Source organism: Anarhichas minor, unplaced genomic scaffold (genome assembly GCF_050575085.1).
Source record: "Anarhichas minor isolate MPS153535 unplaced genomic scaffold, ASM5057508v1 ptg000001l, whole genome shotgun sequence".
Classification (NCBI taxonomy): Eukaryota; Metazoa; Chordata; class Actinopteri; order Perciformes; family Anarhichadidae; genus Anarhichas; species Anarhichas minor.
Genome location: NW_027466447.1, coordinates 2,063,426 through 2,207,604, shown reverse-complemented (window position 1 = coordinate 2,207,604; position 144,179 = coordinate 2,063,426). Strand labels below are relative to the sequence as shown.

General features: G+C 42.4%; 1 protein-coding gene across 2 annotated transcripts; it reads right to left on the bottom strand.

Moving 5' to 3' along the window:
• Nucleotides 1–78,000: 78,000 nt before the first annotated feature.
• On the bottom strand, nucleotides 78,001–140,305 carry mmp16a (matrix metallopeptidase 16a (membrane-inserted)). 2 transcript variants are annotated; one of them, XM_076087231.1, is made up of 10 exons: nucleotides 139,809–140,305; nucleotides 128,042–128,190; nucleotides 126,425–126,547; nucleotides 121,969–122,273; nucleotides 105,523–105,684; nucleotides 100,000–100,217; nucleotides 91,178–91,316; nucleotides 85,111–85,261; nucleotides 84,262–84,377; nucleotides 78,001–79,630 (listed from the first exon to the last, which is right to left on the bottom strand). In XM_076087231.1, the coding sequence occupies exons 1-10, from the start codon at nucleotides 139,926–139,928 to the stop codon at nucleotides 79,296–79,298; spliced, it is 1,818 nt and encodes a 605-aa protein (XP_075943346.1). In that variant the 5' UTR covers nucleotides 139,929–140,305; the 3' UTR covers nucleotides 78,001–79,295. The 2 variants fall into 2 exon arrangements, with proteins under 2 accessions (XP_075943346.1, XP_075943383.1); XM_076087268.1 differs by lacking the exon at nucleotides 139,809–140,305 and having other exon boundaries at nucleotides 100,000–100,142; nucleotides 105,496–105,684; nucleotides 128,042–128,160.
• Nucleotides 140,306–144,179: the final 3,874 nt, after the last annotated feature.

Here is a 144,179-nt window from a genome sequence, read left to right as displayed (position 1 = left end):
CTCCGCTACTCAGCCGAAGGGCTCCTTCTTCATCCAGTGTCGGCCAAATTAAGGATATTTGGAAACCCCCCCTTCCATGTGGTGAAGAAGGAAGTGGACAGAAAACAGGATGAAAAATACAGAGGAGGAAAGAAAGATAGAGGAAGGGAAGAGGAAAGGGGGAGAGGAGAAGGGAGTAAAGTAACGGAAGAGGACCGGAGGGAGGAAAGTGGAAGAGGAATGACAGGAGATGAGAAGCACCACAGGGGATTCCACCACTTGCAAAAAGCTGTCAGCCATTTAGCCTCTGAAACAACTTGTCTCTACTGAAGCAATGACCAACAAATGAAAGCAGGAAAAGCAATCGTTCCCCTTTCTTGCAGTCCTCTCTCTTTTCAATCAGCTCCTTTAGTCACTCTGCAACTTAATGTTAGATTGCATTCGGGCTGGAACTAACGATTAGTTTCATGATTAATCTAGCAGTTGATTATTATTTTTTAACTTATTTGTTTTGTCTACAAAATGTCTGATATCATCAAAAAACTTGATCTTGTCAAGGCTTAAAGCTCCTGGTTGGGTCTTCTCAAGGATGATTGGTCCAATGGGTGAAGGGCCAGACCACGAGTTGTTCAAAATAAAGATGCACACAAGTTGCAATTTTCTTGGCTGATCTTCCAATTAAGATTTTCTTTTTAGAATTGACACAACAATCATTGAAATTCAATTTGTATGTTCATCATAAACCATTGACTATTAAATAAGATTAAACCAGAATCAAGTGAGGCATGACATGAGGCAGGGATGTGACTTGGGCTTTATATGACTATACTGTTCTAATGGGCAGAGGGATCTGAAACTTTTCTAAAGTGTTTTCAGTTCAGTTTCAGTAAAGATTGAGCTAGGAAGGTCATTTCTCCATTGGGGAGTCATTGTTCTGTAAGCTATGATTACATTTGTTGATTAAATTATGGGCTATGGGTCTTTGGAAACCACAGAGGTAAATCAGTAACACATTTAGCCTATAATTAATGAGAGCCACATGATCCATTGGAAAAGAAATCCTATTGGTGACTTACTTTCTCCGTCTCCCGCAACACTTACGTCATTGCATCTTATTGTATTGCTCTGGTGCCAAATAGGCCTCTATATGTGTTTATTGCTCTTTTATGGTGTTATCATCTGCCAATATGACATAAGTGTGCCACTTGAAATAGGATTTTGATTAAACAAAAATGTTTAAGAACCACTGTGTAGGGTACAAAAGGTTAAATAAGTTCATTTCATTGCAGTTTCAGTTCATTTCATTGCACTTTAAACTGGTTTTACAACTGTTGCCTGTTGAGTGAAGCCTCCCCGACTGCTGCTGAATTTAGTGCCGAGTCAAAAGAGAGTTTTATGGGCACCATACTGAACGCTTTTTCATGTGGCTGAAAAAAAGCTTTGACAGACTAAATGGAATTATAGATAGAAGGCTGATTTGTGTCAGAGAAAGTCTCAAACTACTTTTTATACAGTTTTCATGCCCTAAAATGTGTGATGGATATATATTAAGTGTAGTGTTAAAATATGAAGCCGCAGATCGAAATTCTAATAGGTTTTTAAACAATGTGTCCTTGATTTCAGACCAAAGGAGGCCTCTATACAGTGACTGTTGATTTTGCTCGCTGAAATGACAACCATCAGTGCCGAGCTAATTTGTCCTTCGATAAGAAAAATGTAAGTTCGGACTCATTCTTTAATTCTAACATAACCTGTTTTGATGCTTAGCTTACATACCTACCAAGCAAGAAAAAAAAGCCCCATGTGCACCACCAACATACGGAGAAATTTAAAACTTGGCAGGCCTGCTGTACCTAGTTTACGTTGCTAAGTTATGATTGGACAATCGCTGTCACTTTGGGGCAAAATCTGAACTTAAAGCCTTGAACTGTGATCATTGTGCAGTGCCATCTCTAGTTATCCATTTATCTTCACATCATGTTTAAATGTACATGGTCAGAATTATTAATGCATGACATGATGACGCACAAAAAAAGAATCATTACCGTACTTCCTTTTTGATGAATAGTATCCACCTTTGGTGAAAATAACATGACCAGCTGAGACATGCTGGAGCTCTACAAATGATAATACTTGTATTAGATTGACCGCTGAAGACATTGTTGAAAACCAGGTTCGATTCATGAATCAATTTGTCATTATCAAAAGACTGTCAAAGCAGAGCCGACAACGCTTAGTGGATTTTCATTTGTCATCTCAGGATCGACTCCGCTTTGATGCGAGCCATTCTCTCTTGCTCACATTCAGAAAATTGCCTTTCCTTTGTCAGACCTGATAATCACTTGTACATTGTCGCAAATTAATGCTTGGGGAAAGAAGTCTGACGCAAGAAATAAAGAGGGAAAAAAAGTCCCCCTGACTGGTATTAAAGTGCCAGCGGTTTGCAGACGGAGAATAATGACTGAATATGTCGGGAGTTTTCATGTCAATAAATTATGCGGTTTGGACAATGAAATCCATGACAGTAAAAGTGAAATGTGCAATATTAGAAATGTGATTTTTTTTTTTGCTTTTGTGTATTTGTCCTTTGAGACAAAGACTCATAATTGTTTTCTCTGAGAGATAAGCCTCTGCCATGGTTTGATGTCTGGCTTTTATCTTGGTGAAGGCTGGTTTATTAATTGTCTGGAGAAAAATAACAAAAGCTGAATGGGAATGCGCTGAAATCAAACTTGAAATGACTGATGTGTTTGATGACGGTCATGTCATAAAACCCGATTGTCGACATTCAGCCAAAAAGTAGCTGCATTGTGACTCACTCTCTGCTTGTCTCTCCTCCTCCCTGTCCTTTGACAGTATTTGCCAAATTTTGGATGTTATGTGTTTTTAAATAGTTAGGTGCAGCTCAACAATCTGGACTCAGCAGACCACTCTGACCCAAAGGACCTGGTAATGAGATGTTAAAACACACATATGTATTAATCATCCATTGAACGATGGGCCAATCAAAACATCCTCTTCAATTGAATGATGTCTTTTGGGATTGACACACCGTGTGTGGAAAGGTTTGGGCTCTCCTGGTCATCCAGTGCGTTCTGACCACAGGACGATCAGAAATGCTCAAAATGTCCCACCTTGGATATAAAACAGTCTTCCAAATCTCTTGCTGGTTCACAACATTTTATTGGTTGCCTGGCAACTTAAAATTTGTTTTAAATACTTTTGCAGCTGTATTTGGGTGCAACTGTTAGTGAATGATCCGGGGGGGATCTGATACTAACTAGGGCTGAGCAATAAAACGTTTATTGAAAATGTTCTGCTAAAACAATAAACTTACGAGATTTAAATTCAATAGTTCGATTTAAATCTGTTTTCCTTTACCTACAAAAACACTAGATGAATAGCCAATGAGTCGTAGGGCCCGCCATAGCCAGCTCAGTCCTTACTGTTGGGGCTGTAAAATGGTGGATACATTGTTTTGAGCGTCACAAGCCCCGCAAATGAAGATTCACTATCGTAATTTGATCAATTTGGTTCGATAACATTTGGAAAGTCTCGAAGAGCCGCGAGATTGAATTATTTTATTCCCCTTCAAGTTAGCATAGGGCTAACCAGAAGTTAGTCGACTCATCCGACGGATATCTTCAGGGGCGCATCCTATAAAAAAAAAGCGCACACTAGTGACATGGCCAACAAGAAGTGTCGTAGTATACATAGGTAATCCACCCTCAAGGACCCGACCCCTCAAGGACCCGACTGATAATAAATAGCATTATATTATAAACCATAACTAACCTTCTGGTTTATTTTTAGCGTTCTGTCCTAAGAAGAATACTTGACATATCGTGGAATAATTTTTGGTCACATAGTCCAGCCCTAATAATAACTCTTCTTGTGTGCTCTGTAGTCTCAATGGGATTTAAGCGTCTGGTTTTAGTTGAGCGACAGTAACACTTATCAAAAGATGTAATAGGATACAAATGTTTGACTGGTCATCAGTGTCACAATCAGGCTTTTGCCTTATGTGTTCTGCGTGTGTTTTTCGGTAGCTCCTCACTCTTCAACTCAGTCACTCCCTCAGCACCAGTCCAAACTCCCTTCACCTGTCCCTTATCTGTAATCAAGCACTCCCTCATCAGCACAACTCTCCTCACCTGTTCTAGTCACTATTTAAACCCCTGTCTTTCACTCACTCACTGCCAGGTCATTGTTTTTTCCCTATCTACCCGCCCGTGTTGCTCGTCCTGTTCCCGGTTTCCCAGTCTGCCTGTTCCGTCTTGTCCTTGGACTCCCTGTTTGTTTTTTGTTTTGTGCATTAAACCTTTTTTCCACTTCACCTGACTGTCTGCTCCTGAGTCCTCATTATGTCCCGTGGCAATCGGTGGTACTTTTTGACCAGCTCATTTCTGAACGACTTGCTTGAAGCTGCTTCAAGCCTTTTTTTCTCGAACCATGCCTTGTAACTTCAATGTAGTCACTGAAAGCCAAGAGCATGTTTGCCACCAAACCCCATGCAACAGACATGTAAGGCTGTTTCTCAAACTCAAACATGCTGTGTAGTGTCAGTCAGAGGTTTTGTCAGTTTTCATATTCATATTCCTTCTTCGTTGATATTCACACCTGCCAGCTCTCTTGATTAAGCTCTACTGCTTCCGTTTGGTGAAGAAGAGATGGGAGTGGTGGGGAAAAATAAATGGCAAAAGAGGACTAACGGCTAACGGAGAGAGGAATGAAGAAAGAAGGGATGAAAGAGAGGCAGATGCAGAGCGATGGATGTATAGAGTGGAGAGTGAGATAAAAGCTAACCAGGCAGACAGAGGGAAGGTGGATTGATTGTGTCTTATCAGTGCCTACGCCCGACAGGTGACTGACAGCAAGAGGCACATGGTTTCAGCCCAGACACACACCTCAGTCACTCACACACACCAAATGAAGCCATCGCTGTCTTTATCATTATCTCTCATTTGTATGCAACAATCCAGGCAGGAAGGAGGAGAGAAACATTTGTGTATTTTTGTGTAGTGTGTGTGTGGGTGGGTGGGTGTAAGAGGGAAGAAAGACGTTGCAACACATATACATCGTACAGTTAAAATGGTGGGCTGCTGGGGATCACATGAGGCTTGCAGAATTAGTCACTTTTTTATAGTCATTACTCATGATCAGTTTTAGGGGTCATGGTGCGTCTTACAGTAGTTTTGAACCATAGTATGGATACATAATACTAAAAATACAAGTTTCTAGGCATGTCGGTTATATTTTGTTTAAAAATACGGATCAACAATTCAATTAGGAGAGACGTCATTTGGATTGAACATGTTGCACAATAAGATGAATGATGACCAGTCTTTGACGATTACACCCCATTGTGAAGTACTATTTTAAAAGGGGTAGTGATGCCGTGGTGTGTTCAGGAATATTTCCCCCGGAGTCTAAACACTGGTGGTGGGGGTGAAGGAAGAACTGAGCACCAGACATGATGACTGGAGGGGAATGGGATGGAGGAGGGTTGCATCGGTTTGTACTGACCTGACAGCAGCTAGGGGAGAACAGTTTTGAATTTGAAAGCACATTTTAGGCAAAAACTAGTTGGTTTAACATAGAGTGAGCGCCAATAGTCCGCTAATCTCTATAGACAGACTCTGCATTCACAAGTAGAATCTGTAGACAACATTTTGGCATCAGAAGCGTTCTGGTTTGTGTTTAAAGTCAGAGTAGTATTGACAAATCACGTTAATGCAGGCGTTGGTTGAATGCAGGTAAACAGTCCACGTGGAGAGCAAAAGAAGGGAAACACATTGGCCGAAATGCAATCTCCACCCACCAGTTATTGTCTGACGATGATTCAGCTTTTTATTGGTTTATAAATTAGCTTGTAAACTGGCTACTTGTGAAACAATCCAATCGTACCTGCCGTCTCCCAGCTCCAATTCCACTCTCTCTTATATATATATATATATATATATATATATATATATATATATATATATATATATATATATATTTATATATATATATATATATATTTATATATTTATATATATATATATATATATATATATATATATTTATATATATATATATATATATTTATATATTTATATATATATATTTATATATATATATATATATATTTATATATATATATTTATATATATATATTTATATATATATATATATATATTTATATATTTATATATTTATATATATATATATATATATATATATATATATATATATATATATAGTGGGTACGGAAAGTATTCAGACCCCTTTAAATTTTTCACTCTTTGTTTCATTGCAGCCATTTGCTAAAATCAAAAAAGTTCATTTTATTTCTCATTAATGTACACTCAGCACCCCATCTTGACAGAAAAAACAGAAATGTAGAATTTTTTGCAAATTTATTAAAAAATTAAAACTGAAATATCACATGGTCATAAGTATTCAGACCCTTTGCTGTGACACTGATATTTAACTCGCATGCTATCCATTTCTTCTGATCCTCCTTGAGATGGTTCTACTCCTTCATTGGAGTCCAGCTGTGTTTAATTAAACTGATTGGACTTGATTAGGAAAGGCACACACCTGTCTATATAAGACCTTACAGCTCACAGTGCATGTCAGAGCAAATGAGAATCATGAGGTCGAAGGAACTGCCCAAGGAGCTCAGAGACAGAATTGTGGCAAGGCACAGATCTGGCCAAGGTTACAAAAGAAGTTCTGCAGCACTCAAGGTTCCTAAGAGCACAGTGGCCTCCATAATCCTTAAATGGAAGAAGTTTGGGACGACCAGAACTCTTCCTAGACCTGGCCGTCCAGCCAAACTGAGCAATCGTGGAAGAAGAGCCTTGGTGAGAGAGGTAAAGAAGAACCCAAAGATCACTGTGGCTGAGCTCCAGAGATGCAGTAGGGAGATGGGAAAAAGTTCCACAAAGTCAACTATCACTGCAGCCCTCCACCAGTCGGGGCTTTATGGCAGAGTGGCCCAACGGAAGCCTCTCCTGAGTGCAAGACATATGAAAGCCCGCATAGAGTTTGCCAAAAAACACATGAAGGACTCCCAGACTATGAGAAATAAGATTCTCTGGTCTGATGAGACCAAGATTGAACTTTTTGGCGTTAATTCTAAGCGGTATGTGTGGAGAAAACCAGGCACTGCTCATCACCTGCCCAATACAATCCCAACAGTGAAACATGGTGGTGGCAGCATCATGCTATGGGGGTGTTTTTCAGCTGCAGGGACAGGACGACTGGTTGCAATTGAAGGAAAGATGAATGCGGCCAAGTACAGAGATATCCTGGAAGAAAACCTCTTCCAGAGTGCTCTGGACCTTAGACTGGGTCGAAGGTTCACCTTCCAACAAGACAATGACCCTAAGCACACAGCTAAAATAACAAAGGAGTGGCTTCGGAACAACTCTGTGACCATTCTTGACTGGCCCAGCCAGAGCCCTGACCTAAACCCAATTGAGCATCTCTGGAGAGACCTGAAAATGGCTGTCCACCAACGTTCACCATCCAACCTGACGGAACTGGAGAGGATCTGCAAGGAAGAATGGCAGAGGATCCCCAAATCCAGGTGTGAAAAACTTGTTGCATCATTCCCAAGAAGACTCATGGCTGTACTAGCTCAAAAGGGTGCTTCTACTCAATACTGAGCAAAGGGTCTGAATACTTATGACCATGTGATATTTCAGTTTTTCTTTTTTAATAAATTTGCAGAAATTTCTACATTTCTGTTTTTTTCTGTCAAGATGGGGTGCCGAGTGTACATTAATGAGAAATAAAATGAACTTTTTTGATTTTAGTAAATGGCTGCAATGAAACAAAGAGTGAACATTTTAAAGGGGTCTGAATACTTTCTGTACCCACTGTATATATTAGTGCTGGGCAAGTTAACGCGTTAATTTCGCGTTAACGCATTCATTCATTAATGCCGACAATTATTTTATCGCGCATTAACGCATTTCTTTAATTTATTATAATTTTATTTTATTTTTATTTTTTTTATTGAAAGACAAGAGACAATACATATACATAACAACAAGAGGATGACAAGAACAATGGGATAAAAGCCAGCAAACATCCTATAGTCGTGTGTGTGTCCTTGAGCCTTTTGAGATGGGAAAAAAAATAATAATAATTAAAAAACAACAAAAAAAAACAGGTAAGTATTATTAATTAATTATTATTGTAACAGACTGTCTCATGTTTATCGTTTTGTATTGGAGATATGATGTCCCTTCAGGGTTGCCGTAGAGAAAAGGCGACTTCCGCTTCTGGTCGAGGGGGGGGGGCAGAAATAAAGAGAGAAGCTGCACCAGCTGTTGCTCTCCCTGGAGACTACTGGACATCGCTGCGGTAAAGTCAGCAGACACTCAGATCTCCGTGGTCAACTCAGCAGACACTTACATTTTAGTGCACCTATATGCTGAAATTCACGGTAAACGCATTTAAACTGCACAGATCGGGAGCGAGCGAAGGACTTTGAAAGTTAGCGGAAAGATTAATGTGAGACAACATCCGGTTTCTTCAGACGAACATCCGGTTTTCAGAATAAGATGCCAACAAAGTATGAATTATATTCACATGAAGTATAAAACATGCTACCTGCATCTCGTGAACCAAATGTTATTGCCCTTTTGTTCATATAGCAGTACTTTTAAAATAAAAGTGCGCAATACACTACTGTTGAATTCATTATTGAACTTTGCCATAACAATGCGATTAATCGCAAAAAATCCATGCGATTAATCGCGATTAAATATTTCCATCGTTGCCCAGCACTAACATATATATATATATATATATTTTTTTTTTTATAGTTCATACTCTTGCCAGAGGGTATTTTTACAAAATCCCATTACATACTGTGTCAACATGTCTGTCCAAACCTGAATCAGCTGGGACACATTTCTTGACTTAACCAGCCTTTAGTAATCAAGCAGGTGTCGTGCTTTTTATTTTCCCACAGCTCAGGAGTGTGTGAGTGGCTTTTAATGAAGTATTGATGCTTTATCAGAGCTTTTGTACGGGAATCAAATAGCTTTTCATACTGCGAGGCTAAAGTCATTTAAAGGTCTAACAATGAGCTCATCTACAGAGCTCTCTGTAATGAGCCCAGCCATAGACACAGTAGCCCGATACTCACAGCTTTTGTGTTTATGTCTTTGGATGACATCACTAGATAAGTTGGACTGACTGACTGTGATGCTGCAGCTGCAACACACACACACACACACACACACACACACACACACACACACACACACACACACACACACACACACACACACACACACAACAAACCTCCCAGGCCCTTTGGCCGGCCTGGCCTGATCCAGACAGCAGTTTTGCTTTCCCACACTTTCAAAGTAGAGCAGACCGTCCTGGAATAAGACACCGTGGAATATTCACTGGACACACTATCGGAATATTGTGTCTCATGTCCAGACAGTCATATTAGTCCACTGGGCTACACACACACACACACACACAAGGCCAGTTTTGTTGGATGTCTACACAAAGAATCCAATTTACTGAACATGCAGCCGTTTTAATCCACCCTGCCTGATGGATGACGTGTAAAACGCTTCGAGCCATTCATAGTGAACGACCTGATCGATTTGCCATGCCTTCTGCCTTAATCCTGTGAAGACTCAGTCCCGGCTCAAGCTTGCTGTCGTGTCGCAATGTCTTCTAATCGCGTGGGACGACTCAGCGTTATGGCATCACTCTGACGCCTTCGCGGAACACAGGTGGTCAAGCTTACAATCCGTTACATATTGTGTGGCTTAGCAGTGTTGGGTATCGTTTCCCATTGAGCTATCAGTGGCTGAGCAGCAGTGTGTGTACACTGATGTTACGTGATACATCTTCTGGGAATGAATTAATTTCCTCCGAAAGCTTGCGTTGTTGGCATCAGGCCTCGGTTGAGGTTTCTCAGCTGTCTTTTTCTTCTCTTCTGCCTCAGTCTTTTTCCACTGTTGCTCCATGTGCCAGAGCTCCGTACTGCATTATGAACCGATTATAGCTCCACTGGCCTCATTACTGCCAATGGAGGGCTCAAACAGGGTAATAGCTGCCTATACTGGGCTATTAGAGAAGATGATTTGCCCCTTATTAGCCCTCTCTTCTTGGTAAGCAGACAATCAATGAGCCCAATGGGTTTGTTTTTGGGCAGTGAGATATGAAATCTACTTAAAAAACAACATGCCAACACACAGGGACAGACACATGTTTAGACTTGTGCACGTGTTCACGGTCATCACTTCAGCTGTCTCCAGAAACCAGTAAAAGCATTGATGTAAGCGTCACCCCATTAACCCAGTGTCAATCACAGATGCCAGTTTCTGGGTCCCAAAGCATACATCACACTTAAGCCTTCAACTTGCAGCTGATTAATAAACAGCCCTGCTGCTACCACACCATGCTGTCTGTACTGTTGTCCCACAGAAACTGTATGGATATTTCAATCCAATTTAATGAAGAAAGTGAGTGTTAGCTGAGTCACTTTGAAACTACTCAATGGTGTGTTGCTGCTTTTTCCCCAATCACCTTAATGGTGAGTTTTCTGAGGAGCTCTTTTTGCGTCTCATCATCTCCTCCCTACAGAGATGTGAGACGTAGAAGAATACAGGGATTCTTCTACTAAGACAGAATAATGTGAAAATGTCCCAACAACACATGTAGAAATGTAGTAGTTTTAATTCAGCCCTCATTTAGTGTCATTTCAGAATGTTGTTTGCATAAACATGCGCCAATCTGTTGGATATGTGTCGCAGCAGATGCTGACTTTATTAAGTTGATTATGAATCATCAAGATGTTCCAATCGACATTAAATCCAAAAACATCTTTGGCACAACAGAAATCCCAGGCTCCACGTTACCGTAAGCCCAACAAGACCAATGGAAGCGAGCTATACAGATTTTAAATTTGAAGAATTAGAACTGAAAGAACAGAGCAGACATACGAACACGAGGACAGCTATAAATGCTCTAAAAATCTATACGAAAGGTTTGTGAAAGACAGGACCATTAAAGCCTCGCTCTTACATGTGGATTTAAATTGGCAAGGCTGCCTCTTGCCTTTAAGCCTCAGCTTGCAGGTGTGCTCGCGTTGAGCATGTAATTTAAACACTCCACGATACTGGCACGCAACAAAGTAGTTCACTTCCTGAGTGATGTGTTTCCATGCTTCATGCTTTTCTTTTAGCCCGTTGAAAGCACAACAGAGAGAAGTGGAATGCTGCCGACCATGACAATCAACTTTTCCTCCATCTCACTTTTGAATCTTGAGTGGCAGCGGGTGTCGCCAGGGCGATATTTCAAAGTTCAATTTGCAATAAAAACGTACAAAGAGTCCGTGCTGTACGTGCGATGAGCAATGATGCGCTTGAATGTACGAGAAGAAAAGTAAAAGAAAGAGCGTCTCCTTGCTCCAAACTCCTTGAGGCCACTGTTCTCCTCGTACCTTATCCTCTCTTGAGACGCACTTTAGAGAGGAGACCGTCCTCAACGATGGAGGACCTCCCTCCATTTTCCGGTCATCAGATGTAGGACAAAGGAATGAGGAAGGGATGATGGGCAATGCATACCAAGAACCACTAAAGAAATAAGACTTGGAGGGACAGTAGAATATTCCTGAGCAAATATTTTAGTTGTCTGACAGAGAAACCTGCTACTGCACTGTGTGTGGGGGGGGGGGGGGTGGGGACAGGAACATCTGGCTTATTCAGCCCTGCAAGAACACACAGACCCACACATGAACACAGGTGTTGGGTGGGCTGAGGTCTCATCTCAATCTGCTGTGTCTAACACAAGCTGCCCTTGTGAAACGTCCCTCAGTTCATCACACTCTCCAGCGATTCCGCACAAACATTCCCCACACAGATGCACATTCAACCTGCAGGCCAGACTGATACTTCCTGTTTGTGACACCCCAGGCCATGCAGAGGTAAGGTTTTCAAAAACAGCCATCACCACTGATATACCATCTCCTCAAACTAGCGCGGGTAAATCACTGCAACTCTTAATATATATACTGTATATATATATATATACCCCCACCACAGCACACAGCACTCCTCCAAAGGACAAACAATCTAACATTCTTAAGCTTCTTCACTCCATCTTTTTCTGCTTTTATGTCGTTGTCAGCTGAGAGCCGTTTGTATTTGCACTGAGATGGATTTAGTGTCTTGATAGTACTCAATGGAGAAATGGTCAATGGAAACAGATGTACAAACTAATATAAACTCCTGGCAGCTCTTTTGTTATGTTACTATCTCTAGAAAACACAAAAAGACACAACACAATCAATACAGACACTATTTCGGTTCAATTTCAGTTTGGTTTGGTAATCAAGCACTTTTGCTCTTTTCATCTGCCCCCGACCATTTTTTTTGATGGAAGTCTGGGTCTCACACCACTGCTCCCCAGCATTGTCTGATATATCTGCTAACATATCAACTGTTCCACAAACACCAAAGACAGGTCTGGCCCTACCAAATGTCTTCTCATTGATCCATAAGCACACTTGACACATTGATCATCCCCAGGAAGTTGTGTTGTTCCTCTTGGGTCAACAGCGGCATTGATTTTTTTATTTTTTTTTTCTCTTCTAGCACACAGCTGAAGCAGATTGGAACAGATGATGGGAGTCTGCGTATCAGGCTCATTAGCTTGTACAGGATGTGGACTGGCAAAGCAGAAGCAGGACAGAGCAGATGGGTAGCAGCGATGGAAAAATGATTTACTGAAGAGACACCAGTTCCAAAAGCCATCAGAGAGACAGGTGCAAAAATGTGTCATGCAAAGCCCAGAAAATGTTGTGGCAATGTTACAACTAAATTCAGTTAAATTGTAATGTAAGGACGTGTTTGTGCGAGCTTAAATCCCAAGTTAAAGCTGCATGTGTCCCAACCCAAGTTAGATATATGAACATAGGTGAGAGGTACGTCTTAGTGAATAGGAGGTTACCTGAAAGTTAAGCATGAAATACAAACTTTCTGTTAAGAGCATTGAGCGTCCTTTAGCACACAGTTTTCCATGAAGGTTAGTCTGTGGCCGTTTTTATACAAGCATTTGCATTTTTTACACACATGCTAATTAATGTAGGTCATTGGAAGCACACATGACCAAATCAAGTTGTCTCAGAAGACTGTCACACGGCTCAGACAGCCTCCTCTCTTTTCTCACAGAGGCGTCGAGGAACGTCACATGGAAATATATTATAAGTCTGAGTGATTTCAAATGGATGAAAATGTAGGAGCGAGAGAACAAACAGAGGATTAAGAGGAGTAGGCAGCGCTGAACAAGTGATCTGTTTAGCCTGGATTGAAATGAGACCGTGTCAGTGACGCTCTGTATAATTGAGCCTTCCTGCCTTTGGACTTCTTCACATTTACATTTGGTGGATGCTTTGCAGATATTTTCATGCAGAGTGGAAATGTAACGAGTGGTAATGTAATGCAACAGTGGAAGGTGCAGGTGCACTGATGACGTAAGAGGGTGGTTTATATTTAAAGCTAATATTTCAACTTTAACACGAACCTGAAAGTAGAGAAAGGATATTTGATGGACAGAAAAACAGGTTCCTGTCACCTGAGGTCTTATTCAGGCTAAGAAATAAAGAAATTAAGTTATTTCTTTAATATGACATGTGCCTCGTTCTAACAAGAATGGAGTGAGACAGGCAGGGGGGAAACGATTAGAAAACAATTCTCTGGATCCGTGTGCTGGATCAACAATTCTCACATCACAACACAATCAAACAGTAGTTCAGGGGCGAGATTATTAGGATAAATTAATTGTTGAAAGAGATTGCAGCACGATAGTAGAATTTTAATCTTATCCCGGTGCTGCCTAATATTATCCTCTCTGTCCTTGCAAAGTGTTTGTGATTATGTATCAATAATGCCAAGACAATGCTGAGGGAGCAGCATTCTTTGTGTTTCTGGAGACCATTATAACATCATTATTGCCCACGCTATCCTGTTATCTTTGCCATAACACCAAAATCTGAATAAAACTAAAGTGTTTCATGTCAGTTGCTCCTGCAGATTTCAGGGGGCTGTTGATTTGTTCAGCTCTGAGTCATGATAACCACCCTGCCCCTGCTACACTTGACAAATCTTGAAATTTAGCCATGATGGACAAATTGGCCCTAAAAATTACAGCGTGACCCTGGTGTTTAGATTCGATAAAAGCCTTGAAGGATTTTCCCCAACAGGATAAACAATACAGAGCTCTGCAGTTTCCTGTGTTTTATATAGTCTAAAAATATTTTTTTTCAGCCTTTTTTTAATCATTGGAATTTTTATTGTCAATATATAAAATACAATACATTACAATTAAAAATTGTAATGTATACATGGCCTCACCAGGAGGCATCATGTATGATGTATGATGTTTGTCAGAAGGATTAAACACAATAAAGCCCAAGAGCTTATTTCCATTGTGGTCCTTTGTGTGTTGGTGCGTGTTTGACTGTTAGTGTTTCAGTGAGTATATGAGCACAAATGATTGACAGTTGTGAATCCAGAGTGACATGTAGGTGTTTAGCAACATCATAAAGGACACCACTGCTGACTGGATTAAATGAGGAGTCAAAGGAAACGTTTTTGTACGTTTGGGGCTCAGTGAGAGTGGGAAGTCTGCTTTGATACAGTTTTGTGTGCAGGCGTTCTGTGCAGCAGGGATTTGTATCTATATGAAAAACAGTGCCAGAGCAAAAAGAGCATATAAAGTTGATGGATGTTGTATGCATTTGATTGCTGGGTGTACCAAGTGGTTGTACAGTAAATAGCAACTTAAATGATAAGCCACTTGAAATGTTAAACAAATAACAATTCATTAATTTATTCCTAATTATCTACAACACTGCAGTGATTACAAAGAACATGTGATCTGGCTCCTGCCCATATTTTTGTTGGGGCTCGGTTTTCCTCATGACAAAAAAGAGAAGCTACAATTTACCACATTATCACATATCACATTGGTTTCTCTCAGGTCACCGAGCATGACTGCACCTCTCTGGCAACAAATTATGTTGCAATGTATTTGCTGGCCAGATTAATTAGAGCTGAATATGGTTTTGTGAACAACTGGTAATCAGTGGATGTCAGTGCCAATTAGGCTGAATCGTTCTGAAAATATGTAGTAGTGTTCGCTGAAACTGTTAGTGGGAGCTGTCCCAAGCATAGTTCCTGCAGAGCCTTTGCAGAATTGATCGAGAAAAAGTGAATGCAGATGCCAGTTGAAATCCCTATTGGGCATGTATGTTTCAGTTACATGGTGCGTCTGCTATCCGTTTCTCATCTTTCCCATTTAAGAACAGGAAAGATGAGAAACATTACAACATCACAAGCTATATTTACCATCCCATGCTAAGACCAACACCAGCAGTGAATTGATCCCACAGTATTGTCTGTGTAGCCAAAGCCTGATATATAAAAACTAGCTTATTCCTCTGTGCCATGGAGCGCCTATGAGCCACAATGTTGTATTGGGTGACATGTTCCTTCATTATCATTAACATGGGCACTGTAGTTTTTAACTCAATCTCACGTCATCACCATCCTGCTGCTGAAAATACTCACTAGAGCAGCTAATGTGTATTAATCCACGGCTGAAAGTAGTAACCCACAAATACACCATTTCTTCCTGTCTGAGTTATGTTCGCTTAAAACTATAGTGCCTATTTAACTGTTTCAGCATACAATATTTACAAATTCATTACAGAGTCTACAGACATGCTAGCAACTCTGTAAAGTTGAACCCAGTCACAGCAGAGCTTTCGGCTGAATTATAATATTAGCATGCTAACATGCTCACAATGGCTATGCTAACATGCAACCATCTTAGTTTAGTGTGTTAGCATGCTCACATTTGGTAATTAGCACTGTGTCAAAATTGTGTTGGAAGACACGGAAGGACTGCTTGCCTCTGAGAATATGTATGGTTACACCAAGTCCACAGTTCAACATCAGTACAAACAAACAGTATACATTTGGGATGTTTGTTTCAGGTTGGGTGATTGTACGAGGACAGAAGAACAGTTTGTGGTGGTTGGGAAGAACAAAGCGATTAACTTACTTGGACAGGTCAGTGTCCCTCAACACAGGCCCTCCATCAGTGCCATATCATGAGACTGCTTTGCACAGAACTGGTTCCGTTTAAATAATATAGCGATTCACTTTCTAATTCATGGGTGTCTACATGTTTTCGGTCCTGCGGGTCATTTTCCTTTATCTCTCGATCAATATGAGTCACGTAAAGAAAGTGGGATAAAGCTCTTTTTCGAGAGTGAGGCAGAAAAAAGCCAGAGTAAATGGCCAGAGAGTGACACACAACACAGCCTTTAACATCTTCGACTGATCATTAGCACGATGGCGCTCAAGTGTCTGTGCTCAAGCTCAAGGGGTCAACAGGAAAGGTCCACTTGGGTTGGCTTCTGTAGAAATTGAAATGGCCGTTGTAGATAATGACAGAGCTGAAGTCTTTGGAGAGGGATTTTTACAGAAAGGTGTAATGTGGGCATGAAGTTGAAAGGCTCTTCTTCTCTTGTATTTTTTGTACTGCGCTTGATCTTGTCTTTTACATAACAAAATTTGCAATGAGGTAATTCATGGGAAAGCAAGAAAAAGAGTCTACAGCCACGGTAGCGGCTCTGTGAATGACACACTCCAAATGATAAGATCAGCAAGGTAACATTCCCACAGTGGCAATGCTAACATGCTGATGTTTAGCGGTACTGTTAACAATGTTCACCATCATAGTTTAGCATGTTAGCAATTAGCACCAAACGAAGAACAAAGACACAACTGATACAGGTATTTGGTCATAAACAAATAATGACACATGTCTACCACATTGTGGCTCCACAGAAAAACTCAGGGGGTCAACAAAGTCATTAGGATTTATCCTCTAAAAAATATTGCAAGGCAATCCATCCGATAGTTTTTGAGATATTTTAGTCTGGACTAAAGGTAGACCAATGTTCAGACTGTCAACCAACATTGCCATTCCTACAGGGAAGCCATATGGTGCTAGCATGGCTGCTTAAAGCATGAAAATTGATATTATCAGCTTTACATTAGCAGACAAATCAACTGTTCTATTGTGAACCACTTTATGATTTATCAAAATTACCTCAACAAGCCTCAAGAGCACTGTTCTCAAAAAAACTTTGATTCATACTTTGGAGAGTGTGCAAAGACAGGTTAGGGTGCTCTAGGGATGGGGGATAAAACATTCCCGAAAATGTTAATCTTACAATAAACAATATAATCTTCCACGATAATAACGATTAATTTATTTTTGACAAAGTTACTTTTGATTCTGCTTTCCTCTACCTACAAAAATACTAGATGAACAGCCAATTTTGTAGCCTACTCCGTCGATACTGTTGTGACTGTTTAACGATGGATAAATAGTTTTGAGCACCACAACCCCTGCAAAATGACTCGTTTCACATCAGAATTTAAATCCATAAACATTTTGTCCGGTCCTTGTTTAAAGCCTCATACAAGAAGATCAACTGGGAGAATTTAAGTCAAGTAGTGCAAAGGTACGAAGGTACCAAACATCCTCCAGCTGTCGGAAATGACAGAAATAAGTATAGTCATATTATTAGCATCAACTGTGAGGGACTCATTTGAATAGACTTTGTTTAACATTATATTTGATCTGACAGGGAAAATCCCAGAGGATTTTACTGTTTGAATGATTCATTTGAATGATTTTGCCTTTGTAGTGCACCTACCGGCTCTGTGAATGTGAGTGTGTGAGACCTGGATCACGATGCACACTAAAAAGCTGATTTGCTTTGATATTCAGCAGAGCTTACTAATTCCCTGCCAGCAGCTCCAGTGGTTTCTCTTTGTTTTCTACCAAACCTCCCTCTCTCTCTCTCTCACACACACCATGGTTCTCGCCTTCTCACTTTCCACTCTCCCTCTCTCTGTTTGTGTTGTGTCATGTTAAGACGTGCGCTGGGATTCTGCCAGTTTGCCAAGACGATTACAGCAGTGTGTGCTGTGTTCCGTCATTGCCACAACTCAAATCCTGACTAAAAGAAGAAAATTCATTATGGATGCTAACCACTCCAGCAATCCCTTTAGAATCCCACGATTGCACGTCGTCATGCTTGCACAGCTTGTGTGTAATGATGTCGGACTAACAGACAGATAGGTAAACAGTTGGACAGGATGACAGACATGAAGCCAAGACAGACAATGGGCCAAGCAAGCAGATGTACACAGGTGCCGGAAACAAGGTTGGAAAGATGGACGAAGACTTTACCCAGCAGTCTGAAAAACATTTTCAGGCCCCAAAATTGAATCAAACATGCATATAGCGCAATAAAACCCCTGTCCCTCATTCAAGTCAGGAACTAGGGCTGTCCCGAATATCGATTCTGGGGCTTGCCGTCATGATTTACTTCGATTGTAATTTACTGCTATTATTGTCTAATGAGCGATGATGATAACAATCAGACTTCAAGGATTTTCCTTTTTATTAAAACGATGTGCGATAATCTACTCATATCAAATAAATTATAGAAATAGCTCATAAAAAAATAATTTGCTCATATGTAGGTCTATAGACAAAGATTAAATAAATAGACTGTAGCCTGTGCCAAGACGTGGCATTGTTGTGACTGTCTTATCAATCTCCTCTGTTAGGTTCCAGTGCTACGAACTAACTAACTACACACAAACCCCACACAACAATCAGCGCTATCTGTAATTTACAATTCACTAAATGAACAAGACTTTTGACAATTTGTTTGACGATTGAGACCATAGCATCATGTTCACAATGTTTACTGATGTTACGTGCCGTGTTGTGTTTGTGTGTGTGCTCTCCCTGTTTTCCCTCTGTCCCGGATGCCAGCTGCAGCAACTGATTGGACGCGGCTGCGGACAATCGCGATTAGCGGTGGATAAGAGGAGAGGAGCTCCTGAAGGACGATCTCTTGGGCAGACCACAGCAGTGAGTCGGTGTGGAGCCGACACCCTTGAGCCGAAGCTGCACCTTTGTTCCAGCCGTGTGGGCTGTTGTATGTCTAGTGTCGCTTTCTTTTTATAAGAAAGTAGTTTTCTTTTGCTGCCGTGCAAGCAGCTAGCCCTTTTATAATAAATACTCTTTTGTTAACCGTCATCATTGCTCAGTCTCTCTTTCCCCGGGAAATTAACACGTTACTCCCTTCATCCCCTAGATGCCAAAAAGGGGAACGTAACAACCAGGGGCGTCATTAGGCCTATTTTAGGGGGGCTGAAGCCCCCCTAAAATGTTCTTCAGCCCCCCCAAATAATTTGGCTTTAAAAAATTATTCTTTTTTTTTTTTTTCTCTCGGTGATGTCATTAAATTAAACTATTGTTTCTCACATGGACAAGTTATTTATAACTAACATGCTACATATGTGCGTGCGTTCTGGTTTGTATGTTTTCTCCCCCTTCAAATTACAATCCAATAGCCGATCATCATATAACGATATAAACCCCGGGCACTAGGATCTTGGGGAGGCTGCAAGTAACGTCTCGTGTCAACGACAGCCAGGATTATAGCCAAGGAGTTTAGCTCAAAGTAAATGATGCACGGAGTGAAATTGTAAGTACAGGTAGTTACAGAATGTGTCTATCTGTAGTTGTTAACAATTGTTACCTGCTTAAATTTAGGTTTACTTGAGGCAAATGAAAGGGAATATTTTAGTGGGCTATGTTAACACTAAGCTAGTTAGCTAGCTATTTTAGAAACTGTCTCCAGTGAGCAAGAGTGTGAACGAGCGAATTCGAAATACAAGAAATAACTGTCGACATCTCTCTATTCTTTGCATTAATATATCTCTCTAGTATTTCGAAACAATATCAGTCCCTATAGAATGTTGTCGTTTATAATCAGTTAATGCTAGTGAAAACTAAATGTCAGTGTCCCTCATAACGCTATTGTACCGGTATATCATCCAATTCATTGACCAGATGGATATAAGAAGATTCCTTCCATTTCAGCCCATCATACAATATTCATCATTTGATAATTAAGATGTACTTGAAATGTTTTTTTTTTATTTTTGTTATTCATGTTTTTTTTTTTTTTTCATTGAATGGTATATTTTACACTGAACTAGTTCATCTTTATCTCAGTGATAGTGTCCAAATGAGCATAAAATATCACTGGTATGTAAAAACTACACGGACAACAAAATAGATGTAAATGTTGATCAAAATCTTATTCCCTTCTGCTCATAATAAAACTAGTAAGCAAACATGCCCCTGTCCTTGGGGCTAAGCCCCCCCCCCCCCCCCCCCCCTTTCTTTGAATCCTAGAAACGCCCCTGGTAACAACTAAGATAATAAATCAAGTTAACCACCACAAGTTAAATTAAGTAAACCACAAAGCTGTTAGCTCTCTGAGACCTTAAGTCAAAAGTTTTTTATCATTATGAAAGAGACATTACTCCTTGGCATCCTTTGTCAGTTTGATCTGATTTCTCACCTGCTAATTTGATCAATTAGATCATTTCTCAGTCAAAAGTTTGTATGATCATCTAAAATACCTGCTCCATATATTAACAAAAAACAATATGCTTCATCTCTAGATCTTAATTACCCAGAATGCAGCATGATGTAATATCTATTTTGCTAAATAATCTTACTTGATATAAAGATTATATGTTTGTAGCTTTCTGTCATGTAATAATTACCTACATCTTTTTAATAATACATCTGCACATGCTCTTAACAAAATGGATGATCAGCGGCTTCATGCTTCATATCCAGCGCAAGAGCTGATGTGGCTCTACCTTACATGACCCATACACTGAGAATGTGCCTTAATATCTATTTTTGGTAAATCCCACAACTGTTGTCTGGTTAAAAAAAAAAAGAGTTAATATAGGATTTGGGGGGAGAAAAGTGGATGAATCTGTCCTATAAATTACAGCTAGTTGCTGCTGCTCAGTAATCTGGGCTGTAATTTTGGGACATCAGCACTTGCGTCATCGAAAGCCTCAACTTAGATTGCTTGTTTTTTTTGGTGTGTGTGTGTCTGTGTGTGCAGGGTGCCTGTCAAAGGAATAAGTTACATGCAGGGATGTGGATGTGGGAAAGTGTATGTATGAATTTGGAGGGGGTTAGATAAAGGCAAATGCAGAGCGGAGTGACAATCAGCTTCTTTCTAATAATCTTATTTTTCACTTGGCTCGCAAACAGTGAAGTCAACCTCCAAAACACTTCTGACATGGCTTAAATTTGTAATTTATTCTATCGCAAAGGTTGGTTTTAGGGGCTAATATCTACAGTGTTTCTCTACGTTTGCTTCTCAGTTGATGCTGCACCACAATGTATATCATGCTTGATTGAGTATTTATACAATTGAACAAGACATTTTTGTAATGTTTTTTTTTTTTCAACAGACAAGATGTGCTTATTATTTATAGGCTGTAACGAAAGTGTGGGCTCCTCATTCAAATATCAGCCATTTACAACCACGAATGTAGAGCACGCATTTGAAAACACGTCTTGATGACTAATTGAAAACCTTTAAATTGTTTTATGACTGTTTATTTTTAGAAAGTCTGGCATGAGGTAGGATCTAATGAACCCAATAAAAACGCTCCTGCTCCAATTCCCACTTTATTGAATTGTTTGTTCAAGTGCGCCCACATTGTCTATTCATCTGTCAGTCAACTGATTTGTGTGTGTGTGTGTCTCTTTATTTGTGCATGAGCATGTGTCTTATAAGGGAAATAATGAGTGTGCAGAATGCAGTCTCTGCTTTCAATTCAGAGCCGCCTGACTGACCTGTCAGAATGCAGCGGTTTGTATTCATAAACATAATGCACATCGATCCCTCGATTTGTTTCCGCAGCCAAATCAGTCAGGGTGTCCGTCTGTCTCTAATTCACTCTATGATTGGTTATCTGTTTCCTATCATTTTGATCCAAACTACGTGCCCATGAGATAGATCAAGTAATAGCACTGGATTGATTTACGTCCACTCTCCTGTTGTAGACGTAAAAGACGTGAAGAGTCTACCTCTTGCGATGTATCCTTTGTTCTTTCCTTTATAGAGACTCTTGGCCAAGTTTGATAAACTTGTGGGAAGATATTATTGAAGATGTTAATTGGTGTCTTCTTACATCTCACATGAATACATTTCAATAGCATGCTTATTATTGCTACATATGTGCTAACATCTGAACTCTCCTCTCGTCTACGCTTGTTGTGTTAACTCTTACGCACTTCACTGAGCTTCTTCTTCCTTCACTTCAATCGCAATCAAATTGCCCTTTGACAGGTCCGGTTAAGTTACATTAAAGATGGCTGCTCTCAAAACAGTTGACAAAAACAGAAAGCCAGCAATCCAAGGAATTTAACGTCAAATGACGTCTGATTTCTGGCAGAAATTAGGCCCAATTCTATCAGTCAGGGTTACCAATTTAAGGTTAAAATCTTGGAAAGTCTGTTCTGTCAGCTTTACATGAGCGGAAACAAGACATGATTCCTTTGTGGTAAAACTTTACAATAATCATCCTTAATTAAGCTGGAAATAAGCTGCTTGATCATTGAAAACCAGATTTTTGGAGATGCTGGGCTGTACACATGTGGACTTTGTACCGTTGATGTTTACAGTTTTTTACACTGTGTTCTATATTAAAAAGTTCAAAGTAAAGCGATTTATATGAATCTTATTACAGGAAAACTAGATGTTAAGCTATGGACCAAAACTTCACCCCTTTTTTGTAGCACACACACATTCTGCCTTTGACTCAGGAGGAAGCCAGATGTTGCAATATTCAAATGAACTTTCCCTGCCAAACCCTAATATTCCGTTTACAGGATGACTTCATTCTAGCAGATCCCACTTCTGACAACAACACTCACCATATATTATCCAGACTGAAACCATCCATCACTGCTCTGAACGGCTGGAGCATCAGAGGAACTACATGTCTGCACTCAGCTTTTTCAGCGCGTTTAGAAGCGTGATACAGACGGGCAGGGTGACGTTAGACCGATCTCAAGTTGTTTTGTTCTGTCAACACCAGCTCATTCCAAGAAATATTTACTGAAAAGTTTCCTGCCTTTTTTTCTGCTGTGGTTTTCTTTGGTTTGAGGGGTTAATCATTAAGGTCAGTCTCTCTATAGACAGTAATTGCTCAATGTGACAGACAGCACAGAGGAGAAAATGAAATTACATTACATTTGCTTTCCTATTTAAACAGTCATATCAGACTGTCACGAAAGGACATCTTTAGATTTCAAGCGCAAGCACAGAATAACAGGGACCTTGAATAACACTATGTTTACAGACCTTGACTGACCCTCTTCAAGAATCTGGTCTTTCTCATTCCCAGCAGAAACAAAACAACAGCTCTGGTCATGCTGGACTGAAACGACCCCTCGGTTAGAGTAAATTCATTCTAAAAGGAGACCAGAGACTGAGACCATCACGCCAAATGACCTGTGTTGTTTTTCATTTGATCATATCTGAGCGCTCCGCTTTATATACCACTCATCTCGTCTGCCTGGAAGAAAAACAGACTTGCGGCTGCGTTGGCATCCGTTGTGTGGGGATGTGATGAAAAAACGGTGTATTCAGATTGCATCGAGTAATTACTGCACCAGTCGTTACTTTTATGTCGAAGTGAGGTGGGAAAATATTCTATCAGCTGAGATGGATGAAAGACCGACATTAGCGGCGTCACTGACTATTAGTTATGCATTTAGAGATACGAGTCTCTGCTGTCGCTGCGGTTTCTACGACTTGTCAAATGAAATGAATTAATCTCAATGAGAATCTCTTTTTTGCACTAATAGATGATGTTAAAGAATTTGTCCTGATGACATTGGTGAAGAAAAATGGCAGTTAAAAAGGAAAAAAAACGTATTTCCACGTCTATTTGCCTTTTATTGGTTAAACAATCAACCTTTCTGTCATTGCATCTTTCATTAGATGAACTTCCTCCTTCATGTGTATAAACGGCATACTCATCCAGACAGTGACTCATGTTTAAATGCAACACAATTGCAGAGCATTCGGTCAACATTGAGAGGTTTGGTTATTGTTAAACTAAACAGTGGAAATGGAAGGACATGTCATTTAAAAGACTTTGTACAGAAAATTATTGTTGTGCCAGACATGCTGGTTCTAGCATTGACCATCCAGACACTACAGTGTTTACGGAAAAAACTGCAGTAGCAAAAACCAGCAAACCAGAGAAAACAAAACAGGTCAGAGAAAAGCAAGAGCCATGAAGGCTAACAGGTGGGCCACAAGTATGCAAATGCAGTCAGCTTTCTGGCTGTGCTCAGAGTCTAATACACAATCACTACATATGTTAAACAGAAGAAAATGGACTTGAACTATAAAAATACTCTTTAGATAACATTTAGTTAACATAAAAACGTAAAATGTGAACCATTACGCAAACTGACCAACCAACATTGCCTACCCTAGGGGCACACTAAAAATCTGCACATACCAAGAGGTAATGTGGAGACTCAAGCTTTTTCTTAATAAAAAGGGGGTGCTATCTGGTAAGACTGTTTCTTGAGTGCAGTCAAAAAACTTGAAATTGCAGGGAACAGATTTAAAAATGCTTGTATCAGATTTCAGGTCTTGGCAAGAGTATGAAAAACATGTTTTGTGACATTGACAAAGTCAGGAAACTATTACAGAAACCATCATTCCAACATGAGAAAAAAATTCACATTTTCTGTCCTCAGCTTTTGAAAGGTTTGCTGAGTCTGCCTACTGTTTGCCCTAACGAGGTACAGTGGAAGGGGGTCAGAGCCAAGTCATTTCCGCTATTTGGACTAAACCCTGTGAAAGCGTCCCAGGAGGCCAAAGGACTCATTAGGTGCGGTGACACTATTGCCGCAGGACGTGTCACCAGGAAACCAGCTGACAGGTCTTTAACTATAACACACATTTCCTATGACCTCCCATCCAGACAAGGTGCTGGAGCGTGATCGCTGCTCTGCCTCCAAGGCCAATATGTCTTCAGTCATCGTTTAAAATGGAAAGTACACACAAAGGCAGCACACACACAAGTGTATGAGCACCTACAGCGCAAATATACATCCATATAAAACTGACATTTGCAGCACAGCCTTTGGCAACTCCAAAAGTCAGTGAGGGGTTAATGAAAACGTCAATACCTGGAAATCCTGTGGTATGATGCGTTTACTGACATTCAGGTGATGCTTTTTACTCACTCATTGATGCTTTATACCAGTTAACAACGGAGGAACAAGAGAGACTATGTTGGCTTTATTTCCCTGTGGCATTTTATTCCACCGCCTCCTGTGTTTGAAGAAAACCAAACAATAGGCCAAATGTTTCACTTTTCAATTTACTGTCAGGGGAACAAGCTGCTCCACTTTGCATGCCGTTGTTGTTCTCTGAATGATACTGTGCTCCACAGCAACGTTGCCTCAAATAATCAGTTTCACTCAACACCTGATTTGTGTTTGTGGCTGCTACAGGGGAAGCAGAGGTGTAATGTGCTGCCAAAGTACCTTGTTGCTAACCAGACAGAGAAGCCTGTTTCTTTTACTGAAATATATCCATCCAAAAGAAAAGCACAAATGTAGAACATTGCTACTGCTAATTCAGCAACAAAAGGCAACAAAAGGCCTTCAAGAACACAGAGTTGTAGTTCTATGAACGTTCGTGCAGAATTTGACGAAATTTCTAGGATACTGCGTTCACGAGAATGGGACGGACGGATGAACCCGGAACCTAATGCCGCTGGTCACAGTTATCATCATAAATGCTATCCTCAGCTTTACCCTCAGATGAACCAATTTGATTTAATAGACATTAGATTTTGGACTAGGTATATTTTAGAAATGTTCGTATAATATGTTGTGAAGACATCAGTCCCACTGGTAAATTTATTAAGAAGGGCTTTCCGAGACCTGGGATGAAAATGGATCCTGATCTCTCAACACATCTGCGGAAACGTCACAGCAAATTCCTATACTGGTACAAAGTGGCACAATGAAATTGATTTACTCTGCGAAATATCTGGTTCTAGAAACTTAGTGATATAGTGACTACTTGTAGGGCTAGTTGGTGAAGAGGGAGCTTAAAGGTATCTGGGCTAACAAGCTCGCTAACTTGTTCACTGATCGTTAGCTTAGCTATTTCAAAAAACATAATTACAACACTGAAATATGCTTAAAACCAGTCTACAAATACAAAAAAAGCAGTTTACTCCGGCAGAGGAAGGTCACAAAAAAGTAGATGGTGCATGACAGCTAAAAACCTTTGATGCTGTAAACAAGATGGAGGAAGCTGGCTCTCCATTCCCTCAGTAGTCAGCACTGTCAAGACAGTTTGCTAATGGTCAACAGTGCAAATTGAGGTTCAACAAGGCTGAAGTAAATATGAAAAATATAGTTAAATAGTACCCTGCGCAAATCCACTAATAGGAGCGTTCCCATGGGAAAGAGTTGATGTCGCCACGCAATTTTGTAACCAAGCCTTTATTCTCTGAGGAGCCTCCTTGACTGAATGCAGCCTTTGGATTGGGAAAGTACTTGCTGAGCAACTGATGACGCATCCACAAAAACAGAAATACAGACAAAAGCATATCTCCAGAAAGGCCTAATGTGTTCCAATCAATCTGAATCTCTACTGCATCAATGATGAAGTGAGCAAGTTTTCATAATTATGTTGGTCACCTGCCAACTTGTGGCACAGAGCTGTGTGGGCAGCAGTTCTATCAGCTCCTCACACAGTCTACTAGCTATACATCATGCCTTAATAATAATCAACATAATTCCCCCGATGTGGCTGATTAATCAAACACCGCCGGTGCAGGCTCACTGTATCTGTAACACAGCCTGAGGCAGGTCTGCTGACAGATGTCTCCACACAGAGCCCAATAATAAACATATAGGACATGGGAGGAAACATGAGACCCGGCTTGACTTCCAGTCCTTATAGGTAATCCATCATCGCAGTGCTGACTGGCTAACTTTCAGGGACCCATGTGGACGACATGCAATACAGTAAAGACAAGAGAGAGGAAAGAGAGTGACTGGCCCAGTCACGGATGTGTTATGCCCCCCCCCCACCACCCACCAGCCCATTGACACTGAGCATTGTTTCCCACTGTCTCCGCTGGCTCGATCGAGACCAGAAAGAATAAACAGAATCTGAGCTTGGCACGAAGTTTGTCCTCCTCCCTAATGAAGTGCAACCTCCCAAGCTCAAACATCATTCATCATACTCCGGCCTCTGCCTTGTGAGCGTGTCCGCGCCTATACCGAATGTCTGTCCGTCTCTGTGCTTGTGTTTTCGTTTTTCTGTCCTACAGACTGCAGGAACCCAAATAGAGCTTGAATGACTGTAACAGAGAGGACCAAAACAAATAAACCAGTTTGACTTATTTGTTGTTTTGGCTTTTTGCTTTGTTTGACACAAAACTCATACAGCCAATATCCTGTCTATAGGATGGCTATCAGAAATCTTAGTTATATCTGATTTACATATGGAGTTACACTATGCAGGGTAACTTTCTAGGGTTGACTTATGTGTATTGACTAATGTGAACAACTTCCCAGTTGTTCACATTAGAATTAGCTTTTCTTTCCAGATTTTGCAGCTGTGCCATAATATTTACATGATAAATCGTTCGCTTTTGTTTAGTCTGTGCTCGGATGTATATCTCAATGTAATGTTTTTCCCCATCACAACTTGACAAGTATGAGTTATGAATGTCAAGTTATGTCACAATCAGGCTTTGCCTTGGGTGTTTTGTGTGTAGTTTTCTGTAGCTCCTCACTTCCTTCACCTGTCCCTAATTAGTTCATTCAGTGCACCTGCCAGTCACATTCTCCCTCATCAGCACAACTCTCCTCACCTGTTCTAGTCACTATTTAAACCCCTGTCTTTCACTCACTCACTGCCAGATCATTGTTTGTTTTCTACCTACCCGCCCGTTTTGCTTGTCCTGTTCCCGGTTTTCAGCCTGCCTGTTCTGCCTTGTCCAGCCGGATTTTCCCCCTCGTTTCTTGTCCTTGGATTCCCAGTGTGTTTTTGGTTTGTCATTAAACCCTTTTTCTCTTCACCTGACTGTCTGCATTTGAGTCCTCATTGTGTCCCGTGACAGAATGATCTGGCCCCAAATGGACTCAGCAGACCATGGTTTGGAGTGTGTTCTCCATGAGTGGTACCAGCAGTTAGCGGGAACCCGTCTGGCCTATGAAGGGCCTCCGAGTGTCCAGAAGGAGAAACGTGACATGATGGACTGCCTGCTCAACCCTTGGAGGAGACAGAGGCAGAGGAAGGGTCGGACTCCCGTCCCCGCTGGGCCGCAGCCCCGCTGGAGCCCCCGTCCCCCGGAGCCCCATCTACGAGAGTCGGAGACCTGTTCCCCGTCTGATCTCCAGCCCCTGGAGACCTGTTCCCCGTCTGATCTCCATCCCCTGGAGACCTGTTCCCCGTCTGATCTCCAGCCCCTGGAGACCTGTTCCCCGTCTGATCTCCAGCCCCTGGAGACCTGTTCCCCATCTGATCTCCAGCCCCTCGAGCGCAGTTCCCCTCTTGATCTCCAGCCCCTCGAGCGCATTTCCCCTCTTGATCTCCAGCCCCTCGAGCGCAGTTCCCCTCTTGATCTCCAGCCCCTCGAGCGCAGTTCCCCTCTTGATCTCCAGCCCCTCGAGCGCAGTTCCCCTCTTGATCTCCAGCCCCTCGAGCGCAGTTCCCCTCTTGATCTCCAGCCCCTCGAGCGCAGTTCCCCTCTTGATCTCCAGCCCCTCGAGCGCAGTTCCCCTCTTGATCTCCAGCCCCTCGAGCGCAGTTCCCCTCTTGATCTCCAGCCCCTCGAGCGCAGTTCCCCTCTTGATCTCCAGCCCCTCGAGCGCAGTTCCCCTCTTGATCTCCAGCCCCTCGAGCGCAGTTCCCCTCTTGATCTCCAGCCCCTCGAGCGCAGTTCCCCTCTTGATCTCCAGCCCCTCGAGCGCAGTTCCCCTCTTGATCTCCAGCCCCTCGAGCGCAGTTCCCCTCTTGATCTCCAGCCCCTCGAGCGCAGTTCCCCTCTTGATCTCCAGCCCCTCGAGCGCAGTTCCCCTCTTGATCTCCAGCCCCTCGAGCTCCGTCCCCCTCTTGACCTCCAGCCCCTCGAGCTCCGTCCCCCTCCTGACCCCCAGTCTCTCGAGCTCCGTCCCCCTCCTGACCCCCAGTCTCTCGAGCTCCGTCCCCCTCCTGACCCCCAGTCTCTCGAGCTCCGTCCCCCTCCTGACCCCCAGTCTCTCGAGCTCCGTCCCCCTCCTGACCCCCAGTCTCTCGAGTTCTGTCCCCCTCCTGACCCCCAGTCTCTCGAGTTCTGTCCCCCTCCGGATCCCCAGTCTCTCGAGTTCCGTCCTCCGGATCCCCAGTCTGGCAGTCCGGCCGTCCCTCCTCCGGACCCCCTCCACCCACCCGGTTGTGGACTTTGACTCTCGGCCTCGGAGGAGCCGGATTTTCCCCCTCGTTTCTTGTCCTTGGATTCCCTATGTGTTTTTGGTTTGTCATTAAACCCTTTTTCTCTTCACCTGACTGTCTGCATTTGAGTCCTCATTATGTCCCGTGACAAGTTCAAGTCATCTATGGACATATGGGTGTCCTTGAGGTATGGGTCAAGGCTGAGAATTTGCTTCAGGCTTAAAATGATCCAGGAAATTTGAATAAATCAGAGTAAGATGATTAAAGGAGGATTGTTTGATCAAAGACACTCTTGGATGTAATATATCTTGCATGAGGGTAAAGAGCAAAAGGAAATTATGCTTGGAGATAATTCTGAGAAACTCAGATCTGGTTTTAGATATGTGATATCTTCCATATGGTCCGGTGCTGTTTCACAGCTGTAGCATAACAATAGGAGCTGATCATATCCGGACATGTCTGTGTTGAGTATAATATATGAGGGCCGGTATGGCTGCTTTGTTTGTTACGTTTGCTGGGGCTATACATTGCAATGGCTAAAACTCTTGTCTGTTTTGTTACACTGACAAACCAGTTTGTAATGTTCCTCGGATTCTTAACATAACAAATTACATCAGCGGTTAGGTCGCAAAAAGATTTAAAGCAACACATTTGAACCTTTGAGCCGGATCTCCTGAAAGTTCATGAAATGAACCCTGTTGGGATCTGACCCTGCTCTCCTGGCTGGCTGAGACCTTCACACGTGCTTTTCAAACAAAGGAGCAGCCATGTTCCTTCCTTTCACCAAAACGCCTGACCTGGGGTCTGCAAGAAACCTCATGCCGGATGACCACACCCCCCAGCTCCAGCAGAAACCTGATGCTGGTCCCTCATTGGCCAAGAAAGGCCCCCCCCGCCCCACTGGTTGTGCTACCTGCTTTATAAGCCAGAGCACAGCTTCATTCTTCCTCTTCCCTCCGGACATCGTCCTGGTACTAGAAGATCCACAAGGAAGCGCTTGCCTCACCAAATCCTCTCAGGTCACATGTTACCTTCGCTGGTCGAACCATAGACTGTTTATTTTGAGTTTTGGGATCCCGTAGTGCGAGAACGGATAACTTATATGCCCCGTTCCCCCACCCTTTTTGTGTACACACCGCCGAAGATTTCCGGGAGAGACGAACCAAGCGTCCCTCAGCCGAAGTTACAGGCCCCTCTCTGCAGGGAGGAGGCCCGCGTCTGCGCCAGCTCCAAAGCCGCGCCACCGAGAACCACTGACTACTCGAGGACAAAGTGATTCCAACCACTGGAAACAGACCCTACCGAACAAAGCTTCTCAAAGTAAGGTTATCATTGGTGTCTGGGCTTAGCTTAGCATAATTTAGACTATTAGTTTATGTCGTTGTTATTCCTGTATCTTGTTGTGTTAAGTTACTGTCGTGTTATAACGTGTTATCGCGCAAGCATCGCGGACCACGGAGTCCCGTTATATTGTGTATTTCCAGCTGTAACTGTTTGCATTAGATCCGTCGCTGCTAGTGGATGTGGAGGTTGTGATTTTATCACTTTAAAGACTAAAACCACGGTGGCGGAGCCTCGGCTCGCCGACCGAGTTTCGGGGTGATAGGAGAGCAATACTCGCATCTCACCGCAGTGATAAAGATCTGTTTGTTTTGGGGATTCTTTTATTTTGTTTTGGTTTTATTCTCTCTTCGTTAAATCGGCTCTGTGAGTGAGATTTAGAACCGCAACTATCACCGTATAAGCTTGGCCAGTCGGGTCAGAACCCGACTGCAGAGTTGTGCGGATAGATCAGCTGTTTTCTCACTGCAGCGCCGAGCACCGCGCTCAGAGCTCTTCCTCTCTCGCTCTCTCTCTCTTCCTACTAACACGCATACGCATAGTTAGATTCACTGATTTTGGGTGAACCTCTCAGACTCGTGGTTGCATAATCTATTGTCCCAACCCACATGGTTACACGTAGCACCTCTCTGCCATTTTGGCCGTAGGTCTCTAGACTCCGCCATCTTTGCTTGTAGGCTCACACGCCCCCTTTTTAGATTACCCCCCCATCACTGTTCGAGTAGGTTTCACCCCCCCCCCCCCCCCCCTCCTTTCCACACACACATACATACATACATACATACATACATACATGTATCTATATACATATCCTTACCCCACTTTATTCATTTGACTTTAGGTATTAGACATATAATTGTTTGTTGGTTTTGATATTACTTGATTTGATCATTTATTATTTTGATTTAATAAACTCTGTTATATTTTAAAGAGCAATCGTCTGTGATTACTTGTGCATACAGTGGGGCAAAAAAGTATTTAGTCAGCCACCAATTGTGCAAGTTCTCCCACTTAAAAAGATGAGAGATGCCTGTAATTTTCATCATAGGTACACTTCAACTATGAGAGACAGAATGGGGGGGAAAGAATCCAGGAAATCACATTGTAGGATTTTTAATGAATTAATTGGTAAATTCCTCGGTAAAATAAGTATTTGGTCACCTACAAACAAGCAAGATTTCTGGCTCTCACAGACCTGTAACTTCTTCTTTAAGAGGCTCCTCTGTCCTCCACTCGTTACCTGTATTAATGGCACCTGTTTGAACTCGTTATCAGTATAAAAGACACCTGTCCACAACCTCAAACAGTCACACTCCAAACTCCACTATGGCCAAGACCAAAGAGCTGTCAAAGGACACTAGAAACAAAATTGTAGACCTGCACCAGGCTGGGAAGACTGAATCTGCAATAGGTAAGCAGCTTGGTGTGAAGAAATCAACTGTGGGAGCAATTATTAGAAAATGGAATAAATACAAGACCACTGATAGTCTCCCTCGATCTGGGGCTCCAGCCAAGATCTCACTCCGTGGGGTCAAAATGATCACAAGAACGGTGAACAAAAATCCCAGAACCACACGGGGGGACCTAGTGAATGACCTGCAGAGAGCTGGGACCAAAGTAACAAAGGCTACCATCAGTAACACACTACGCCGCCAGGGACTCAAATCCTGCAATGCCAGACGTGTCCCCCTGCTTAAGCCAGTACATGTCCAGGCCCGTCTGAAGTTTGCGAGAGAGCATTTGGATGATCCAGAAGAGGATTGGGAGAATGTCATATGGTCAGATGAAACCAAAATAGAACTTTTTGGTAAAAACTCAACTCGTCGTGTTTGGAGGAGAAAGAATGCCGAGTTGCATCCAAAGAACACCATACCTACTGTGAAGCATGGGGGTGGAAACATCATGCTTTGGGGCTGTTTTTCTGCAAGGGGACCAGGATGACTGATCCGTGTAAAGGAAAGAATGAATGGGGCCATGTATCGTGAGATTTTGAGTGGAAACCTCCTTCCATCAGCAAGGGCATTGAAGATGAAATGTGGCTGGGTCTTTCAGCATGACAATGATCCCAAACACACCGCCCGGGCAACGAAGGAGTGGCTTCGTAAGAAGCATTTCAAGGTCCTGGAGTGGCCTAGCCAGTCTCCAGATCTCAACCCCATAGAAAATCTGTGGAGGGAGTTGAAAGTCCGTGTTGCCCAGCGACAGCCCCAAAACATCACTGCTCTAGAGGAGATCTGCATGGAGGAATGGGCCAAAATACCAGCAACAGTGTGTGAAAAGCTTGTGAAGACTTACAGAAAACGTTTGACCTCTGTCATTGCCAACAAAGGGTATATAACAAAGTATTGAGATGAACTTTTGTTATTGACCAAATACTTATTTTCCACCAAAATTTGCAAATAAATTCTTTAACAATCAGACAATGTGATTTTCTTTTTTTTTTTTTTTTCTCTCATTTTGTCTCTCATAGTTGAAGTGTACCTATGATGAAAATTACAGGCATCTCTCATCTTTTTAAGTGGGAGAACTTGCACAATTGGTGGCTGACTAAATACTTTTTCCCCCCACTGTATGTGTGTAATAATAACTGGATGTAGTGGCCTGTGCTCAAACTCAAACCTTCACTCTCACTCCAAACGTGTAATAGTATTCAGACTGTTAATATCGTGAGTGAACACTAATTATGAGACTTAGTTTATAGTTTGGTTATTGGTCCCTGTCCGCAGGGTGGTGCCCCGTTCTTATTAGTAATTACTAATTAACTTATTGATGTTAATAACTCCATTGATGTTGATAGTTTAGTTTCATATTTGCTGATAACCAAACACGCTCCTTTACGTTCCCAACAACCCCATGTTTTTATATACTATTGTGTTACTTTTGAAAAGGTAAAGAATGAGGTTTTCCTAACACAGCATATGACGTACGTGGTGGAGGGGGTGGATGATGAATGTATTTCCCTTAAATAACAAAATTTAAATTTGGTAAGTTTTACCAAAGGTAACTGTTATTAAATTTAAAGTTATTTTCAGGTGATTAACTGGTAAAAATGGTGTGGACATAGTACACTAAATGCCTGCACAAAATAAAGCAGTGCAGTGTAATGCCTTTGTGAGACTTGTAATGTTGAAATGTGGTTGCGATTGGTGTTCCTGTGTTTGGTTTTTGCTGTTATTCTTGTTCAGGTTCTCTATTTCACTTCACGATTAAAAAGTCAAATATTATGTTGACAAGATCTAAACCTTTTTTTCACATTTCTATAGGAACATTGTGTGTTCCTTTGTTCTTCTTTGTTGAATAAAATTCAAGACAACATCTTCAACAAGCATAGTTCCCCTCAGATGCCCCGCTGTCTCACAGACAGAAGATAAGAATCTATCATAACACCGGGTAACAGAAGGAGAAATAGGTCACATTAAGTGTGTGTGTGTGTGTGTGTGCGCGCGCTCTCAGCAGACTCTCAGCAGATAATGCTCCCCTATCTCTTCTCCATTTAGTGCCGCCATGCCTCTGTCTGGGTTCCACCGACTGCTGCCTCAGGGGAAATAAGGATACAGCTCTCAGGTTCCCAGCAGGCCCAACATATGGGAGCTGCTCTCTCATCCAGTAGAGATGAATTCATCCCAAACTCATCTCCTCACACAGATTAATTTGGCAGACATGGCGAGGCAGGTGGAAAGTGTTGAGCAGCATCTGCATGTGTGTATGTGATTGATGTGGATACTTTGCATTTGTGTATCTCACTTCGGTGCTGCTGAAGACCTAGGTGATGGAAAACGGAATGAGATGTCAGCCTATTGTTATCCCTGTGTTATTAGTCTCAGAAGTGAAGGAAGGGAGATATATAACTTATTGTGACAGTATAGACCTGTGAATCAAAGTTGACCAAGTCATTTTAGTACTTTAAAACCTCATCACTCCTGTAAAATTTGCCTAAAACACCTATCCAAGGCGTACCCAAAGTAAACTGACAGCTCTTATTGAACCATTAGGAGTACATGTACGGTTTTAGTCTCTATTGAAAGGTAACACTCTGAAGTTTCTTCACAAACAGTCGGAATCACTGTAAGTGCTACTAGCATTGAGCTAATGAAGCTACAACACACTGAAACAGAAGGTTTTTATTTCCGCCTGGATGTTTTTTGGCAAACAGATGCCTGCAGTTAACTATGGCTGGGACTTATTAGCTGGAAAACACAATGGTACCATAACATGAAGTCATAGTACCTAGTACACGTTCAAATGGGGGGGAAGACTATGAATCATAATCGGTGAGTGACGCCGATATTTTAACAGCTTTTTTCGGAGTGTTTGTTTGACAGAGACGTTAACTGTACCTGCTGTTGTGATTGTATCTTGAAATGGTTTGCATAAATCGAATTACAAGAACCGTAGCTTTCTAATGAGATATCGCAGGTACCTATCTTTACAGAGCAGTTGTGTACATGACACAAATGTACACTGAACACTCTGCAGAGTGGTAACAGGTTCTAGTGCAAAAAAGGATACAGTTTTTCTCGATTGCTAAGACACATTTCTTGAAACGGTCACCCATTTTCTCAAAACTGTAAACACAAAACCTCATCTTCAAGCACTATTTACAAAACCTCTGAATCCTCTTGCAAAATGAAACTTTCGCCTCAAAACAGTTTTACCTGTGCTCAAAATCAAACACTGCTCTCAAATCATAAACAAAGTGATCAAAATAATATACACTATCAAGCAGTCAGTAAACAATACACCAATAAATAGAAAACACATTGTTCAAAACATATAGTTCTCAGGGAGAAGTAGATTTTTAATCTTAAAACAAATTTCATATGAACGAAAACATGTTCTATTACAGTAGCTCAAAATTGATCAGAAATTACTACTGTGCTTTGCTCTTTGCAATTTATTTTGTTCTTCCTCCTCCTTGTACCCCTATTTTTACAGTACTGTACCCTGCATCTCACAAACGTGTCCTTTGTCTCTGTGATACTGTAATTCTTGTTCTTTGTTGATATGAACCTACAACCAGTCAAAATCTATTGAGCAGTCAGTACTGTTACTGTAACAAATAGAAAGCACGATGTTCAAGGCCATACAATTTGTTTATTGTACATTATACAGCCTACAATGCACTGTAGGCCTACTACAGTATACAATACTACAGTAAAAGGGACAAAAATCAAAGGAGTCAACATGTCATCAATCTGCTTCTTCTTGTCTTTGGGCTGGGTCAGGCCAGAGCACTTCGTCGACATCACAAGCAATATTTTCTCTCCTGAGGCAACGGGGGAAGAAGCCTCTTGTGTGCCGTATCCAGCCCTGACATGATTCCTCACCTATATCACCACAGGCTAATTCCATGGCTTGCAGCACATTTACTCTGGTGTAGGGTTGTCTATCATACACTTTCCATCTCCATGAGGAGAAAAACTCCTCAATCGCATTCAGGAAAGGCGAGTATGGAGGGAGGTACAAGGTCATAAACTGACCATTGATGTTAAACCATTCCCTTACCTGAGCAGCTCGGTGGAAACTGACATTGTCCAGCACTATCACATTGGTGGGAATGGGATTCTCATTTAGCTCTTGACCCTGCTGCTCAAATAAAATATCTCTTACATTGGCCAGAAATCTTAGAAGATGCTGGGTGTTATATGGCCCGAGTGTAACGTGGTGTTGTAGAACACCATGGTTGCTGATAGCAGCACAGATTGTGACATTGCCACCTCGTTGACCAGGGACTTCAACAATGGCCCGCTGTCCAATCACGTTTCGGCCTCTCCTTCTCCTCTTTGTTAGATTGAAGCCTGCTTCATCGACAAAGATTAACTCATGGGGTCTGTCCAAGGATTCCAAGTCAAATATTGTCTGTGTAGGAATACAATATAATGTATGTAGAATTTAGTAAGTTGTACAGAGACAGTGCTATATTGTAGAGTTCAATTAGGCCTACTGTATGCACTTCTGATTCACATACATTGTATGTACTGAAGAGTAATGTCATTCACATAGTATGTGGCAGTAAATCTGGATTACAGTAAATGTGTCTGAATGTACACTTACTTGCACATACTGAGCTCGCAATTCTTTCACCCTTGGTGAGTTGCGCTCAAAAGGTACTCTGTATACTTGTTTCATTCGTATCCTGTTACGATGGAGGACACGGTCAATTGTGGAAATGCTCACACTGTCGATTCCCTGGAAGTGTGTGTTGTCTTGTATCACTCGTTCCTGGATTTCTCTGAGTCATATTAAATTATCTTGAAGGACCATGCCCACTATAACGGTCTCTTGCTCCTGAGTGAATATAGCTCTCCTTCCACCTGCACGTGGCAGCCTTGCAGTTCTACAAAAAGTAGATGTGCAGTTACAAAAAATATTCATGCAGTACAATACATACAGTGATGAACTTTACAAATGTCTATTGAAACAGCTGCATATAGTGTAGTACAGTAAATTTGCAATTACAAAAATACAGTAGCATACTGTACCTGTTCTCTTCTCTGAATGTCCTTACTATGGTGGACACAGAAAATCGGCTCAAATTGGGCTGCTTCCCTCATTGTCAGTCCGTGGACTATAACATGGTCTATGACTGTTGCTCGAATTTCATCAGATATTTCCACTCTTTGTCTTCCTCTTCCTATTCGTCCTCCTCTTCCTCTTTCTTGCCCTCCTCCTCTTCCTCCTCGTCGCCCACCTCGCATACGCACTTGTCCTCGTCCTCGTCCTCTCACATTGTTTCTTCTATCCATTCTCAGACTTTCTCCTTCCCACCTTTAACCACCTGTTTGCTCTCTAAACTGGCTTATATTGGTTGTGTCACATCATTTGATACAAGTGAAATCAATTTTGAGTGATTGTGTTTAATCAATGACATGTGTTCTCTATTTGTATTTGATTGTTGCCACTTGTGTTTACCAGTATGGATGACATGTGCATTAGAGTGCAGAATGTGTTTTGAGACTGAGAATGTGTTTAGAGTTTTGCTGAAAAGTCTAAGTGAGATCTGCAAATTGTGTTTTACCATGTGAAATAGTTTAAGGTATTGACAACAGACTGCACAATTAGCTAAATGAGTTCAGGCAACTGAGAACTTTGTTCAGCCAATGGGTTTTAGTGTTTTAGCAATTGAGAAAAACTGTAAGATAAATACTGATCAAGGCTTATCAGGAAGTTGAGTTTAAATTAAAGTAATTATCAAGAACTCCTTTTTCCTCTTCCCTGTTGTGCTATTTATAAATCTAGATTGTTTTGGTGTGAGCTGCCTCGTGTTGGAGACATCGGCCGTAGAGATGTCTGACTTGTCTCCGATATAATGGAACTAGATGGCACTCAGCTTACGGTGCTCAAAGCTCCAAAATATAGACATTTGGAAAACTCACCACCAGTGTCTATTTCCAGAAATCATACAGCCACTCACACCAAAACAATCTCGATTGATAAATACCACTACAGGTAAGAGGAAAAATATGTCTTTTTATTTTTATTTTGGGGTGAACTGTCTCTTTAAATTAAAGGCAAATGTAAATTAGTCGGTAAAATGTAAATGTTAAACTAGGCATGGTTGATATCAAGGTATTACGGTATACCAGGGTAATTACAAATCCATGAGGTATGATTTTCAATACAGTCAAAAACAAAGATGTTCCTTGTTCTATTAAACTGATAAGGAGATGCTGCATCAGGGTTTCACCCTATGTATCACAAGCCCAGCAGCCCAACTGAAAATTTCTAATCGTCATTTTCCTATAAATTCTTACGATTTCAAGGCCTATGTCCTGGAATTATGATTTAAATGAATGATTGTTTCTAAAGCAGTATCTCTTTGAGTTGAACCAGCTTACAATGTTTTTGCTAGAAGCCCATGGCTGGCTTTGATATTCGTGTCAATGGAGAGTAAACCCTGACCCTTTAATATTGAATCTTATCTTTTCTAATGATTCTCATGGTGAATAAATCCAATGCAGACGTTGCTGCCTCTAAACCCATGAATGTGCCTCAGCACTTGACTGATTTACACCTCCGAATATAAAACTAGCTTGGACACAAACAGATGGCGAGAGGGTCAAGTGCATCTTCCGGGCTCTGTTATGCGTACTTCTAAACTCAGAACTGAGGGCAGATTTACTGTAGAAAATAATAATGATAATAACAACAGAGAAACTAGTTCAGCCTTCAGGCCCTTGGCTCAGCTAAAAAATTGAACCATATGGTTGGATACACAATCCGCCTTGATCATCCAAACAAACCAATTCTGCCATTTACTGGTGTAGCGACTTCCACCAGACAGAAGTCAAATGCTTCACTGCCTTCCTGCTTTTGTGTGGAATGATGGTAAAAGTAAATGGATTTGGGGTTTGGGGGTTGGCTCACTGTAATGTACGGTAATCTGCTCTTTTTAATTATAAAAGTATGGTGAAGAATAGGTATTTATGAGCAAACCCCATAGTGAAAGCAAAAATCTAACTTTTTTAATTTGTACTTTCACTATAATCCACAGTGACTCAGACTAAAGTCAACAACTGACCTCAAAAAATTGTTACTACATAGATTTGACATGGGTTTTTTTATTATCAAAGTGAAACCGAGAGAGTCAGAGCAGCTTATTTATTGTCACACCCATGAAATGTATCAAAAGGAACACATTAATAATGCAATACGCTTGCAGAACTTTTTCTGAATAAGACTCTCAACCCCTAAACATGTTACAAAAAGAAGTGTCTCTAGTGGTTACTTGGTAAACAATTATTTTTCCAATGAATTCCCTTTGTCTGCAGTGTTTGTTTTATCCCTGACTAATGACTGCTCATGGAAGGAGTACAGTATATAAAATACAATATTCACAGGATAACAAAGACACTGAAGGACGATTAACTGCAGACTGTTGCACCATCTTTAGCTGTCCAAAGATTCAGTGTTTTCCTCTGTGCGGGAAAACCAGGGACCTCAAAACCTCATCAAAGACACAACGGCTCTTTACACAGGCTGCCAACATGTTGGTCTACAATTTGTGGCAGAGGTTAATAACCACTGTGGTTGCTATCTGATGGTTTTCCAAGGGTGATGATAATCTGTGTGAAAAGAGGACGGAGGACAACATGTCACTGGTCCTGGTTCACTGTCACTTTTTTTCCCCCCTTCACACTGTTGCTTTTGGGATAGCAAACTGAATTTTACAGTATTGTTCCCCCAGTCTTGAATGGGGCAATTGAGCACCACTGCGCTACCCATGTTTACTTTGCCAACTTGATTGAGATTGGTGCTGCAAACTTGACTGCTAACATGTAAAACAGAGTATCTGCATTAAGTTATGGCTTCACCAGAAAGTAGAACAAAATTCATTGAGCATTTTTGCAAAATGTTTGTTTCTAAAAGCTTGGTAACGTAGTGGCTACATGTATCGTTAGGACTAGCTGATAAAGCTAACCACCACGCAAACTCTATACATGCTGGCCGGACAGAATTGTGCTAGCACTAACTGTCAACAACATTTCTTTTGGCTTCTTTTAATTTTATTTTTACTATTTTTACTAGTTGTCTTATTTTGCCGGAATGAATATAATTTCCTAAACTAAAGAGTTTTATTCCACTTGCTAACTAGCGAGCTTGTGAGCGAACGGCAGGGTAATTTAAACAGTTTATTTGAAAGGCATCATTGCACCATGGACTCCTATCTCGTAACTGTTTACATACCAATGCTCTTTCTTGGATCAGTTTATACTCTGACAGAGGAGGTAAATAAAGTTGAAGGGAGCAACACAGCTTATACGCAACAATATCCATTCTGGACTATTTGGCTCTATAAAAGGTCAGCACAATCAAGACTGTTTCCCATTGGTCAACAACACTAATGTGTGGGACAAAGTTCACTCAAGTTGAACTTAACGCAAAAAAGAAAAAATATATATATTTTAAATGCCATTGTGACCAGCAGATACCTCACATTTTTAAGGCAGCAGAGGAAGGCTTCATGCTGAAGAAGGAGCCAGGTATCCCAACTGCATAAGCACTGCCAGTTTTTGCTGCCACTGGTGTCTCATGAGTCATTCATCAAAGGTTCCCACTGCCAGTTTTGCTCCTAAATCCTTTCACTGTATATTTGGATGTATTTACATTTTTGCAGTCATTTAAGAGCTAATATGACATAAATATGGCACCCTTTGTGAGGAAAACCTGCTAAACGCTGATTATGAGGTTTTTTTTGCAGAGCAACAATAAAAACCAAGTAATGAATGAATTCCACATTGCCTCTCCCAGAACGGCTTTGGAAACATTAAATATATTAAATAACCGACAGCGTTGCACAAGGCCCTGCTCCTACTGCTGAGTCCCAAATTGGCCCTCTGTGTGAGTCCTTTGTAGCTTTAGGTGGCTGTTGTTGTCTTTAGCCCAATGTGGACAGGATTAGTTATACAGAGGGTGGTGTGGTAATGTTGTCATTACTGGAGCAAGTCTATAAATCAAGCCAAATTTGCATCATCAGTCTCCTTTTTCTCCCCAGCTTTGTCGTGTTTCTGTGACAAACAGATTTATGTCTCCTACTTTCTGTGCTGTGAGAGACATTCAGTACTTTAACTGTTCAAACTCTGTATGGGAAAATGTAAGCATGTATAACGTGATTTTCATTGTGAGGACTGTAAATGGAACAGACTCTCATTGCTAAATGTTAAAACTGTGAGAAGTCTGTGTATAAGCAGTGTTGTGTCTTGTTTGACAGTCTGTATGAATCCTGGGAGATCAGACTGTAATGAAATTCAGCAAAATGCATAAAATCCTGTATAAAATGTGCTCAAGTCAAACTAAAGATCCATCAAAATGCCGTTTTGAAGCCTCGAGTTCGGCATTTTAACAATCACATCTTGGTTTTTGTCCGTTACCATCTTGGCTTTTTGCAACCAGAAGTGAAATCAGAGGGGGGAGATAAGTACAACTGAAAGCTGAATAAGACTTTGTAGGTGACCAAAAAGGTTCAATTAAATTTTCATGAACTGAAAACACACTGTAAAAAATGGCAAACATTGTAAGACGGAAACACAAACAACTCTTAGAATGGACAACGCTGTGGCAGCATCCTGCCAATCACGAGGCTGCCACACTGTAGCAAACCTTTATTTTCTATTTTACACCAAATGGGACCATAATTTATGCTGTATTCAAGAAGACTTGAAACTAGTAATGGAGACCATAAACTCATTTCTTCAATGTTTACCATTAGAAATTAGGCTAGAAGTAGGGCAATTGTCTCATAAACGTCTATACAATCAGACTTCTTCTTGCAACCAGCGGAGTCGCCCCCTGCTGGCCCTTAGAAAGAATGCAAGTTTAAGGCACTGCCACATTTACTTTACTTTGCATACCTGGAAATTGTCGCCTGTTCGTTGTTCAGTCCTTTCCTCCTTCGAAATGGCCTATATACTCTTTCTTTGCCCTTCTCCTCCTCTCGTCCCCTGCAGCTCTCTTTTTTCACCACGCCACTGCTCATGAGCGTGACATGCCTCCTCATTTTCTCAATGGTCTGCCCTTCCTACTGAGGCCCTGTCACTTTCTTCTGCTAGATCCGCGTCTCCTTCTCCGCGCCTCGCCCTCAAACTTTGAGTCTCTCAGTCCTCTGTGTCATCTTATCTACCCCTGCTGTCCTCTGCTCAGCTCATCTATCTGTCACTTACCCAGCGATCTGAGGTGCAGATAGAGACACGCTCCAAGGCACGCACAAGAAAAGAAGGGTGAGTTGTGTTAATAAACCCTCATGGTTTCTTGTCACTCAAACTCAGACTTTAACAGAGATACCAAAAATTCCCAGATAAGAAATATTTTATTTCATCAAGGAAAGTTAAACCACTTAACGGATTAATTGTAGATTGAATCTAAGTGTAGAACATGCTATCTTAAGATATGAAGGGTATGCCCTTTTGTTAATATATAAGAGTAATTAACGATGTAGAGAGTGAGATTGTAACTCCTGTAACTGTAAAACCTGCTCTGGTCATGACATTAATGACGAGTTAGTGGTTATCTGGAAGGATGTGACATTAACAAGAAGATGATGCAATCGAAGGCCGCACGAAATTGGGAAGAAAATTGATGTTGCTGTTGATGTTTTTCTGTGATATATATCGCAATATGGAAAAATTCCGGAATTTTTCACGTTCTAGGGGATTCCAGGGGCCTGCATCCCCAGAAGTAAATTTTGCTACATTTTAAAGTGAAATGCATCAAGCCGACCTAGAGCAGGCCACCGCAGAAAAATCGCATTTTGGAGAGATCCCACAAGGGAATCTTCCCACATCGAGCAGCCGTCCCTGACCCACCAAGTAGAATATATTCAGTTCATTATGAAACTGTGGTGTTCCGACCTAGACTGTAGGTAATCAATGGTAAAACACTGGATTTGTGAAGATGAGAAACATGCAAGTTTCCCATTTTTGTATCAAGCAACATGTCGCATGACGTGTTTAAGTAAATTTGCTTGCATGGCATATCCTGCAATGTCACTATTGCACATGCGCACATAGTCATGTCTAATGTAATCATTGGTCTATTAACACCATTATTAAATTAAATAAAGCATTATTTAATGTGAATGAGTTGACGCTACCTGTAATGTACTATAAATAGCTATAAGCTCAGGCATGTTTGAAGTCTGACGCTGATGAAATGTTGCTGATATTTTTGTGACAGTGCAATAGTCTCTATAGCAGCCCTTGATCAACCATGCAATAACGCCCAGCTTATTTATGATTATGGCAAAATGGACGTTTTTGAATCAAGGTTGTGGCAAAAAATGCCTAGTATGACAAGTCGCAAAAATGTTAGTCGCATCAGTAAATCTTGCTCATATTGACTACCGCATCTTTCAACTTTTTATGGTTATGTTCAGGCACTCACAGGACTTGGTAAATGTTAGGGAAAGGTCTTGTCTTGGTTCTGTACAGAAACATTTCGCAATGAATTGAATCATGAGATACAACTCTTAAATCTGTATACCTCCATATGGAACTGAGCAGATCCCTGTTTTGCTTTACAAGGCCATGTCGTCCTGATAGTGAAAACCCTGAATGCTGTTGTCAATTTCTTACTTCGGACTTACCGGGGCATCATACAGCAGATACAAAGGAGCACAGTTGATAACTGGTAGTGAAAGTACAAACAGAAACACCACCGTTTCATTCGATCTTACTCAACTCTTTGAACCAGACACCCATTTAATGCTACCGTGCCGCAACAGTTTTTTTAAAAAGGATTTTTAGGACAGTTTCCATTAATCTTCGCCATATGCAGCACAACTGTCACAAACAAAAAGCCAACTCACAAACCAATTACATGTCGGCGCGGGGAAGAAAACACGCGGGCGCAGCGACTCGATTAGATGGATGACAAAATGAAACAACAGAAAGGAAACAAATTACACTGTGTCAGCGAGTCAAAAACACCCAAAGGGACGAAGGTGGAGCCGCCTCACACAGCTCGGCTCACCGCCCAAACCCCCCCCCCCCCCCACAAACACAAACACACACTGTACTCCTCACAGCTGCTTCTCTCCGAGTGATGAGTCAAGCGAATCATTCATTGGCAAAAACAAACACATTTGCTGGAGCGCTTCGGCATTATCATCTGTTTTCATTTTTAACATTTCTTTGTTTGTGAATGAAGTGCTGAGCGGTGCCTGCAAGTGACGTAGAATTGATCCGTGTAGAATATAATGTACATCACATTAAGAGGCAGATATGGGACGGGCATTTGAAGTAATTCCAGTATTTGATTACTTACATTAAATTATGTTTATTATTATTGAGGTCTCAGTGTGCCAGTCATCATTGTCTGTAGGACAGCTGTCTTCAGCTCCCAGTTCTGAATGAAAGGACAAGTGAATGTTACATATGACTCCGTGGTATGAGCTGTCCATGAGACTGTTTAAAAACATTGAAGTACCGAGACTGAATATTTGAAACAGTATCAATACTAATTTTCCACAGTACAAGGGTACCAGCTAGGTTTTCTGCTCACTAAAAGTACATTGACACAAACACCGTTATTTATGCTTGTTGTTATCGTGTCTATTTTATCCTGTGGTATTGAGAATGGTATTCAATATTGATACTTTTACTTTTGAAACTTCTCCTTCAAACAACTGGATTTATTCAAGTTTCTCACCAACACCACATTTTACATTAGAGAGTACATGTGAACACATGCCTAGTATAATGTTATAATTTACCTTCGCCTAATACTCATTTTCACAGAACAGAGCCTGAATGCATCATAATTATAACTGACCGGAACCTTGCTTCACTGTCCTTTAACCACTTTACTAGCTCTCCTCTAGAAAATTTAAACACGGGTTGGTTGTTTACATTGTAACATTATCGGAGTTTGGCGATTAAAAAAGCAGAAAAGACGATTTAGTGATCGCATATTTTAACGATGGTTAATAAAACTTTATTTCCCACTGTGATGGTTACGGTAAACTGTGTAATTAATCTGCGGTTCACATGTGTGCCGAACCGTGAGGGGGGATCCGTACGGATCACGGATCAACCGTGGTCCGTTACACCACTAGTAAAAACTAAACGAGACTCATACAGAAAATTTGCATTTTAATGCCAGACTGAAGGATCTGCACACAAGAGCTCCAGCGCAGATTCACTCTCATAAAGATTTTATTAGAAAGCTATGCATTATCTTGTCTTATTATCATCTGCAGTCTCGGGAATGGCCCATTTTTATGGCCCCTTTTAGCCTGCTGCTCTGACATTACATCAGTTACCCTGCCATCTACACGCACTCCTCTGTCGCCAAGACGGATCTTTTTTCGCTCTTTTTTAGTTTAATTCTTTATTTCTTCCTCTCTTGTGCTTTAACCCAAACACACAGACATACACTTACACTTCTATCAATTTGTGCTCCAGATGTGATAGCCAGATTGGTGGACTGGCCACAAATTATTCATGATGTAATTAGCCACTGGGGAAATCTTATTAGAGAATCTTGACTTAGACCTCGGGGAAACTTTAAGCAATTCTTCAAATAATGGGTTAGGCATCCAAATAATATCCTTGACCCATTTCTGTTCTCCCATGGGCGAGGCCGACTCAACCACTGCTAAGAAACGAGGAAAAATGTAATGTTTGATCCTGAACCCAGCCAGGTTCAGCCCCTACAGAAGCTGACTGTATTTGATGATGCAAGAGGATCATGCATACGCTCTACCTTTCATTGTGCACATATATCTCATAGCTTCAAACCTACATGTATCAGATTTGCTCTTTCAATATATCATGCCAGTAATCTTTTTCCTTATCCGATGGGTGGGTCCAAGGACAGAGGATGTCGTATGCTGTACAGATTGTGAAGCCCTCTGAGGCAAATTTGTGCTATCGGGCTATACAAATTAAATAAAATTGAATTAAGTTTATTAGATTAGTGATGCGCCAATCCTACTCTTTGTCTCCTGATACTGACTTCAGTATCTCAATTTACTCTGCAATATTAGGGCTGGACCCAAATAATCGTTATAATATAATTCGTTGGGTTGGTATTTGGCCTTCAATTTTGGTATTCGGATATTTAGTTTTTTGTTTTTAAACCCTACAGGATTACAAACATGCATAAAAAACATCAAACCCTTTGGAAAATGCTTTCGAATCGATGCCGAATAAAAATACAAACAACAAGACTCTAGAATAACAGAATGCTGAAAAATGAATGCCTTTAATTCAACCAAAACACACTTGTTGCAGGACTATGCCGTCATCTTAGCCGAGAACAGAGAAATATCAGGCTGAGTCCTTCCCGACTTACTGTATGTCATGAAAACGAGCCAAGGCACAGCCCTCCGTTCTCCGACGGAACCCACGGGGAGCTCGGACCAAAAGGGCTGAGTGAAGGCCTCCACAGGCCGCATTACGCGCAGGCTAGCAGCCAGAGAGCCCGCCTCAAAGACACGCAGTTTAAGAATTCAAGGATAATTTATGTTATTATGCAACACAGGGTTGCACAAAGAAATGCAGTTATAGTCTATTTGCTTCACAAAGAAAAAACATGACAAGCAAAACAAAAACAGTGGTGCATTCCTTTTTTAAATCTGCATCAGGAGAAATGTAAACAGCAGCAATTCTCTGGGTAACAGTATGGCTGACTTCTTAATTAAAAATTCGACATCAGGGAAACACTGTCCACTGACTATGACTGTGTTTGAGCACCAAGCATCATTGATATTAATATTCTCTCTTCTTTTATTGTTTCTGCATGCTTTGTAACGGGTAAATAATGCATAACTTTGTCATTTAAAATTATATTCAGTTTTTAGACTTCCAGGTCCAGGGACTACAGAGGATAAATAGCCTCTTGGCTAACTCTGGCATAATTCACAGGAATGTTTTATTAATGTGTACTGTCCTTACCAAATAAACCAATAAATAAAAAATGTAAACAGGAGTTTTCTTGTCCATCAGAGTCCTGCGTCTGTCCTGCAGTCTGCCAGTAAAGTGCAGCTTGATCTGGGAGGCCACGATGGAGCCAGGTCTCTGTAAAGATGCGGGCACAGCAGTCACAGACCTCCTGTTGATGAGTTAGCATAAATTTCCATGCAACTGGGCATTAGGCAGGAGCAGAATGAGTTCTGATCAGCTGACAGTCCGCTCCTCACAAATTATTTCAATCCCCACGCTTCCTACTCCGAAGCTGATGAGTATATTTATATGCCTTAAATGCTTCAGCAATAAAGACAGAAAGCAATAACAAACAACTACAAATACAAAAATGTAGCTAAATGAATTGAAGATACTGGCTCCCATAAATTTGTTATGGGGAGAGGGCCCACAAACGTGACTTTGAGGTACGTCTACACCAGCACACAAAGAGGGATGAGGACACGCTTAGCACATAAAGAGGCGTGTGAGCATCGTTCACACCAGGAGTAAAACTCCTCTTGAACTCATCACAGTTTTGTTCGAAAAAACGTGTGAGACAGAGAAATTGTGCCGCTTTAATGACACAAGTGCGTGCTGCCTACAAAACCGAGTGGTTCATTTAAAGTACTTCCTCCGGTCACAACTGTCCCGCCAGTCTGGCGGATCGGATTGATCCATCTCTAAATTAGTACATTCATACACCCACACCCTGTTCACATCAAATAATACCTGCAGCATTCCCTGTTCCGTGAAACACATGGTAAACACTTTCTGCCAGACGACTGGTACAACACTAAGAAGAGCAAAATTGTCAGTATGTTGTTTTTATCATCCTACATAATCTTATTCTGGGGTGCAATGGACATTGCAACCTCTTGGAGTTAAAAGGTATGCAGAAGTTCATACTTTTCCATTGCCTTTTCTCTTCCACAAAACACTTTTTCTTCATGCATTGATAATGTGATACTGAAGGCGGCAATTTGAAATTTCATCTCAAGCTTTGAGGAGATTCAAAACTGTCCAGGGGCGGCTTCCTGTCATTGTGCTTCAGGATTTGTGATTTCCACTTCTCACTGCTACTCCTACCAGTGTATTTTACGGTACACCCATTTGGACTTTATCCTGTAATCCACATTGATTCCCTACACCAGTCAGCTCAACACTGCTCTGAGCAATTTCCCAGGCAGCTGACCAATAATGCAAAATTCAAGGGAATGAAAGTTCAGCAAGCATTTCAGCTCAATCATTAGAATATGGTTAGATTTTAAAATAACTCACTGGAACCATTGAACACAGAATGTAGTTATATAGTGCAGGTATTCAAGCATTCCCCTCGAACACTGTACAGTAGCGTGATGCTTAGTCACGCGCTAGGAAGAGCACAGGAACTGGTGAATTGCATGACGGTAATTAGGTGAATAATGACTGGAGGGGATAGGGGAATTGAAACAGGATGCAGCTCACTTTAAGTTTATTATTAAGTAAATTCCCAGCGTTCGAGATGTGGGGAAGGAAGAAGATGGTGTGTTGTTGAATGAGATTTAGCTTAAAAACATGAACCAACTGTTCCGTATTGACCACAATGATTTCAGAGCCCTGCTCTTCCTCTTCATTTAACAACGTTTCTGTCTGACTTCACAGTAGGGCCTCCATGAAGCCCTACTGTGTTGAGTATGAGTGTTACACAGTATGTCCTAACTGGATAATACTTTGGTTTTGTAGCAAACCAACTCTACACATCTGGTGAGAAATAAAAGTCCCTGGGATGGCTCCTGGGGGGGAAATGACTGTTCCTTTTTATACCCTGTCCCATCAGTCTGAATGACATGGTATCAAAAAGTCCTCTCTCCATACACTCCACATTTTATTGCCAACTGTTCTTTCCTGCATCACTCAACACCTCCTCAAAGGCAGCTCTGATATTTTGGGAGTCCTTCTGGATGCAGCGGTGGCAGAACATTTTCTATTCTTGCCATGTACTTTTGGTACTTTGTGTTTGGTCCCTTTTAAAAAGAATGAAAGAAAAGGTATATCCCTCTTCCACCAACTTCCGTTGTTTACCCGGAGCCGATGGCTGCCTTTATTTCACTCATAAATCTTATTGTCAGCCTTTGACTGGTAGATTGAGCAGACAAAATAGGTTGCTACTCTGAGCCTAGAAGGAGTTTGTTCCACGACATTACACCGCTGTTTGCAGGATGCCTCCATCCTGAGAGAAGTGGTCCTGTTTCAGCAGGGAGACAGGAAGAGGGGAAATAGATCTAAGAATGCAAGGCCTCGCTCTGCACGCTTGGAGGACATCAGTCGGTGTGTTTTTTACGATGTGACTGAGGTCAGTCGTTAGCTCTTTTGCAGTGTGACCTTGTCTTCATGCAGTTTCCTTACATTGGAAACTATAACATTGAGGTCTGCACTCAGAAATAAGAAAACTCCATTCCAAGAAAGAGCAAACTCTTTGAGATTATTTAACTTCCTGTTACTATTATTTGTTCAGCACTTTTGAAGCATGTTTGCTAATTCACTCATAAACATCCTGTATGCAAGGCTTTTAGTTATGGCTTTGCGATCCACCTTTCCATCATATCATCAGCCCTGACACCTATGGGGATGGAGGTGCACCTCAGGACCGCATGGGCAATTTAATGAGCGCCAGGTGGTGTTCTGGCAGTGATGTTACAAAGCATTCGACGATGTTCCACTCAGCCCCCGTCTTGCACGGTTGCCTCCAAAGCCAATTCTTCTGAAATGCATTTCTGTTTTTAATGGAAGGCATCTGGATATATGAGCATCTTCTGATGGCACTCCTGTGATGATCCCAGGCAGATGGAGCAGCAGGGAGGGGGAAGGATGGAAAGAGAGGAAAAGAGCCAGAGAGAACGAACTGATGGAGACTAAATCGGAGAAAATGAGAAACAGCGAGTGGATCAGGAAAGCAATGTTGAAGACATGAGCGATAGAGGCGAAGCAAAAATTGAGGAACGGGGAAAAGTGTTTTGCTTTTGCACTAAATGATCCATCTGCTGAGGTGTGTTGTTGCTGCAGGGAAGGAGTTTGTTTTGCCCTTGGGATGTATTCCACCTCAAAGTAGAAGCTCACAGCTGGCTCCACATTCAGCTGGTGGTAGCCTCAAACTAGAGGGAAGGAGACCTGCAGTCAAAAAGCTGTGTTTTTAAATCCCTGAAACGTTCGAGATTATGATGCTGAGGAGGTGTATTTCTTTCCTTTCAAGAAACACATCTGACAAGATGCCTTTGAGCAATGCCAGCTTCCACAACAACTATGAATGAATGAAAGAGAGGAATATATGCGTTTTTGAGAGATCCTTATGTGACAACTAATACTTATACTAATACTGTTACAAGACTAAGAGGCTGCAGCCAGGCCACAGTATGGTTGGTGTGGTTGAAACTGCACGTGCCTGAATAAAATTCTAGTTAGTTGACATTTTTGCATACCAAAAATTGCACTGTCTAATAAGAATCTAATCGCACGTAACAAAACTACCATTATTCCTATAGAAAGAAACTGCACGGCATGCACATATGTCCCATAAGCTCCCCCCGACATCAGCCTCTTTCTTCCTGTGTCTCCTTTTAATCTGTCCTCATGTCACCTCATCATGGCTTAATAATGACAGAGGACTGTCAGCGCCTGATCATTTCAGGACATTATAATCTTGATGGTCATTCCCTCTTAGTCTGCAGCTGAACAGAATTAGGTTGCCCCTTCTCACGTTGTCTCTTTATTCTGTCTTTGCTATATCTTTTACAAGTAACAAAAGCTAAAGAAATGGATTCATGGAAAGAGCACTTCCTCTAACTATTGAGACGTATCCAAAGTAAAGGGAAGCAAAACAGTCTCTCAGCAGCTCCCCTCTCTCTTCCCTCTGGACATCTGAACCATGGCCTCCTTCCCTGCTTTGATATGGGCTCAGAGTACAGGGGAGGCCCCTCAGGTAACCAGAGCTGGCTCTTTGGACTGCAGGGCCAGGCTTTCAGAGAGAGACAGATGTGTCATTGAAGACAGCCAACCATGACCTACGGGCGAGCCAGACAGCCTAGGAGGGTCTGACAAACAACTACCAGATCTCTGCATGAGAACACACACAGCCACCTGGTTTTATGTCCTTAGAATAATCTTGTTGAGAGAAGTTTCATTTGCAGCCTGAGAACTTCGAGAGGGAACTGTTTTTCCTCTTTTCATTTGCTGATTTCAATCTTCACCCTCTGAAATGAAGCATGTAATGTTTTCATGAGAAAAAAAATGGGTTTAATGTGAAAAAAGGCCCTGAAAACCTATTTTCTCAATCAGCTTGTTAGCATGAGCGAGGGGGGAACGTCCTACATGAACGCAATTTTCCTACGTTTTTCTATAGTTATCTCCCACGGCGTGAGCCTGTGAAGAGGTTGTGTTCGGTCGTGTATGTGTGACTGCATGCATCTGTGACTGAGTAAGTTTGTCTGTCCACCTAATCTTGCGTTCTGCTGCAGCAAACAGCTTAATATTTAGGGAGCCCAGTAATGGGTTCATGCTTAAGGACCTCTCCTGGTTGAGATAACACTTTTTTAAAACACTTTCATTGACTGTTTTATACCGCCACTGACTGCCTGCTTACTCCTCACTCACTACTATAAACTGGCCCCTGGACGGAAGGCGGCGCTAGTGATAACACAGCTGCGTGCATCACCAACCCCCAGGCACTACTCTGCGGCCAGAGACACAGTGGGGCGGAAACAGTTTGCTGTTAATGTTTTGGACATGTGTGTTTGGCCAACAGTTAACGGAACTACCAGTGCAAACACTGCTGAGTACGTCTCGGCCGCTTCTCTGCGGCTCAATTTTATTGTATTTTTTGGACGTCGTGTTTGGCTGACAGCTAACAGAATTACCAGCGCACACACTGCTGCATCCTGCTTAGCGGGCCGACCACTTGGTGGGTTTACCTTTGTGTTTTTGCATGATTGAAGTACTGTATATTATATGATGACTCTGAGCCCATTGTATAACTTTACATCATGGCTTGTTTTTTGTGGCAGGCGGCACTCAGTAGGAAAAATGTGATGTCTCACAGTCGCAATTTAATGAGTAGCTTGCTTGATGATAGCTTTGGTCTCTGTCTTTACTTTGGTGCTGTAAAACCAATGCCACTTCTACTTTATGTGGAAGTGCCATTAATAGTATCTTCAATAGTGGTTGGGCAAGCAGAGAGCATGCCTGGCTAAACCAAAAGTGGAGACTACTGATCCCGATGAAAACAAATTGGGATGAAGAAAATTATAGCTTCTGGGTAAACTTAACTTCAGTGCACTATTTAGAGAGGGTTACAGCAACACACTCTGTAAATCAAACTACCGAACCAAGACAGAAAGCAAAATAGTCATTTGTTTTTGAGGAAAATGTAATAATAATGTTACCATATATTTTCTACTATCCAACAGCAATGAGAGTAATGAAGCGCCTGTTGCACTCCAGTGGATCAGCACTGCTTTTTCAGCCTTCACCATCTTCATACTAAACCTTGCTGTCAGACACAAGCTATTCGATTTGCGGGACAGTTTGGCATACTGACTTGTGTGGATTTGGGCTTTACACATTATAGTTAAATCGGGTCATTTGGCAGCCTGTGTCCGCTCTCCCACTGTGTATCTCCGACAGAGATCAATGAGACTCATTCTATTCTATTGACTTTCAATCACTTCTCTGAGTTCCCTTGTTCCCCACCAGCCAGCAACCACTGACTCATTACAGGGCTGGGTAAAGGTAACCAGGCCTCTGTAGCCAATGCATTATGGGCCAGATGTCCGTGGGCGAAACAATCTCATCTTGTCCATGATGCTGTAATGACAGGGCGCTGGTGTTTATGCCGTACATTTGCCGGCCTCGTTCTCAGCAGCAACTTTTCTTGCCAGGCAATATTGATTGACTGGAATCATTCAGAGTTATGTGAATCTCCGGTGAGGACGGATATTTATATAAGAGACATAAATGTTGCATGTGCTACAATACAATCAGTCTGTGCAATGAATGAAATTACCACAGTGAGACCCTTGAGATGTGTACGTGAGGCAGAGCTGCTTGTTTGTTTGAGACGAGTGTTCGTTTGCTTGTGTGTGTGTGTCCTATTGTTAGTTGTATGGATAATGGCTCAATAGACTACATCTATTGAGCAGTGATGCTGCAAGCCATTTCATACACCAGACCTAATAAAACGCAGACCTGCCAATGCGCAGTCAACCCAAGCTGGACGCTTTCTTATTCTATATATATGTTTGTAATCGGTCACTGGACGCTTTCTTATTCTTACTCTCCCCACATATGGAGACTATATATATATAGTGCATTTTTTCAGCACTATATATATATATATATATAAGGTCACTGCGATGTATGCAGGCAATCAGCTCAAAGTCGTCGCATTAGACATTTCATACAATCAAAATGTACTCAGCAGTGTGTGTACTGTTAGTTTTGTTAGCTGTTAGCGGTTAGCCAAACACACCGTCAAAATCATTAAAAGTGTGCAAACGGTTTTCGCCCCACAGTGTCTCCAGTCGCAGAGTAAAAAGGTTAAAAAGTGGTGATTGAGGAGTCTACAGGCAGTATTAAAAATAGGCTCTGAGATTTTGCTAATCTCACAGCAAAAAGTGAGATTAGCCATGGACAGACACAGAAGTGAACTGTCACTCACGCATGCACACAAGCGACATGATCTTCCTGGTGGAGATGACAATAATAACATTATTATGACAATGTAATACATTAGCTCTCTGACGTTTTGTTTTTTTCATTAACTACAGAAGGCAAGATGTAAAAGTAAAAATCTTGCTCTTTATCAAGACTACATCACAGAAAAGGGGGCTGCAGCCACGTGATGTTGTAGATTCACTCCACAGTAGGCAAGTTAAATAAATTCTGATGTCTGCACAGTCATTACAAGGAAATCCTTTGGAGCGCAGCAAGAGGCGAATTGAAACTTAATAGAAAAATACTGAAGAATCAGCAGTAAGCAACCATCCCAAAAAAGCTGATCTCACCAACAACAGCTGAACCTCCACTTACGACTTTATTTAATGTTCTGCTAACAAAGTGCCAAGCACTCTATTGCAGGTTTGACTTTATTTTTTATTAACCAGATGATAGGCTCCACACAATAAAATGTATTTGGACCTTGTGTTGGGTTGTTCACACAGTATCCCCCCCACCATCAGTCCTGTGAGGCCAACGAGCTGATACCACTTTCCTGTAAGTAGCACGAGGAACACGGTGCAAACCTGCTGTTTGGAGCCAGTGGTAACAACACACACCCCATCTGTTTCATTAATTCAGCAAAAAAGGTTTGAGGTCCATCTGAGCAACCACAAAAAGGATAAACAGAGTCATCTCCTCTGGAAAATATTATTAGGCCTCCATGGCGGTGTGTACACAAGGTCTGCCTGCTGCCAAGCACACAAACACAGATGACTTTTTATTGTCTCTTTGGCTTCAAGTGCGAGGGTCAGCTGGGACCACTTCCTCCTCTCTTTTTCTCTGTGTCTACTGCACTGCACTAAGTAACCACCTCAGTGTGATCGCTATTTGAGTAGTTCAATCAAGTTTGAACTAATTCGAACAAACAGGTGCTTTGTTCGAATGAATTCAGTGCAACCCACACAGCCGATTCCTGAACTATGTTCACTAGAGTGACAATTTGACCAAGTCCGTAAACAGCCTCATACAACTTTAACATTTATGGTGCTTCCACATATTACTTCTCAGAGGTGTCATGATTAGGATTTTACGTTTAGCAAGTCTGCACGATAGTTTTGCGAAGAGAACAATAATGACGTAGGACATGCAGAAAGTTATCGCATTTTAGAAAATTTTGTTTGTATTATAAAAATAATACTGATTAAATCTGATTAAGAGGTCTCAATAAAGTCTTTAGTTCTTGGCACATGCATGTAGAAACTGCCATAATTCACATAAAAGGGATAGATGTAACACGCGGGGAAAGAAAATTAATATTAAGATGATTTTTTTGCAGTGCTCTCTCTTCCTCAGCCCCGCTACATTTGTTGATATATGACATCTTTCCTTCCACGTTGTTTTTGGAACGTAGGATGTACGACGGAAGGGATATTCATTAAGGCGGCCCTGGCATCACATGACGGTGTGGAACAAAAAGGTGGACAAGAAGAAAGAGGAGAGAGGGAGCAGCAGAAGGATCACAACCAGTTGAGAGGGAGCAAGGAGAAAGTGGGGATGTGGGAACCGCGGCATACATGCGAGACAGTAATTGTGAGTGTGAGCGTCTCGGCACACATGCCTGTGCATGTTTTGCTCATGAAGTTGATGGAGATTGAGCCATTAAAGGCATTATCATCGTTCTGCTCAGGGGGACAATTGATGCAGACGCTACCAAAGACAAAAACATCTCAACCTGTCTCTCTGCTATTCATCATTGTTAAGAACGACAGCTGCAGCACTCCCAGTATCCCCCCCAAGTGTGTGTGTGTGTGTTTCTAAGAAACCCTCCTTCTCACTGTATATTTCACAAAGGGGGCAATTTACGATGATGGGAGGGAGATAAAGCTCTGGCAGAGAGAGAGGCAAACACGAGACGCTGTTGGAAGGATGCAAATCTTATCTTGGCAGAGAACGGGTGGCCAGAGGGTCGATGTGTTTTTGTATTCCAGATGCTCGCTGGAAAATGGGCTGTCGTCTGGATTTCTATGTGAACATAAGACAGTGGAGGGACCGGGGGTGTCCCACCGCACAGCCGACTCTCTCTGTATATATATTTGTGTGCATGTGTATATTCCTCAACATTAAGGAATCTCCAGACATCTAACCAAACAAACTTCCATTGTGTGCTTGTTTATGCACGCACACACTGTGCGTGTCTGCTGACTTGATTTCCTGTGTGTGTGTGTGTGTGTGTGTGTGTGTGTGTGTGTGTGTGTGTGTTTGTGTTTGTGTGTGTGTGTGTGTGTCCAGACCCCTCAGGGGGCCTGTCCAGGCCACAGTGTTGAGCACTGAGCGCTGAGTCAGTGCATTACTGTCATGGCAGATGTATCCTCCAGCCCGTCTCCTGGCTCTCACTGCTCGCCCATAGAGATGTATTCAGCTAAAGCCAGCGGCACTTTGCGTGATGAGCCTGGGCAATAGCCTCAATAAGGACTGATGGCACCATTTGGGTAAAAAGAGGGAAGGAGGAGGCAGAGGAAGGTAAAGAGAGAGGACAAAGTGGGGGAAGGATTTCTGAAAGGAGGAGATACAGACGTGAAGATGGAGTGGCGCTGAGGAGAGTAATAGCGGGGAGAGACGTGTAAAAGGAGGGTAATACCGGTGAAAAATGAGCTGTGTGTGCACTCAAATGGGAAAACCGCTGGCCATTAGAGAGAAATAGTCATGTTCTCTGACTACAGCCACCTCAGACACATATCATTACCCTGGTGAATTTATTACGAGACATTGAGGGATAAAAACAAAATTGAATCTATTTCACAGTCACATTGAATGCATGACCGGAGCCTCGTTGGCAGCTGAGTCAGTGGCACGTGTCAGCCTTCACTAAGGCAGGGGGGGGGGGGCAGAGCAGGGGGTGCCATCTCATTAGCGCTTCAGATCCATAAAGCTGGGACTTATAAATAATTAGTGGGGAGTAATTTATTTATATGGAGATCACGGACATGTCATGTGGTTCAGTCAACACAAGCTGGTTAGCCAGATTATGTTTTACTTCACAGTTGATCGGATGCTGACCCCAGGTCAGTGAACAGAGCATCAGTCAGCCAGTACGTTTCCATCTCACATGTAACACCTTAAATTAAATGTAAAGCATACTTTGTCTGTAGCCTTGACTGACTAAATGCAAGCAAAATAATATATTGGTGTATATAATTCCACTTGGCAGACTCTTGGCCAGTCCACTGCCAGACCATTTGTGGGCTGGCATTATCTAAAGGCCCCAATGCCAGATAGAAAAACTATCTAATGACCTTCACTTGGGTTATTTCAACAAATCACCTAAAGTCTTTCTGCATTGAAAACTGTTTTCAAAGTCTATTTTTCAATTCAAATTTTATCACACCATCATTGGTTGATACAGTCAATTACATTTTTTTTTTTTTTTAGATTACTTGGGCCACCTCCTGCATATTGCCATCCGTGTGCACACATTGGGTAGTGAAAGCAGCACAGTAGCTGCTTCAGTCTTCTCTTAGTGTCTACATTCAGGCACAATACTTTACTGTAGTTACCTGCAAGAAACAGAAAAAGCTCTAAATTAGAGCTGCACTAGGGATCTTTTTTTTTCAAATGCTAAAAAATAATCAGCATTTTAGAAAATTGTCAACAGCTTTTTCCAAAGCTAATTACCTTTGACGAGGAAAATATCTGAGGATTGCTGTATATAAAATCCAGTATCTTTAGCAAGCTAAGCACTGCAATCATATGCAGCAGAATAACACGACAGAGGATACCAAACTAATCCTTGAACTGCTTTGTACAAGTAGTTAATCTGGAACCCAATCACCACTATCTGACACGCGTCTATCACAAATCATGATGTCACTGCTGGCATTTGGCTGACTCAGCGATGGATAGATAGCATTACCTGCCCTCTGTACTCTTTACTTACAAACTATTACCCTTTTAAAACTAAATCAGCTTAACACAATGTTTGCAGTAGGCGTACTTTTGCCCAACATATACCAATAAAATATGGTATTTTAGGTTTTCTTGTCGGTGTTCTTGCGGCACCTGAGCTGTTCACATAACATCCATCTACACCTCAGAGGTATGAACAACAAAACAACATCCGTGTTACCAGTACACAATTTTGTTGCCGTTTTAAAAGGTGCTGAACCTCCATTTTACCAGTGCTAAAGAAACAACCATCACTCATCTGGTGATGAGAAAACTAAACTGACCTACTGCATGGTACACCACAATGAAATCAAATGAAACATCTGTCCCTACAATAACCCTAGTAAACCATCCACTTCCATCTTGATTTTGTGAGTTTTGTTTGTAAATGAGTGCGTTACCTCATGTTACCCCATGCACAATTGTGACACGCGTATCTCAGAGGCATTTAAGATTCATGATCATTTCTGTTATTACAATTTGCTGAAGAGGCCTTCTCCTATCAACAAGGAGTGCAACTCATTTCTAAATATTACATAAGTCTGATAATGAGTTCTTCCACTGAGGGTCGTCTCAGTCAGAAAGCTTGCTAATCAGGAGCTGATCGCCCGCCGACCTGCTGCCTCCCTTCTCCATTGAGCTTGATTATCTCAACGCTGATTTCCGGCAGCGAAGCAACACCGCACGACTTCGCCATAATGCGAGATCACTGCTGACTGCTAATCAAGATGGAAGAGAAGAGAGGACGGAAGAAAGGAACGACTTGCAGAATGACAAAAGTTGTGCTTTAGGAGCAGCTGACCGAATGAATCTGATCATTTGGTGAAGATTCCTGTTTTAAATGGTTCTGAATTTGATCATTTTTGGGGAAATTGGATGGCGAGTGTAAAGATTTGACATAATTCTTTTGACTTTTCTGGACAATATTGCAACATCTGTGCAACATTTGATTGTGTTTTTCCTATGATATTAGTTAATAGCATATGTTTGGTAAAAACTCTAATGTTTGAACTAAAAGTTAAAAAAAACAGTGAAGCATCCAAAGCAGAACAATGGTAAATTAGTCAACATCTTATGAACTTTCTCAATGAACCAGCATAAATGTTTTATTGTATGAAGCTCCATGTTGTGTCTGTTCGAGCTTCCTCTTCCTTTTACACAGCATTCTCCTGTTCACCAGACCAATCCCACCCCCCAGCAAACAGACCCACAGTCAGCATGTCCCCATTAGCTCCTGCTAACGCCGTAGCTCCAAATATTATCACACCTAGATGCTAATGTTATGACTATGATTATCATTATGTGTTCCTGGTCCTGGAAACACACACACACACACACACACACACACACACACACACACCGGAGCTGGAGACCTCATTCCATTTCCTTCCCTGCCGTGAAACAAATCAAAAACTTGTTACTCCTACGTCTCTGAATGCCATCTCTGCTATCTCACCGCAACATTAATATCAACTATCAATAGGAACGGGCCGGGAAAGCGTCCACTGGGGCCCACTTCTAAGCTGGAGTCAATTAGTGAGGGAGGACGACCTCTTCAGATCTACAATTATTACCCTCTCACTAAAAACCCTCTAGTTGATGCTAGTCCGCCCTAATAGCATCATAGCTGCGCTGCTAAGTAGAACTAATCCACATCTATAAGAGTGTGAGTGTGTGTGTGTGTGTGTGTGCATGTTGTAAAGCCCTTCAGTTGTTCAGTGGGGATTTTAATTAGAGCGTATACACCGAGATAAAACGGTGTGTTTTCACAGATTGTTTTTCACCTGTTGAAATGCTTCAATATCGTTAATTGCAAATCTAATTGCATCACAACTTGCTCCTGCTTTTTGCAGCATAGCGTCGACAAATGTTTGTAATCGGTCACTTGCCAAACAACATTTTTTACTTTTTAATTTCTAATAGAGACATAAAGAGAAAGAGTGGGACCAGAATGTCAATAAAGTCTCTTTCCCTGGGAGAAATTCCGCTGCCGCTCTTATGGACAAATTAGTTTGTCTCTCATGGACCTGCACTGTTTACTGGTGTATTAACTGTGTCCGTTATTTCCATATCTCAATATTGTTTACATTTTGGTCCTTGATCCGACACACATTTGACCGTTTGCTCACCTTTCCAAAACCAAAAATATGAGAGCAAAAGTGAAAGTAATTGATTAAACGATGCGTGTTTCAAACGATTCTGTTTCAAAGGGGGCTGCAAACGCTAGCATGTCACACATCTGTTTACAGGTTGTACAGGTGTATAAGCGTGGACTCAAGTATTTTCCAGGTCAGTGTCAGACACCACAAGGAATATGTCCAAGGTTTTCATTTCTGCTTCCACGCCGATAGAAGAAGCTCGATCAATACATAGACTTAGAATTAAACTGGTGGAATATTTTTTAAAGACCCCTTCAGCAAAGATTCTCATTTTAAAACAAGTCAGTCGGGAAAATTAGAAAGTCAGCCCGGAGACTTAATAACCAGATGATAAAATCTAAAGACAGTTGAAGAATCAAACCGTGCTTTTTGCCTGCTTCTGTCTGACAGAGCTTAACAAAAGATCAATAGGAAGTATCTAGAGAAGTTATTTTTCACCATAACCACGTCCAGCCATTGTTAATTCCCTCTTTCAGTATCTCCTCTCACATCCTCTATCCACCCTTAACCTCACATCTTGTTCCTTTCCCTCTTTGATCTCACACTGACAGGTCTGCACCGCTGAGCGCACCCTTATTTTGTTAACAGTAATTGGAGAGGCATGATGTCAGTAGAATGCAGCTGGACTCCATTTGTAATACAAATGCAAATTTGATTTACTTAGGTACAGGGTGCACCTCTTGCTCTCAGCATCAAAGCTGTTTCTTCTCAATCTTTTCCAAACAGCCGATGACTACATGCTTGACCGTGTGATTTCTTTGAGAGAAGCAAAGCTAGTTCAGGGTGCCAGAGTTCACCAGTTCAACCCGATGAACCTTTACAGGTTAACATAAGCTTCATCAATGTGTCAAACCTTCTACTCTCAGATCATTCCTCCGTACTTTACCGGAGCACAATTTAGGTCTCATGCAGTTTAACTTGTAAATGTTAAGTGGTTGTAAAGAGAGTGTTCACTATTTTTTCCTCAACTCATTAAATCCTCCCTCAGACTTCAGGCTTTGCAATGAAGCACAAATTGCAAGCTGTAGCCTGTGAACATGGAAAACAAACAATTTAAAAAAAAATACATCTCGGAAACCGACCCCCCCCCCCCCCGCCGCATTCTCAATCTTCTCTTCACCTTCAGCTTTCTAATAAACAGTCTTAAGTTGACATTCAGTTTTTCCCGGGGCAAAACTCTTGTGCTGGGGCTGTCTGCTTCCTAATTGTAATAATAATTGTGGTTCCGCCTAATCTCAGCCGGGGCTGTGACCCCGGCCCGCTGTGAGCGGATTTGAGATAATGAAATAATTGCCCCAAATGCTTTTTTTCCCCAAGCAGCCGCTGAAACCTGAACCCCTCAGACGAAGAAGCATCAACATTCACTCGGTCTCTATCAGCGGGCATTTTCCACTTTAATTGAAATTTAGATTGTTGTTGACCCCCCGGGTGAGGTTTGGTGGGCCGCACCGAGGAGAGGCCGGGTAGCATGCAACTCTAATGTGCTGGGTTGGCCAGAGAATGCCATCTATCCATCACGGTATGTGTGTTAGAGTGTGTGTGCTCATGCTTTCATGAAAAGATGTCCGATCATCTTTCCAACATTTCTGCATATACAGTATTGTAGCGACCCTGTACAGGGGGTTGCCTGTTCTGTGTCGCGAGCTAGTCATTGTGGGGTTAGACCGGAACCGGAAGGAGAGTTGTTGTTGTTGGTAAAACACACTGTAGAAACAGACGAATAATGTTCGCTAGAGTTGCTCGGCAATAAGAGTGACGGTTGCTGTGAATAAACCTCTTGAAAGGACCCTGTCTCCGACTCGTAAGTGGAACATTACAGTATGTTGTGTGTGATGATTAACACACACACATGAGCATTCTATTTGTCTCAGTAGCCGGCTCGATAACACCATGCATGCATCATTTATCATGCAGGAGGCTGGTCCAGGCCCTGATGCGAGTGAATCTGAAGATAATTTCTGTCTCATTTGTAAATGTCCTACATGATGGCGCAGCGCGGTCTGTTTATATGTGCTTCTCCACTCTGGCTCAACAGGACCTGAGGGATATCAGCAGCGCTGTATGACCGAGCACCCACGGTTATCCTGCTGTTAAACGATTACTCCATCAGCCTCCACTTCAGTTCAGCCTCCGTTCTGTATATCTGCCTTAGTAAATAATGAGTGGAAGAGTGGAAAAATACCTCCGGCGATACGTGTATACAATTACCTACAACTCACCATGTCTCTTTTAGCTGCCAGTTTGAGTAGCTTAAATATTTCAAGTCAGTTATTGCAGTATGTATGCTAAAGCTTTCATTGTTGGAGCACATTGCATCGTTTAATAGGAATGCTTAAAGGACACCTGCAGTGGGACTGAAATGGACATTATAGGCTATTTGGCACTTTAGCAAAAACAACATTTGAATCGTAGAAAGTGAATCCAGGTAATGGCTGATGAATAACAGCATTGCAATATGATATTAAGTACTGTGGTAAAGACAGTATGTTTGTTATTCTGTGGTAAATTATGCATATCAATGCAACTAATTAAATCATCTACCATGTGTTATCATGTATTCAGTTGATAGGCTCCCTCAAGGCACATAACGGAAGTTTGCTTGGGCAAAGTGGCATTTTTTGGGCACAGACACAATACTTCTCGCATGAGTCTTTCAGTATTTTGGTGACTTGCCATAAACTTTACTGCACTGAGGAGGAAGAAGAGGTGTGTCATCAAACATTCCAGTGTCATTTTGTGTTAAAATAGTACTCTGCTGATTCAGCACTGCATTTCTATAACTAGATATGAGGAAGTTGTTTGCATACAGTTGCCTATTTATACATCCAATTGATCCAGAGAGCTCCCCCGAACAGAACACACTGGTCTCCACTAACTAACTAGTCTGAGCTAAGCTTGTGTTGAGGCCAACACATCGGCAAAGATAACCGTCGTCAAGAGTCGGTGGATGCCTGAGCGGTTGAGCCGGTGTGTTATGATGATTCATACTGCCTTGTCGAGTCTATCGATTTCTATTTCAAATATATGTAAGTGTATTATAAGAAAATGGAGTGTATGTTTTGTGCTGCATTACGCAATGACATAGCCTACAGTTACAGGATACAATGGTACAGGAACATATTTTCAACATCGTGCCCCATTAATGTACAACAGGGTGATACGATTGATCGGCCACCAATCAAACAAATATCTGCCGATATTTGTTCTAAATAGTTTGATCGAGGGGTCTCTATAAAGGCAGATGAAGAAGAAAGATAAAACATGCAAGACAATCTCTCTATGTGCCTCTAAAATCACATCCCCGATCTGGCAGTCGTACTGTTTACATCATGGTTGGTTACGTTACATATAAGGTCAGATTGCACTGAGGGGAATCACTGAAACACGACGCCAATAGGAGAATTCCTCAGAACCGGACCCATCATGGAGGGACTTTTATAGTCTGGAAATGACTCCGATGGCCGGGGTTGGATCAATATTTCTAGAGAAACGAGTAAATGAGATGGATTTATCTTGCTCTCCCTCACTGAAACACACACACCCACACAAATAAACAGACGCATTCGGTGCTCGGGCCCATTGTACTGGAATTGTATTTATTAAAGCCATGATATAACAGCATGAATAATAGTCGCTATGAGTCCACTTCAGGGCCACAGTGGCCACAACCTCAGGAATCAGTGAGAGTGAATTATTCAAGCCACAGAGAGATAGGACTGTGGGAGTGAACATGTTGTTCAGGGATAATATGTATACAGATCACATACTCCAGGATTGAAATATTACAATATTATTATATATATTAGATGTTATATCTTCATTTCTTGACCAATAAGACAATCTGTGCTATTTCTTTTCATATCAGTAAAGTTATTAGAGCATATACGTAAAAGTAGGAACATGACTGGAGTATTTATAGCGAGCCAGAAGGGAGAAATAAAGTTAATGTGTTTATTTAAGAGTCTATGTTCAATCACAGCATGCAAGTGATGAATGTGTTTAATATTTGGCCTTTCAGGCCCGCTTTTACAGTAACTCTTCATCCACAGTGCCCTAGCAAAGTATTACCAAATAGCCATTTGTGTTGCTTGAAATAACGGACAAAGACAAACCGTTTTGTTCAGACTGCACAAAGCACACTCCATCCCGTGAGCTCTGTGCTGAATGGCATTTAGATCCCGGTTCTTACACTTTCCATCACACTAATTAAACTGACTGGGGAACAAAAGCCAACGTAGCCCATCCAGTTTCCTTAATTGCTTTTGACGCAATGCACAGATCATCACAGATAAGATCTACATTCAGTGTTAGAATTAGTACAATTTTTAATTAGCCTCTATTATAGAAGTCATTTCCATGAAGGCAATAAGAGAGAGACGGGGACTTTGTGTGACCACTGAAAGCACTCAAGTGAAGGAATGACCCGATTAAGATAAAGGCAATTACTTTATTACGATGCTCAACAATATTGCAACAGGACAACAGGATTGAGTGAGGCTCAGGCAAATATACTGTCGATGCTCCATTATTACAGTTATCAATCATGGTCATTGTGGAGGCTAAATGATATCAAATGTCCTTTTTACAACCCCCGGCCAGCGTTCATAAACTCTAATCTAATCTAACAAGTTGTTTCATTTGTAACTAAAACTTTGTTTTCTCTTTAAGCAAACACCCGCACTACACGTTTCGTTTTTGAGCTTGACAAGACATCTGTGAACACCGGATGAAAAACAGCCACAGCGTGGTCTGAGAAGGGGTCAGAGGTCAACGACCAGGAGTCAATGAGGCGTCAGATAAATATCAAGGAGGCCATTCGCACCCAAAAGAGGGGGACCATCCAGAAAGAGGAATAATCACATGAAAGTAAGAATTGTTGTGCTTTCGTTACCTTAGAATGAGCCGGTTATATCTACATGGCTCCTAGACGCCATGTTTCTGCAGTAGCCCAGAACGTACAAACCAAACACTGGCTCTAGATAGGAGCATTCACATTTTCACGTCAGCCAGCGTAGTTTTCCTACACGCTACCACTAGACCTTTAAGTGCATTTCCCCTATTTTCTGAGACGTACAGATCAAACGGTTAGCCGTGCTGCCGTATTGTAGCGTTATCTTCTTGACTTCATTGCTCCAGTTCTGGTTTAATATAAGTCAAGACTTACAAAGTCTGGAAAATCCTTTCAAACACTGGCTCAATTTTAAATAACGAGGTCAAGCTTAAGGTGATAGTTTGTTCAAAAAAAAAAATTTAAAAATGACATTTTGGGGTTAAAGTGTCTTCATTTAACAACAATTATTTTTATTTCAATGTAAATGAAGGGCAACCCTTAGTTAACCTCCTGATGTCAGATTTATTATAAAAACCTGTTGTCTCACTAAATAACCAACATAAATAGCATCTGAACACATTTAGACCCGTGTTTGAGTACACTGTTTGTAATCCACTTTCTTGACATCACTGAGGGCTTAATTCCCAAGCAGACGAGAAATAGGGAAATGAGACGGCTGGATAATCATCTCATAAATTTGAGAGGTCAAAGTGTCTGTGTGCGGTGGGATTAGAAGAGAGATTAAATCAGATCCTAATCTGAGATGCCTTCAGTTATCAAACAAGAAGTAAGGTCTGAGGCTTTCGCTCGCAGTCCAGGGTGAATTAATATAGTCGAGTGTGTCCACTGAGAAATACATCTCACATTGAGTGCAAATTTATGTTTCATATTTGGAATAAGCTTTGCCCGAGAATTTTAATCCAAACGTTTCAGCACCCGTTCCTGAGAGGTTTGGAAATGAGATTCTGCTGTCGTGTATAATCCACTTCTATAATGACTTCCCTGTAAAAGGGATAGATAGTCTGAGCCCACAGGGGTTTGCTAAGTAACTATGTCAGAGAGCCACAGCTACTCACCGCCAACACAGGCGCTTGCTATAAATACAAACTGTCTGCTGAGCAACACATTTCCACAGTTCTGGTTTATACTGTAAATAGACATCTTTCCGTGTCCTCGCCGTACAGGTGACAACACTGAGTTGCAGCCAGCGTACAGCGGAGCCTCTATGAAGGGTCGCTTTGTGGTAGTTTGATGTTTTCCCCAACAAAAGGGCCATCTGTGGCGCGCTGCCATAGTTTTATCACGCCTGCCACTGAATCATTGATGGTAAAAAATCCCATTATAAAGTCTTAAATCAATTCATAAAGCCGCGCCAAGTGGTGAACAAGTTGAGAGTTTGAAAGGTGCAGGAGGGATCTTTTTTTTCTTTTGAAGCCAGTATATTAGCGTCGATAACGTCACGTTGAGTCCCTTCTAATGAGCTTTAACGAGCTTTATCAAGCGAAGTTAACGAGTGCCATCAGAGCGAAGATCCCCATAAATGTCCTGGTCGTATTTCATCCAGAGCAAAATTGCACCAGGTGGTTTCGTCATAAAGAGCACATTCTCCAGACGACAAGCCCAAATGTCAAATCAGGTATTTAAAGCAACGGACGCGCTACAATGTAACTGGATGCTACCGACCTATTGCTTCAAAAACTAGAGAACTACTTCAGAATCCTGTCCATCCAAATGCTACCATTGACACAAACAATGTATAATCAAAATAATAGCCACTATAAAGCAGCACAATATAATCTATAAACAAAATATGATTTACAGGATAAAAATGACATGAAGAAGTACACCATCAGCTGTCAGAGATGAATGATTATGAGGGGACAGTTGAAGTCCAGGGTGAGGAAAGGGGGGACAATGGCGTAGAAACTCAAGAATTGTTTTATATGTTACTTTATTTGTTCTGAAAGCACAGCAAAACCAGACATTGGTTTGTGCCATTTCTGTCTCCATTTAAGTCTCTCTTTAGATTCTACAAAATTTATGGAGGGAGGCATCCAAATGTGAAATGATGAGCACTGGCATCAATACAGCTATCTATAATGTCCTAAGGAAATACGCATCCCCACCAGCTGGGCATTTTAGAACATGAGGGGGAAATACTATCTAGTGAATTGAGGTGGTTGAATCTTATCCTCGCGATCTATCTGATATGCAGCAGAAGGCTTAAACATGTAGATAAGACTTCATTTACACTAGCTTGAACAAACGGCAATGAGTGTAGCAACAGTGTAAACTACAGAACAGGAGCTAAGCAGTATTAAATATGATCAATGGTACACAAAGCATACACACAAACCCACAGCTTTGGGTTGAAATAATATCTAATGCTTAGCTGAATATAAAGTATGAGGAGAAAATGTGGTTGTGACAACTAATCTAAATGGGAAAAAAGCCATAGCCTATTGACTTTACAATAACACTAACATTACAGGCAAACATATTGTTATACAAGAATACATACAGTAATACAACACAACAAATTAGGTGAAAATACTGTCATGTTACATAACAAAACAACACTTGAATAACCAAACTTGAAAGCACCGTACAGTAATGCGCATGTCACCAATGACCAAAGAGAAAATGAGCTCATCCTCAGCAAAAACATCTCACAAGTGTACAAATACCGATGCAATTACTGCACATAATTGCAGTAATTGCATCTGCCTATCTGTCTATAGGCAGATAGCATGGCTTCAAATCAGAAACTATCAGGAAGCTAACGCAATGTTACCGCCCTCAGGACGCCGGGACAATGGCGACATGAAACAGGTGTTTCGGTATATCGTCCGACCGTGTTAACTGGCGTCCACCGTCTCGTGTTGTTCAGCAAACAAGCGCCTTAAACAGAGTGGTAAACACAAGCAGCAGACACTTAGCTCGTTGAAGTGAAGCAGCGGTCCTGGCATCCCCGATGAGAGTTATTATAGCATGCTCGCTGGCTTGTAAAGTACTGTTTGGTAACACTGCTGCAGTATTAAGGGGAGCGGTGCAGCAGCAGGCCTCACGGTGTCCAAACCAAATACAGAGGGGTGCATTGGATTTGCGTCTCCACAAGTCCCTTATGTCAAGTGTCAGGGTGGCTCACTATAGGGAGAGTAGTGGGCAGGCCTGCTGCATCTACAGTATATATTTTTGTTGTTGTTGTTCTTTGTTTGTTTTCTAGTAATTTCAATTATATATATTTTTTTTGTATTTTGAGTGTTATTTGCATGTATGTCATGTATTATTTTATTTATGTATTTTAGTTGTTATGTGTAAACCAGTTTTGATTGCCTTAGTGAATGGAATCTGCTCGTCTATATCAGTGGTGAAAAGTATAGATAAGTACATTTACTCAAGTACTCTACTTAAGAACAATTTTGAGGCTTGTAGGCTACTTTACTTGAGTATTTCCATGTTTTTATATCTTATACTCCTACACCACCACATTTACTTTTTACTTTTTCCTTCATATATATTTACAACTAATATTTAAAGGTACTGGTTACTCCTCAGATTTAGATTACTAACACAAAACATAATCAACAGATTCATTATTGTGTATTATTATAGGTTAAGATAGGTACTGATCCTCAATACTACCCAGCAGTATAAAGTAATTAAAATTATCCCCACCTTTACCGACTTTAAAAAGATGTACACATTAATGCATAAATGATTATAATGGGAAATTGAGCATATTAAGTGCTTTTACTTTAGGTACTTTAGGTCTCTTAAGAATATTTTTGAAAAAAGCATGACTTTTACTTGTAGCAGAGTATTTCTACACTGTGGTATTACAGTTTTACTGAAGTGAAAAAGCTTAATACTTCTCCCACCACTGGTGTATATACAAGTAAAGTTTATTTGTCTGCTCAAAATCTTGAAAATGGCCAGTTCCAAACAACTGTCATAAATCTTCTTTCCCCAGTTTCACACACCAAGTAACGCTCCAAGTGTTTGTTGATGTGATCTGCTGTCTGTAAGTTGACCTGATGGAGACTCTATGGACCGTATAGCTTACACATATATATATATATATATATATATATTTTTTTTTTACATAGCCTAAAGGCCGTGAGTAAGCTGTGTGTGTGACCCAGCAACTGCAGCCAAACCCAAACCCCCATGCACAAACACACCAGGACACCCATGAGTCATTCTGACAGCACAGCCATGCACATCACACAGACACACTCACACACATACACAGAAACATATCTCCGGCTGTTCAGGCCACTGACCATACATCCTGTAAGCACAACACCATGCGGCTGTACCCTTCATTGCCCTAAGTCAGTTCCTTTGCGATCAGACAGAAGAGCATACATAACATGCACTTTGCGTTACGAGGCCACAGCCCACATTTCCTCTGTAAAGAGCCATTTACATCAGGTTGACTGCTTCATGGAGCTCCCTGTCTTTCCCACAGTCATTTGTCTCATGCAGCCTGCTGTCATCTTACTTTAACCTCCACGTCCTCGCCCCGGCGTATTCCTTCGAGACCTAATCCTAATGCTGGAGTCTACTTATGAGAGTAAAATGTTTATGTTTGACAATAAAGATGTAGATAATGTCCCACAGATCTAATCTCTAATTGCAGTACATTTCTGCTGAGTACAGAAAAGAAAATTGTCTCTGGAAACAAACAAGGGTCCATCATGGCTGTAGCACCAAAATAAAGTCCAGAGCAAGCCCCTCGCATTATCTTCACATCGATGCTTCAGACGAAGCAAAAGGAAAGCAAATGAGATGGAGTGCCAGTGGGTAACCGTGCAGCCGGCCTCTCTGGACTGTTTAAAAATGAGTAACACTTCCTGAGCCTGAGTTTCCACTCACTAAAAATAATCACCAAAGAGGGGGAAAAAGGGGGGAAATGTCTGGGGTGTGTTGATTTAGCAGATTTGTAGCTGAGGTCCTCATAAATGGTAGTGTTCAACATGAGGAGATTGTATCATGTCTCCTGCTGATAAAACGTTATCACTGTCAGAGGAAGCTGTGAAATCAGTGCAGGACAAAATAAAGTGATATTTTTGCTCCTCTGATGTTCTCACGCTCGTGTGTGTACTTCTGTTAAGTTCAAGATGCAAAACTGTTAGCAGTCACAGCGCAACTTTTGTAAAAGGGCAACCAACCAATTCTTCACATGAAGTTCGGTCTACTCATCATGACTCAGTGAAAACAGTTGTATAATGTCTTCCGTGGTTCTGGAGGAAGCTTTCAAAAGTCATCTCAGCCTAGGTTCAAACACTGGTGATAAGAGAACAAACTGAACTGCGGGTGCACTTGTTTCATGGCTCCATGTTCAGTGGCGGCATGTCAGTCGGGCGTGCCAAATTTTAATTAAAGCCCTCTAGGTGCTGGACTGTCCACTGTCAATGAGCGATGCAGAGATGCAAAGATCTCGACAGAATCCCCACAATTTAAAAGTTTAAATGTGAATCTAAAGAGGCATTAGAAGCCTTTTATTCCTGAATGAGGGAAGGTATTCTATTTCAGAGGAAGTGATTTCTCGCTAACAATCTTCTGTCCCACCTTGTTTCACACCCAGAGTGTTGGCAGTGAGGCAACAAACAGGTTTTCGACCAACAGGTACAACTGTTTGGCTTTGTTGCATTGCACAAGCTGTCAAATGAAACAGACCTCCATGTCTGCTATAGTATTTCTGCTCTAAAGAGGCTGCGATCTGTCATGGGTTTGGAAAATAACAATAGGGTTTATTTTACTATTACAGGTATTTGTCAGTTTATGCATAGTGATGGCCTCTCTAGCCTCTCCATTTTGAAATCTCAGACATCTCTCTGAAAGGTGTCTATCAATCAAAGAGAGAGCTCTCTGGCTACCGCTCTGGAATCTGGCCATTAAAACATTTAAAACAGTTCATAATGTCTGGGTCAAGAAGCTGGCAGAAAATCTATCGGATAGAGGCAGCCGAGAGGACAAAGGTGGTGATGCAGAAAGTGAGATTTAAAAGTTTTCTGGCAAATAGCTGTTGAGTCTCACTTCTTTGAATGAGGACGGGATGGAGGAATTTTTCAAGCCCAATTCTTCTTAATCTACAAGGAGACAGGTATCGACTGCTCCTCCATAGACTGAAAAACACAAACAGCACCGAGAAGGGAGCCTCCGGATAAACAAAGACGTTTTTCAGCAAAGATTATTCCTCCACAATCAAAACGTATTATTTATAGCTCACCATAGCTCCAGTCTCCAGAGCTCATAACTGCTTCTTGTGTAAGGGGCCATTGCATTCTGCAGCTGAGCAATCAATGCCGTAATTAATGGAGCTAATTTTACCTGGACACTGCGGATCATTACTTCCTGCTCTCCGTCTCCCCCCTTCCTCCCGTCTATATGGAAGTCAGCGTGGATAATGTGTTTGCTTCACTAATGAGAGTCCCGCAGAGAGGCAGAGGACGGCGGAGGGCAAAGCCACGGACGACAAGTCCTCTGGGACTGCAGCCTGGCACGCAGAGATGCTATCTGCAGCAGCCGCTGAAAGCAGCGCCGCAGCTCACGCAGTCATGACCTTCTCTGCAGTGTCTGCCGCTGACAACGTGTTGACTTGAGATGTTATCCTGCATACCTGTCTCATAACAATATTTCATTAGAGGATGGAGAGTTTTAGACTCCGAAAACGTTGTCTCGGTTACTTTTGAAGAAGAAACGTTAAATCACATGAAGATGATTAACCACTTTACTTTTAGCTCGCTAGCTACCGCTAATAATCCATGAATTAGGCTTCATCTTAACATAACCTGTAACCCGACAAAACAAAGTAGTATTAAATGTTTTGGCCTAGAAAGAAAGCCTGGTTAGGGTGCTATTGTAGGTAGTAAGCTAGTTAGCTGGGCGTGCTAATGTGTGCGAGCACATTGTTTAATCTATTCCTCACACTTTTTTCTTGTATTTTTGGTTTGGGAAAGGCAAAAACAAAAGAAAAAACACCCTCCATTCTCTTTATAGACGGAGCCGGATCCCCATGCACACCGCTTAAACCTCACAGGTTTGCTAGTTACGGTTGCTAAGCTATGATTAGACAATAGCCTGTTTGGGGTTTATTGGATGGTCAATTAGCAGTAAAATATGCCTGACACTGCAAAGCACATACTGCAGCATTCATCAGATACAACCTCGGTTTTGGGTTAGAAAAACCTCGACAGTTGGTGTTTTTCTACGTTTTTAAGCTTCAAAACACAAAATGCATTGCGATTAAGATAAGTTCAACATAAGGTCAAGGCTGGTTTTTCTGGGCCATTGCAAAGTTGACATTTTGGACATTTTCATCCAGCAGCAACAATAAGTAAAAGTTGACCTTAACCTTGAGCTCAGTTTCAGGGTCGTATGTGCGAATTATTCTCTATGAGTTTAGGTTTGCACGGCTGCAAAGGCCACCTGAGACGACCGTTTGAAAACACGGAACATCCTGAGGCTGCTTTTCTCAGGACGACCCCTACAAAATATGAACTTGTGACCCGTGTAGGACAAGAGAGAGAAAAATAAGCCCACAGGGGCTTGTACAATAGATGTGTGAGGCTGACAACATGAGTCAGCTGAGCTCTGTGACTCCATTAACTATTGAAGTACTGGAGAGTGTCCCTTCATGAGGAGTAAAGTACTATATTTTGTTATTGCCTTAAATCACAATTTAAAGGGTAAGTTCACAGAAACCCATACTTTTACTGTAGGTATTAAGCCATGCAGATAGTATTGTTTTTATTTGGTCATGTTGTGTGGCATCTACCTCTGAGATTCAAGCCACCACATCACTACAAAGAAGGTGAAAGGAGATTTCTTTCAGGTGTACTGTATACGAAATGCATTTCAGAGAATGCATTCTTTTCAAATATAACTGCCAGACTGATATTATATACTGCAATCCTCAGAGTGGGGAAGCTTTTATAAGGGAAATCACTATCAGTATGTAATGCAGCAGATGGTCCTCGACGCTTTGCCTGAATCTATATTACCTTAATCTACATAGTAAGATAATGCCTGCCGCTCCAAGCTCATCAGCTAGATTGTAGGTCTGTGCCATATTGTGCCCTTATTACCATTAAACCCAGTGCTTACTGGGAGGGATAGCAAATGGGCGCTACAGGGAGCAAGTGAAAGTACAGAAGAGAACTATTTCTTTACTTCATTTATGTTTGTTCTTTGTTAAGTGTTAAGTCTTTTCCTTTGTGTCTCAATCCATCAGCCCCATACCACTGAAGTTAATGATGTGAACATAGGACACATAGCAGCAGTGCCGGAGACAGCTGGAGAACCAGAAACTAGAAAGCTCTCAGTCAAAACATGCTGGGAAATCTAAACAAAATGTCAGCAATTACAAAAAGAAGAATCTAATACTGTTACAACAGTGCAGAAACACTTTCAACAAAAGCACAATATGTCTCATTTGAGTGTCTGGAATGTATATGAGCTGGGTATGTTTTCACATGCATGCAGGTTTTATTCCAAGCAGATTTCAGGGAGAAGGTGCACGGACGAAAATCCATTAGGAACCAATGATGGGAATGATAGAAATTGGAAACAGATTACGAGCCTGTCTGGTCCGAGCAGCTTCATTCGAAGCCAGCAGACACAGAAGTGGGTATTTCTTTGTAGATGCAGAGCCCGGTGTTTTGCAGTAGAGAGGTGTCATTGATTCTTACATTCAATATGGTGCTGTGTTAGAAATCGTAGTTTTTCATCCTCCATCTGAATTCTTGCGTCCTTACAGAGGGGGTTTATTGCTGCGGAAATATGAAGAGGGTCTATTTTGTTGTACGAGGGGAGATGGCTCTCTGCCTTTGAATGGACCTGAAGAAGATTGGAATATGGCTTTCATCTGTAACACTCCACATAGTGACAGTAACTATTCTACTTCTCAACAAAAAAAGAAAGGAAAAAAATCATGGCAAGGCCCAGTTCAGCTCTTTGAAGGAATAATAGAGGATCTCTGAATGGATGTGGGAGGAATGACATGAAAGGCTGACATATGATCAAGCTGTGAATATAAAAAAATTTGACAAAAAAAATAATACATTTTAGATCCCAGGTATGCTTATTTCATATGCAAATAGATAAATTTAAGAAAAGTGTATCAAAAGACCCGGCGTTTCTTGATCATCGGTAACTTTTTCCATGAGTGAACTTGGCTGTATTCCTGCAGGGAATGACACGACCATACATGCGTGAACACGGGCATGAACAGGACATGGATGCATGGCAACATCTTTTCAAATGTATTTATTGATCGACAGAGTCCGCTCTGTCGATCTGCTCCCAAAGACGGCCTACAACAGAAGGATGATACAGAGAGACATGGAAAGTCATCGGAGAGCCTCTCTGAGCATGATGACATGACTGGACAGGTCAATTGACTGTGAGCTAAACCCTGCCCTCCATAGTTGCTGTGCCTGTCAAGCTTTTTGTTCTCGCACGGCTTATACGGAATTTATAAAGATAACGGTGGTTGTGATCTCAAAATTCATAGTCAATTTTGAAATAAGGATTGTTTTAGATTTCAGACGGCTTCTCATTTCTGGCTGGCACCCGACAATTTTGTTCGCTGAAACTATCGCTAGCAGATTTGATCAGCTAGCTGGCTCAGCTCAATTTAGCTCCATGGAATGGTTGAAAATACAAATAATTGCTCTTGTATTGCAGTGTAAACCTAGTTAGTAGTATTCTAAAAATTATAAAGGAAAATGTATTGTCAGACTAATTTTATTCGAACACAACTCTGTTTAGCTGCTTAGCTAACATACTTGGACAAGACAGGATAGATTTTTGCTTTATTGTTCGTATTTTCCCTCCTAATGTTGCAAGAGGCTTACAGGATGAAGACCAACTAATGTGTTTGGGAACATAACATGTTCATTTTGGTACAACCTTGGCTGGGACTGCTTAAACTTCCCCCGATCCAATAAAGAGCATCACAGAACTGCTAACGTTAGCCCAAACGTTGCATTCAGGACCGGCCTACACAGAGAGGAAATACTACACAGTGGATGTGCTAGTTGTGGACGGGCACTTTTGTACTCTGTAACCCCAAAAACTAAATGTAACCTAGTTAGTTTATATTGTTCAGTTTGGCTTTGTAATGCTCATTTACTACTGTCCCGTCAGTAGTAAGCTAGTTAGCCGGACATCCTAACAATTGTATTGTATGTCAGAGCACACTATTCACCATGCCTCACACTGTTGCTGTGCCTTTTTACAGTTGCTGAGAGACTGGACAGCCGGAGGAGGGGTTTAGTGAACAGTCAATTTTGAACAATGAGTGAGTTGGCAAGGAGGTGCTGAGTTGTCATACAGAAAAAAGTAGGACTACTTGCAATAAATGCCATGAAATGAACATAATGATCCAACAAATACAGAATAGAAAGAGAGGAGGCAAACAATGTTATCTTTGAATATGGATGATTCACTGACCGCTGCTGCGAGAGACAGCCTAGAAGTAGGCCTTAACAACCATTACTCGTGTGTGTGTCTCCTTTATATGTTTTAACCTTTTTCATCCGGGCTAAAGCAACAGCTTGACCCCTGCTGACCCCTGCGCTAATAACCGCCACTCGGATATATGGTCCTTAAGAAGGGCCATTAAGCAGTGCACCGTAAGGACCCGGGTTAAATGAAAATGTATTACTTTGGTTGCCATTGTAATCACTCTGGTTTTTGAGCCAATAACAGCAAGAGGAGGAGGGCTGACAAAAATAGCACTGTAGAAAAACAGCCCTGGCCAGTGGAGGTCAGTTTAGCACCAATATTTTAGCTTTACCCACAAGGTTTGTCCAGGCTAGTTGTGAGGTTGACATGCTTACACACACACACACACACACACACACACACACACACACACACACACACAAGATGCAGAAAGAGATTCACTCATGGAAGCCAGCCAGCCAGAGTCTGAGGCATCGATACACCGAGGCTGGCAACATGGGGTTTGTAGACAAACTTGTTACTTCTTGACCACCCACACTGCACTTTGCTCAGGGCACCCATGTAGACAAACAGATGTAAACGAAAGAGTGCTGACTGACTTTCTTTTTTTTACCTTTAAACTGCTTGTATTACTGCTTCAGGATTGGTACATACATTCTACACACACAAATAGGCGCATGGACACTCACTCTGTATTTACAGAAATGGAGCGAGAATAGACTGAGTAAGAGCCTCAGGAAAAAGCACCGATCTAAACATAGCCGGCATATAATGCCTTTGTCCAAAAGCAGAGGCAATTTCACCACTGAACAGTCCTGTGATGAGAACCGATGAAGTGTTATCCCTAAGAGTGTAATTTCATCACACACACACACACACACACACAGATTTAGAAACCGCAGTCAGTAAACATGCTTGACCTCACCTTCTTTGTTGTAAGTAAACTGCATGTCAAATGTGTCCCAGCAAAGCTAGAATAAACAGTAACAGGCCGTAGACGGCTCCAGTTTCACATTCAATCTGCAGTAAAAAATACAGCAGCACACAAATTGACTGCTGAGCTCTCAGGCCCAGATCAACACACAGTTATCTCTGAATCACTTTTTTCTTTTTCTTTCCTGCTGCTGGGTTTATTTCTGGAGTTCACAGTTCACCGTAGTTCGAGCCAATATCCCTGTGCACTGCAGGTCGGCCTTTGTCTGCACTGTTTGCACAACACTGGTTCCAGACATTTTTCAAGTTGCTTAAAATCCAACTGAAGTCACATTTAGTTGAATATCAGTCTGCTGGAGAGGGGTGTCGGTGTCTGTTTGATTGACAGGAGCTGGCAGAGTGAGCACCTGCAGTGGGCTGAAGACACAAAGAATACAAAGCTTGTAAAAGAAACATCATTGAACTTGTATTGCACAATAGAGCTAGTTAGTCCTAGTGTTACAAGTCTAATAAGAAATGTTAGCAGCATCCATAGGATGGCAACATCAGCCTGTTGGTCTGTACAGTACTTTCAAAACTGAAATATCGCAACATTTTGGATGATTGCCATCAGATTTTGTACAGCTATCCACGGTGCCCAGACAATAAATCCTAATAACTTTAACTCTCGAGGAATCATCAGGTAAACTTTAAATTAGTTCAATACTTCCCATCAGTCTCAGCTTTACTTTGTATTTAGTGCCAATTAGCATGTTAACATGCTAAATTAAGATGGCGAACATGGTAAACATCTGCATCGTCATTGTGAGCATGTTAGCATTTAGCTTAAAGCACCGCTGCACATTAGTACAGCATCACAAGGCTGTGCACTAACATAAGATATTTGCTTTTTTCCTAATTATTTTGTGGTGTCATGGATCTTCAATAAATACAAATCCTTTTTTTTTTGGGTATCACCATCGGCTCAAGTGGTTGGTACACATGAGTGCTTGACAGGAACGCTGGGTGTTCAAGTTCCCTCTTTCAAACCAAATCAATACCACACTGTATTGTGCACATCGTGTAAGAGTTAGAAATCCACAAGCAAACACTTGGCCAGATCAGATGTGGGGAACACATGTGTACAGTAAGCACTCAACACACACACTCTACATACAAGTTAAAAGATGAGCAGAGAGGTCGGAGGCAGCTCTTAATCATATATTGATCAATTTATTCATTCTGTCAGGACACGTTTCCCCGTTGTCCCAAAGTCTTACACAAAGAAGTCATTGTGAGATGTCCAATTTGTTTTGACCAGAAAACAGGAAAGAAAGAAAAACCGGTATGTGATCATGAAAACAAGACACACATTCAAAGACCGCTCGCTGTCACAGCGGGGACACTACATGTTTGCTGAATCCAATATGATTTGCCAATTACCCATCAGATCTCCCAAAGATTTCCACAATGTACCACTTAAATCTTTTAAAGGTTTTTCCTGTATTCAATTGTACCTGGAGGTAAGGGGAGGGGGAGGGCGGGTACACTTAAAATGTACAAAAATAAATGCAAACAAACAGTATTTTCAAGAGGAAACCTCCTCAGCTTTTGAGGGGTTCCAAAGCCGCGTTGAGCAGAACCGGTTGGATGTACAGTAAATGCTTGCATGCACGTTGACACAGGCACTGATCTTGACTCGGTGTCTCACTTTGTGGGTCCTCAGTCAGGAGACAAGAGCATTCTGGGAACTGTGAGCTCTCTCAAACAAGGCAGTCAACAGGATTCTTTTTAAGAAATGGTCTGTCCATTCACAAATAACCATTCAGAATGACCATGTTGGATGCACACTGAGGGGGAATATGGGCTGAGGACATACAGAATAACATCAGCAAATCCAATACCAAGCGCTCAAGCTCATAATTAGCCTGATTTCTGTTGTATGGAAATGATAAAAGTAACAGTAACAAATATCTTAACACAAAAATAGTGGCTTTGCTCCAGAACCTTCCTACATCTTTTTTACGAGACAATACATTACTCTCAATACAGGCTGACCCTACTGTATATTCTGTCCAGAATGGCTCAGCAAACCAGTGCTGAGAACTCTGGGTAATGTAATAAAAACCATGAAATACCAATTACAAACAACAAATAAAAGACAAAAGCGGTATACAAATTTAAAAATAAAAGAAAACAAGTCCAAGAACAGCAAAAACCAAGCACAAGTAGTATGATCTATAATTAAGGCGAGTTAAAATATTGCAGAATAATTTGGCCCCTGTGTCTCAAACAGACTGCCACAACAGTCAGAGCTCTCTGACTCTTAATCGCTGCAAGGATCCAGAGAGGGGAAGAAAGGATGAACGGAAATGACAAAAAAGAAAAACAAGAAAAAAAAAATGTAATCCTCTTTGGAGAGAAATTGATTTTATTTGGTTTCATTTGGTCTCTTCCTCAGGAGCGTGTTAAAGGGAACGGCGAGGACCTCCTTACTCAAAAGATTTAAAATAAAAGAATCTAAATTTTAAAAAAAGAAATGAAAAACTACAGAAAAGGGATTGAAGATTGGTAATGTGATTAACTCATGTTTATCTTTTGAGCGCAGTATGAAGCGACGGGGTACCGAGAAAATATAAAAGTGTTGTTTCATCAGCAATCTGATATGACGGATGACGATGCAGTGCCCTGTGGAAAGAGTGAGTGTCTCCGTGTGAGTCCTCCTCCTGATTAAGAGCAGTCTGGCGAAGAAATAAAAGAGGAATGGGGACAGGAAGTCAGGTTTCTGAGATACAAATGATACTGATCCTCCTGTTTTCTACTGGGACTGACTGTCATATCAGGCAAAGATCCCCCACACACTGTCCCTCTGCTCCGCTGTTTGTTAAAAAGGCTGAGGGTTAGCGGAGTCAACTTTAGGTCCCGGGGCCACCATGCGTGTGAGGGGCCGCTGACAGGTTCTGAGGGTCTGAACGAAGGTATCAGATCACCCAAAAGGAGGACGCGTGGCGTTGTCCAAAGTCCACCGTCCTCCTCTGTGAAGGTGGGGGCTGTCATCCTGTCTCTCCCGTTCGCTCCCCCCCCCCCCCACCTTCACGCCTCTACCCGACGTTTTAGACCCACTCCTGCATGGAGCGTTTGCAGTACAGTATGTGGCGCGGTGTGCCCTTCCTCTTGAACTGCACCACGGTGTAGACCAGCACCAGCAGGCACAGCGCGAGCACGCACGGGATGACGATGGCGATGGCCTTCACCGTGTTCGCCTCGTTGTCCAGCTCGATCACCACGTCCGAGTTGCCGTCGTCGGCCGTTGGCCGGGCGGGGTCGACGGGTGTCAAGTCGCAGCCCATGAAGTCCTTGAGGATGGAGCGCGGGTAGCCCGGCTCCACTCGCAGGAACTGGTTGTTGAACTTCCAGTACTCCTTACCCTTGTAGAAGTAGGTGAAACCTGAGGGGGGGGGCAAGAGACAAAACAGAAACCTGTGAGTATATTGTTGTCTGGATTGAATTTAACAGAGGCTGAGAAGCAGTGTGTCACTTCCCCTCTCTGGTTCAAAGTCTGTCACCAGATTCAAGTGTCTTATTGGCAGAATGCGTAAATATCAAAGTCAATGGATGTTTCTATTCTTCAGTAACAGTACTAAAATCATCTTAATAATAATCCATTACAAGTAGATGTCCTGCTTACTGTACAAAACCACAAGTGCACAAGTCGTATTGCAAAAATGTACTTTATGTGTCAAAAGTAAAAGTACTTATTATGCAGCAGATTGGCCCTTTTAAGACTTGTACGTTACATTATTTGAATATAATTACTGATCCAGCAATTGCTAATCTAGCTAATGGTATCTACTGTATATTGTGTTGGGTAGTGTAATCTATGACAATGCATCCCACTGTATAAGACAAACGTGTGTTTTCTGTGTAAAGTCCTAATGTGTAAAGTAACTAGTACTTAGAGCTGTCAAATAAATGTTGTGAATAAAATATTTCCTTGTAAAAATGTAGCAGGGTAGTATAAAATATGAGACAATAGAACCTCCAAGTTGAGCATAGTTCAGCTCACTGTTGATTTAGGGAGAAGGTTTAGTTACTAGTTAAAATACGGAACAAACTCTGCCTTTCTTATCACCAGAAAAACCAAACAAAAAAAGGCCGATTGAACTGAAACAAAGTGACAATAACCTGCCAGTCCGGTGAAGCAAGCGCACCTCAAAAACAATTGAGTCTACTGCTCTGCTGTTGAGCCATTGTCTCCGTTTCAGCTCTATTGTTCAGCGGAGACGTCTCAGACTGTCCCTCAGGACTAATTAGATCTGGTCATAAAAGAGTAAACACACCCGACCAGGAGCCCAACCCCAAAGCCAATATCACACAGCAGCACAACAGATGTCATCTGCTGTGTTGCTTTTCAAATCACAAGAGTCACATTCTTTCTTTACGGGGCTGTGGGGGCAATTGTCCCTTTGTCACAATTCATAAGTCTACTTACACACTGTTCCCCGAGAGGAAAACACACCATCTGTGTTTGTGTGGAGAGCAATGAAAACGGTGACAGAAGCTAAGAAATATTTTTCAAACACATACCGGCAAACATTTTGACAATGAGTAACAATATCAAGCTTAAAGACACTTTTTCCTGTGGCTTATTTTGAAACTGCTATATGTTTGAAAAGGTTTTCATTTTGGGTGGACACTAAACATCCGTGCCGCCTGCGAGAGTCACTGAGAATGTATTCGGTAAAAGCGAGCATGACAGCCTGGCTGATTTCTCGAGCTCTCCTCGTCCTCGCTGGCCCCTTCAACATGTTGTTTCTGGAGGTTTGTTATTCATGCTCACTCTTCTGTGGGAAAGTGGAGGAGGAAATGCTCAGACTTAACAGTCAGATGACGACATGCTAGCTATCGGGTCGTGGCGTGTCAAATCAGAGAGGTTTTTGTTTACATTTTAGAGTTTCTTTCAACGTCATTCATACGCTATTTAAAAAAATAAGTTCTGTAAAATATTTTCACAGAATTTTGAAGATTGCATTTTTTTTTTGCCCCAGGTAATGTTATTTTCGCCCCCTAAAAAACATCTTAGGGTTCAATATCTTCAGAAATGTAACTCGTGGAGTTATGGAAGTTGGTAGAGGAAACAGGAACAACGGTGTGCAACAAATCCAAACAATTGAAAAGGCCTCACCTCTTATTCAAATTCAAATTAAAACATGGAAAGAACTTGTTACGTTACATACAAATTCCCCTCATATAGACTCTTCACTTTTCATGGGCCTCGGATCGAGTCCACATCGCTATTTTGGCATTTCAAAAAAGGCAACAACTTGCGATCTTGGTTTGTTGTACTTGCCACAATTTAATCCAGAAGTGTCCATATGTATTCACCCCGGGGGACAGATATCTGGACGAACTCTCAATTCTCAAAATTCAGCTAAAAGATCAAGATCAAGTTCAAACTTCTATCTCTGTCTTCATGTTTCGGTGTTTACTGGTGGCCAGCAGACTGTGTGCTCTTACAACGGACATCTTACAATTAATCCATGAGCAGTAGGGAATCACTGACTGGCTTTGAGTTTAGCTTAGCCAAACAATTAGCTTAGCATAAAGATTTGGAGCAGGGGTGAATCCGGCTCACTGTTCACCCCTTCACCCAGTCTTTATGCTTAAGCCTGATTCCACAACATGTCAAACCATTCCTTCGGTTTAATTTGACTCTGCACTGGTCTTCCTTTCATGAAGAGTCCCAGCTTGGTCCTCAAAACTAGACCAGGTACAGTCTGAGCAACATGTGATTGTGTAGACAATGAAACACAGTCTGCACAGTCTACACCAGAGGTAGCCAACACGGTGCCCGCAGGGACCATGCGAGTCGCCCGCAAGGCATGTTCTAAAAATAGCACTAGGTCCCCATGGAGCTCCGTCTAAAAATTGTAGTTTCTGTTCTTTTTGAATCAAAAACGCTTGCATTCATGTAGATTTTAAAAGGAAGAGGCCGCCGCACCGCACTAGGTTTTCAGGTTACGAATGGCAGGCGCTTCCCGTTGGCACCGGACGCGCCGCGATCGCACACCGTCGTCAGGTCCGTCAGTCCTCGGAACAGGCCGCGGGGCAACAACTCGTAGATGGCGGGGGTAGAGGCGAGGCAACGCAGTACGATCGAAAAGGCCCAGACTAGAGGTTTGAATGCAGGCGACCAAAGACGCTCGCATGCCTCGGAGGGTTGGATCCCCCCCCCTCGGCTATAGACAATACTTTTTACTAGTTTCTTCGTGGAGAAAAAAGTACCCAAAAAAAAGCTGGTGACTACAGGCCGGGATGCAGGCTTCATTGCGCAATGCAAAGTTGACTCAGATTTCCCAAAATGTGGTGATTAGTACTAATGCAATAGGATTCATTTAAACATGTGAAAGAGTTGATTTTTTTTATTCTACATAACTGATAATTTGTATAAACATGGGACAGAGTTCATGATTTGTTCAAAAATGTTATGAAGGTAGTGGTTAGTACAAACGAGTCATGATGTGAAGATATGACAGTTAATTTCCAATTTCTTTTTAGAAATGATCATTTTTACAAAAATATAACCGGTGCGATTTTGAACAAAATACACAATCATTGTTAATTATTGTGAGGAATAATTAACATGTGATCAGTCTCTTCACATATTATTGTTAAAAGGTGATCTGTGCAACTTTGTTATTCATGAAGTTTGTATCAAACAAGTAGCCCTTCGTACTGCTCAGTATCCTTGAAGTAGCTCTCTGTTTCAAAAAGGTTGGTGACCCCTGGTCCACACACACACACACACACACACACACACACACACACACACACACACACACACACACACACACACACACACACACACACACACACACACACACACACAATTTCTCCACCAAACTCTCATTTAGAGTTCAGCTGAGTATTGTGACTAGCTGAAAAAAAAATGTAATGGGATTTTCTTTCTTTCCAATCTGGCAGCAGCTTCTGCTACACTTTTCTCCTGCATTGAACACAAGTGAAGTGAAAAAGAAAGTCATTTAGCGACTGACGGATCCCGATGAATCAACAGATAGATGGGGTTCCTGAGCACTAACACACAGTGCTGTGAGGAGTAAGAGAGGGGAGGAGAGGTGAGGCAGCCTGAACTATTGTGTGTTAGGGCCAGGTCAACATCGCCCTGGGGCCCCTTACTCTGAAACGTGTTGCTCCACACACACAACCACCATCATCATCAGCAGCAGACTCAATTACGCCTGGGTATATGGGTCAATGCTATGAGCGTGCCACTTGACACACTGTCTGCAAACAGCTCGCCCGCCAAATAGACACAGGCCGATACGTTCCCCAGCGGGACTACATGTGATGCACGCAAACACCCATCATCCCCCTGGATATCGATCCACCCTTCACGCTCCGAGTGATACCAGCTCCACCTGGCCTCGGCCGGCAGACACGCCCGGGCTACGGATCTGGCAGCGGATTCGCTGAACAGATGGCCGGAGCGTTCAGCGCCACCTGTCCTACTTTTTCCGACCCGGGCCACGCCAAGACCAGGCCCAAAAACCCACCTGGTATTATGCATCCAATGAGAAAAGCTGTTTCCCCTCTTCACACCATCTGACTGGCCTATGGGTGAGCTCTTTGAGAGCTTTAAATCCCGCCCTCCCCCCCAACCCTTGGCGACGGCCGACTGGCTTAAACCGGAACGAGCGCCCAGCGGTGGTCTTGTCCTTTCTGCTTTCAACAATCCTGCTCCAACTGGGTCTTATGGCACCCTGAGCAGGGTGGACCGATTTTGAAACATTCTGCTGGGGAAACAATTCAAAACTGACCTCTTTTCATCTTCGTTTGCTATCCACGAACACTCTGTCCGCCTGTTTCCCCTGATATCGTATGTATGGAAGTGTGCCACCCGCCGAGACTCGATATAATAACTGGGGCAAATTTCAATCAATGCAACCCTGGTTTACCTCCCACACAGCGCGTGCCAGTGACCGGCTGAAATCAATGCGGCTTGGCACATGGAGAGCGCTGTTATTGCCAAAGCGGAATATCAGGCAGGACAACTCGTACCGTTGGCTTTGTCGACAAAGGCCCCCTGTGGCGAATCAGGCACACCTCTCCACACTGTGACGGGCTTGGGATAGCCGGGGTCCATGGTCCTCATCTCCTCATTGTAACGCCAGTACCTGAACAGGGACAAAGGATGACAAAGGAAGACAAAGCACAAACTGACAAGCAATGGTATTTCGTCTCATATCTTGTATCTTCAGGACTTCACCGATCTGACTTTTTTTGGTCCTGAACAGACACCTGGGCTTTGGGTATTGGCTGATACCGAGTACTGATTCGATACCAGTGTTTAATTACTAAGCTGTACGGTAACTGGGATCATTCTTTTATGTTTGAGCCAAACTTCGGGCTTTGCTTTTCTAACTTTGTAAAAACTAAATGTTACAAATAAACACAGATATAAATGTATTGAATTGTTATTGTTCAAAACTTAAACAGGAGTTAAAACTCCAGTATATTATGTATATAGTATGTACAAATAGCATAGAATTTAATAAATCGGCCGCAATGTAACCGATACCCGATTGAGCTGTTTCAGTATCGCCCCGAAATCCGCTATCAGTATCGGTGCATCTCTACTTTTGTACCACGTCAGTCCATTCGTTTTTTAATCTGTCTCTTGCAAGTCCCCCAACTTTAAGGAAGTGCAATACAAAAATGTCAATCAGATATGTCGACCAGACATATATGACCTCCACTGCCATCATCCAAACACCAAATGAGCGACTATCCCCACTAGAGTTGCCGTTTTGTTTGGACTTCCAGCTGCTATATTTCTGAACTCTTGAAGCTTTTTTAAAGGGCCCTTATCATTTGTGAAAACAGCGCTCTTGGTCCATTCGCACCCACCTGTCCCCTTTAAAGAAGTAGGTCTTGGCCACATCCTCCCACCACACTGCGGTCTCGATGCTCTGGGCCGGCATGCCGTGGCCGAACTGGGCGATGTCCTTGGGGTATCCGGACTGCAACACCGTGTCCTTAAACACCCAGAACTGTTTGCCTGCACATCGAGAGAGAGAGAGAGAGAGAGAGAAAAACAAATTAGGGGGAGACGGACAAGTAACAGCTGGGATTACCCTCCGGGAGCAGCAGACGAGAAGGGCAGATTCACAAGGACAGATAGAAGCCTTGTAACAAATGGCAGGCAATAACCTGCTGTCTTCTATTACTGTATTTGATGTTGATGTTTCCCTAATTTAAAGCAGGACACAGACATGGTGACAAATTCTCCTTGCCCTTGCTTAGAGGTACTTTGCAGCACTAGCAAACGGACTTGGCAGAGAGAAAAAGAAACAGCAATGACTCGTGGGCAAATTGGCACCTAAGGAGTCACAGTAAAACCTTTCTTTAAAAGTTTCCAAGCCCAAAGGAGCCAAACAAATACCTGAACTTTAGGATACTTTTGGAAGGACTGTAATAATGTTGTAAAAAATGTATAAAACATGTAATATGTTTTCTCTTTAAAACCTTGCTCCCATGAAGTAGTGAGGCTAAAAAGCACGTTTTTGACCCCACTGTGACCACAGGAAGTGCTTTTCTTCATCACTGGTGGAGGTGTGGGGTGTACCCGGAGGAAGTGGGTGGGTGGGGGGGAAGAGCAGCGTGTTGCAAGAGAGAGGTGGAATGACAAAAGGCAGAGAGGGAAAAAACTAGGTCAAATATTATGGCCTTTCATTGTTTGCCAAATCATGTCACACAGTTTTTTTTATTGATTCTTCTTTTATCATACCTCTTTTAAACAATTACATTTGTGTCAGCAACTTCTTTCACGAATAAGGTTTAATATTACATGTTACTCTGCTTGAACGGTCCATAAACCTGAAAGACTATGAGGGACTTTTGCAAGGTCAGCTTTAAGACGACCCAGGCATATTTCTTCAACAAATACAGGAAATGGGTGTGAAATAAAGCAGGCATGATCCCTCAACCCGTTCACTTGTTTCGTAAAGGCTGCACATCTGACATCTGGCCTCCAAGAAGTGTTCCCACTGTACGGCCGAGGTGAAGAAGGGAGATTTAGGGAGGGAGAGGTAGGACACAGCGCTGGCTGCATGTTAAGTGGGAAGAGGAGACCTGTAGTGGCCTCTTCTATGGAAAGGAAATTCCTGTCATTTCACCTCTTTCTCTTCCACCCGCTCCACTCATTCTGGGTCACACTTCCTCTGGCCCTGACACACACACACACACACACAAACCACACCACACCCTAAGATTAATAGAGTCTTCCATTCCCAAAAAGAATAAGTTCAACTTGATTCACAAAAAAAAAAAACCTCCCTTCTTGGTCTATCCTACATTTAAGAGGATTCTCCTTTCTTTTTTGTATTAAAAAATAAATAAATGTGGTGTCAACTTGCATATCCGTCCACATAAGAGTCTGGCTTCTTCTTCAGAGCGGCTTTGATGTAGTGGCATCTGCTTCAGTGTAGTGACTAATCCGCTGCTCGCCCTCAACACTGTATGAAGAGTGTCATATAGGAGGACGATTTCTTCCAAAAACAGACCCCCTCCTCCTCCGTATGTGGGCCACACGCAAACACGTACTGTACAGCCCAATGAATCACACATGTGTTAGTGTCAACTGAAATCATCATGCACTATTTATACGCACACACGGCAGAACGGCCAACGTGATGCTGAGGAGAAATTTGGTGTATGTGACCTAAATCTTTGTTCTTCATTTGTAAATGTTTTCTTTTGTGATTTTAGTGAAATTAGAAACCCATTGTTTTGAAAATTACTTCATCAAATCAATCCAGTATTTCGAGTGGTGAATCAGTAACTGTGATACTAAACTAAAATGAAAAGCTTGACGGATGTTCTAGCAACAGTAACCGTCACGGCCCTCTAAAGGTCAGATTGTGTAGCGGTGACGTTGTTTTCAACCTATATTTGGCTTTTCTGTGCTGAAAGTTCCTCGTAACGTACACACGCCAATACCGATGTGCACAATAAGCTAATATCAGGCAGACATATTGGCCCGGCCGATTCATCGGTCTATCTTTAATGTAAAAAAAAAAACAAACAAACTTGTAGCTCACAAAAAGCACCAATCAAGCTCTAATTGGATCCTGCCTCCCGGGAGGGAAATGTATATTGACGCGTAGATCGTGTGAGTGCTGCAATGCTATACTTGATTAATTTAATTTCTAATACAACCTCTTACCTTGTTGTCATTTAGGGCCAATTGTTATATTTTAACATATACAGCTTTTAAGCGTAATTCTTCAAAGAATCGACCCGCATGCTGCAATCAACATGAAGACATTCAGTCTGATTAGTGAAGCTGACAATAGAGCTGACTACACATTCTGGACTTGCAGCGTCTCTGGAGAACGGAAAGAGGCAAACATGGGAGTCAAAATGAAGAACACATGCTGAATCTATTTCTAATGTATACCAGTCGTGTCTGCTTACTGACCGGCTCTGTGATGCCTTAACAGCACTGAGCTAATCAGTGTGTCAGCCAGAACTCTAGCGCAGACTCCACTCTGAAGCCTCCATCTGTGCATTTATTCTCGGGGAGCTCATCAGACAGGGGAGCTGGATGCTCAGACGATGACCCGGAGTGCCGCATTTAGTTTTTCTGAATGACTTTCTTCCTGATGTTTCATTAAAAAAATGGGGACGGACAGAATGAGGCCTACTGGGAAATCAGCTGTGCGTCTTCAAATGAAGAATAGCAAATTCTCTAAATCCGTGTGCAATCCCTGTTGCTACACGGCCCGGAAAAAGAGCAGGGTGGAGGATTAAGCACCCGAAATCAAACTTCCAGAGCTTGTGGCACACACAGGACCAGCAGTCTCCAGGAATTGTTTGGTGCTGAAAATAGAAACGGGCTGCAGTGGAGATTTGTATTTCTATCTCAGCAGACTTTCGTTGCTTACCTACGTCTCCTTTCATCAACACCCTCTCTCTGAGAGTCTGCCTCTCTGGAGTGTATGCAAATAGGAGTTTACAGGACTGCTGTGCTCGTTTGCCGGTTCTTTTAAGTGGCTTTGCGGCTTTAGACATAATTAGCTCTGAATCTGTGTTTTGGGGCTAGCTTAGTCTAGATTTGAATATGTGGACAAATCTGCTCGGGGAAGGTAAAAAACAAATTTTAAAAAAGTATTGAAGTTCTTGGGCACATGCGGTGACAGTGATTTAGGTAGAGTTTGAGACTTAAACATATAACTCCCAGCACCAGTGTTATTAAAAGCCCAAACTGCTGGATTATAGCGGATTTTCCAACCAAGTGGGCAAAACATTGCTTTACTCTTCCACAGATTTGCACTAAACTCCAACGCACAGATACGATCAAAGCCGTTCTTTGAGTGAGCATGATAACATACGGCAGTTATTAAAGATAAAAACCCATCTTTTTGCTTTCCAGACAGAAAAACACATGCTGGGTAGGGATGGGTATCGTTTGGGTTTTTTCCGATACCGGTGCTAAAACGATACTTTTAAAACGATACCGGTGCCTAAACGGTGCCTGAACCGATACTTTTTTCTTCAAATTGAACAATATATTAACTGTTTAAAGTATACTATAAATATAAATAAATATAAAACACTTGGCTTCAAACTACAGCTTCAAACTTTTTAACTTCAAACTATGAACAATATATTAACTGTAACAACAGTTTACAGTATACTTAAATAAATATAAATAAATTAGTGCTGGGCAAGTAAACGCGTTAATTTCGCGTTAACGCATTCATTAATTAACGCTGACAATTATTTTATCGCGCGTTAACGCATTTTTTAAATTTATTCTAAATGTTTTTTTTAATTGAAAGACAAGAGACAATACATAGACATAACAACAAGAGGATGACAAGAACAGTGGGATAAAAGCCAGCAAACATCCTATAGTCAGTAATTTTAGTGCTGAAATTCACGGTAAACGCATTTAAACGGCACAGATCGGGAGCGAGCGAAGGAAGGACTTTGAAAGTTAGCGGAAAGATTAACGTGAGACAACATCCGGTTTCTTCAGACGAACATCCGGTTTTCAGAATAAGATGCCAACAAAGTATGAATTATATTCACATTAAGTATAAAACATGCTACCTGCATCTCGTGAACCAAATGTTATTGCCCTTTTGTTCATATAGCAGTACTTTTAAAATAAAAGTGCGCAATACACTACTTTTGAATTCATTATTGAACTTTGCCATAACAATTTATAACAATTTTTTGCGATTAATCGCAAAAAATCCATGCGATTAATCACGATTAAATATTTTAATCGTTGCCCAGCACTAAAATAAATACAAAACACACACACTCTGTACACACACTACAGCTTCAAACTTCAGCAATTATTTTGCAGAAATATGAGCATATTTGCCTTCTCTGGCAAAATACACCTATCCTGACTTATTTTATTTTATTTACTTTTATTTTACCAGTTGGTGGCGGTAATGCGCCAATTCATCGTTTGCCAACTGCCACTACACCTCAAAGAAGAAGAAGAAGAAGAAGAAGAAGAAGAAGGTTTCGTGTGCCTGTTGTGCTTATGGGTACTTCTCAAGTCTCTTAATTGTTGTTTCCTCGTTCCTCGTTCCTCGATCCTCGCTTGAACCGGAAGTTGTTTCTGCGCCGCCATATTGACGGCCGTCCCAAAGCTCTTATTTAGCTCGGAGGAGCGAGGAGGGAGGATGGAGGAGGGACCTCGGAGGAGCCATGAGCGAGGACCCACGAGAACAGACTTCCAGGAAGTCTTTTAACGGCCGATACGCCCCCTCATTGTTCATCAGTTATGTGATTGGACGCTGCAGCCGATCGGACTGACTGACTGGAGTTTAACACCAGAGTGAAGACAGATCACAGAATAAACTCGTTTATATTTGATTCGGTTTCTGATTCAACATCTGGTTTAAATAAATGTTCATTGTAGACTGAACAACAAAAGGACCACAAACAACTTTCTTCATTTATTAGAAAGATTTGTGTTTTCATGATCTGATATTTCCCTCAATAACTTTTATTATGGAAACAATTAAAGTCAGAGAGAGCTGGAGAGAATAAACACTTTTTACATCATTCATGAGTGTTTGATGAGTTTTATCATTTAAGAGAAACAATAATCATATTCTGGGTTATTTAATAATGTCACAATACAGTCACAATTTCAAAAACGTACAGATGCAAATAATTCATAAATAAGACGATCGCATTCTGCCGGTAGAAATGGATGCTGTGCTTATAAACAGAACACAGGACACAGTTTGTTAACAGACTACAGAGAGAAACACCTCTACAGTGGTGATTACTGTGTGTCTTTATTAGTTATTAGTATTATTAGTTAATATTATTAAGTACAGTGATCATGTGAACAGACACAAACTTATCAAAAGTCTCTCCAGCTGTTAAAGCCGACTGACAGCTGATCAGCTGTTAAAGCCGACTGACAGCTGATCAGCTGTGAACGGGGATGCAGTTAAGAGACTTGGGATGTACCCTATGAGCGCCAGCGGCGCTAAGTACCCGAATGTCAGTAGCCTGCCGTTTGACAGATCTCGGTCTCGTTTTTTTTTTTTTTTTAATAAATCATGGCCGAACCTTCGCCAGAATGATGGAGGGGTTTGTTTCTAAGCGCGCACAGCTCGTAAGGTTGTAATAATATTATGAGTGAGGAGCGGACGACCGAGGCTGCCAGGACGGAGTCATCAGAGTAGTGTAAAAAAAGTATTTCAATCGGCTCAGGCACCGAAAGGAAGCACCAAAATCTGCGTTGCGTTTCGGTCTGGTAGATACTGGTCGTATAGGAACCGGTGCCATATTAGCACCGGGTTTCGGTACCCAACCCTAATGCTGGGTACTGAAAAGACAGTTTATAGGAAAATACAACGTGACAGCCATATACAACTCCTGTGGAAGAATAATACAGACAATATTTAAACTGTGGTGAAGCATGTGAGCTTACCTTTGAAGAAGACGAACTTGCCCTCGCTGTTCTCGTAGACGGCATCTATCTTGGGAGGGAGGCCTCTCCAGAAAACACTGATGAGCATGGGGTATCCCGGCATCACCGAGTTATCCCTCACCCGCCAAAACCAGTGGTCCTGAAAGAGAACAGAGGACACCGTTAGGAAACAGAAAACCAGAGAGTTTAGTGACACCAAACATCGACCTGCCCTGAACCAGGGAAAAAATATGTAATGAACTCTGCATGTTGTAACACAGCTGGCGGTAAATTAGAAGGTCTGATCGAGGTGAACCGAGCCCACCCTCCTTGCTTTCCTGCTCTTTTACGACAAAGCCCCAATAGCGGCGACCGACTGGAGCTGCTGCCGTGACGGCTTTAAGGTCCACATGTACTCTCTCGGGTTGACAGGAAAGCCCACGAGACTGCCGCTACGCACGCAGAACTTGAAGAACATACTGGAAAAAACATCAACTACCATGGGGCAAAGTGATAGCCAGGAGCTTTATGAGAAGCCAAGAGTCTCTGATTTCCTACGGAGTGGGGGGTGTAACGTGAGCGCAGCCAAGTGGAAGGTGTCTTTTTGATGTTGGATGAAACTTGATGACAGAGGGGGGCCGAGGGGAGACCCAGCTGTGAAAGCTATTAGGATGCAGCGAGACGTCCCACCCTTTGGCAATGGACGGACAATTGCGCCCCCCCCCCCCCCCCCCTCGAACGGGCCGAGCGCTCGGGTCCAAAAAAGCCTGACCTCACAGCGAGGGACGCAGAGACGGAGAAGAGGGGGAGACAACACATCACCGCGCCCGGCCTCATTCACAATGAAAGCTAAATAAACAGCCCATTCATCAAACACTCTCTTTCTCTCTCTCTGTCTAATCCAATTGGTTCTGTGGGACTCTCCTCGCTCCCTGGACTCTTTCTTTTTTATTTCCCCATGTCCCTCATTCCAATTGCCGCTCTCTTCCTCTGCTCGCTCTATACCTGCTGCCCCCACAGATTTCAATTGTTCAGCATTGTTTCTTCTGTACGCGGCCCGGCCCAGTTTTGAAATTGAAAACAGATCAAACTGTGAAACTGGACCCGTTTGAATCCTTTTGACTTCGTAAAAGAGAAAATGTTCTTTCTCCCGCTCTGAAAATAAAGCTCAGGCAGGCGCACTTCGCTTGTAGAAGATTTCAGCCGGCACTTTTGCAATGACAAGAACATCTAGGAGAATCAGAACGACTATAGTCTGAGCAGAAGTTTGGAAATGTTGTGTCTCAAACTGTTCATGTTCTCTGCTTTGAGAGAAAGGCCAGCGCAGGCTTTGTCACGCGTGCAGAGCCGTAAGGTTGAATTACCACGCGCTCTCTATAGGAGTATAAATGGTGGACCTGCATCGACCGATGAGTTTTTGTCAGCGAGCGGCAGAGCTTCCCCAGCGGGTTCTTGTACTTGTACTCTATGTACAACACATCACTTTACTGCATGACGTTTCTGGCTTGCTAAATTGAAACAGATACGTGTTAATCTCAACATCTCTTTCTTTCTTAAAAGGCCTTAATATTACATCTTATTATATGAAATCCTACCAAGCTCATTTTTAACTTGTTCCATTTGCAGATTTTTTTTTACATGCAAAAACCTTGTAACCTGTTTTATTTTTTTACTTATTTTTGAAGTGGCCTTTTTTCCAGTGTTGACAACTAAGAGATATAAAAACATTTTAATAGCACTTTTCAATCATACAGTATGGCCTTTAGGCTGCTAAACACTAAACGCCATTATTCTACTTCATGTGATCTATAACATTGTCATCCTTTGCACACTGATTTTATGTTAAATGTACTCTCACTGCAGTTCTTCTCATCACCTTTGATTTTAAAAGCCTGAACTCTTATTTATCAGCTTCTAAGAATTACACTTCATCAGAGCCTACAAAGAAACAAAAGGGGCTTTCTCTGACAGAGAAGAATAAGACTTATCAAGACTCACTGGAAGTAGCATTCAAGAGCATTCAAGTTCTGCTACTGGCAGATGATAAAACATATAAGAAGGAGAACGTAGAACCATAATGTCGATTGGAGAAAATGAAAATGCGTTGAAGTGTGTCAACAATCACAGTAATCCAGGTCAACCTCCGGGTGAGCGTCTTCTGCTGCCGTCTGTGTGTCTGTGTGAGTGAAGAGGTGAGAATATGACAGACGGCGGTGTTAGGACGACAGTGCCGCTGATCTCTCGCTCGGTTAATGTGACGCACACCCTTTCTTGGCTTCACTGAGAGCAGAATGCAGGTGTAAATAATTCAGAGGGTTCGAAGGATTAGAGTTGAAGCCTGACAACACAGCATCCATCAGGATGTCTTTCACTGAGGAAAATAGCTGCAGGATAGTTGCTGTTGTGTTTGCCCATCTGAAAGCTACTTCTGTACAAACAGCAGACTAGAACAACACGTCTCCAAACCGCATTAACACAAGTGCAACTGTTGAAACGCAAGAACAGCGAGAAGCACCGGTTCACCTTTGCAACCTGCAGCTTATTCTTTCCATTGCTGTTCCTTCTTATACGGCGGCTTCACAGTTTAAACATGTGGCAAGACGTAATTATACAATAAATGTCAACAAAGCGGGCAGTCCAATAGCATTAAAAAGCCTTTCATGTCTTCTTCTAAGACCACTCAGACGCCCCGCTGTTGCAGGATTCTCCGTCTCTTTCCTCCGAGTTACAGAAAGGAGGAAGACTGCGTTCTCATTAATGGACGTGGGAATCAAAGCTCGTCTCCAACATCGGCTTCCAAGAGGCCACTCCTGAACCGCAAGGCACTCTCCGGCGTCCCAGAATCCCCTGCTCTAAATCCGTCCGCATCGAGGAATGACGGTCTCTCACTGACTGGCAAGACCGTTGTGATTGAGCGTAGGACTAGTGGTGAGGAGGAGGAGGGTGGCATTTTCTCTATCACAGCTGACTGTAGGCCGGTATAATTGCATCTGTGCAACGGTCGCAGCTACAAACGTTTGAGCAGGCGTACCATGCGGCATAATTAGCCGCTATTATAAATGAGAAAAGCAAGTCCATGTACACATGCATATACATGTTTTTTTTGAGTGATTCTCTGTCTCCAATGGGATGCCATATGGTGTGAGAGTTCACCGAAAGTTGAACCCGAAAGTGCCTGCAGTCATAAAAGAGGTAGCTGTGTAATTTCACTGGTGACACCGGACACACGGACGACCGCGTGAACCCGAAACGACCCTCTGTCACCGCAGCGGAGAGAAAAATGATCGGCCATAAAACTAGCACCTCGACAAGCATGACTCCAAACCCGGCCTTTGTAGATTAACGGGCCTCGAGTAAATCAGGCACGGCTCAGCGTTGTCGGGAGCAATGCTCATTGCTCCTACTGTTCATCTGCTAGAGTTGCACTAGTTCAGGAAATCTGATGCATTTGTTATTATTTTTCTTGATGTAATATTGGACAATCTGAAAGACAACTACCTTGAGTCAGGTTCAACTTCAATCCAAAATCTGCAATCCGTAACATAAATAATCAACCTTTCACCTCCTTTATTGGTAAGTGCAACATTATCTGTGAAGTTAAAGAGACACTAAACAGATTTTACACATGAAGTTCAGTTTACACGTCTCAAAGAGAATTAAAAGAATCAGTTGAATAATGTCTTCAGCTGCTTTCCCAAGTTTGAAAGAATCACCCTGATGACGTCATGAGGGTCAACGCGGCTAGGGCTTTAAACTTGGGGGGGGGGGGGGGGGGGGGGTTGTAATTAACGACACTGTGGGTTGCATTATGGGAAGTGTAGGATCCAGCGGTATACTTTTTTTTATAGAATCAGCGTCGTGTGTGTCTGCCAACTTCATAGAAGTTACTAAATTTGTAATTTGCTCCACTACTTATTGTTTTACCCGACCCTGATAAAAACCAAACGTCTAAGTCCTGCTGTAATACCCAATACATTTGCCTTAATGACTGCATATATTTGCATATGGAACAGTTTTTCTCAGCAGTTCTTGATGAGCTGCACTACTTTGTGATTCTGAAAGTGGAACATTTAAATATTTTTTTATAAAACAATAACTTTTGTCCCTGTAGGGCACCAGTGTGGGTTGTGTGGATGCAGCGGCCTATCCTAGTGCATATCATTATCATGACTAACTATCTCAGAAAGGGCTCTGGAAGTCTAGAACTTCCTGCCATCCCATATATTGCTAAAAGCAGACATTGAAATGGTTTTGGAGATCATCTACAAATCTGTAGACTTCAATATACTTAGACTGAAGAAATCTTCAGAGATGAGTCATGAACGAGGTGTTTGTCTGTAAACATCCAACGGACCGTGACACTCTCCCCTTTGCCTTGTTTTATTGCTCAAATTCTGACATATGGATCTCAATGTTTGGTTCTTGTGGTTCAGAAGCTTACAAACAGGTCATACAAACAGTATGAATGCAGCTGTTGCTTCATAGGAAACACCAGATCGCTCGGTGCATTTCACCAGATCAACTCTCGTAAAGTCTCCTTTCTAAACCCCCGCCCCCCCTTACTTCACATTGCTGGACCACCTGTGGGCCTCGGGAGCTGTGAGACTGCTGGGATCTCTGCAATAATGACTTGGCATTGACTTGACTTTGCTCTTCCAAAACAATCAAGAGGGGATGGTGAGAGTAGCCAAGCGGTTCAGGCCAAACGGACGTACACCGTGGAGTAACCAAGAGGACAATCAATCGTATAAATAAAAAAAAAGAGAAGAAATCACCCATACAAATGGCAGAAACAAGAGACATGAAGTCAAATAAAACTGAAACCAGAAGTATGCACGAGCTGTAAATCATTCCCTTTCCTGTCAGCCATCCTTTTAACTCGCCTTTAGACCGATACGTAAACCTTAGCATCCTTTAAAGGGAATATATCGAGCTCTGGAGAAACGCAAACATCTCCAATTAGGATTCCAGATCAACCGTTTTACAGTTGGGCAGCTTCATCTACCAGGAGGCTGGAAGCCATTAACATGATACCTTCAGTTGGCGTACCACTCGCAGAGAACCAAGAAATATGAGGACCACCTGCTCCTCCTGTGAAACAACACTTAACAGAGCTGTGATCCTTTATGGATTTCACATTTGATTTGCTGGTTGAAATGTGGATTATGAAAAAAGGCGAGCAAATCATTATTGAGTCGTAATATCACCGGTGGTCCTAATGATCAGAACACAGCGGATTTACTACTGCAAAATTTGACGTCAATTTTTTGTAATTGATTACAGGACGTGTCTGTTTGTATCCTTTGGATGTTGGTTGTTTTTTTTAACCTCCATCTGAGTGCAACATTACCTCATTGCCCCTTTGCTCATGAGTTAATCATGTGCATTTCATTTACAGTATTAATTGGAAAGCTGGCTGCAGTAAGCAGATAGTTTGAACAAAGAGGGGGAGCCCTGCTGTTTATGCTGAAGAGCAATTTACCCGGGTGGCCCCTGTGGATCGGCCTCCAAAGAGACTCATTTGGCACACAAGACGAAGGACTGTTGGAGTTTTTATTACTATGAACTAAGCTACAGTTGTATCTTGTATGAAAATCCATACACAAAAAGTCTATGAACTTTTAATCATACCTGCAAACTCATAAGAGGTGAAAAAGGTGACAAGCCCGAAACCCTGGGGGGTGCATGCTCCGAGAATTTTATTTTAAATATGAGCTTTTAACATGTAGCATTCTGATGTACTCTGAGAATCAAATTAAGTGATAAGACAATATTTACTTTAAGGAAAAAACGAATTTATTATTCAGTGATTAATCAGTATTTCAGCTCTAGTTGAACAGCTGGCTAGTTAGCTTTTTTTTAATTTTTTTTTTTATCAATATTATTATTAACCTTTATTTAGACAAAATCAATTGAGACCGAGGTCTCATTTTCAAAAGTTTTAGTCATATAAAAACACAGATAGCAAGAGTAGCGAGAACCATCGCCTGTACAAATAAAGTGATTAGTTTTCATTGAACCCTGTTACTGTATGTCTTACTATTAACTTCCACTGTTACTGTAAAGCTGTTAGAATTGTGGCCTATCTTCTATTTGCAATTAATATGCATTCAATCCAGTTCAATTATTTAAATGAAAATGATAATCTACTCTGGCTAAGGTATCTTATCAAGAGTAAAATAATAGCTGTAATCTATACACACCTCTGCATTAGCAACCCGCTGAAATGAAGGTACAGGCACCTTAACCCTCTCATTACTTCAGGGTTCTTGAGAGCAACGTGGGACTGTTAGTACACTGGCTGTGGTCATCACAGTGAACAGTGTGATGAGAGGGCATGTGAGCCCTTGTTGCTGTAGTTCATCTCCTTGGAACAGAAGCTGCATTTAGCATACCCTGCCATATCAATGTATTTAAAACACTGACAGCAGGAAGCTGTACTCACGTCTGTTTAGACCTCCACCTTTATCCAGGCCCAGCTCCACTCACAGCTCGGCCCTGCGTCAAGCTGCGCTACACAAACAGCCTCCTCTTCCTGAAGCTCTTTGACCTCATCATCTCATCAGTATCTGGGCCTCACTTTTCGTTATCTTAAACGTAATTATCACCACGAAATCATCCTCATTCTACTTTGAGTTAAAAAAAACAACCTGCCAGCAGATCCACCGGTGTTCGGGTTTAACGTTAATGAGTGACCGCGTGAACTGAACCGGAACACGGGGGGTTTCATCACGTTACGTTTTTTCCTCCTAAATCGCGATAATAACGTTAACAGTCAATAACGTTTTGCATGCAGTGGACGTTAACTTAACCCAGCAAGTCTGAACGGTAACGGAACATAACGTAACTTAAACTGTAACGGAGGGAAATTAAGACGCTGTAGACATCTGAACGCTGATTGGCCAAGATTCGACACGTCAAAGATGTTCTATTGTGAAGATCACGACATCACCTTTTCTCCTCGTATGACTCCAATCTGAGAAACGCTCGCTGGCCAATTGACCCCCCCCTAAAAAAAAAAAACTCTACGGATCTACACGATTCACGTGGATGACATATTTTTGATTCAAAACGGTGAATTTCACCGAAAAGTGACAAGTTTAATGTTAATGACACGTTTTAATTGCACAAGAGTATAAGTGCATAAAAATAACAGATACATTCAGGAACCCAAGATGTTTGTTGTCAGATTTAAAACGTAATCAACGTCAAAGCGTTTCATAAATTACGACACATTACAGTAAAGGACACTTTAAAAATGCAATAATAAAGCTAGAAAAACAAAAGAAAATGTCAATCCTAAAGCCAAATAATGCTTTCAAGCAGGAAGGTGATCAGTGCCTATAACACTGATTATACTTGGAGCTTAGAACGTTTCAGATTTGTCTTAAAACTGTCACAAATACACAGAAGCAGTGTGAACAGCAAGCAGATTTGGGGCGATTGCCTGGATTACAAAAAGAAAACGAGACAAACAATATGAGGGGATCAGCTGATGCTCTGTGTGTGAGGAAGCCTTGGAAAAAGTATTTGATTTTAGTCAATGAGAACAGCTTCAACAACGTCAAAGCATTTGAGTAGTTACGGCCCATTAAAGTAGAGGGATCGGCATGTTCAAACTACAGAAGTTATTCTTCAAATGTCAAAACACACAGATACACTAGAGGTGTATTTGGAGCACAACTGGCTTCGTATCCTTCACTTCCTAAACTCAGAAAAAGTTTGGCTGATAGCTAAACGTCCTTTTTTTGAATCTCGGAGCTCTTCAAAAATCCCATGATCCTCGTCACTTTGTTAGGCCAGGCTGCTGCCCTGGGACTAATGAGGGATGACAACAGCCACCGCAGGCACCATGTGAAAGAGACGGGAGCTGTACTTAGACTATTGTAACAAGCGGACAGTATTTTCACAAAAAAAAAACAAAGACAGTAGGGGCTTTGAGTCTAATTTTGGTTAAATACCTTCACAGGTAGCAGCTCTGGTTCCAAGCTGGATGTATTGAAGTACACGCTCAGAGAGAGGGGGCCGAGAGGAGAAATGTTTTTTTCCCCCCTAGCTCCACAAGCCTTCTTTTTAACCATTGAATACCATCTATTTATAATCTCAGAAAAATACAGTCACACTCTCAAAGCATCGGAGGCACTCTTTCTCCTTTCTGTGGAGAACACAGGACATCTTTGTGTTGCCCCAAGGTTTTTCTCTGTTCCTCAGCACATGTTGCCAAGGTCTGGTATTCACAAGCTTAGACCAAGGATAAAGATGCATTAAGGGACATGCGTACCTTTTTTTGTGACACAGGAATCAAAACCAGGCTGAGTTTGTTGGTAGAAAGGAAAGCCGTGATGCTCTGTGCATGGCATGGTGGGTTTCTTTTGCAGTGAAATATCCATTTTGTCTAATTCCTGCTCCACTGGCCCAAAGTAATCCGGAAAAAGCTCCTTATAGACATAATAGCTGCTTTAATTATGCACTGAAATACACAGGCATAATTGAGGAGAATCCACCATATTTCTACACAGTGTCAACCTTTCTACTAACGTGAATCAAACCTGAATCAAAGGGGGAGGCTGTCTTTGGTTGCATTTATCACACTATTACGTTATATGTTATAGCCAGAAACCTCTCTTCAGCCATATTGTTGCTTTTTGGACATATGAAACTACCCTTCCAACAAGATCTCACAAGGTTGTTTTGGCCCATAAAGACTGATTGCTGTGGTTTCACACCGCTAAGAGATCTAAGTTTGGGGTAGAACTGCTCCGGGGCTAAAAAATGACTCTTCAAAACAAACAACATGTGAAAATGCCCCAGGTTTGTTTTGATATCGCAGTCTCTTCACTGACCTTGAAGACGAACATCTCTCTCCTCAGTATGGCGAGGGTGTTGTAGCCTCCTTCGCAGATGTTGGGTTTGGCGTTGGGGTTGGACGGCCTGTCTCCCGGGGGCAGTCTCGGGGGTCGTGTCTGCCTGTCTGGCTTACGGGGGTCTGATGGAGGGTGGGAGCGTGGAGGGGGCGCCGTCGGCAAAGGCTTGGTGGGCTGAGGAAGCTTATCAGGAGGCCCTGGAGGAAGTGAGAGAAAAATACCTCACTTGTTTTCATTCATATCACTGCAACACGTACAGACCAGACATTTCGACATCCGAAATCTCTGGGGTCAAGTGGTTTAATTTGGACCACACCTGGTCATTCCCTATATAATGACAATATATTTCAAACACATTGCAAGGAATGCAGATTAATGCATGTGAAGAGTATTAAATCTGTTTTTCACCAGTTTAAACTTTCCTTCGGTAACGTAAACAAAATGTACCAAATCTCTTAAAAGGAATAGTTCAACATTTTGGAAAATGCATTTTTTTTTCTTTGTTGCTGAGAGTTAGACGAGACGATTGATACCACTCTTGTGTCTGTACGCTAAAGATGAAGCTACAGCTTGCAGTCGGTAATAAAGAGCCAGGCTAGCAGTTTCCCCCTGTTCTCAGTCTTTATGCTAAGCTAAGCTAACCAGCTGCTGCCTCTAGCGAGTGAGAGTGGTGTTCTTTTCTTCTTTCTTAAACTACTCATTTAAATGAAGCAAGAGAATATCGGGCAAAGCAGAAAACAAATTTAAGATTCTTTATATATAAATTCCGGGGTCTCCCAATTAGGGATGTTCCTTTATACTAATTTCCCTGACCTTTACATGGCAGTTTAAACTAGTCTTAAAAGTAAGAAAAGACTCACAATTTAATCTAGAAGGTAAAACGTGCTGCAGGAGGAACAGCATATATCTATATGTAATCTAAATGTGTAATTAATAAAATTATAAGTTTAACTGACTAGTATTTCTGTTGCCGACTAGCGAGGGTTAGCAACATTTAATTGACTAGTGGTGCACATCACTACTCCTAATTACATTAGCCCCAAGTAGAGTGGGATATGCGAAGAAGAGTTCTTCGATATTCAAGGTTGTAAACATGCATGCAAATTAAGGGTGAACCACTTTCAATATTGTTGTGCCATTGACCGCCAACCAGCCACCTGAGCTTGCGGGAGAGCCACACGTTCTAGCCAAGTTCCATTTTTTTCCACCAATGCCAAAGGACAAGGTACGGTGTGAAGGGGAAATTTGGTGACAAGGAGTTGAAGGCATAAAGAAAAGAACACATGAGAGACAGAGCAGAAGATGGAAAAACAACATGACATCATGCGAAACACAGTGGGTGGACTTTAACACTGCCAAGTTTTTAGGGATTCAGCTCACCGAAGCATAATATGATATGTTAAGATGAATAAAACAGACATAAAAAGCATATGCTTTTGAAATATACTGTAGAGATAAAAATAAAAGTTCCTCCCAAGTGGAGGCCCGGGCGTGCTCAGCGTCATTTCACATTCATGATTTACATGAGAGAGAGAGAGGGAGAGAGGGAGGGCGGAAGACATGCAGGGGGAAAACAGAGCGAGGAGGGAGGCAGAGCGAGTGGGTTGTGTGGATGAATAATTGAACACGTGACGACGCAAGAATAACACACTGTTACTGTGAAAACCAGGAAATTAGTGGCCATGTGTTGATTGGGGCCAACAGATGCAGGAGTAGATGACTGCAATATGAAAGAAGCAACCCCCCCCCATTGAAAAGTATTAATAAGTAATGGTGGCATGGATAAATAATGACCTTGAAAGAAACTGTAAACATTCAGGAGTTATGAATGAATGATTTAATGGCTTGACAAGTGATTTAAAAGTCAGCGAGTGAAAAGAGGATTTAAAAAAAAAAGAACTGAATGAGCTACTGATCGTTTAGCTGGAGGAGGCGATCTATGGCGAGCAATTAGACAAAGAAATTGAGATAAAACCATCAAATTAGTTGACACACAGGCTGATCGTGGGATTAAGAGGGAACGCCGCGGTGCTACACATCAGCGAGTCCACACGAGAGACTCTGTTTACTCCGTTCACGTTAATTGCAAGATATGCAAAAGCGACATGGCATGGCACGGGAGCGCCACGGTGATGATTCAGCACCTAAAACGTAAACATGTTGGAGTCCTTGATGAGGAGGAAGGGAGTTCAACAGCAGGGTAAGTCACTACAGAATCCTACTTTTGTTCCGTTTTGAAGTGAGGGACGTAACGTCCCTCCAGTTGCTCTTCTGGTGCTGGTGTTTACTCGTTATCCAGCTTGACAAGCATGACAAGTTAGCGTTAGCTCGTTAATAACGGTAGTAAAGCAGGGGTGGTATAGTTTGCAAGACTAAAGACACGTTTTTATTCACTCGCCTTTTTTGGCCCATTAATATCCGATTCATCGATTAATCGAAAAAATAATCGCCAGATTAATCGATTATTAAAATAATCGTTAGTTGCAGCCCTACTCGAGATAGCTGATAGGCGATCTGATCGCCAAGAGGCTGTGGTGTGGCTAACGGTGTGATGGAGCTTTGAAATAATGGAACCTTTAAGCTTTTTGTAAGCAATACAGTTAAAGTTTTGTGAATAAACATTTATGAAATAGTGTGATTTTTATAATTAAAAATATCCAAACAAAAAAAAGCCATTTGATGGCAATGGCTCCTCTTTTTAAACAAATGCTCCCTTTTAAAAGTCTGTGCAAAAAGATATCACAGCATCGCGTTCCGTTTAACGTCTATTATCTTATCTCCTTTACCTTTTAACTACTAGGCCTGTTTTTAGCCCCCTGCTCGGAAATTGCATACTCCTACTCCTTTGAGTACACTACCCAAACTACAAGGTCTATTTTAATAATTTTGATGCTAGAATACTGGTAACACTTGTGAGATGTGTTGATATACATATAGATTTTGTATATGTTACTGGTTAATATAGAAAAATAAGAGATTACACAGCTGAAATTGAAAACATTCAGCTCCGCCTGGAAAAAATGCACTTTCAGTGATAAAAAGTTATTGAAATAATGCAGTATGATCCCTAAAAACTTTCCCAAGTCATAGCATAACTGATCAGTAGTTATTACAAAATGGTTAGAGTGGAATAAAGTGAATAATAAGAGGTTTTTATTACAAAGGGGTCAGGCGAGGTCATCATTTTCGAACCAGCTGTTGCAGCTCTTACATTGTACTTTTATACACTATATAACTATATATTTCACTTTCTTTATCACTCATATGATTCAATACATCCAAATACAGATAATAGGAATCATATTCATATTCATAACATCATCAGAGCCAGTTTTGGCTGTCATCTGTAGGATTTTCTCATTTCATGTGTGTGTGTGTGGCTGGATCTCAGCCTATCCTCGGTCGATTTCCAAAAACAACCCCTCTTTAGACGCGTCATCGTCTTAGGAAGACTCATGCCAAATTTGGTGGTGATCGTCAAAAGATTTCATAGAATAAAGTTGCCAGAAGTGAGGCGTGTACCCCGGCGGAAATTTCCGGTCGCAGGCAGTCTGACCACTCGCCCAAGCCCCCTTGACCGCTCTTATTCTGGAAACAAGTCGGAAGTCAACAGTATGCAGTTGGCAGCAATGACTACAGCTTTGGAACGGAAATTCCGCGACGTTATTATCCATATTTTGAGAAAACTTGGGCGCATAACCACGATTTTTGTCGGCGAAGTTCAGCATGAAGGTACGTTTGATCAGACACAACGGTTTAGTGCTTCTACGGATCGTAAAACAGAAGTTAGTTACGTGTTCCGCCACGTGTGCTAATGCTAATAAATGCTTTGTATGACTGGGTAGCTGTTAGCATGAGGGTACAAACATTGATTTACTGTACTCATAGCGCCGATTTCTGGCCCGGATTTGGTGCTTTTATGCCACGATATTGTTATACTTATATGAGTAGCCTATAGTTGTCTTTGGAGTTTATAATAAGTGACTTATATGATGTTGTTGTCCACACGTTGCTATTTCATCCAAAAAAAAAAGTGGCCGTGTCCACACTACTGGCTAATAATCATGCTATTTTCCGCATTTGATTTTGGGGTACCCTCAACACCCTCAGCCAGAAGGTTAATATCGCAATCCAAATCATATCCGACCATAACTTGGGCTGTACCGAACAGTTTGAAGCTTCATTCATAACGTTGCGATGCTCAGGCGTTAATTATTCATAAGTAATTATTATGGGATTATAATAAAGAATATGAGGAATAACTGCAACCAGCAGCCTTTCTTTTTCTACAATGACCTCAGCGCTAAGGTAAGACACAGAAAGAGTTCAGCTAGATGTCCAAAAGTGTGAGAGTGAATCGATCCTACATAACAAGCTCAACCTACCTAACTTTTCTTCCCACAATTCACTGTGGGATCCTGCCTGGCTCCCACTGACTGTTAATCAAAAGTCCTAAATTCAACATTTCCCTCCCATTTACACTACTACACCACTTAATTATGTGAATCTTCTTCTAAATCATCTAAACTGTGCAGCTCTCCCACCATTGTTCCTGTTTAGCCTCCACAGCGCTGTTGCCGCGAGGAAGAAAAAGGAGGCCGACGGCTGCTGGAAGTGGAAAAGGAGACAGAGAGAGGAGCTGCCATCGCTTGTCCTGCCCTTCAACCCTCAGTACGACGGCGAGGACGAGGGAGGGGCCTCAGTGGAGAGGAGTTAAACGCAAGTAGGGATGAGGAGAGATTTGATCGCTTGCCCAGGTCTGTCACTCCCAGAGGGATGTGGCCTGACCATGTAAGCAGATGGCAGGTTCTTTGGTGTGTGTGTGTGTGTGTGTGTGTGTGTGTGTGTGTGTGTGTGTGTGTGTGTGTGTGTGTGTGTGTGTGTGTGTGTGTGTGTGTGTGTGTGTGTGTGTGTGCAGCCATTCATGTGACAGACCGGAGTCATCTCAGCGGAGTGTGACTGGTTTACAGCCTCGACAGCTGTACGGGACAATACTGTCACTTCCCACCAAGTTGTTTTTGAACTCGGATGTCAAACTGAGGTTGAGAAGACGACTAAAAAAAATTCCTGGATCAAAAAATTGTGGGTTCCTCCACAACAAATCACATTAAAGAGAGCACATGTCTAGATTGAGGTCTTGGCAACATCCGGCCTGATGTACCACTAATTCAACTCTGAGAGCGTAAAAAAATGAAGACTACACTGATGCTTACATAAATCTATTACCGTCAAATTCAATTTTCACACTTCTAATACACCCGCCCCAGAGCTACATCGGCTTTACGAGTCGACAAAGCACTGCAATCAGCATCTGCCGACTCCGAATGTGTGTCGGTGAGGAATGTGTAGGTGCTCTGACGATGAAGCACTCGCCTACGGTGATCTCAAATTTAGGTCTCAGATCTGTGCTTTAGAATAAAATTCTAGAATGAAACTCAAATGAATTAATAATACTTAAAGTGGACTGGTAGTTACATCTATATGAGGTGTAGGAGGCCTTACCGTAAATCTTCTGGATGCCCAGCAGGTCGTCCATGGGCAGTTTGAAGTTGTCGGTGTCCATGTACTGGTAGAAAGGAGCCATGATGGCTGTGGGGTCGTTGGAGTGTTCCAGGCCCAGTGCGTGGCCGAGCTCGTGGACCGCCACCAGGAACAAATCGTTACCTGGAAACAGAAAGAGCGAGGAGGGGACAGAAGAAAAACGAGAGCAGTCTCTGTTGAGTGCGGTGCATAAAAAGTAAATTCGTTGGTAGTATTTCACATCTCTCACAAATTGCACCTGTTCTAATTGGCATTGGCAGTGTGTTTCCTTTCAAAATAAAAGCCAAGTTTTGCACTGGCTCATTTAAATAATCAGCGTTCAGGAGAAAAGCTTAGGGTTAGATCATGGTTAGACAATAAAGTAGTTCATGTGCAGCCCTCTCAATAATACGTATCCAAACACCTGTCCGTATGTGTGTGTGAGCATAGATAATCCACTATTTATGAACCTCATGAGTGGATTATGTAGCGAGCCACAGCCACTGATGGGACACATTACACAGGCCCGTACACATGTACACATTCATGTAGACACACACACTCTCCCCCTCATATAGCACAGAAAACCCTACACTCTGTAATTAGTCTATACCTGTGGTAAACCGATGACCACACTGGGTTGGACTTTTGACTCCGAAGCCCTCCGTGGCCGACAGCCACGCCCCAACCCAATCCCAACTGCATTCGGTTTGGGTATTTGGGATTTAGAGCCGCCCCTCTCCGTGTCCCATTCAAATTCTTCAATTTACGTCACCGGCGGACCAAAACAACAACAGAAACCACTCCTCCCCTCTGATGTTTCGCCCAACATGTCGAGTCCAACCCATGAAGAAACTCATCGTCATTGTTGGGAAACTCATGGGTCTACAATTAGGGTTAGACTGCTATGCCTTATGTATAATTTATGATCGAACACTGGCTGTCTGTGGGAAGCTGTTAATGGGATTCCAAGGAGACATCTAATGCCTGAAAAATAAATTGACTTCAAAGGAGACCCTCTTCCACCCTTGAATGTCACGGCAAAGCTGCGATATACTGGGATTTAAAACCACACATTTAAAGACGATAAAGTTTGGTAAAAAAATTAAGCTCTTTCCGATGGGAATTTGACCTGATCTCTGTTTCAAGGTTGTCCGTCCGCTGCCATCTCTCCTCAGTTTTTACCTTTCTCTCTCTTTCTTATCACACCGAGAGACTTGACAGGAATGAAAAAAAGAGCATCACTTATTCATTGCATTACTAAAGTGAGGCACTTATCTGCTGCAAATCTGTCACATGAATAACGCATCAGCAGATACAGACGGTGATTCGGATCACTCCTTAGCCCGTACAGTACAATGCTTAGGGACGCACGGGCGAGACTGCCACAGAGAATCGGTCCTATCGGAACCTCGCGAAGGATATTTGACTGTATAAATGTAAGTGCGTGTTAGTAAAGGTTGATGTAAAGGCCCCGGTTTGCACGGGTGTGAAAGGACAGATAGACTGCATTAATATCCAGGGTTTTGATGAAAAAGCTCTGCTCCCCCAGCCAAATTCTTCCAATAAAAATATGGCTCGTAAAAAGTGCAGAAACTGAGGCGCAAGCGGGCAATATTGTGTCTGGAGAAAGGAGTTTATAGCAAATAAAAGACAGGCGCAGAAGAGAAGGGAGAGGAGACCCGTCTCTGTGCTTGTGAGCAGTGAAGCAATCAGAATATCATTGTCAAAACTCTTTGTGGTACAGAGGCTAGTGAGTGCAATTATTGTACCAAAATGTGACCTTGGTCTGTGGCAACTGGTGGGTAGATGTAATGCTGGTGCAACAACTTGTCAACACATTGAAATATGCAGAAGAATTTCCTGTAAGAAATGCAAGTGATTGGTGTGTACACTGATTTGAATTTAAACACTTCTTTTAATACAAAAACTCATTGACCTTAATGTATTGGCTGAGCTAGATGTAATGGGAGTGAATGGAGGCTTTAAAACACTTCTCCATTAGGCTTCAATACATGGTTGCATAAATGTCAGTCTACACATCCGTGTGCAAGATTTAGGGTTTTGAGATTTGAATTGAAATGTATATTTCTACTGGAGATAGGTGCCGAGTTGTACATACAAACAGACTACACGGGCCTCCATAGATCTTACTGCACTATACAACTCATAACTGTACATGGCATCACAGTGAGCTTATCTAGTATGAATGGAGTTCGTACCACTGTGTTATACTGTAATTACCAAGACTGAATGGGACTGCCATGGTATTTAATGCATAACTGTAAAAAATGTTGTCAAGAAAAATTATAATAATTGAAAAATACAAAAATATGAATTGACATATGAAAAGTTTTGGTATCAATAAAACCTTAGAAGCCAAATATTTCTTAAGAAAGCATGTTTTTTAAAGAAATAACTGAAGTACATTTTGTACAAAAAAAGCAAGAAACTGTTAAGAATGATGATGCTTTTGACAATTATGATAAAGGTTGTATATTTTAAGACAAATGCAGTACAAGAACAGGAGAGTTGTGCCAGTACAAGTCAGATACATCAGAGCAAAGGGAAGGAATGTCTTCCATCTCCATCTCGTTCTGTCCCTCTATCTTGAGTCAGCCTTTCTTCCTCCTGGGGACGTTTGAGGTCAGTGTCGTCACTTTGTTTTGGTTGCTTACGTAAGTCACGCTGTGATAGACAGGGACATCCTGTGGCCCCGGGGCCAGAAACAAAGCCGAGGAGGTCTGCACTGCCTGGCTAATTATCGGCTGGACTTATATACGAAGCCTGCACAGGGAGAGAGAGAGGACGAGGCAGACAGCGGAGGATGAGAGGCACAAAGAGGTAAATGTGAGTGGGATGGTGGAAATAAGCAAGAGAAAAAAGTAGTAGATAAAGAGTAGATAAATACAGAAATTAAAAAGGTGAGGTAAACTGAGGAGAAAGGTTGTTTAGATTGATAATTGCAGGAAGAAAAGTGTGTGTGTTGGGGGAAACAGGATGATAAATAGAAGGGGAAAAACTGAGGCTCAGGAAAGCGATAAGGCTCGGGACTATTTGTTACGTTGCGATGCATTCTAATGTTCCTGCAATAACAAAAGATGGTGGTGATGAATTACGGAACCGTGACCTTCGACCTCGGCATTTGTAACATCACCCCTGCTGTCAGCGGCTGTATCTCAGCCCCAAACAAATAACGCAGAAAATAGAGCGAGCGGGCTTCAGTGGCGGGATACGGCTGAAGAAGACAATACCAGGAGACGGAATACATTACAGAGCTTTGTGATAACCCACCGAGGGCAACTGTGTATTTTTGTTTGTGGGGGGAAAAAGGAAGTCCAACAATTTATTATCATACTGTGATTCATCATTCTCATCTGTGCCCTTCACTGGTTTGGTCAAGAATGCTTACAACAGCTATTGAAATCATAAAAGCTACATTTGATGTAAAAACTCCAGTGTTTTTTCATGTTAAGTGGGCAGTGACCACAGCGGCAGCAGCAGCAGCTCTCACCGACTCTCCTCAGGGTAGGTCAAGGTTGCTGCTAATGAGATAGTGTAGTCAAGAAAAAAACACAGAAAAATAAAGAAGGGAAGATGAAGTGGAAGAGGCGGAGGAGAGGAGTCACTGGAGATTTACAATCAGACGTACCTCTCTCTGTCTTTCCCCACAGGGTTGCAGTAAAGTAAACAGGGGTTGTGATTAGAAACCTTCTACCTGCTCCTTTCTCCACAATTTACCGGCTCCCTGCGTATGCCGCTGCTGCTACTGCGGCCCATCTGCCGGCTGGGGGGCACACGTGTGACGTGGGAATACAGACATAAACACACAGAGACAAACGCACACCGGCCCGCAAATCAGATATGGGGCCCTGGACACCGCTGTTCAATTGCAATAATAGCTCAGGTTGTCAGCACAAGGCCTCTGGGGGCCTGTAACCCTATCCGCTGCTTGCCTTTTAACTAAGCGCCTGTGGTCCGCTCAATAAATGGTGTCCGACGTCAGCTACGAGCGCGGGGGACCGTTCGCCTCTCTGCTTGTTGGATTCTCTCTCCTTCGAACCCTTACGCAAGTTTCCCCCTCAGCTTGCTGGACGTTTGTTATGTAATTTCTTTCAAAATGCTTCTGAAAAACTCACCGACCTCCGCCACGCCATCACCGTGTCAACATCGTGAACTAGGCCGCTAACAAAGCTAACGACCTCCGATTTGTACAGACGGGATAGCCCGGCAGAGGCTAACCGTTTCTAACTCCTCCACCCTTTCTTTGGAAAAACAAAGCCGGGACTGTTATCTCACTGCTGTTGTGCTGCCGTCCAAGTCCAAGCGAGCATAAGCACTCTTTGTCCCCGAGGACCTCAAATGTTTCCCATTGTTCAGCTCCCACAACTCCTTGGGTGGCTAACGCTGCACTTTCAGTAATGGTCTTCGAAAAAAATAATAATAATTGCGCTGCAAGGTGAAGTGAATGCATAAAGGGGTTAATAGAAACCATTCTGGGCAGTAGGGCAGTGGTCCCAAACCGTTTCATACTGGTGTTCCCCCAAAAGGCCCTGAGACGAATTTAAGAGCACCTTCTTCCACACCACTGCCATGTTCAGAATGTGTTGACTGGATTTAGCTGGATGCTATTCAACACGACTAATTATATAAAAGCGGATGATGTTTTCAGAGCTTTTCCATACAATTGAACTGTGAATGTTAGGTCGGTCTGTACTACTAGCACTACCGCTCCCTGCTCGCTTGTTAACTAGTTGTCATGCCCTGTCAATTATTACAACATGCAGGGTTATAATCTTTATTAACAGTAGAGTCAATACAAATATTATTTGTGTTAAAGTAATGTTCATGCAGAATCTCAGAAATGTTATATAGAGGGAGGGGATCCGGAAAAGGCTGAAATACACTGGCTGAGGGTTCAACAGTGGAGAACAGGAACAGGAAGGAAATCAGTGGTTATCCACTAGCAGAGGGGGAGTTCACAATTCTGTGACCCTGGATGTTGTTCCTCTCTGAGCCGCTACGCCATCAGAAATCAGAACACCCTCCACCCTGAAGGAAGCTGGAGAGATGTGTGAAGTGGGAGGGAAAAGCGGGAGTCCAGAGAGGCGGCATTGAGAGCATCGGCCGCTCACGAGTGCCGTGCTGTACTGACAAGCTGCCAGTGAATCTCAGCCCAAGTAGTGGAGTCAGTGCCTGGCTCAGAGGGCCCTGGGCAGACAGAGCTCTCTGCTGGCTGTGAAAACAGAGCTGTGTGCCTGACTTGACAGAGCGACCATTTGTGAAGAAATTGCAGCCAAAGTACAATGGCTGCATTCTGCCACACACACACACACACACACACACACACACACACACACACACACACACACACACACACACACACACACACACACACACACACACACACACACACACACACACACACACACACACACAGTTGGTAGACAGTGTATCTGCAACCAATACAAAGTTGCACCCTACCGCCAATATTCAGTAAAGACAAGTCCTTAGCTAGGGCGTGGTTAATATACAGTGGGTACGGAAAGTATTCAGACCCCTTTAAATTGTTCACTCTTTGTTTCATTGCAGCCATTTGCTAAAATCAAAAAAGTTCATTTTTTTTCTCATTAACTCAGCACCCCATCTTGACAGAAAAAAACAGAAATGTAGAAATTTTTGCAAATTTATTAAAAAAGAAAAACTGAAATATCACATGGTCATAAGTATTCAGACCCTTTGCTGTGACACTCATATTTAACTCACATGCTGTCCATTTCTTCTGATCCTCCTTGAGATGGTTCTACTCCATTGGAGTCCAGCTGTGTTTAATTAAACTGATTGGACTTGATTAGGAAAGGCACACACCTGTCTATATAAGACCTTACAGCTCACAGTGCATGTCAGAGCAAATGAGAATCATGAGGTCGCAGGAACTGCCCAAGGAGCTCAGAGACAGAATTGTGGCAAGGCACAGATCTGGCCAAGGTTACAAAAGAAGTTCTGCAGCACTCAAGGTTCCTAAGAGCACAGTGGCCTCCATAATCCTTAAATGGAAGAAGTTTGGGACGACCAGAACTCTTCCTAGACCTGGCCGTCCAGCCAAACTGAGCAATTGTGGAAGAAGAGCCTTGGTGAGAGAGGTAAAGAAGAACCCAAAGATCACTGTGGCTGAGCTCCAGAGATGCAGTAGGGAGATGGGAGAAAGTTCCACAAAGTCAACTATCACTGCAGCCCTCCACCAGTCGGGGCTTTATGGCAGAGTGGCCCGACGGAAGCCTCTCCTCAGTGCAAGACATATGAAAGCCCGCATAGAGTTTGCCAAAAAACACATGGACTCCCAGACTATGAGAAATAAGATTCTCTGGTCTGATGAGACCAAGATTGAACTTTTTGGCGTTAATTCTAAGCAGTATGTGTGGAGAAAACCAGGCACTGCTCATCACCTGCCCAATACAATCCCAACAGTGAAACATGGTGGTGGCAGCATCATGCTATGGGGGTGTTTTTCAGCTGCAGGGACAGGACGACTGGTTGCAATTGAAGGAAAGATGAATGCGGCCAAGTACAGAGATATCCTGGAAGAAAACCTCTTCCAGAGTGCTCTGGACCTCAGACTGGGCCGAAGGTTCACCTTCCAACAAGACAATGACCCTAAGCACACAGCTAAAATAACAAAGGAGTGGCTTCGGAACAACTCTGTGACCATTCTTGACTGGCCCAGCCAGAGCCCTGACCTAAACCCAATTGAGCATCTCTAGAGAGACCTGAAAATGGCTGTCCACCAACGTTCACCATCCAACCTGACGGAACTGGAGAGGATCTGCAAGGAAGAATGGCAGAGGATCCCCAAATCCAGGTGTGAAAAACTTGTTGCATCAGTCCCAAGAAGACTCATGGCTGTACTAGCTCAAAAGGGTGCTTCTACTCAATACTGAGCAAAGGGTCTGAATACTTATGACCATGTGATATTTCAGTTTTTCTTTTTTAATAAATTTGCAGAAATTTCTACATTTCTGTTTTTTTCTGTCAAGATGGGGTGCTGAGTGTACATTAATGAGAAATAAAATTAACTTTTTTGATTTTAGCAAATGGCTGCAATGAAACAGAGTGAAAAATTTAAAGGGGTCTGAATACTTTCCGTACCCACTGTATCTATATCATAGTGAGATATCAGACTAGATGTCGTAATATGCCATAAGTGTTGTCTTTTCCTGGTTTTAACGGTGTCTCATATGTTCAGAGACCGTGGCATTTATTAAAAGCGACAATGTGTGTGAGACAAAGCACAAATACCTTGAGCAAACGTACCCACTCACATCTGAAATATAGGCACAGAAGAATAAACCTAAGAGCCCATGATCATAATCCTGATACATGAATCCACTGCCCAACAATGATGTAAACAGACAGGAATAGAGCTGAAACAAGTGGTTTAATAACCACAGATACAGTCCATGAACAATATCTCTTTATTTTAAGAGTCACATTTTTCAAAAGCTTTCTGTTATGTATTGTTTTTTTGTAATCCAGCCCTTATTTTACTTGAAATAAGAGAAGAACATGTATTTATTATTAGAGTATGCATTACTTATAATTCATCCAGTTCAATGTGAAATTTGACAATAAATATTGTTGAGATATTATTCAATTTAACTTTATTCATTCTCTCCCTCCCTCCCTCCCTCCCTCTCGGCTGTTGACATTGGTTGAGCAACACTTGTGCTGTTGAATCTATTACACTTAATTCTCACAAGCTTGTCAGAGAACAAAACCCCGGCTGATGGGAGCAACATATGTAACCTGGAGTAATTATTTATTTACAGAGACTGCCAGAGACTCAAGTCTGTGTGTGGAATGTTGCCAGGGATCCAAATGTTGTCCGTTTCTGTGGACTCGAGGAAAATAAACCAGCCGAAAAGGGGTGGGGGGGGTTGCCAAGGAAAGGACATCCTTTATTCTTGTCATGTTTATCTCTGTGCAGCACCTGTGAGCGAGACGGGGATGTGTGTACACTTTCGTTGTGATCATTAATCATTAATAATGCATTCGCAAGCAATGCTTCGCACACACTTCTGCAGCTGGGTCTGTGGACGCAGCAAACTGCAATGTTACTATGCCACAGAAAGGCTCGAGGAAACTTTCTAAGCTCAGCTTGTAGTAAACTAGTCGGAGTGGTAATGGTGACAGGAGGACAGGAAAATATAAGTTAAGCAAACTAATGACGACCCAACACCCAATAAATCTTCAACTTTTTTCTTTCTTCTTGGGGAAAAAGGGAAATGTTCACTGCTTCTCCACAGTTGCCGACTGAAAATGTTCTGCTGATGCTTACGACAGATTTGAAGTGGAAGTCAAAATAAAAATACAGAAAAGTAAAAACACAAGTTAAAATGGAAGTGCTGAAAGAAGTTAACGTTTCGGTGCGTTTCAACTGATTCCACTGCAGCTGAAATGTTGACTTCTTGTACCACTCACACGTCCTTTCATTCATCTCTTACACTTCTGACAATTCAACCACTTTCACTGGTTACAAATCAACTGACGTTTTAAGTGCATTCATCTCATCTTTGACCAACAACGACAACTAAAAAACTACTCCCAAAATATTCACAGCTCAGACACAATTTACTCCCAACTGCTTTGGGTGCTTACCCTTCAACTGAAGCCATTATCTTTCTGCTTCTGCCCTTGAACTGGCAGCAATTTCCTCCATGACTCCCACTTCCAGCTGAGCCTGTCACCGACACTTCGGATGAGATTTTGAACTCCTCAGTGCTCGAACTTTCACAGGATATTCAACTCCTTTCGGCACTCATACGTCAAGTGATGCTTCGACTTCCCTCAGTGCTTACACTTTAACTGAACCTTCTGTAAGCACCGTCGTCTCAGCCGACTTCTCGACTTCTTTCAGGATTCGTATTTCAACTGTCACTTTGACAAAAATGTCAACTTCTGTCACTTCCATAGATTAACTGTTCCAACTGCAACATTTTCTTCACAAAAGGAAGCCTTTTCAAGTTTTTTGTGGAGTAAAAGAAAATGATCAAAAGGAGCATCGTCAAGTGAGAACTACTGATCTGATATTTACAGAGATGTGGATGTGTCTAATTTACAGGTTATGAGTGACTGCCTTTAGAGATTGAAATAGTAACAAAGGGGGACATTTTTTGGAAGCATGAGCTGCTGAGTGCCAAAGCATCCATCTTTTTTTTTTTCTAAAAACATTGATAATAACATGGCTTATTCGTCCTTTCGATACAAAAACAGATGACACGTCACTGAAGGCACCAGTGACATTCATTGACGAGTGATAAAAATGTGTGTCCTCCGAATGAGGTAGGGCTGTTTACACTTTCTGTTTGCTAAGGATTATGGGTACGAGGTTATGAAAGCATATGACTGACTGGTGGGAGGGCGAGCCTCCCCATGTGCGCGAAATGTGTGCGTGTGAGCGCTTCCGAAGAGTGAGTGTGTGTGTGTGTGTGTGTGTGTGGAGGCGGAAGAGAGTACCGCTGCCCACGTGGAAGTTGACGCTGCTGTCAGTAGGCGGCCGTCTATTTCTAGTGGCAGCCTGGTGGGCAGCAACGCACGGTAATATCGCCGCTTTCTTTCTCTTCACTTCATTTTCTTTGTGAAAGCAATTATTTGAATCCCTTATCGCTCTCGAAGGCGGCATTCGTGGCAAGAAAATTAAACCAACATGGAGTGTAACCACCAAAGATATTTACGATATTTATAAAGATGCTGTATCTAGCAAATTCACTCGTATAGAGATGATCAAGACACTTAGCCATTATTGTCACAGCTATTAGTACCTCACATTTAAAACTACATTTCCCATAATCTCTGTGGCTTTCTGCCATAAAGACAATTTCTGCACGTCTCCCCTCCCTTATTACTGGCAGCTGTGGCTTTAGTAAAGAGCTTACACACTGGAATATGTTTTCCCTCTACGGGTTTTTAACTCAAGTCACCACCTGCCCGTGCACAATCCGGACGCAAAGGTTGGATTCGGAAATGAGTTTGACAAAAATCAAGTCAACGGTCTCTGTTCCCTATGTGAATTTTATTTGTCTTTTTCTCATACTATTATTCATATGCCAGTATCCTTTCCATCCCTGAATAGTGTGTGCACTTGTCCCGTCAGGTTTTTCTGCAGCACCGACTACCTCCACCAATCACAGGCCGGGACAGGACTGCTGCTCCTTGAACCACTGAGCTCTATCTATTATCATATCTCACACATATACAATGTAAAACATAGATCTATCTTTTGCATCATGTTCCTGGACTGGATCGTGTAGAGTCTTATACTGACCTTTTAAATTGCACCGGATCATATTATAGTGTTTCATCATGTAATGTCAACTGTCAAACGGCACCCTTGAGATAAACTGCCAGCAAGGTGGTGAGTTCTTCCAGCACCCTTGAAATGTGTGTGTCTGTTTTATCGCCTGTGTCTTCCCACACACTCCTCTACTTACAGTAACCCAACCATCAATACTGTTTCTAATGCCTGCCCAAATGTAGCCATGCTGGATGTCCTCAGAATGCTCACACACACACGCACACAGACACACACGCACACGCTTCCAGTAAATGATAAAGATCTGATCCTGCGGTAAGAAAAAGCTTCTGATTCTTCCCATTTATTTTCTGTGAGAGATGGAGCGAGGCAGCGGCAGAGTGGGGGAGATAGGGGAGATATGGGGGACAGAGATAGAGACAGAGGGAGAGATGGAAGATCTTTGAAGAACATGCGTGATGAAGGGAGGTTTTCTGAAAAGCTCCAACAACCTTGAAAGAATGAGGAATTATTTTACTTTTCTCGGTCAAGTTTCGATTGAGATAGAGCGACAAAAGCGGGAGACAAAAACAAAAGATTAGATATCAGTTTTTATCTTTGTCCATATTTTAGTTGATGTGTTTATGACATCATGGAAACAATTACCTCATCTAATTTAAAAAGACAAAGGAGGCAAATCCTGCTCTATGCAGATGATACGCTTCTTTTTCACTAATGGGGCCAAGGCCTTCTCCGCTATCTGACTTATCAGACATACACCCTTGACAGTCAAAGTTAAGTTGACTCACTTTCTAAAAAAATCTAGTTTAAATTGAAATGACGTATCATTTAATGTAGCTGGGAATCAAACGATATATCAGGATTCAATTAAAATCCAAATTCTACTCAAATTCAGGCTAAATCATGCAGGTTCACCAAAACAACTCAGACTCCAGTGTGACCACCAAAATGAAAGTAACTAATAATGCTTTGCAGAGCACCAGAAAAGGTTGAGTTGTGTGAAGTTAACAGTAACTGCACGCAGAGTTCTATTTGCTCACAGCTCACACTTTGCCAACATTTAAAAAGATCTGAAGCCACGTCAGAAATTCTTAACTTCTTAAAACTTTGTCAAGCCAACATAAGCCTTCCTTACCAACATTTTGAAAAATATACACTGTCATTTCAATGTGTGGACAACGAGGAGATATTCCTCTTCATCTGGGGAAGTGCTGGATGTTGAATATGGTGCTGCCTGCCATAAAAAATGGACAGCAGGCAGGAAATAGCATCAGGTAAATCAAGCAAATAAAGTGTGTTTCTTCTTTTCTTTTGCTTTTTAGTAGATAAACAGTCACCAGCATATCTGAGTCGGTTTTGTTATTATTCCATTTTTTTGTCAGTTTCTTTTGTCGTCATTATTATTTCAACAGCTTTAACAGTGCTTTGGAAACACATCAATCGGCATGCCAACTAAGCCCACTGAACTTAATGGAGAGCGCGAGTGCGAAAGTGACAAGGGAGGAACGAAAGAAGAAGAGAAACAGGGTGGAAAAGAGTCCACCGCTTCCTCCTCGTCACCCAGTAGGAGTAGCAACCCAAAAATAAACCTGCAAGGACACCATATGCTCCTCAACGTCTCTGAATTTCTCCTCTCTCTTCATCTGTTCTTCTGTTTTTTTTACTGCTGCTCCACGTGAACGACGCCGGCACCGTCGCCTGCTTGGAAGCAGGAGATTGATCCCTTTCCTATTGTCTGCTGGTTAAAAACACCCAAAACGATGGCCGCTTTGAATGTACAATCAAGCTACAGGATTGGACGTCGATGACAAAGTGTTCTGCCAATCGATGCCGGGGAGCCGAGCTTTCTCCCCGGAACCATCAATCAATCGGCTGATCGATGTGGAGCCCCTCTCGACATCCCCTCCCTCGGCCAATCGTCACTCTTGTTATCGAGTGCCCGGCCAAACAAAGGCCCAATACCTTTGGGCCGTATTTTTCCTCCTGGTGACCGCGTGTTTTTCTAACCTCTTTGGCTCGTTTTTTGGGGGCAAGGGTGAGAAAATAATAAAGCCCTGGAATCTCTCATTTCCTGTGGCGGGTCTAGCTTGCACGCTGCGTTATGTTACATAGTTTTCACCGATATGACTGGAGGCCCTTGAAGGCATACCAGGCCTTATAAGTCACCCTCGGGTGAGACTGGGTGTTTGCTTACAGTCATGGTATGCAGTGGCAGTGACTCTTTTCTGGGGCCAAGCTGTTATTTTTCAAAAAAAAGAAATGTTGTTATCCAATCAGCCTCAGTGTGACTGAAAGTCAAAATGGAATCTGTCTTATCTATAGCTTGTGTGCATCGCTTTGATTTTTGCACAAAGGGAAACACAGCGGCCTCAGCCCACAGAGATGACCTTGTGATAAAGCACGGATGAGCGTCTGCTTGTTCGCCTTTTTCTTTTCTTTTTTTGTCGCAGAAATGGAAAACTGTCGAATACAAACGCCTCCTGCAAATGCGCTCCCTTTCAAAAGTGGTCGTGGCACATCGAGCTCCGATGAAAAGACAATCTAATCATCTCAATCTCCACTTCCTGTTTTTTTTTTATCATGTGTTCACACTAAATCCCTCCGCAATCCTCCCCTTTCTGCTCTCGAGTGCTCTGCATCCCGATTTTAACCTTTGTTGAAACATGTTTTCTGGATGTTTCATCCAATCTTATTAATTTTCCGATCCAACCCCCTGCCCTTCCCCTGTCGCAGCTTATTATGTCTTTAGTTTATTCTCTGATGCATCTATCTATCCCTCCATCTATTGATCCGTCGCGGCTATTCATCAAGCAGTCTAGGAATGGGAGGCCGTTCCAGGACACACTCCTCTCTGTTTCCCTCTCAATGGGGACGTTGGCTTGTCACCCACCCCTGCGCACTCCTTCCCCCATTGTCTCTCCCTTTGCGTCATCCTGGTTAAAATAGGCAAGCAGCTATCATTGTGCAATCCTTAACGCAATAATGTGGGAAATCTCACGGTGTGAAATGAAATGATATAGACAGAGAGAGCGAGAGGGATGTGTCCCTGTCAGTCAATGTGGTTCTTGTTAGTATTTGACTTCGTCCGTTTTAGACAGCTCACAGAGAAAAGGGGAATACTGAGACGGAAAGACATGGAGCCGATCAGTCTAAGGCTCCAACAGGTTTCAGGATTACATAACTGTGTTTTTATCCACCGCCAGCATTGGATACGCAAACACTTCACAAATCATCCGGGACGTTGCTCAATGGTGTAAAATTAACAAGAATGTTGATCTTTCGTCAAGTGCATCTTCACACTTGCCAACTTCCAGAATGTAGATATCCCGATTTACTTCTTTTGTCAATTGGAGATGTGTTCCACATCGTTAGCAAGACCGATCGGAGTGTGATTGCGATGGAATAAAAACCCGCAAACAATTTCCTCAAGCCAAAAGTGCCTCTCTGATCCACTGCTGGAAACGTTTGTTCATCTGAATATTGCTTAAACAAATCCTTTCCCTCGACTGCAAGCTCCATTGTTAAAGCAGCACCAGAGGCTGACACGCACTTTGTAGAGCACAAGAGAGTGGAGGGAGGGAGCGAACGGGTAAATCCGTCAGTTGGTCTAGTTGGTCTTCATAGGAAAGGATTTCTCCCAAAACCCTCTGTGTCAAACACGCTTGGTGCTCTGAACTCATCTTCTCGGGCTGCAAATAAAACGGTTCTGATCAGGGCCTTGCTTGTTTCCAGTAGGAATCAACATTTTTGCAAGAAAAAAATGCTAACGCTAGTGTGGGCACCTTTCCCCTTTTTATTTTTGCCGACATCACACCACTTTCTCTTCTCAATGATAAAAGCATCAAACACATAGAAAGCAGCCACTGCATATACTGTGTATCCAAGTCTCTCTTAGAATGCCATTAGCTAATCCCAATAAGAACCTCATTCTGCTGTGTGTGCTAAAAGTTTGGAGTAATCCTCTATCCCCAGATGCCTGAGTTGCACCGTGAGCGAAGGTGCAGATACGTGTGTGTCTGTGTGTGTGAGAGCACATAAACACTGTTGGAGAGTGTTTATCGCCATGCAGACAGGGATTAATCCTCCAGTGTGCATCAGCGACGTCATCATCCAAAACAACAACAACATCGACGGCGCGATGCTGTCAACGGTAGCCGGGACGACTGATCCTTCTCGACAACGGCGCAGGAGGATTAGGCGTGACAGTTTACTGGACAGGAGCTCATCTCCAGTGTGTGTGTGTCTGTGTGTGTGTGTGTCAGCATGTGTGTAGTTGGAACTATTAAAAAACACAAATAAAAGGAGGGAGAGATGAGAAGGAGGATAGAAAAGGCAGACACAGACATCATGTGCTGCTCTGAGCTAAAATTACATCATCCCCAGCTGTTCCCTGCGTACATGGGTACCGGAGGAGAGCAGAGATGGATTACAAATCCTTGAAGCTAGCTGCATTGGAAATATATGGAATTATCTACCTCTGCTGGCAGAGATTTTGAGACAGTGTCCTCGTTAAAATGAACATCTACATGCCTGTTTCCATTAAAATAATGTATTTTGGTATCATCAACTTCGGTGCAGTGTTTTGGATCCGTTACAAAACTGGACGATCTAAATAAACCGCTGTATGAAACAATACGGCCATGCAAAGCAGCCGCTTGCTTTTTCTCAAACGTAGGTGTGTTTTCGGTCTGAATGCTTTCCAATCCACTCGCTGTAGCAGGTGATGTCATATATCATATTTTATTATTGGCCAGTCAGTGACCCCTCTGATGGAATTGCTGCAGTTTATTTGATTTGATTACTGCGATGATGACATATCGTATGCAAAAGATATTTGCAGAGCAGTAAACCAAAGCAATCATTTTTGATTGGTCGCCTTTTATGCACGTTGGACTTTATTACTGTTTTGTTCCATGTCGGTTTTTATCTACAAATATGATTCAGAATGATATAACGATGTTTAACGCTGCATATGTACGGTTCCATTTACCATTTAATTCATTTCTGATACAGCTTAGTCAGACATTTCCCTTCCACTAAATGTTTATTTTGTGTTGTGTATTTATGTAAAACATAAATATTTCCTCCATATATTGTTGGATTTGAATCATAATCAAGTACTGATATTGATATCAGTACTGGCTGGGCTCTTAGAAAACACACACACACACACACACACACACACACACACACACACACACACACACACACACACACACACACACACACACACACACACACACACACACACACACACACACACACACACACACACACACACACACACACACACACACACACACACACACACACACACACACACACACACACACGACAAGCTGTAGAACTCGGAGGGCAAGTGCTCAGCTCGGGCACAAGCTCGGGGTCACGGTGGAGTGAGAGGTGCTGTGATTGCTGAAGCTCACCGGGGGTGATATCTGCCATCAGGCTCGGGTGATTTCAAAGAGAGGGGGCTGGGCAAGAGTCAACTGATCAGACTTTAATCGCACCGGATCCGGCTGGAAATCTGCGGCACTGACAAAACCAACATCCAGCATAAGGCACGGCATTTCTATACATCAGACCTGCTAGCCGAGCATCACAGTCTGTGGTGTGCATAAGCAGCCAGCAGCCTCTATTGCTGCAATGCCTGCTAACACGCTGCTCACATGAAAGCTCGAGTGTCACTTGTTGCCACTGCTGCTGCTGTTGTTGTTGTTGGTTGTTGTTGTTCATATAGCATTTCAAAAGCTCCACCTCAGCATCCAGCTGTAGGCTCTGAGTCTATGCTCCTCTAGGGCTAAGTTATTCTCATCACTCCCCGCTCACCGCTAGCGCTGTTCGTATAGCATTTCACAGGCAGCAGCTCCGCCTCAGCATCCACCTGTAGGCTCTGAGACTATGTTCCCCGAGAGGATAAGTTGTTATCGTCACCCTCCACTCCCTGATGTGCTGAGCTCTGGGTTTCTTTATGGGGAGAGACGGAGCCTAGACGCAAAATATCAACCCTGTACATATTCTACATTCACACATATTCATTCCAGGTGAATCAGCTGACAGACCTTTTGTTTTAAAAACATGTCTGATACCATCTCCCAAGAACATGAATCAACGCTTACCGTCGTGGTTGGGGTTGCCCAGCGTCCACGGTTCGTCTGAGTCAAAGTGGGTGTCGCCTCCTATTCCCGGCCCTGGAAAGTAGGCATGGGCCAGGAAGCCACCCTCGCCATCAAAGGGCGAGCTATCGCCGTGGAAACCCGAAGCGAAGATGATGGTGATGTCCACGTCTTTCTTGGTCCTCTCCAGCTCGCTGTAGGGCACGGCCTCGAAGCGCAGCGGCGTCACATTTTGCCAGACGTCGAAGGCCCGCCGAATGGCATCGTGGGTCTCCTCTGCCCCCACTTTGGGTGTCACGTTCTTTATGCTGCAGAGACACGGGAGGGAAAGGTTAAGCCTCGAGTTGGGATTTCTCCTTCAGCTGTCAGGATGAGCAAATCTATTGTAAACTGGTCTGATAAGACTGTTGGGTTCTCTGAGCGTAACACAGGGAAGAGTGGCCAATTCCGCTGGATGTCCACTCAGAGCTTGAGATATGGTGGGATATAAAAAAAAACAATAGTCAGTTTACAACGGTTGAAAAAAAACTAAAAAACACACCATGTCAATCTACACGATCACAGTATCCCAAACTCAAACATCCATCCCGATGCTTGTTCTCCCCGCATGCTGCCATTTCACGCTCATCGTGTTCGCCAGCAGAAAGCTAAATGAAGCGATTTGAGAGGGAAGAACAGCTGAGTCCTCCCTTGCCGGCTTTGAGTTGCTGCAGGTGTGGAGAGGACGGGACAGTTCCCTGCCACTGCAAGTTATTTTCTAATTACAGATTATCAACAGCCCACTGGCTGCTGAGAGCCCCAGTCAGGTTCGGGCAATCACGAAAAAACCTGACTCCGCTTTATTCGCTCTGAAAATATCTCGGTGTCACGCTCTATTAAAACGTGGTTTCTCTTTTGGGATAGACGGATGGGTATAGTTTGCGTCATCCAACTGTAAACACACACATACACGCACACAATACTCTATGTCTTCTTATGCCTGTAGCGCTGTGTCTGAGTTGAGATCAGTTGATAAGTGTAGTGTGTAAATAAAGTGCTAATTTTATTTTATTTATTTTTAAATAAAATTCTTCTTGCTCAAGTGTTTTTTTCCCTCCCATCCCATTTCCTCTGTGCATTTCCTGTAACCTCTCTCTTGTTCCCTTTCTCCTTGTGGTCCTTCACAGCATCTGTGTTTGGCTGTCATATCCCATTATGGGAATAAATATTATCAGGACGTCTTTTACTCATCTTCTTTTGCGTGGTGGGTAGATTGCTGCAAGGCACATCTATATACTGCATATTAATATTGTATGTTAGCTAAGATTAATTATTAAATCAAACTCAGTGAAAAGGGAAGCATAAAGGCTGGTTATGAAATGTAAATAGAGTGTCGGAAATTTCATTTCAAATGTTCTAATTGCTTGAACCAAAGAATAAACTGTTTCTGTTTCTTGGTCTGCTCTTTCTAGACAGACTTGCTCACAGCTGACTAGCACTTTAGCAAAGATGAGTTTGCTTTAATTACTCTCTCACAAGCTTTGACAAAACCTTCACTTTCAGCTAATGACTTTCTGTTTTGACAGACAAAATGGAATTTATGTAATTGTATAGACAAACTATCACATTATTAAGTTGATATGATGAACATGTTAGCGAACAGTGACTCATCAACACATTGAGAAGCATTCATCTGGAGTCACGTGTGTGTCGAGCTGATGAAAGTGAGTTTACCGTTTACTCCTCCTTTAGCTCTAGTTTTGGTCTCCACCGACCCTTGAGGGACATATTTGGCTCTACTTGCTAATTTTGTCTGCCTGCCGTTTGTACAATAGGTTTCAAGAGTTATTGTTTTTTAACATCAGTCTGCTGTGCCAGAAAACAACACAGATGAGAGCAGTGAGAGTGAACCACAACAATCACGTTTTGGCCCGTTACACCACAAACAATGAACTGAAGAACACTAAAAAGGCCTCGAGCCTCAAGCGCCAACAATCCTGTCTGGATGGTGTGTTGTTGATTGCATCTAAGATTTGTCGTAAGGGATGTAAATTGTGATGAATGATAGTGTGGAAATGTGTGTGTGTCCTCAACTGTCCTCAGACAAGAGTGAGTAATAAATGCTCGCATCTCAAGATTTGCCAGAACTCTTGAATTACGGAAACATCAAGTGAAGTGTTGGTAGTGCAATGGTTGGCTGTTGAGTAAGCAAACGGTCTCTGTCTGATTGGGGCCACTTACAGAGGCAACACAAAATGGCCCTTTTGTCGTTTGAAGCGCTGATGCAGAGCAGAGAGGCACAAGTCCTGCTTTCATATCAATATCAGCTGACCCAGAGAGTGTCTGCAAAGACACGAGTGTTTTCGCCGAGATTAAAATAGAGAGAAACTGTTGTAGCACCTGAAGTGTTCCCCATGAATCCTGTGCATGTCCTTGCTCTGTCTGGGGTTACAATGAAAGGCTTTAGCAGCAACTGTGGCCCCTTGAGGAGTACAGAGACGGTTTCATCTGATTCTATTACCCGGCTCACTGTATGCGTGTGTCCTATTTTAAGAGTAAGAGAGAAGCGCGCGCAGACAGAGGTTGCAAGACGACGAATGAAAGAATCCCCAGCCTGCTCTGAGGCCACGTAAAATATTCAACTCCATGTTGTGAGGTGATAATGATTCCGGATGCAACTCATCTGCTATAATGGTACCTGCATGCAGGGAGAACTGTAGGCATGCCAAAGCTAATTAGTGCCTTCCCGCAGCAAGTACTGTATGTGGCTACATGGAAACTAGCGCACACCTGGGGTGGCCATGCATTTGTTATACTTCCAAAATACCAGAGTTGTTTATTTTTTTAACAATTAGTTTTGAACCGTTTGACCATGTCTGATTGTCTGACTGCTCGTGTTTGTTGCAGTGATGTCACCGTTCGTAGATCTCAGCAACGTCACTTGGCTGGTACAACATTATCATAACCAATGGCCAAAACAAAACAAAAATAAAATCAAAGTTTGTCTCAAAATGGTAAAGAAAATGAATGTGGACATGCGACACACAGAACCGTCACCGGTTATCGTTCTGATGTTTTTTTTAGAAGATATAAAATGAGCTTCATTCTCTAACTTTCTCCATTGCACCAATTTGAGTTGAAATGAGCAGCTGCGGGCACATCCGACTGCTGACTGGGGGCCAGGCACACATCCATGTACAACACACACACACACACTCTCAAAAATGCTCCCATCCGATTACATAACCCTAATCTGTCAAGAGAGCACCCTCTGCTTTCCACTAGGGTTTCCTCCTCTCCTCTCAGCTCATCTCTTTCTCTGTGCAGCTGCTTCTCCTCCAACCCCCCCACCCCCTCAATTCCACCGATCTACTCCTCCACTTTTCATCAAGCCCACTAATTTTCTCCTTTTCAAATCTGCGCCGCCACAGAGGAACCATGCACTCATGGTACAAACTCCGAAACCAATCCCAGTGTTGTGTTTTTAAGAAGAGAAAATGCACAGGCATGAATCAGTGATGTACAGCCCTACTTCAGCTGTAGGTCGCTGATGCACTAGATTATATTCGGCATGTAATACTGCTTATACATTTATCCTCAGGACAGAGGAGAAAAAAAACAAAACAAGCCCACTTCTTGAGGATTATCCCATGTAACATGGGGCTGGGGGCAAGCATCGGCATGGTATGTATAAAATATTACAGAATGTGGGCTACTAAACTCACTGAATCAACAGAAATATTACATAACACGTTGTCCTATACATCATTACTCATGTAGCTGCATGTCAGAATTGGGTGATGAGATCTCTGGTGCATGTATGGCTCTTGCCATATCGGAGAATAAAGCTTGTACAGTCCCGGCTTTAAAGAACACGGTCTTTTTAGTGTGTAATGGTTGAAGTTTGGCTTAAAGCAACTTCGATTTAACCTTTGGGTTTGCAGCTTTCCATCCTTCATATAAATCCAAATATTGTCCTCAGAAGTTGCTCCTTTGCTCCACAAGAAGAAATTGGGAGACAGTTAAAAGTTCTACCAAGACTTGGCTGTTTTAAATGGGCTACCATTGATTAAAGCTTAAAGGCAGGATAAAAAAAAGAGAGCAAGAAGTGCATGCAAACAAACGATAGCAGGCTGTTTCCTTTTCTGTCTCTCTCTCTCTCTCTCAAAGGAATGTGCATCTTAATGAAAAGGTCAACGACACTGGTTAAGTCATGAAGCCCTGTTTGTGTGCACGTGCCTCAGTCTGCGCAGATCATTTCTTCGGGGCTATGGGCACATACTGGGCTAATCATGTTAGCCGGATGTCTTCACAGCTTGACAAAAGCCCCGTTGACGGGTCGAGTCAGTGTGTGGGATCGTCTGTGCGTGTCGATGGTGGTTATGGGGATTGGAGGAAAACCGGGTTATTGTGAAGCTGCCTCTACATGAAGCAAACAACCTTGACCGGCGTGATCTTGACACATTTTAAACCCACCCACCTGTATGTGATGTGTTTGTGTTGCCACTTCTGTCCTGTCAGGGCGTACCGCCGTTTCCTGACACTGAATTTGGATGCGCCTCCTATCTGGTCGGGAACCCCACATCTTGGCTTCTTCATCCACCTGCACGAAAAAAACGAGAGGAGGCCATCAATCATCATTCTAGGGGCGCATACTTTTCAAAATTCTTTCATTCATTGTATTTCAAATTCTGATCCAATGTAGCTCTTCACATTCGTGAACAGATGCAGACTTTGTTAAGACGTGAATTCGCTACACATAAAGTTACTTCAAAATCTAAACACAACACATGCAAGCACACGTTCACTCACGTATGACACACAGAAGGCGCCTCACCTTATCGTGTTATCGCTGCTTCGGCAGCGAGAAGCGGGAGGAGGAGAGAAGAAGCACAGGCACACCGTTAGCTCATCACGTTTCAGCCCAGCGGTGGGACAGCTGTTAGTCTGCATTCACACCGCTGGCCACCACATCGCCACATCACGGTTCAGTGGCCAATTTGAGCTCATTGCTATTTGTAGCACAGATGGCATTTCGGTGTTGGTGGGGACAAATGTCAGTGAACACAGTTTTTTTTTGTGTGTGTGTTTGGCAGGTAAAATGATGATGGCCCCGAGGGTTTAAACTGGGTATAACCTGAGCTGTTTAAAAACGAGAGCATTCTGTATATCATCTGTTTGATTTCTAATATCCTCACATAAGTAATAGGACTTTGATTCTTAATGCAAAGTATAACCTTATTAAAACCTCTTTTACAGGCCTCAGGTGGGTTTACCCTCCAGTACATCCATGTGGAGACTCCAGAGACTCTTCTCGTCTTCGTGGTTACAATAAAGTGAGTTCTTCCTCTAAACCCACGTCGTCCTTGACTGCTGCGTTGAGGTTCGACCGATCGCGCGAGTGGCGACCGAACGCTGTCCCTGTTCTTCCACTGAGTATTAATACTTTGCCATTTCGCAGCCTTTGATCTGACAACAGAGGTGTACTCTCCGTGAAAGGCCCCTTTGATCGAATTAAGACGCCCCACTTAATCCGTGTTAGGGTAAATTAGTGTCTTGGCAAAACCACTCTGGGTGCCTTCAGAATACAAAACGGGATGAATGAGAGGCTCGTCCGCCATTTGTCCCCCGTTCTGAAGATGTCTTTGTGAGCTTCAGCAATCTTTAACCGCTGCTTGTTCGTTTGCTGCGTGTTTTACCTCCTGGCTGTTGTTCCCTCCCGTTGTAAAATTTATGGTAAAACAACTTCAAATTTCAGTGTTGAATCAAATCATGAAAAACCAAACAGGAATAATATCTAATAATGTTTTGGTATTTCAATAATTAATCAGACTTTGGAAACATTTTACTCATTTGTTTGGAGATTTCCAAAGTAACATGCATGTAAAAGAAATGACACTACTTACACTACTAAATTAAACATTGCCGCTTCTTTGTACTTACATTAAACTCCTATGGAGTCACTGAATAACTGGCAGTGTCTTCCTTCCTGTTAAATGTCTTATAACATCCGTCCACGTTTCCTTATCTTTTGAGGGAACTCGTCACGATGAAAGCTCGGAACTCAAAGTCCCCCCCTTCAAAACATCTGACTCACCCTATAGTGCTGCTGTCCAGAGAGCCTGTGACATTGAGGCCGTAGCGGCGCTGCATGGCAGCGATAGCGGACTGCATGACTCGAGCAGAGCGCAGCACCGACATTCTGGGGTCTGCAGGAGGGAGGTAGCCGTACCTCTGGAGCCATGACTGCAGACAAAAGAGAGGGAGGGAAGGGTGAGTATTTACAGGGAAGGGGTTCCAGGTGACACGCTAACGTCTATGCAACTGTACACTGAGGGTTCAGGGAGTTGCCTTATTCCCTGTTCTATATGACCTAGAACACTATTAAATCACCATCAAGATACAACTTAACTACAGAAACATAAGTAAGAAAAAGATCAGCAAATGGATCTAAAGGCATTTTTCCAGTAAGAAACCTCCATACAATGTTATAGAGCAAAATGTCGCTTGTTATCTTGTCATTTGGCTTGTCGGGGACAGGCTTTTGGTGTAATAGAGCTTTCTGTGTCTCTATAAAATCCTGCTGGAGGGAATCACAGCTCAGATCTTTGGACCGGGGCGAAGATGAGGGATCGGCTGGGCTCCCCACGGAAGAGGCTTTAGGGATTTGGATAGTCCCAGCCTCTCTGTACCCTCTCAGTCTTCATCATAAAGACGACGAACGGACTCCGCCAACTGCTGCATTTAGCAACACAAAGCCAACTGACCAAAAGAAAATTCAACCAATAAAAAAGAAAAACAGATTGTACTGTGTCGAGAGACAACCCAAAGACGCAATGAGCTGTCTTTGAGAGACTCGGCATCACCACGCCGCGAAACCTGAGCGCTATCCTCGTACACGATGTCGCCGAGCTGCTTCAGTCGTTCTGGAGGCCTGCTGCCCAGGATAGCATACACACTGAGAAGGTGTGTGGGGGGGTGGGGTTGGCACGCATGGTGCGAGAGCAGGCAAGGAGAATGCAATAAAAAGGCAAACCGTTCTACAACAATGGCACAAATGTGAGTGTGCAGCTTCTGTTGCGGAGAGCGGGCCTCACTTTGGGCTCCAGAGCTCTCCAGAAACTCAATGGAAGGCCCGTTTGTATCTTTTCACAGAGAGCTACAAACTGGGGCGAAAAAACAAGATGCCTGTTACAGTACGAGATGGAAATCTTTGTGATTTGTTTTTTTTGTTGTGGTTGCCTAAACGTGAAATAGAGCTTTGGGATGTTGATCAGCTAACTGGCAGTGTGTGCACATAGAGGAATGCCCAGAGGCCCGACCGCTGTGTGGATATGTGCACTACTGATTGTACAAAGCAGACCATAGCTCATCATCATAGCAAATGGATCTGTGGATGTTGAAAGCTCAATGCGGACAAACACCATGTGAGTAGAGCAGGGCAATGTCATTTCACATTTTAAATGTTGATAACTCCCAATATTTAAATGTTTTAAAACAAAATACCTTAATATTAATGTTAAATTCAACTCTAAAAAGAGTGTTATCATGATTGCTAAAACCAAGGAGGATCTAAATCTAAATCTTCCTTCATTTTGTTTTATGACAGGCCGAGAGCTAAATGTGGTAAAAAGTGTCTTTGTTTTAGTTTTTTTCTTTTTTATATGGACTCATGTGTCTGAAATAAAGTTGAATATAATAATGGAATGTGGGGATTGCTGGTGGAAGTTGGTAAAGGAATACTTTGACATTTTGGGGGGGGGGAAATGCATCCTTGGTTTTGACGCTTAGCTTAGCTTAGCATTAGGACTAGAAGCAGGGGGGAAAAATGGCTCTTGGCAAAGATAATTAACAAAAACAAAATAACGGCCCAACAACACTTCCAAAGCTCATATATTCACTTTATATCTCGTTTGTTTAATCTGGACAAAAGCCGAACTGTAAAAACAACACTTTGTGGTTTTATGGGAGGTGATGTGGCGGACTTTTACTTGGCCGGGTTTCGCTGTTCACTTAAATAGTCTCGGGAAATTCAATGACTTAACCGCAACACCTCTTTAAAGATCTGGGAAAGACTAAACGTAAGACACCTCATTTTATAGATCCCCCGGTTTCCTAATATAATCCTAGAAAGGAACTAACGTGTAACTGTGAATTCATTACGAAGCTTCCTGGAAAGGACTACGTGATGGTAATCACTATGGAGGAAATCTAGACGCCGTCTTTTAGTCAGTGCAACCTGAGCAGACTTTATACCAAATAATATTTTCCCTCAGAAAACTTCTTCAGAAATCATGACGGTGAATTATGAACCGATGCCGATATCTTAAACTACACCATCTTCAATCTTGTAATACAAACAGAAAGAAGCCCGGATGCACCGAAACACAAAACGCCTTTTCGTGCTGGCATTAAAGGGGATGAGCAGAGAGGAAGCTACAGTGTCTAAGCCAGACTTCATCTTTGTAGTTTATGTGATTGGCACACCGACAACTCCCTGATTCTCTGCCTCCCTACTTCCTGTCCCCTGAGGCCTGTAGGTAGAACCGTGCAGCGATGAACTCGCCGACTCTCGTCAGCGCGGCAGATGTCCAAACGTTACGTCACGGTTCACATTTCTTTGGTGTATGAGGTAAAATTCATAAAAACCGAAGGGGTTATGAAAGTGTAAACTGTGATTCAGTTTTGGGAAGCACGAACGATTGATTGATTGAACCGTGTTTCACCCCGCCGAGGCTGGTTTGTTTCGAGCTTCTCTTTTCTTCTCTCGCAGCGTTTCAGATCTTTCCCCGTTAAAATAGTACCACAGATACCAGCGTGCAAAGCTGAAAAGGGCATGTTTTAATCTCGCAGGAAGAAGTGAGTTGGATCGCGGAAAGGCACGCACACAAACTTAAATTAAAAGCTTTTGTAACGCAGCAAACATTACAGGTACAGAGAGAGAGAGAGAGAGTTATTGCCGACATTCAAATCTTACTTTTAACTCTGAAACTTTCAGAACTTGTGTTTATCCTCACAAATCTTCCGATTGTATCTGAAGGAACATTTACATTACATATTCTATATAGGCCTATAATAAAGCTTAATTCATTTAAATCTGGTATCACACATACACTTGTCTCCGTCATGTCTCTCCTGCAGTTCTTTGTCATCCTAACGTCTACTGCCCCCACTCTCGTCCTGTAATCATCCCCATCCCTCCCTCACATCTCCTCTGACATCGGAGGGTTTGTCATTGCGACCACGTTCGGCTTTGTCCTCCAACCACTGACTGCCCCAGTGAAATTTTCTGGTGAAAGAAGATATTGATGAAAACGTATACAGCTTAGACGTGGCACTGAACCAAAATCAAAACGCTGTGAGGTTGTTTTTTCCCCTCTTTGCAGTCTCAGAATGCTGCACATCTGGTAGATTGTGCCGGTGGAGAAGCACTGTGATCAACACGAGCTTCAGTACATCAGGTGGGTTTTAAAAAGACTCTGACCACTTTATCCTGTGTGGGCGAAAACATCAAGGAACTGTCTAATAATTCAAAATTTATTTGCATTTACGACCTCAACATTGCTTTGTAGACACAAATGACTATGTTTACAGATACTTTTTATTTTTAGACGTTTTGCAACCCTGCTCAGAACATAAAAAAAAAAAAAAAGTGTGTATGAAATGTATTTGCAGTATGAGCTACACGGCTATCATGTAAATGAGCCGCAATGAAAAGCGAGACGGCGAGTTGTTTCGGCGGTATGTATTAAGTGAGGACAATGCAGCCATTATCAGACACAGAGGTGCATTAAAAAAAAGAGAGGCAGCCGAGATAGAGGGAGCTGGGACTGCTGTTAGATATGTCTATCACTCACACATCGACAGGATATTGGATGGTGTGTGTGTCTGAATGCAGGAGGTGGTGTGATGGAGAGACACGGAGCTTCTTTTTATACAGCAAGACAGCACAATAAATGAATATTTGTATGCAGAATTACAGATAAATGTCATAAATACTGTACAGGGGTGTCTTGAATGCACATGTTTATATGCATCGCTTCTTCCAGGATAGTCCCCCATCTTCTTCTTCTAATTCTAAAGAGACAAGAGTAGATCCTGGAAATGTGTTTTGCTGAATCACCACGGAGCTCTTTACTTCTTCCTCTACCTTTCACTCTGCTATCTGTCCTTATCTCAGCCTGTTTTCTTTCTTCCTCCTCCCCTCTTCTCTTTCTCATTGATCCACTCATTTGTCTTCGTGATCTATGGTTCCCGGTGTCCTGCCAATCTAAGACAGACCCCCCCCCCCTTATTCAATAAGTCAGAACGTCCTCCCCGTCGTCGCTCCGCAAATGGATAACGAGGGAGCTTGTGAGCGTAGACGAAGAAAGCTGAGCAATGGGAGCGTTGAAGGAATTTGATTATTGAGAGTGAAGATAAATCTGTTAGAGCAGCTACCAACAAAGAATAGCTGCACTGCAACACGAGGAGGGGGAAATGCATGAAGCTTTCCTGACATCTGATTAAACAAAATTTTTAAATGTTTGAGGTTTCAAAAAAACACTCACCCCCAACTCTCACCCACATCATGATGCAACTCTCGTCCAACCCGCCAAGTGGGAACACGTCATCAAACAAAAATAAGCCCCTCATGTGTAATGCAATAATTATGCTGTTAAAAACCGTCTCCAGAAATCGAGGCACTCTTGAAGTGGAAAGATAAGGAGTCCACCAGCATGCCCTGATGAAGGCTAAAATGTCTGAAACGCATCGGTGCCTATTTTTGGGTTTGCCACACTTGATTTCCCTCCACTTTGAAGTCGATTTCTCTCATGCTTCTGATGGCGGAGGAGCCCGGCCTCACCTCACCTCTTCGCACAGAGCATTTCCTTTTTTCACCTTTGTCACACAGCTTGTGGTTTATAATCCTGGCCAAAAAAAGGACACTCGAGTGCAGTTATACAACCACATCTGATAGAAAATGCACTGCGCTGGTTCTCTGAGGGATCTTATCAAGCCCCATGCGACCTTTCAGGTACAGAAAAGTCTCCAGCAGAGAGAACAAAACCACAATCGGACTCGGACCCTCCCCCCACGCTTCCAACACACAGACGCCACGCATCGGGAGAAAGAGATGGCAGAGAAGTGGAGTGAGTCAGAGGCCTCGCCCTCACACGGGCAGTGAGGTGAGGTGAGCGTGGAGCGCTCATGTCCCCGGGCCACCTCTGAACCAGCCGCCTACTACCTGGCCAGCAGAAGGCCGGGACAATTAGCCAATGGGCTCCATCAAGAAAAGGCCGACCTGGAAGGCGATGGGGTCGCTCCATTATAGATGAGACGCGCCTCAGGAAGCACCCGGTCGTGCGGTGTGTTTGGCGCCGATCAGCTGATCGGAGCTCGGCCCCCTCGGGTTACGGGGACAGCGTGTCGACTTGTGCGCGTGGGCATGAATTGTTTATGGCGAGTTGTGGCAGCTCAGGTTTAGTCAGACTTTTGACATTTAAAGTGACTTTTAAATGGGATTGACCACTTAAAGTGAAGCCATGTACAGAATGACAAAGTGACGTCAGGGGAGAGATCAGGTGATTAAGGCCTGAAAAATTTTACTTTGGGAACTGGCCGCTCTCCATGTCCTTTAATTCACTGGAATTAAGGTTTACGCGTCAATTTCTGACAGTCGCGTGTTATTTCATGAGTTGTCCTGCGCTACACACGCTGCAATACTGGAGGTAATTAGGCTCAGGACGTTCTATGAAATCACAGAATTACACTTGCTATCACAGCAGGTTCGTCACGCACCCTCAATGAGCTGCTCAGAGAGTAGAGTGTGTTTACAAGTCCGAGCTACTCAGAGAAGGTTTATAGGCAGAATGGGACGGAGGAGTCGAGCTGTACCTCGTGTATTCAAACAGCATCACTCACCTTGAGTACACACACTGTTCCTGCATGTTTGTAAGAGTTTATACCCATACTGCATATTATATGCACATACCGTCTGCAGCAGCAACATTAGTAATCCCATCATGCATCTGGTTTACAGCTTGGCCGTTTCAGCCTCTTTTGTCTCGGAATCTGTCGCAAAAGGTAACAGTGCTTATTAGTTTCCTAATGCTTGTGTAATTATCTTCAAACACCTTATATGGTATAATCAGACAGCCAATGAGTGCACGCTGTTCTGGATCTGGTTCTCGATACGCATTCTTTCATAATTCAGAAGATCCAACTGTCAAAACTGAGAATGGTAACTCCACACTCACAAACATCAAGGTGTGTCGCCTGACGTGACAGGCAGAGGGTATTGGCAGCCTTAAAATACCAGTGCGTGCCTCTGCTGTGGGCGAGTTGCTGTCAGTACTTTGCCCCAGAGCCCTCCTGGTTTTCAGTCTCCTCAGCTCATCAGTGAATGATTTAAACCCAGGGATGCTGAGTGAATACGATGAGCTCCCCACTAGGACAGAAACATCAGCAGCAGAGGACCTCGCCCCGAGTTCTTTTGACATTTCAATATCAGGCCGACCAAATATTAGCAACCTAAGAAAGTTGAAGAAGAAAGCACATTTTTGGAATCATACCAGTCTGATACTTATAAGGATCATAAGATAATTGTTTGTGTGTGTGTGGTACGCAGATCCATCTTCAGGGTTTACAGTGGTATTGTAAATCTCTCCGATTGTATGACATAAAACACGTCCCGTAACGGAGTCGAGACAGAGCGGCCGGAGCTCTGGGCACAGGTGACTCGTGGGAACAAGATCCCGTCCTCCTGGGGAAAGCCTGCCGCCGCCGACCGCCCTGAATTATTCATCGGTTACACGCAGAACCACTGGCGAGTGTGCCAGGGTTGTCAAGGCAACCAAAGCCCGTGCTGCCCACACCGGTAACCGCAAACCCACACACCCACGCACACACAAACACACACACACACACACATAATTTAACTGCTGCACTTGAATTCATACTGTACGATTTGCATTTGCAAAAGACTCAACATGACTTTTAATAACAATATCATCTGCACCTCGTGACCCCAAAGCAATGTGATTATTGCAGAGGTTGGAACCCCCACGGTGCACACACACACACACACACACGCTCTAAAGATACTTAATGCGCGCCATGTTCACCATCTCCGTGGCCCCATTAGGACAAAATGTCACAAAAATGTCACCCTAAAATGTCACAGTCTGATCATACATACTGATCACAATTGTCCCTCCTAAAGTGGATCGTCTTTTGAGGATTTGTCCAAAGCATTTTGATGACTTAAGATGTTGGGAAAATGACATTTAAAAAAAGCCCTCCATACGCCTGATTAATATTCAAGTTATGTTTATGTTGGGATGAACTGTGACCACATATTCACACATGCTGGTGTAAGATTATGTCACCGCGCACAGAAACAGACCGCAACAGTTGCCACAACACGCATCATTGTGCGGCGTAAAGAAGTACGCCCCCTCCCCTCGAGCATTTGTGTCAACAGCTTAATTGACAGCCCTACATGTGAAGCCCGATTGGCATCAACTAATGTTGCAGTTGTCAGACACATTAAAGATTTAACAGCTCAGTAAGCTGTGACCGAAGATACATCTCAAGCGAGAGAAAGACTGTGTTGACATGCAGGCAGAAAAGATTGGGAACACACAACAATAACAAGTGGCTGCTGAGGAGAATCAGACATGTGTGTGTGTGTGTGCCATTATGAATCATTTAGGTCAGTGCAGGTGTTGTGTATTGTGTAGAATTGGGTGAACAGGCTGACACAGACACCCCAGTGGCTCCGAAATCTGCTCCCTTACCAAAGCCAAATGACGTCAAGAATGCAGCGCGTGTGTGCGTGTGTGTGTAAATAACTGACTCATCACAACTAAAATGGATTCATTCTTCTTTGTGTCCAGCACATTTGATGGAAATCTGATCATAGATTTTTGAGATACCTCGTTGACAGACTGATGCAATCCTCGGTAGAGTTGATTATTACAACTGACAGTCTGCTGACTTTTGTCAAACCAGCCTTTATGAATTGATTCCTCCATCTGAGACAGGACGTCGACAGAGGGGAGAACTCCCTCTGTTGTACAGCAGATTATAAACCTGAGTGGCAGCCATAGTGGCGTTCAAACACTTAACGTGACTCGGAGCGAAGCACCGCACCTGATGCCTCTCTGTGAAACACCGGCGTTCAACCGAGGCAATAAGGTGCTTGTGAGGCTTTTGCTGCTTCCACGGTGTTCCTAGGGAAAGCTAAAAAAATCCATTATCACAAATCCCAACGGGATAAAGCGAGGGTAGACTACAGAGCACAGAAATAGCTGTGACTGATACAATGAGGATTTTATGTAACCAGACAAATTTCTTTGACATACATACAAAATCATTTTAAAAATTTATATAATCCCGTTTCACTGCGATGTTTTGCAAATTCCTCAAATTAACACATCGGTCACGTTGTGCCTGCGTTCAAAGCTTCGGGGGTAGCGTCGACCCGATGTTAAAGCAGCACAGGCGGGAGAGCTTCAGCGACGCTCTTGGCCTTTAAACCTGCTAAATGTGACGGTGCATCTTAAAGTGCCGCAAAGAGTTCACAACCATCACTTTAGACCAAAAAAAAGTGGGAGGGCGGTTAAAAACAGTTCGGGGCGGCGGTACGTTTGTGGCACCGAGCGACGACAACTCTTATGCAACATTCGATTCAAACACAGACACGAGAAAAAGAGATTAAAAACCCATTATCTCTCTATTAATTACTCCGTTATGTAAATGCTAATGATTAAAAATAACCCAAGAGAGCTAGACTGCTCGCAGAGCCCACCTACTGCATGTGGCCTTGCAGAGAAGGCATAGAAAGAATGACATATAAAATCAATGTGGATTGAACCAGAAAATAAAACTCACAAGGAGATGAAGGAGATGAACTCGTGGCTGTTGTTAATGGCATTGTCTAGTTTGCAGAGAAAATGACTTCTTGAGGGGAAGACAGTCGGATAAACTAAAGATGAGGAGCTCTCGGAAGGAAATTTCAGCAGTAAGCACACACGTAGAGTTAAATGTTACAAGTTCGTATTAATTGCAGTTTTATCAGCCGGTGACAGGCTGTATTTTCTGTAAAATGTAATCCAAAGCAAAGAAAATTGGAAGAAGGGAGAAAATTGGCAATTCAGCAAACTCGGCCATGAAGTCAAATCCAAGAAGTCAGCAATAAAGCCGCCATCCAAAACGTTTTCTCAAAAGACCGCAGTCTGACCGGCAATTATGGGAAAAAGGTTTTGGTGACCTCCCACCTCAGACCCACCTGTTATTTAGAGGAACTACTTTCTCCTCACCCTCTATGACCTGGTGGTGTGAGCGTACACACCAAGCTATCGGGAGGGGGGCGGGGTTAAAGGAAAAGTGCTGCTTGCTCTATACTTGCTTTTATACCCGAAAGCAAAGTGTTTTTTGGCTTTATGCACCAATAAGCACTGTACATCGCAACGAACGGGCTCCGCCCTCCAACGCTCTATCCAGTTCTTTTTATACATCCATGGCACACACACACGTACAGTCATAACAAGTCCGGTCAATGACTCCAATGAAACCCGTTCCACACCGTCCACAGTCTACGACATCACAGACATACAGAGGGGCACTAGTCGTCCCGATACTGACTGTGTGATGCCGTCTAACTGCATCATAATACCTGCTGGATTGGGCTTTTGAAGCCGGACATGGCAACAAAGCAGTGAGCAGTGAGCCACATTTTAGGCTAGAGCTTTGCCCTGCTTGAACTACCTTTTCGGGTCTGCTCTTTGCATTCTATTGCACTCAATTGATAGCCCACTGACGTCCAACTGGACATCCAGTTACTGCCCCCAGCACAGTCTCACTCAAGGTACCTTTGGCAACTTGATGCTCAAACTCTCACAGTTTCCTCAAGGGCATCTCAAAAGTTGTGGCTAACATGTTTGCGATAGCAGGCTTCAGAGTTCTCCCACCTCTGGGATACCCCAGACAATACAGTGGTTATATTAAGGGCCACAAATGGCTCGCATTACAGTCAAAAGCCCACTTCACACTAACTTGGAAGCTTTGAATTCATGTCAGGAAGCTAAAGACAGTGATCACAGATATGAAACTGCTGCGTTAGCGATAACAGGAGGCTGCCATCGACATACATTCAGAACTCATCTCAGAATGTTTTTACTTTTACACATGCAGATAAGTATTGACTGTTATTCTTACTTTTGCCATTGAAACGTTTCCTTTGTTCCCACGGGGCGAAGCACATTTAAAAAGCCACAGACAAGTAACCAACAATTAATCGCAAAGATCAAAGTGCCTCGACTGCAGTTAAGAGAACATTCACATGCAAGTATGACAAAGAAAGAGCTTGGAAAAGAAAGGGCGAGGTGTGAGGCCTGGAGGAGGATAATAACATGCAAGTCAAGGCGGAGGACGTGGGAGACGGGAATGTGAAGCCAAGTTGGGAACTTGAAATACATTACAAAACATGACGATGAAAACAACACTATCCGCCGTTGTGTCTTGCAACAAAGAACAAAGCTGGACGGTTGAGAAAAGCATGGGTTTTGACATCCGATTGGCCCAGAGAAAAAGGGTGTTTGGGTTACTTTCTGGGACAGCGGTCAACAAACTTAGCCCAGAATCAGATTGAACAACCGGAGTACAAAGAACAAAACCGTTTCACATCTCTCCAACAACGTCCTTCCCCTGTCTGTCATGTGAGCTCGGACATAACCTGTAGCATCTGGACTAAATCTGCTCCCTACGTGGCATGCCAAGCCTGCAAATCATGTGGATATAGGACTTGACCGACTGTCAGTGGACATGCCAGGATGTCCCCGCGTGGTGTCCCCCGCGTTTGTGCACACAGCCAAGTGTGAGAGACAGCGAGAGGGGTTGCCATGTTAACACTTCATGATAGGTGCATGCATCTAACTATGGCTAAACTGGGGGGGGGGATTTGCAAACCCAAATTACTCTCTTCACCCAGGGGAAGAAGAGCTTGTGTTAGTGCTGTGGAGTCTCGGGGAGAAAGAAAGACAAAAGACACATCTTCTAAAGGCTGGTTGAGTGTTAACGTTTATTGGCGTAACACTTGTAGCCTGAAGGCTTTTAACAATCCATTAAGTCGGGATATGAGATCAGAATGAAAGGATACCGTTCTCTCTCTCTCTCTCTCAGTTAGAATCTCCTCTGGCTGCCCACATTGTTGCCTGTGAACTAATAAGATCTCCTTCTAATGAACGGAGCCTCGGAGCATTTGCTGCTTTGGCAATAGTGATACTATCAGGATGCTCTAAAGTGAGGATTTTCATGTCTCAAGTCACTGGAACTCTAAAAACACAAAGGTTTGGCCATGAGCCCACTCTGAATATGTGCTTTGACTTCTTTCGGAAGATCTTAGGTAATTCAATATGTAAGTCAAATGACTACAAGTGTATGCAACCTTTATAAGGAGATAACAGTATTAGAGTTGACTCATTTTAAACTAATCTTGTGGCCTGTACTCTCTAATTGTACTACCATGAAATCAAACTATTTTGCTTGGTGACACTGCTTTCTCAGCTGAACTGTTAGCCCACTTTGAGAACGTGAACAAGCCCAAATAGGGAAACAAATAAGGGTTATTCAGCTGAGATACATATTTAAAGTGAAAATTCCCCTTTGAAAAAAAAAAAAGAAAAAAAAATCAAAAGTGGAGAACAGGACAACCCAGCTGGACACCTCACAAAGAGCCTGTTGTTGAAACATCAACACAGACTTAATGCATTATTCTCTTTGAAATAAGAGCTCAAACAATGCAGACTTCTAGGAGGAAAGCACATTACCTTTACGAAAAAAATGTTGTCGAGTCAACAAACAACGGTTCCGGTTCTTACCTCGACACTGAACGGCTGCTCCTCGCCGTTCACCGCGCATAAAATCCACAGCAACAACTGCAAGCATAGCGTCCCCATACAGCAGAGACATCTCCTATTGCGGACCGCCGATAAAACCATAGTGAACCCCGCTGCTGTCGCTTAATGTCTCTGTTCGGTTATATTTACAGTCTATACAAAACAAAGGGACTGCGGGGATAAATCCTACACGTTTAGCAGCGACATTGCCGATGTCTCGATGTTTCTCTTGCGGCGCCGAGAGCAGAGGAGGAGGAGAGGAGAGGAGAGGGAAAGGGGGGAGAAGCAGCGGATTCGTCGACCGCTCGCTTCGCTGCTTTCCGCCGCGGGCTTCGGCAGGAGTTTATCCCCCGGGGAAAGTCTCGCTGTCAACGCCTGTCCCGGTCTTGCAGTCCCCGGGTTAGTCCTCCGGTGCACCGGCCGTTGTTCCAAGCGGACGCGTCCAGCCCGTTTTCTGCACCGCGCGGCATAGCTGCCCGTTTTCAATCGTGTTTCCCACCGAATGCGCATGCGCGCGCTGCCACGAGCGCCCCCCCCCCCTTCCCCCCAACCCACTCCTCAGCTAAATTCTCTTATAAAAACAGACCATGCTCCCGACGGCTTTTGTTTGAAATGTCTTTCACAAGCTTCAGTGTCGCTGTTTCCTCTGTCAGGGCATTAAAACTCACATGTTCATGCAAATGGACACTAAATTAAGTTTCCAGATTTGGAGTTTCCCAGTGTTTCACAGCATGATTTTAACGTTGTTGTAGTATAACCCAGAAGAGGAGTGTCACTTTAGGAGAATACAGAGACAACGTCTGGTCGTAACTTCCGAAATAAAAGTGGAATGCAGCTAGCTCACCTTATTTCCCTTTTCACATCTTTCAACGTCAGCAAGTGGGTTTCAGCAAAGGGCTGAACCTGAATTACTTTGGGTATATTTATGAATGTAATATAGCAATGTTACAGCCATGACGTATATCAGGACAAAGGTCTTTAAAGCATTGCTTTAATAAAGCCGAAATAACCTCTTTTCTAAGATATTTCTTTCTGTAATTTGTCTAGAAACACTGTCAGTTATATGAGAATATATATTCCTCTGTAAGCTGTTTAGTGTGTGTTTTTGCCTTCCCATTAATTGGTTTGGATAAATCAATTATTTTTTATTTTTTTTAACTTACTTGTTATCTACCAATACAAAACGGCATGTTGTATCACTGTATTATTTGTGCGTGTATGTGTGTGTGTTTACTGTATTCATTTTGTAAAACCGACAAGGCCACTAGAGGGCGATGATGGGCTCACTGCTTGTTTCAATAACCACAACCCTCAGTGAATTAATCTGCTATGTTACCCAGAAGTCCCTTCTGTGTCTCAGCTTTGTTTCCAGTAAGTGATGATGGTGATGATGTTGCCATCGACTGTCATTGCAGTTACTGTAGAGTAAGTGATGCCATCAAGGTCCTGCTTTTACAGGCTAACCTTTCATCAAGGCCTTATCATCTTTACATTTCTAAAGCATCCTATAATGATTTTATATTTTCATAGTAAAAAAAAACGTTTTGCAAGTGCTGTGGTCTGGTGAAAGAACTATACTTTGACTTGTGGCTCTCAAGCAATCCACAAGTAAAGCTGGATCTAATGAAAAGGCCTTTTCTTCTAATCTCCTCGGATAATAGAGAAGGGTCAGATCTAATGAGTCGGATCAATGGTTTTCCACTTAGACTAACACCTGGGGATGAGAAACAAGTCAGTGTGTGTCAGTGTATGTACGTGCCACAGAAAAAGTTAGGTGAGCCGCACCATTAGCCCATTGATGGGGTTTCAATTTGCACACACACACACACACACACACACACTACCCTGCTCTGAGAAATACTCAACGATCACACTAAATGAAAAACTCCATTTAAAGTTTGGAAAGATGTCAGCAACATCACAGTCAGGAATACAACCATTTGACCCCTACTGGACCCACGAGTCTTGGGTTTCTAAGACACTGTCACACTACAATGGTGAAAACGTCTCACTGTAAGTCATAACGGGACTACAAATAACACAGTTCACACATGTGAATTAAATGTATATCAAGATACAATAAGGGAGAAACATGTGACACAGTTCATCACGTGTTGGATAAAGGTTAAAGGATGCACTGTGCTCAGAGGTCTGCTGACTCACTAGCTGACCCATTAGTTCACACTGCGTGTAACAAAAAGCGGATCGCAGACTCGGGAATTGTTGATTTACCTTTTGCACAGCTGAGCCCCCGTCTAGAATTGTAGAGATTTATGGGAGATGCAGAGATGGATGATTTACCTCTTAGTTGATGAGCATAGACACTAAAATCACACTAGGAATCCGTAGATCAATGACTCAACCTAACCTGGCAAGCTCTCATTTCCTCTCACTGTTGAGATCATGCTAATGCCCTCCTCTCACTCAAAATAGTGTGTGTTGCTGGAAACCAGTACAATTTCTATCAAGAAGGAAAAAAAAAAAAAAAGAAGATGTATTGTGCCACTCATCTTGACATTTCCAAAACTTTTTTTTATCCCATCTGCCGACTTCCGGTATACATTCATATGAAATTCCTGCTGTTTGCCTACTACACAAGTAAAGTAAAGATGAGATGAAAAATGCTTTTTTAATCCTTTTTAGATCCCATTCCTGGTGATATTCTGCACCTCTATAACAATATAAAACAACTAAAAAACTTTTAAAAATCGTTGTTTTTCTATATCAAAATGTAATAATCGTTTCTTCCTTTAAAAATAAATATGACATGTGCTTACAGAAGGTGGTACCAACCAATTTCAACCAATAATAGAGTAGTGCAGGGATAATGTATTTTCTATAACCCAGAAGTTAGCATCACACTGGTTCCGTTGAAAAAAAGCCAATTGTTTTTTTTCCATTTGATTCTGAATCATTGCACAACCTTCACAAATGAACACCAATATAATGATTTGCGAAGCCTGAACGTTAGGCTACAAACAAACTACACCACGGTCACTTCACATCATCACTACTAAGCTAAGGGCGGACTATTCAATGTGATGACGTTTTGTAGTCTCATTTAGCCGGACACGCAAAAGCTTCAAAATTTAAAATTGGGGTATTGTATTTATTTATTTTATAGCATAGCATAGCACATCATAAATACATAAATATACCTTCCCCTCAAATCTGGATCTGCCTCAATAAATGCATTAATGTGCTGCTTGGCTGATGTCAAAAGCTGGCTCTCGCTAAATTTTCTATGCCTCAATGAAGGTAAAACAGAGATCATGTTAATAAATACACTACTGGTGCGCTGTACAACGGGCAGTGTGAAATTTATTTGTTGGCTGGTGGCAGTCTTTTGCATGTACTGTAGGTACTGTGTGTGCGGGTATGTGGACTGGCGACAGTCTGTGTATGTGATGTATGTATGCAATATATTATTTGTATTGTTTTAACAGCAGACACTGTAAGTACGTTTCCAAGACAAATTTCCTTCGGGACAATAAAGTCTATCTTATCTTATCTTATCTTAAATCCCTCTCCCCTTTCAGCTGCTATACCGGACAGTCCTTCATTGTGTCTTGGCCCCATGGCAACCCGTGATCTTGGACTCATCTTTTATATTGGACCTCCAAGTTGCGTCCGTGGTCAAAGTCAGCTTCTTTCAGCTAAGACTCTTAGCTAAGGTCAAAGCCTTTCTATCCTCAAAAGACCTGGAGAAAGTCATTCTTGCTTTTATCACCTCGAGACTGGACTATTGTAATTCTTTATATGCTAGAATCGACAAAAAACTTCTATCACGCCTTCAGTTGTTGCAGAACTCTGCAGCGAGACTTTTAACTGGTACACGCAGGCGTGAACACATTTCACCGATCTTAAAATCCCTTCATTCACCTGTAGAGTACAGAATTCATTTTAAAATGTTATTTTTTTTTTTATGTTTAAATGGCGCCGCCCAGTCTATCTGTCTGACCTGCTGCAGCCCTATACCCCACCTCACTCACTGAGATCTCTCGGCCAACAGCTTTTAGTTGTTCCGAAAACAAAAATGACAACCCGGGCCGACCGGTCCTTCTCTGTTGCTGCCCCTAAGCTCTGGAACAACCTTCCCCTTCATATTAGGTTGTCATCCACCTTACAAATGTTTAAAAGCCATTTAAAAACCTATTACTTTTCCCTGGCCTATCACCTTTGATCTTAACATGGCACTTTTGTGTGATTTGTGTCAGTTTGTCTTGATTGTAATGTGACTTACTGTTATTAATCCAGTCTTTGATTGTATGACTCCTTATCTACTGTATCTACTATAACAGTGTGACCCGATTTACCCCAAAAACAGGTGTTTCCTCCTCACCAGTTTCTGAG

What these genes read in the sequence shown, in the direction of transcription:
- mmp16a (XM_076087231.1), bottom strand. Translation starts at nt 139,928, where the DNA reads ATGGTTTTATCGGCGGTCCGCAATAGGAGATGTCTCTGCTGTATGGGG. An exon ending in GGGCATCCAGAAGATTTACG is followed by an intron (nt 100,218 to 105,522) that starts GTAAGGCCTCCT and finishes CACTTCCTCCAG; the next exon opens with GGCCTCCTGATAAGCTTCCT. An exon ending in GAGAGATGTTCGTCTTCAAG is followed by an intron (nt 91,317 to 99,999) that starts GTCAGTGAAGAG and finishes GTTCTCTTTCAG; the next exon opens with GACCACTGGTTTTGGCGGGT.